Here is a 139529-nt window from a genome sequence, read left to right on the forward strand (position 1 = left end):
GAACTGACCGGGTTAAATTGGGATGAAACTCTTAGATGCAAATATGATGCCATCTGCTGTTCAGACTTCATAGTTACAGCATTTCAGGAGAAGTGACATGAAATTTAAAATAAATAGGGCACATGCCTTCTCGATCTAGAGAAGGCATGTGACAGCGTGCCAAGAGAGGAAATTAGGAGTGGCAGAGAAGTATGTGAGGGTAGTGCAGGATATGCAAGAGGACCGACCGACAGACATTTTCATGCAGATCGGGTCAGAGTCCCTTCTTGCCTGCAGTGGAGACCGACAGGATGACAGATGAGGTCAGGCAGGAGACTCTGCGCATTATGATGTTTAGAGATGACATTTCAATCAGTAGTGAGAGTAGAAAGTAGGTGAAAGAGCCTGGAGAGGTGGAGGTATGCTCTGTAGAGAAGTCAGTAGAAGCAAAACAGAATGAGTATGAATGAGAAGGAGACAGGTGGAAAAGTGAAGCTATGAAGAGCAGAGATAGTGAAGGTAGGTGAGTTTAAACACCTGGAGTCAACCATCCAACGCAAGAGAGGTGAAGAAGAAAGTGCAGGCTGGGTGGAGACAGCAAGAGTTAAGTGGAAGGCTCACTCAGTGAGGCATGTTAGCACACAGGAGGTGGAAAACTGCAGCTTAGGCTGAGGGGTGTGGAGACTGCCCAGAGTAGCATGTCATAGAGGCATGGCTGAGATGATTTGGACATGCATGAGGAGGTATAGGGGAACACAGTGAAGGAGGTCATGCAATAGAGGAGGATGTAGGGACAGTGAGATGATCTGTGGTGGCGACATTAAAGGAAGCAGCTGCTAGTAGAGGATTAAACACAAGTGCAGTAGCTTATAAATCTGTTTACATTATAATAATAAACCTTAAGTTTCCCCATTAAAATTAAATTATGTCTTTATAATAAAAAACAGATGTGTGAAGTGGCGTCTCTTACACAAAGATAACAGTGACTGAGCAAAGTATGAAAACATATTTTATTAAAGATTTACATACAGTAATGAAAACACATCTGCATGGCTTCTGAAACCATTCAGGTCCCACTCAGCGCTCACACAGAAAACCTCAACATCTGCTACAAACACAGTTTGGCCTACACGCTCATCAAGCTACAAAAGTCAGGTTTGGCAGGCTGTCCGAGTCAAACCATCGTAAGTTAGTCCCAGACTCCATTAAGACCAAAACACCATCACCCTCTCTGTTAATCACCAGAGGCTGCGATGGTGTAACTGGCACAGTTTTGATCGGAGGAGATCCATTACATGTCATTATCAAGGAAACACACAGAAGAATGAACATGGTGCTCCACAGGCACAGGAGTATTTCCCCCCCTAAACTTAAGGATTACTTAAAGAATTCAAGATTTCACAGCAGAACGAGCAGGAACAAGGAAGGAGTGTGTGCTCCTGCGGGATGTGGAGGAAATACACTTTCAGATGGCTTTAGAGCATTTCTACTTAAACTGGGCCACAAGTGTTTCTACGTTCCAGAGTACTGGCCGAGAAGGTAAACACAGTTGACTGAAAATGTGAACATTTCTGCAGGATGGCAGAGAAAAAATACGATTCTTACGCGACAGTATTTCTGGCACTGGGCAGAGCGCATTCTCAATCACGGCCAATGCGTTATCTCACAGTTTTCCAGAAAATTATTCCGATTCAAAGTAAAACCTCTACATCCTTTGCCCTCGTTCGGCCTCTCCACCAAATTTCGTGACATTCAGCCGAGTAGTTTTTTTCACAATCTTGCTGGTACAACAGAAAAACTCTCGAGTCTGATGGAGGAACCACGTATAGATAAGACTTAGCCTAAAGGCTGGTTTCAGCTCTGTGAAACGAAAGAGTCATCGTTCATCAGCCTCACTGGACTTCATGTAAACCGCAGAGTTACAGCCCCTCTAAACAGCACTTCCATTCAGAGAAGCATATTTAAGGCCTGGTTGGCTGTTGCTGGACGAGCTCGCTGGTCTCGCTGGTCAGGCGGCACCGTCGTTCGAACTGCCGACTTCAAACACTTCGTGAATGGCTTTTCGGAAACAGTGAAAATTGTACTCTATCAAACCTGCAAAGAAAATTAGTGAGCATGTTTACAATTGTGTATAGTGTTTGTGTGTTTATTATATGAATTTCTTCAGGTTTTTACACATTTACGCAGGAAGATTTTCCTGATAAAGCCAACACGAGCAATTACAAAAAATAAAAGTACACACCTTTCCTCTCAAAGCTCTCCTCTCTGAGGATGCAGACGAGCGCGAGGAACTTCGTGACCTCTTTCAAATAAAGCACTGTGGTGTTATTGAGCTTGATGATCGCCAAAGACTCCTCGTCATAGGCGGAGCCGCTGCCCTCCTCCAGCCTGGCAGGCAAAGAGAAAAGCACCTCTAAACGCTGCTCTTCGCCAAAGCTCAGAACAAATCTGATAACTTTTCTCACCCGTAAATGCAGGAGATGTCGAGGACCACGTCGATCATGTCACAGCAGAGTTCGTAGGACTGCATGTCCACGGGAGCGCTGTCTGTGGCTATGTAAATCTTGCTACTGACATCGAATAGGAAGGCCTTTTCAATCCCGGAGTGCTGCAAAGCACGAGGGATGTTTATTATAAGAAAAAGAAAATACAATGAGGCTTCTTATTGTGGTTCAAATAACATAAATGAAACATACAGATATGAAAATGTTCAAAAGGTTCTCCAGTGTCGGCAACTGATGAATAAGCTTCTGGGCGACTTTACTGAAGGCCTCGAATATGGAGTGGTCATAGATGCTGGTCAGGTAGAAGCTGAGGACACAAAATAAAAACGAAGGGACAGTTACTAAAACTGAGATAGAAGTTTTAATGTTAGCTTCTGAGCACGTCTGCTTTCCAAGGGTGTCTTAAAACCTTTGAGGCCTAATCATCACCACAGATGACTCTAACTCTAAGCATCAGAATATGTAACATCTGTTCTTTTTAAAATGTTCTCCCAGGACTGGGCAATCAGGTTACAAAAGAACTATTTAGAAAGAAAGGACTAGGGTCAGGTTTGAGATGAGGGTCAGGTTTGGTAGACCTCAGAGTTAAAAGATTGGCTGTGCTGTAATTTCAACAACAGAGAATCCCAAAATTGAAAACTGAATACTTACCCTGCCCCTCAAATAGTTGAATATTTGCACGATGGCTCTGACTAATAACTTGAGAAATCTCAAATACTGTATCTATATTTAAGAGCCACTTAAGAGTAATCAGTCATGATATTTTTCACAATCCAAGAGAATCTTTAATTTTGCAAAAATTTGAGATTTTGAGTGCTGCAACCCAAAAAAAATCCTCTGGCCAATCTTAAATGTTCACTCAATTGAAAATACAACAGAAAGCGATTCATTTAGTTGAAATTCTTATTTAAACAACAAAAAACAGAAAACAAAAACATGACCACCAGCTTTTGGCTATAAACGGCTAATGCTACCCAGTCATATGTAATATGACTGGGTAGCTTAATACAATACAAAAGCAGTAAATTTAGGTCAGAGTAGTGAATATTATCACAAACTAACCACCTCATGTTATCACTTTTAATTCCTTTTTATATAAATACATTTATTTAAACATGTAACTGTTCATACATGTGAGCACTTTAAAACTGAATTTCTGTTATTACTTCAGCCCACCTGCAGTATCTTTAACAATCCACCAGGGGCCCCCACACTTTAGGAATGACTGTGTTAGGGGACTATCTGGACAGTCTATCACTCAATGGGATCAGTCTTAGCTGTCTGACTTACTAGTATGAATGTTAAACTATACGTTAACCATGACAAGAAGCTCTGTAGTATTTCACCTGTGTAGACACGTCAGACTCTCACCTGAGGTGAACCTTCTCCAGGCTGGCATCTGTCAGGTCATCGTTGGCCCTCTGGTGAATATCTCTCTGCGTTTCGATTTTGTGGTCGTCTGACAGACCGTCTACTTTGTGGATGAACACCTCAAAGTTGATGTCTGGATTCACTTTGTAGGTTTTGGATACAGTTAGATGTAACCGGCTGAGAGCCTCCATGTAGTCATCCTGGTAACAGAAGACAGGACGTGCTGATTTAGTTAACACATGATTCAATTCACCACCCACAACGTAAGCACCAAGTCACACTTAAGTCACTGTACCTGAGCGTCAATGACAAAGATCAAAGCACCAGTTCCCTTGAAGATCATCTCACTGTCAAATGTGGGGTCGAAGAAATCCACCTGGCCGGGGAAGTCCCAGATCTGGAAGTTGACAAAGGAACTGCCGGAGATGTCATCTTTGTAGAGTTTGTTGGTGCTTTCGAGGAATAAAGTCTCGTTGGGTGACATCTTGTGGAAAACAACCTGAGCAGTGATGCACAAAGATTACAGTTACTCTCAGAAATTTAAACATCACCAATTTGCTACATTCAGATGAACAGATTCAACTTTTTGGGAAACGACAAGTAATGCACTCAACCACCATGAACTGTACGCACACTCACCACACAGCTGAAGAAAAAGCATGTTGAAGCGCGTTTAAAGTTTGCTGAACAGCGTTTAGACTAGCCTGTGAAATACTGGGAGAATATAGTCCGTTCAGATGAGAGGCAAACTGAACTCTCTGGATGCCATAATACACACCATGTTTGTCTAAAGCCACTGCATATCACCCCAAATACACCATACCAACAGTAAGGTTTGGTGGTGGAAACATCATGGTGTTCTGGCATGCTTCATATAATCAAAGTAAGGTTGGAAAAATGTACTGAGACATTCTTGATGAAAAGAAACAAGGGTGGACGTTTCAGCAAGGCGATGATCCCAAACACACAGCAAGGAAACTCTCAGGTGGTTTCAGAGAAAGAAAATAAAGCTGCTAGAATGGCCCAGCCTAACACCTGACCTGAGTCCAAGTGAAAATCTATGGAAAGAACTAAAGGTCAGAGGTCATAGAAGGGCCCCACAGAACCTTCGGGATTTGAAGACTGTTTGCTCAGGCGTGATTCTGGCTCATTCATGTGACTGGTTTCTCCACACAGGAGGCGTCTAAACTGTCACAGATAAAGGCTTTTGTACGAAACACTAAATCATTTTCAGTAAGCGTGTTCAATAATCTTTTCTGGGGTCATTTCTCATTATTACACATAATTGATGAACATCTCATATTGAAACAAACTCCCACATTTCGACTGGTTTTAGTTCTCAGAAGTCAGAAACTTTTCTAAAGTCTGGCTTTTACTGAATGGCTGTGAAGAAAGCAGCAAAGGCTGTTATCACAAGTCACCGGGAGGTTAACATGTCGTCCGCTAAATCCTGGGTGAAAAACTCCAAGTCACCACAAAGTCACATGCTATGCCGATTTTTGAGGCATGTGATGAAGTCTTTCACAAATAAACGGAAATGCAGCACCAACAAAGACTGAAACTTTTAATGACTGAAACTGGAGGAAGATGGAGTTCAGAGAAAGGTTAAAGTGGGAAGAACGACGTGGAACAGCATTCCAACATCCTGAATTATAAGTTATCAACATCCTTATTATGAGTGGTCAGCACTGACCCCTCACAGCAATAAAGTTGGTGGTTGGAACCCCAGCTCGGGCCTTTCTGTGTCGAGTTTGCCTGTTTGGACTTCTTCTCGCAGTCTGAAGACGTGTATGTTACCTTATTTGGTGATTTTAATTTGGAAATGTCTGTGAGATAAAGTGAATTGTATATGGTAAACAGATATATGTATCTATGGTTAAAATGTGACTTGTAGTCTAAAGCACTTTGAGTGGTCACTGATACTGGAAAAGCGTTATAATAATGCAAATCCATTACATAATGGATTTTGTTAGACTGGTCCAGAGCAGGCTGTGTTGTTCTTGATCAAAAGGCAACAAGGCTGTTTTAATTTAAGCTGATTATGCTCTTTAGTTTCATGAGTTAAAGGCTCCCTTTTTTGTTGCAGCTTTACACTGCCTAGAGATCAGAAAGAAGCTGAAATACTTAAAACATTAAACTTCTGCATATGTCTTGTTGAATTGAGTTGACTAAATCCATAACAGGACAGCTGGCCACAAATGAAGCTGACAATCAAAATTTTCATGTGACTTATTGTTAAGAGTCATTTCTCACCACTACCCTGGATCTAAAGGTTTATCCACCTCTCAAAGCTAACTTTGGGGTCGCCACCGTGGATCATCGGCCTCCATCTCAGCCTATCCCTAACCTTCTCGTCTGTCACACCAACGTGTCCTCCTCCACTACATCCATGAAGCTTTCCTCCTGCCTGGCAGCTCCACCTTCAACACCCTTTTCCAGCCCTCCTCTGCACATGCCTGCCTCTCTAAATCATACAGCATTGCAGGTTTCACTCTCCATCTTTTAAATCTTCCCTTTCACTCTTGAAATCCTTCAGTCACAAATCAGACCTGATACTCATCTGTTTCTTTGGATGGTTGACTGTAGGCATTTGAACTCATCCACCTTCACCTCCTCTACTCATTGCAGCTTCACTGTTTTCAATTCAGTTTAGTTTTGTTTTTTTTTTATCGGTTGACAGGTTTGGCACCACACTTTACGTCTTTTACACATAACCACAAACATGTGTACCACGACCCCCGAGGCTCCTTTAGGTGTACATTTAACCAAACGGTTTCCTCTGTTCGCTTTTTGTTTACTATGAGCTCAGTATTTTCTTGTCCTGTGGTGATCTGCATGGTGTTCGGGGACAGATAAATGACCATACCTTCTGTATGGAGGACTTGCCGCTGCGCCTCAGCCCCATCAGCAGGATCCTGGGTTTATCACCTGATGTCGGGCTCTCCTCCAGGTCTGGCACCTCCACTCCATAACCAAAACTTTTGGGGAACGACCCCACGACGCCGTAGCTCCCTGGTAATGTCGTATCCTCGTACTGAATATTCATCCTGTCCTTTATTATCTCACTTGCTCGTTCTTCTTCAATTCCGCCTCAAGCCTCCAGAAAACTCGCTGAATAATCCGAGCAGGAATGCTGTTGTCCAGGAATTTTACAACGAGCTAGCATGGCAAGCTCAGCGTTAGCAGGTAGCTGGAGTGCGGTATTTAGGTCTCAAAATAAGAGGCCAGATAGTAGCGTATCCATGTGAAGCTTGCTACACAAGTGGACAAAATCTTCAGCAATCCTAATACAGGGGTAAAGTTGGTTAAATCTAACTAAATGGATAAGAAATGACTCAAAAAAGGCTAACTTGAACGTAACTTGGACATTCCGCCCCCTTTCGCTTTTAACCCCTCCCCTTTCATGTGATTGGCTACACGCTCCAAACATTATCATGTGACAACCAACAGACAAACATTAAGGATACGGAAGCGGTGAGTAGTGTTTTGGGGGAATTTGGGACATATTTTATTTTATTTTATTTAATCTAAGTATATTTACATACATATTTTAAAGAAAACGTTGCGTAGATTTAAACCTTTGGTACAGCACCAATGCGCTACTGCGTATTCCAAAATGTACGTAATAAGTATGCGTTTGATTTGTAAATCATGTGCTCTTTCGTTTGTAGTTAGCTTGTTCGAAGTTACATGAGGATGATTCATTGACGCACTTAAAGTGAGCTGAGTTTCTAATACAGATATAAATATACCCGGGATGACCAGCTCTAATAAACTGGAAGCTTTGGAGATACTAGGAAGCACAGGGATGATTTCCTGTCGAACATTTTATTGTACTTTCCCATTTATTTGATATTCATTCACATGCAAGGACCACTGACTGTATACAAACATACAGCAGATATATTTTGACAAACATGGACCAGTGCAATTAGCAACAATGACATACAGGAGTTTAGCAAAAAAGGTTAAATGACAAAGGAGATTTGTAATAAATAGAAGCATACAGCATTTAACTGAATAACAGCAAATGTTGCTTATATAGAGATAACATTTATAAATTCATATTGCTGAGAGATTCCAGGGGTCTGTTATTTCTTGGATGTTGATAAAATAGGAAAAACTAGTTCATTTTGTTTCCATGTGTCAGGACTCAGAATGGCAGCTGTCCTTTTGTGTTTTCTCCTGGCTGCGCCAGTGCTGCTTGTTACCTCCAGCCCAATTCATGACTCCGACAATGGGACTGTACCACTAGTGCTCTGGCATGGGATGGGTAAGTGACTCTGTTCTGTGTTACTGTAGGGATATATTGAAAAAAAAATCTTAAAAATGGCACCTTTATATAGTATATATATATAGTCTTCACAGAAAAAAAAATTAAGCATAAGCCACCTTTCTGAAACCACACTACAAACCAGTATTCATAATAACCATAAACACACAGTACACCAGCTTATGAGCTGAAGCAGAGTGTTTTAAGTTCCAGAGACATATATAAGGGGTTGCTGACTGTTAAAGGTCTGATATGTAGAGGCCCATGCAATTGTGTCATTTGTTTTCTAATTCAGTTTTTCAATTCAAATACTGCAAGTTGTTTAATCAATAAATTTTATTGTGGACAAAATCACAACCAGATTGATTTATGAAACCATGAAACATCCGGTGTTCCTCTTTTATTTTAGCTTAAGAAACTTTAAGATTGAAAAAACCCACCTAACTGTACATAGTTTCTCTATTATGTTTAAACTGAGTTGCATATTTAATCTTCAGCTCATTTTTCACAATATGTAAATAGAACTGAATAATTTGCATGTTTTTATGTAAACCTGCCATGAAACGGATCTATAAAATCTTATGTGTGGTAATTAAGCCTGCTTTTTGGTTTGTGTGTTTGTTTTAAAAGATGCATCCACAGATGTGTAGTTATTGGGATTGTGTTGTGTTTTACATAAAATAATCTAGAACAGTACAAAAAAGGTTAACTGTGATGCCCCCACTGTTCAGTACACATTTGAATAACTTACCTTGGTAACATGTGATTCATCGATTCACGTCACTTCCTGCTGACGAAAGCGAAAGCCACATGTTTACAGCAATACTGCAGTGAGATACAAACCTGAGCTGTAATGTGAGAGATGAGGAGTGTGCTTAAAACTGATAGGCTGCTCATTAAATCCTATACTATATGGAGAAATCCCACCTGAGGAAGGGAAAAGAAAAGCACTTTCTCTTCTTCCTCAGGCAAAAAAAGACACTACCTCTAACTCAGAGTACAGAAGATTTTAGAGCTTAAACCAAAGAAGACTGTGCTCTGCACTGAGCCTCTATCTGATTTATATGTATTTAAAATAAGCCATAAAAATACTGTGGATATGCCTGATTCCCTTCCATAAAGTTGGACGATAAGGCTTGTGTTTATTTGTATTTTCTTCATCAGGTGACTCGTGTTGCAACCCTTTGAGCATGGGCTATATAAAGAAAATGATTGAGCAGGAGATCCCAGGAGTTTACGTGCTCTCAGTGATGATTGGAAAAAACATAGTGGAGGTAACCTCACGCTGTAAAGACATTTATGAAAGTGAAAATATTTTGGTCTTTGCATTAGTCACATGGTAATGTTAGAACAGTTCAAGGAATTTTCAGGTATGAATTTATATTTTTGGGCTCTACGTTTGCACTGTTCAAAATAATAATAATAAGTTTAGCTCCTCCCTATATAAGGACAACTTTCTTCTGATTGGCTGCCCCTCATAAACAGAAGGTTTCTGGACAGAGATGACCGTATTACAGAGTCACGAATAGAAAGGATAGATGTTTGAATTCTTATTGGAAGCTTTAATTTAATATGATCATGCAACCCCAAAAAAATCCCATGAAGTTTTCTCCTGTGAATCATCAGGAAACAGACGAAATACCGATCCTTGCTTTTTTAATTCTACATCATAAACATTAAATTATGCAGCTTTGTGACTGAAAAAAATATATTTCTCATTATATTAATGCTCAGAGCTCATTAAAGAATATTTCTTTTTGATAAAAAAAACAACAACAAACAATAACTTAGCTTTAGATTGTGGCAGTGGTAGAGAGATTTTAACAGAGTTTGAATGTGTTTTCTGTTTTTCTGCTCTGTACTTAAGAAGTTATGAAGACTCACACATTTTTGAAAAGTGCAATTTTTAAAAAGCAAAATTTTCCCCTCTCTGTAATTAGTGCAATATTAATAGTATGAAAGTAAAAATGTAAATGGCATTAAAGGTAGAGTGTGTGAAATCTCACCACTAGATTTAATAGATTGCAGACTGTAGAATTCAGCTTTCTTAACCTTCCCAATTAAAGTGCATCATTCACAGTGACTGCAGGCTGTTAGTCTTTACTTTACCTTAGAAGTATACTGGATGTCCATATGTATTTACGATTTACTACTGGACAATTCTGTAAAAATTAGTATAAGGAGTCCGATACGAGTCAGTGAAGTCCACTTCTGTCCACTGACAGCAATACCGAGATGAGTTGTTGAGGATATGCTGAACTTTTCTGTCAGTAAGTGCTGCTGTTTTTGCTGCTATTAGCTGCCGTTAGCCTCTGTTAAGTGCTGTTACCTGGCATTTGCTGCCATTAGCTGCCATTAGTTAAACTCTCTTTGAAATGTTTTTAATGTCTCAGACACTCGTATGATGTGACAATGTCAAGTTTTTTTTATCAGAGGGAAAATGCGATATCTTTAAAAAATAATAATTTTATTACATTTTTTAAGGACGCTCTAGCTTAGCATTAGCTGGCGTAACGTTAGCTTAAAACCAGCGCTTGTTGTTTAGCTGGCTCATTGTCCAGCAATGGGAGGGTTACTTGTTTAATCTGGTGATGATAAGTAATTGTGAAATATTGGCAGGTGTTCATTTCGCCCTCTGTATTATATGTCAGTCTCTACAAGGTGAGGCAACACAGCAGCCTCCACAAACAAGCGCCCACTCCCGTGTATTAGAATAGATTCATTCTAAATTAATAATAATGATTTTTTTTTTTAAATTAAAAAACTTCAAAAGATTACGTACTTCCTGTACCTTTTAAAGACGCTCAAGCTGTTGTACAGACTGGACGCATAGATAAAACGTCCTGTAATGCTGTTTCACAGCTAAAAAAAAAATCGCCGTCATCCTATTAAGACGTCGCATTACTTCACTACCTTCAGAAGATGACTCAGGGCCACTCGTCTTCTCACAGAAACACACAGTAAAAGTGAATATATGACATGTTTATTAAAGACCGCCTTTTTTTTCTTTAACGGTCCCACAGCAGCTTTCCACATGATGTGTGATGGCTCCTATTCTGTGGTATTTGCAGTAGTAGTGACATAAGTTACATCAGAAAAATGGCTCCTTTTGCAGCTTCACTGTGTGACTCCTCTGTGTTAATATTTATACCAAACCTGCACGGGTACAGCTTTGATCCGTGGTGACGCCGTAACTTTATCTCTCTGCTCGTTTTCTTCTTTTAATCTGTCACTTGTGATTTGAACTTTTCATGTTTTTCCTCCTGCAGGACACAGAAAATGGGTTTTTCTCAGATGTGAATGAGCAGGTGTCCATGGTGTGCAATCAGCTGGCTCAGGACCCCAAGTTGAAGGGAGGATACAATGCGATGGGCTTCTCCCAGGGGGCGCAATTTCTGTATGTAACTCCTGTTCTGGACTCTGGTTTTCTTACTTGTTATGCGAGAGAAATTGGAAGCTTTGTGTGTTTGAAAAAACCCCAACTCTCAGGCCTCAGCACGTTTCCCGCTCGTAGTTTTTGTCTCCTGACTGAAATGAGGAAGCTCGCTCTGACTCTTTGACCCGGTTCCTCTGTTCGCAGGAGGGCTGTGGCTCAGCGCTGTCCCTCTCCACCAATGAAAAACCTGATCTCTGTTGGCGGTCAGCACCAAGGTGATACTTTAATGATAACTTTAGCTCACTTCCCTCTGAGCAGAGCTGACCAGATATATTCTGATGTAAAAGTAGTGTTTAGGGGTTTTTTTTTACCCTTCAGCCAAAAAAGGCTGATGAGGTTTTGCCATCACCCCGCCAAGCGGGCTGGCGCCGTGAACATGATAACTAGAGAATGGGTTGATGTAGGATTTTCAAATTGATACCACAGGTGTATCAACTTTAAATCTCAGTGACCCAAATTTAAATGTCAAGGTCGGACATCAACTAACGAAGGAACTTACCTACTATGTTCAAACTTATTCGATAAGTGCATCTACCAGGAGGCTGAAGGGCCTCGCTTTCAGATCTGAACTCAGTAGTTGCAAAGAAAGTTAAATTGAAAACAAAACTAAAAGCTCTTTTATGATGTAGTTAACTTGTAAAATAAAACTCAGTCTATTGTCATGAATCAGCTGCACATAAAAGTTTAACCTGACTCTGTAGGTCCTTCTCTTTGACGTCAGACTTGTTATTCTGTTCTGCTCTATTTACACATCACAGGTGATCTTTGAAAACAGAACTCCTCTCCTCAAATTAAACACATTCAAGCCTCTATGTAAAGATGTAAACAGCTCAGTCTCCCACTGGAGACTTATTAAGAGCCTCAAGTGCTCTGTGAGCCAGACCAGGGAGCTATGGGAGTGAATGGTCCAGGTTATTTCCTGACAGTTTTCTATGCTGCCTACTAATTCCTGACAGCTTCCAAACAAGCTGGAATCTAACCCTGTGTGTTTTTCGAATCCTCAGGTGTGTACGGGCTGCCCAGGTGTCCTGGGGAGAGCTCTAAAATCTGTGACATGATTCGTGAAGCTCTGAATAAGGAAGCTTACTTGGGCTGGTTTCAAAAGCAGTAAGTTTTCCGTCTTGCATCAGCCTGTTGTGCCTGTTGTTCCTGTTAAGTCATGTCAAGCATCTCGTGACGAATCGTTTCTGTGTTTGTGGTTATCAGCCTGGTGCAGGCCCAGTACTGGCATGACCCTTTGAACGATGATCTCTACAAGAAGTACAGCCGCTTCCTGGCTGACATCAATCAAGAGCGGGTCAGTAGAGCCAGAACAGCCCTGTAGTCAGTACAACGAGGTCGCAGAAGTGTAAACAGCGACTGCGTTAGGAAAACAAAAAGGAGATTGAGGGTTTTTTTCCAGCATCTCGGTGTTTATTGTTTACTCCGTCTTTGCCATCTGCTGATGGAGACAAAGAGATGCAGCTATGAATAACTATACAAGTGGACTTTGGTGCCTAAAGAGTTTAATTAATTGTTAATAACTTATTTATTGTCCTCTCAAAGATGAGTTATAACCATGAAATGTTCTCAACATATAATACACCTTTATACACTTTTAGATTTCTTTATTCTCCATTAAAACTATAAACAAGTGGAAAAAAAAAACAGAAGGCAACACAGAAGGAAGACGGCTGCTGCTACTGTGTAAGATGCTTAAGTCCAGTGAAAGGTATTGATTAAAAGACAATGAGATTACACCCTATTAGTGCTTAACAGTCTGCTCCAGGGTCAACATGTCCAGGAAGAAGAAAGTCTGTGTCGTGCCATCAGCATGAAACTGAAGTTTGCCCACCGACGTAAACTGCTGTTTAGATCGAGAGCTTAACCTTTCATTAATAGACAGGATTGGATTAGACTGTGTGGCTACAAACTGACCTGCAGGGTTATCTCTGCTAATCCATAAATCAATCAATTTATCAAACAACTCAATAATCGCTTAATAAAAATCAGCTAAAGAGCTGTTTCACAATTTGGTAACCCTCATTATGTTCTCTTCATACTGAGCTACGACGCAGAAGAGAATGATTTATTCAGATTAATTATGTCCTTTAAACTCTTTAAGGGTTCTTTATTAGAGCAGGGTGCTAATTCATTTTAAAGAAGAAGCCTGGGATTGTTTGAGGTAGAGAAAGCCACACAAGACACATGGAGACATTTAATTGTATTTATATAATTCCTGAATCTGATTGATTTTTTTAAAAAATCTTCGTGCACATCTGCAAAGTTCTTTTTTCTGTTTGTTGAAAAATGTTTTTGTTTTCTACTAAAGGCGGTGAATGAGACTTACAAGAAGAATCTTCAGCAGCTAGAGAAGTTCGTCATGGTCAAGTTCCTGCAGGACTCTGTGGTGGATCCTGTCGATACTGAGGTACCAAACATGATGCACGTAGTTATTTAAAAAATTAACAGAACTAAAAACACAATGTGAAGAAAAAACTTCAGCGACTTCTTATTCAAAGTGTCTGTGTAATGTGTTGAAGAGATGTAAGCTAAAGTTGAATGAACTGGAGCCAGCCTTACATTCATGTAATACCAGTTTACACCACAAGATGGTGCAGTGAGTCAGTGCAACCTTTATTGTACCATCTAAGTACAATACCAGTGGTCTGGTGAAACACCTTGTAAGGAAAGAGCAGTAGCACTTAACTGAAATCATCCCAGCATACACGCTGGTAAAATTCTGTCATCTGATGGCCAAAGTTTTAGCTAAATTCTGCACAAGTCAGTTTCAAAAAGTGCTTTTATAAAATCAAAGGTGCTGAATAAAGACCAGTCACAGTCTTGTCCCGATTCTTCTCGCAGTGGTTCGGCTTCCTGAAAACTGGCCAAGCCAAAGAGACCGAGACTCTACAGGAGAGCGTTCTCTACAAGGAGGTAATCACTGCAGGTTCTCTGATGAGGGAAGAGAGCTGACGGTGTGAGCAGTACACACACTTTATTATCCAGTGTTTCCTGTGAATGTGAAGGCTAAGCAGTCACAAGAAGGTGGTAATCAGATTTATTTGTCAAACCGCGGTCTCAGTCTGTATTTGAGTATATTTATGTGTTTACATGAAAGTGCTGGTGTGCAGCATCTGCCAATGAGACACACGGAAAATATGTGTGTGCATTTACAACAATATAGATTTTTTTATTTATTTTAAAAGGTGCAACTTTATTCCTTAATTTTTTTTCCCCTCGTTGGTTGCAATTTTACACTTTTATTGTTCTGTAGGCATTAATGTGAGAATTCAGAACAGGACATATTTATACTGCAAGTCTGCGCACAGACTAACCCTGTTTTTATTCATTATTTGGTATCAGACTGTTTGTCAAGTCAATTTATTTATGACTCATAGAAACACTACAATTAACTCAAGAACAACAATTAAAGCTAAATGATTTTTACTTATAGCTAGATTATAAACCTTGGGTTGACTTATCGAGTTGAGGCACTGAGCCTAACTGGGTATGGTGAACTTGGTTTGTAGTACACGGAAGGCCTGGAGCAGGTTAGCTGCAGCACAAGTTACCATGGCAATGGAAATGAACCACCTTTGTAACACTTAGGATTATCTTGATAAGTATAGATCTCTGCTTTTGTTTTGCCTTTTTATGCCTTACCAAAAATTCAGCTTTTATTTTTTTACCTTAACCACCTTACGATGGTTCTGCATGTAGCAGGACATATCTTAGTTCAGTTTTCCATCAGCAAATGTTTATTAATCAAACTTTGTTGCACATGCTGGTTGTAAAACAGACCCTCTGTGTGTGTGTAGGATCGTTTGGGTCTGGCGGCGATGGACAAAGCAGGGAAGCTGGTTTTTCTGGCCACCGAAGGCGACCACCTCCAGTTCAAAGAAGAGTGGTTCAAAGCCAACCTGCTGCCTTATTTACACTAAAGCAGCTCCATACTGATAGTCTCAGATTGCTGTAGCTGCAGTTGAAATAAAGAGCAATATAACGCCAGTTTAACAGGAAGCTCAAGCTTAGCAGAAAGCATCATTTACTCTTTTTGCACTGATCATTTCCAGCGTGTTGGCTTTTAATCTGTGTCTTGTGATGCCATCATAATTTTAGCAGTCACATGTGCAGTTTAGCGATGAGGTCAAACACTATTCATCATTGTTGGCAGGTTTTACAGGGGTTTTTAAGCCACTCTTGTTTTTCCTCATGTGGATCTTTTAACTGAAATAATGCTTCTGTACAAATAAATCATCAATAAAATAAAGACACCCAAATACTTTGATTTATTGCAACATTTTTAATGATGTCTCCAGTACTAATGAGCAGATTTCTGAGTTTGGACCCCCCAAAAAAGAGAAATTAAAGAGGTAAACAAAAACAAGAGACATAAAAGAAAATTCAGCGAAGAGCTCCACAGCTACGAGAGCTGCAGACATGAGAAGGAGCAGGATGCTGATGGTCAGGCTGATATTCAAAGACTATTCATAGCTGTACAGGTGATTACAGCAGGTGTTTCCAATCACTTACTCCAGTCTGTTTTCCTTTACTTTTTAAAATTCACTTCCACCGACTTCCAACATCTCTTTGCTCTTTATCACACACTTTTCTTAAATGCCTCCTAACATGGAATGTTTTTTTTTTCCTTTCATTCAGGAATGTCCTGTGTAGATTTAAGTGAAAACGTACTTTAAACCGTTCAAACATCATCATCTAGATGGATTTATGCTTTAAAAATGATGTAAGAGAGAATGTTTTTGCACAGCTTGCTTTTACTCTGGTTGTATGTGCTCAGAGAACTTGTTTTACATCATTCTCCACTATGAGTCTCATGGTTGCAGTCATCAGTGGAGATGATATGGATGCCTTTATCCTCTTTAAAAAGGGCTTTTTTTTGACAAGTGCTTCACCAGTGAATTGCATATAATGGAACAGAAACCTTGAGGCCACAACTTAAACACGCCAGCCCCCCAGCTGAACAGGAAGAAGGGAAAGAAATGAGCCTGATTGGCTGCAGAGGAATCAACATTGCCTATTCTAAATTTTGCTCAGCATCATCCAGATAAATTCCCAAAAAAAAAAAAAAAAATGCATACAGAGCTTCCCAGCTGTTGGCAAAACTCTTTTCAAGTGCTTGCAGGGAAACCCTAATTTGAATGACAAGCTGCTCCCTGCTGATTGGCTGGAGGATCTGCTCCAGATAAGGCAAGCAGCCCTCTAATTGGCTTACAGAAGGAACAGTTTAAGCTGTGATTGGCTGATAAGGAAGGAGGGGAAAGGTCTGAATCTCAGTGTACAGTGTGAGAGTTAGCTGGTGGGGTTGTCGATCAGTCAGATCAGACTCTGCAAAAAAAAAAAAAAAAAAAAAAATTAAAATAGACGAGTGGGGATGGCGTTGAGGAGGGGCGGCCGTTTTAATATGCTGCCCCAGTTTATCCGGCGATCTCTGTTGCTGTGGTGACGAGCTTACTGCCGTCCCAGACGGTCTTGAACTGCTCGGGTACAGGAATCTCCGTCTGAAAGGGAGAGACACACAGAGGGTTTTTGTCAGATCAAACAAGCTTTTTCAGACCAGCTTTGAATTTTTATCGTTTATAGTCAGCAGCTGATCAGCTCGGCTCAGGATGAAGACTCGATAAACGGGCTATTCTGGTTCTGGTCAAAGGTTCCTAGCAGCACTAAAACGAGGATGGGAGACCTTTGCCCCCCCCGTTCTTAACCTCATGTTCTCATTAGTTAACAAAAATCCTAAAAGCAACTACGCCACAAACCTGATCGCTGCACTCAAAGATGCACAGTTCAAGGAACACTTCATGGTCTAATTAAACATGCCGAGCATGCGAAGCTGAAAGCAGCTCAAAAGATCAAATGCACACTACTCGCTGGATCAATGTGACCGTTTGCATGTTAACGACTTTGACTTCAAACTTCTGCAAGGCTGGACTTTTATCCAAGACCTTTTATAGAGAAATTCATAATTGATGTGTGACGCTTGCCTCACAGACACTAACAAGTACCTAAAGAGGCTGAACGTGTTTGTCTACCCAGGAGAGTTCAGAGCTCTCATAAAGACTTACTGCTCCTTCTATTTGTATTATTCGATTGACTTCTTTCACTTTATTTTCAGAGTATATTTGATTTTTAACTTAAGGTATGTGCCTACTTGTCCAGGTCTTCCTTGAGAAACAGATGTTAATCTCAATTGACTTTCTGGTTGAAATAAGGATTAAATAAAAGCAGCAGCACTGAAAACTTAGTGATGACAGCATTTACAAAGCCAAAAATACCCCATAAGGTTTACAGAAGCAGTGAGGTTGCTTATCACAGTCAGGTGAGGTCCTGTTTTTGTCCCGTTAAACGTCCTGTGCCAAACAAATGAAATCAGAGATACTCACAAACTCTCCATCTTTGTTGGGTACCAGCACGTTCATCTCTGAGCTCTTGGCGCTGATGATCTCACACTTCAGAGAGTCCTTGCTCAGGTAAATGTGGCAGCCATCTGTCTTGTTGATGGAGATAGTTGGGACCTTCCCCATAACCTGGAAACAAAAGGAAAAAGGAAACAGTAGACCCTTTGGCTAAAAGCCAGTAACTTTATCAGGAAGATGATACACAATGCCGATCTACAATCAGCTTCTACAAATCTCCTCAAGCCCAACACTGCACCCAGTTGACAGTGAAGCTGCCAAAAACTGAGCAGCTTGCAGTTTCCAATATTTAACTACATGAATAATAAACAGAGTTCATGAAAAATGTATAAATCCTCAGCAGAGAAACTACAAAGAGCCGAAGAATGACGGGGCAGCAAAAATCATTCAGTGATCTCATGAAATGCAACAAACAGTGAAAAGAAAAAAAAAAAATCATGTACACACCTGGATCTTGACATCCTTGCAGTTAATCATCTCCACGATGCCCACAACGTCATCAAACACCAGGCCCATTTTCTTACAGTTGTCTGTCAGAGAAAAATAAATAAGTATATTTAAGAGAATCTTCTAAGCACCGAGCTCATTCTTCTGCCTTTTATTCACTTATGGCGGCTGTGTCGGCAAATATAAATGTTTGGGCATTATATCAGGGGCAATACGAGAGCCCTCGACTTGTGTTTCTAAGGAGTGAGTTTCCTTTCTTACCTAAAGTGATGGAGTTGATTTTGCCCTTGACCTGCAGGGTGCTCTTGTTACACTTGAAAGCATAAACCACTTGCTTCAGCTCAGTGTCGCTGATCACCAGGTTCTGAGCATCCTCCTGGTTCTCCTGCAGAAAGCAAGTTAAGAAAACAAAGAAAAACAATTAGGAAAAAAAAAAAAAGTTCAGTTTGTCTGAGCCAGAAGCAAGTTTAAAAATCTATTTTGGTCATTTTGGCCCCTTCAACGTACCACTTTCCACTTCTTTCCTTCCAGCTCCAGCACAGGGGGGAGCGTACGGGTTGGTGTGGCGGATGCAGCAGGTCTGGCGGCGCTTGAAGCGAAGGGTTTTGGTCCAGAGCGCACTGGAGCGCCCTGACTCCTCAGGTTGGGGTTCTTGTGGGTCTTCTGGTCATCGGACACATGCTTTAGTCCTGCAGGGGTCAGGGAGAGATGAAACATGCACTGTTAGAGAGGGAGCGTTACTTCATCCAAAGCACATCTAATTTATGTGATAACAAAAATAAATAAATAAATAAAGGAATGGAACCCATATATTAATAAGTGTAAATGAGCATAAAGGTTTATAACTGAAATAAAAAGGTCTGTCTTAATACACTGTCTGCCCTTCATACCACCTTCTGCCATCAACTTATTTGTCCAGAGAGGTTCATCAATACTGATTACTACTCCTCACATAGCGTAATGATCAACAAAAGGAAAGAAGGACCAGAGGAGACTCCTTTATATGATTTACATCAACAAAGCCTTTTTGTATTGATTCATGTAGCTCTGCTACATGACTACTGCTGCACTCAAATCCTCAAAATTGAGGCCAGAAAAAAGTATCAGCTCCTCTCATCACTGTTGGTTGGAGCTGTGGCTACCCACCCCGGGTGATGTCAGACCCCTTGTTGATGGAGGCGAACAGGGCGTTCCGATTATTAGCACCGGCGTCCCCAGCGCCGCCAGTAGGTCCGCTCAGGTCAGCGGGAGGAGGGGGTCCAGGGGGAGGTGGGGGAGGAACACCAGCAGGAGCGCTGCGTGGAGCAGCACTGGCTGAAGCTACTGCACCCTGAGGAAGAAGAGAAGAAAACGGTTAACAGGGTGAATGGAGGTCATGAAGGACACACTTTTAGCCTTTAAAGCAGACAAAGGAGAGCACACTCACGAGACAAACTCTGGAGTAATTCTCCCCTCTATAATTTAAAACCGGACTGTTTGCATATCAGGGGCAGTTACACCACTTCTCCCTGTGTTTGCCTCAACTTTGTGTGTAAAAAAATAAAGTTTATTCTGAAGGGCTAAATTTAGTTTAGTAAAAACAGAGCTCAAGTTCAGTTTCAGGATTGTTTTGTACCCTAAAAGCTCCTGATCAGGGGTGGCATTTTCCTTCATTGTGCACCACAAGAAAGGAAGTCCCAGAAATACATATGCAACAGGGCAAGCTGCAGAAATCATGCAACCATATAACTATGTAAGTACAGACAGTGCAATTTTCTCTAATGCCAAAGCCCAGTTTGCTCTGGCACAAAGTATTAGTAAAACTGGCCCTAAGGTAAATGTGTTAATTAATCAGTCAGGTTGCATTTGATCACTTGAGAGCTGCTTTTTAATGTTTCAAGTTGCAGTAATTTCCCTTTTTATTTTTTTTCTCTCCTCCTTCCTTTGGAAACTCACAGTCTTGCTCCAGGTCAGTCCGGTGGTGTGTTGCTCTTTGATGTAATGCTGCAACGCAGTCCAGATGGAGATGTAGGCTTTCACCCAGTCCACATGCACCTTGTCCCTGTGAAGACGACACATGATTTTATGGCATCGTTTTTTAGCTCTAGCAGTTTTTCTTCCTTTACTTAGACCTCACAACACAACTTTATTTAATTTTTACTTCAGATTTTCTCATTGTGCAAACTGACTGCCTGCTGTATGACATGTGAACACGAGCTGAGAGCCCAAACAGTCTGCCTCACTTTCAAGCTTTTAAAGTTTAAACCCAGCAAGTCTGCCACCGACATGCTTCAGTGTATCATGTGGCAGTGCTGACTCAGTAAAACCGTGGGGCACCATAACTTGAAAAAGGAAAAGAAAGGATGGAAGACAGATGGGCCAAGCAAACTGTTTGGCTGCATTTAAAAGTTCTTTTGACACTTTTGTTTATTAGATTCAACATAAAAAATAAAAACATATGATACAGTTTAAAACGATAAGAACAAACTGTGGAAGAAATCCCAGCAGCTTTGTATACAAATTAAATTTGGACGGCCCATCTGCTGCGGACAATGAGGGAAACAGGCTTTAATAATGGAGGTTTTACTGACTTGTCCTTGTAGTCCTTCAGCACACGGTTGGTGTAGAACGTGGCGGCGTCCTGCATCTCCTTAACGTACGGGCCTGGTTTGGGAGCCTGACACGAAGTAAAAAAAAGTTTAGATTCATTTTGTAAAACATACCCTGTGTGTAGTTTTTGCCTAACTGAGCCAGTTTGTTTTGTCATATTGCTTTTATTATATTGAGCAGTCCAGTCCACTTTGTTTAAGCATTTTGATCTAGGTTGTACTTAGTGTTCTTGGCTGCGGTAACACGGGAACTTCCCCAAATTTTGGGATAAATAGAGCCAGTCTTATCTCGTATATCATGGGTGGGAAACCATTTAGTCCAAATGTCCACAGAGAACGTTAAAACAAACAACAAACAAACAAACAAACAAACAAAACCCCCAAACACTGGATAACTGAGTTTGAACTTAGTAAGATTTTAATTGTAACCTGTCGCTAACAATTTAAAAGCACAAGCACCATGTCAGCATTTAGATTGCTGGTAGATCCCAACCTGACATGTACCACTATAGAGGTCACTTGATGAAATAAACCGTATTAAAATCAACTTAAACAGCAGTGGAGAATCACTGCAGTCATTTGCTTTGACATGCCTCCTGCCCCTTATTGTTTTGTTTTCCTTTAGGACTCTGTGGGCCAGGTTTTTCCTGTCTGTCTTTTAGAGTCGGACTAAACGGATGCAGAGGAGTCGGGTATGTTTGAAGAAAGGCGAAAGTATAAAACTAAAGCTCAACATTTTGAGAAATTAAAATCTTTGCTTCCCCACAAGTGAAGCCTTTAATTAAAGACTAATCCATCCTACTGCCATAAAGCTACACCCACAATCTTTGCAAAAAGAGGCTTTGTCCAAAGGTCACAAAAATCAGTCTCAACATGACTAAAAAAAATAAATAACTAAGATAAAGACGTATTAATCAGCTTCCTTGTCTAGCTCTCATTAGCAATAAAGAAAAAAGAATGACTGTTCTTCTGAAATATGTATTGCTGTCACAAATGTTTTGCAAAGCAAATGAGAAGTTTAAGGATACAGAGGTAGGCGGACAGAGAATGAAGACATTCATTATGTGTATCTGAAAATCTGATCCACACAACAGCAAACAATGAATGAATCATTTACTGTAACAGCAAAGCTCTGTTGTTGGTGCTTTAATGTCAGCCAAGAAACCGTCGCTCATCAGAGACTGTTGACAGAATCAAAGAGAGGCCTGTTTCCGCCCATTATACACTCATTTATCCACACACAGAGTGGTGCCAAAACGGCTCTTTTCCTACCCGTTAACCTTTCTCAGCCCCTGGACTCACCATGGCGACCCATCCAAGGGCAGGCACACTCTCGCTGACAGCGGAGAGGTGGTTGAAGAGCGGTGAGCTGCGGTTCTGCTCCCGAAACGCCTGCACCTGCTGGATCACGCTGGACACGGGCTGCAGGAGAGTCGTCAAAACTGCCTGAAGAGTCGAGAAAGGACAAAAGTTTAGCACTCGATATCAGCAGATACCTGAAACTTAAGAATTTATATTGAATTGAGTCACAACTCCAGGAAAAAAGAAAAAGAAGAAGAAAGAAAAAAAACCCTCTTCAAATTCTGAAGCAAATTAACAAGGCCAATAATCCCACTAAGCTTTCTCCATCACAACTAAGCCGAGCTTGAATATTTAATCTTTACAGCAGATTTTTAAATCGAAATATAATGAGGCAGAAATATCACAACACAGAACCTGTACAGAGAGGGGAAGAGAAAAAAAAAAAAAAAAAAAAAAGGGTTCGTCCATTTAAACTGCAGACGAACACAATAAATAATGCACAAAGTTGAAATTGATCCATCAATGCGGTGCTTGCTCAACTTAAAGTTTTACGGAGTGTGTTTAACTTACATCAGAGGGCTTCTGGGAAGTGGAGGCTGTGATGAGAAGCTGTCTCTCAGTGGCGAACCCCTGCTTCATCATTTCTGCCTAAAACAGGGAAAGAAAAGTTACATTAATTTATCATTGTGCCATTTTTTAATCATCTTTCACGAACACTTTTAACAGAAACTGCTTTTAAGGGGCTTCATATTTAGAAATATTCAAGTCTTGCCAACAGGGGGGAAAAACAAAACAAAACATGGACTTGGAAAATGAGGAATGTCACTGTAAATGTAAAACAATGCTGTATAAAAGAAGCGATCAAATCAGCAGCGTCAACTGCAATTACGAGATTCCCTGCAGAGTTTTGCATGAAGCACAAACAAAAGGCTGCGTTAGTCCTTCCACAGGCTGCACCTGCTCTGGCAATAAACCAAGATACGCTGCAATGTGCTCATCAGGAAAGAAGAAATGTTTACTTGTAGCCAGTAAATATTTCTACAATGGCTGCCACAGTTAAAGTAACCTTTTAGGAATCATCTTTCCTAGGAAAGAATTAAACTCAGCTCCGGTAGGACTGGTGACCAATGCCTCATGTAAATGTGTAATGTCTGAACTTGTGACCTACATGTTTCTGGACGTCGCCCCCTATCTTCTGGCTGAGGGAGAGGTACTCCGCCAGAGGACCCTTGGTGATCTCATCGAAGCCCTCGACGTGCGCAGATACAGCTGCAAAGATAAAGAAGACCACGGGGATTAAAAAGAAATACATGTAAAGATTTTTAAATTGGCGGGGGGGAATAAAAATCTAGCAAACACTGAGGAGGATTAAGGAAACAGATTAGAGAGAGCTGACGTTTGATACACAAATGCAAACTTCAGCCACAACAGCTGAAAACACTTTAAACAGCAGGTGGGCAGAATATCTAAACTGTAGGTGGATACATTATACACATTACATTAGGGGCGAGCCCCGGCTTGGACAGTCTCGGTTGTTGTGTCCTTGGGCAAGACACTTCACCCGTTGCCTACTGGTGGTGGTCAGAGGGCCCGGTGCCACCAGTGTCCGGCAGCCTCGCCTCTGTCAGTGCGCCCCAGGGCAGCTGTGGCTACAATGTAGCTTGCCATCACCAGTGGATGAATGTAGTATAAAGCTTTGGGGTCCTTAGGGACTAAGTAAACTAAGTAAAGCGCTATACAAATACAGGGCATTTACCATTTACATTACATTAATGTGGAACTGATATCTTTACTAACAACTACTCAGGTTGTCTAATCTGCATGAAATTCCCCAAGTAACAGCAACACATTGCAGTGAACCATGGCTAACACACCAAGAGCAGCTAAATCTACCGCTGCAGAAGCCTAGCTGCCAACAGTAACTGACTGAAAGCCATAATTAACAACACCAGAACATTTTAGTGATAAATGACCCCACTCAGTCAAATAATCTAGTGGCTTTTGTGAGCTCAGAAGCTGACTTCAGCACAGTTTTTTTAAATGGACTAACAATGAGGTGGAGTTGTTGCTGTGAGTAACAAAAAAGTACAAAGTTGCAAAAGCGAGTGAGAATTAAAGAATTTGAAGAAAAGCTATCTGGAGCATTTGCAAACTGATATTAATCTTTAATAGGGCTGTCAAAATTGAGCGCAAACAAAACAACTGCTGTATAATGCCCTCCACTATCTTAGTTTAATTGGTCACATGACTGCATCACATGACTAAAATCTGTCATCGTTTTCGAAAAGGCGCCGGTTTCGCTGTCCACACTGCCAGAAGCTGACTTCAGTGCAGTGATTCATTTTCATGTATTAATGCAAACTTCACTCACTGATCTCTACACATATTATTCAGTGTCTTCTTTAACAGTAATACCTCCTCCATCTGAACCTCCAGCGCTGCCTCCAGGGCCTGACATGGCCTCCAGGCGGCCCACCGCCACCTCCAGCCGCTGCACCAGACTCGCCAACTCTGCCATACCTGTCAGAAAGAGAGGACATTTTTGTGTTTAATAAAAAGGTTAGCTGTGTCACGCTGGCTACCACTATAGGGAGGGAGGTCCCAGGGACTAAAAGCCAGGAAGAAAGAAATCACGATAGAAAATGATCATTGATCCGTCCTATTTATATACAGTCAATAGTAACATAGACAGGAGGATGCATTTCTTTAGAAGTGCTTGATTGCATCAATCTGAACCTACATTAGTGAAGTAGTGCAGAACTACAGAAATAGATTAAACTGAATCACTAACTGCCATTCAGTTTATCCTTCATCAGTTTCGATTCGAAAAAACAACTTTATTCAGTATTGCGATCCCAGAACCTGTTTTTGTTGTGTTAAAACTACAATGCAACGGGTTTTAATGACTTCATTTGGCTCTACAGCCTGACTTATCATCTGCTTCTTGGTGTTGTTTCAAGTTTTTAAAATGAGCTGCAGCTCATTTAAGGTTTGCCTGTTTAAACCAAACTTTAGAAGAAGAAGTCGTCGATTTCTTATTGTGAATTTTTAACATCTACAGATCACTTCTTCCCGAACAAGCCACCAAATCCTTTGTGTTTATTACACAGTTGTTGTTAACACTGTTTTCATAGGAACTTTCTGTTCAAGCTAATTGGGGCCTTGATTACACCTGGGACAAGCAGTGAAGGAAATTACTGCAATTAAAAAAAAATTAAAAACAGCAACAGTGCTCTGAATGCTGCCCATATTTGTCTTTTGTACCAGAAACAAGTCCCATATTTCAGGTTTAGATCATGCTGCAATAGAATATCAGCAATAGAATAGAAGGGCTATTCTATTGCTGCTCTTAAACTCCTTCATAGCAATATTGTCCAGAAACTGTGTGGGGAAAACAGTCAAAAAAACCTGATGTTTCTGATTATCAATATTAATAATTATAATATAGGATAAAATCAGTGGCGGATCATTTGAAGCTTTTCTTTTTCTCCTAAAACTAAACAAAGCATTTATTGCTTAATCCAACAGGTGCTTTTGCAGAACTTTAAAACAACATTTTGCGTGCATAACAACCTCCTACAGGTCACAACTAACATTTCAACCACATACGGCAAACAGTTGGATCCTTCCCCCATCTGACATAGTGCTGACATTTATTTATTCACTTAATAAATAAATCCCTCAAGTTAATTAGACCTCATCCTCAATATAATGTACCCTCCACACCACTATTAATCAATGACCACAACAACAGATTTAAATTATAATCATGAATTTTCTGACTTGCAACAAACCAGACAGTACTAGCTTCACAGGAGTACTAGATAAAGAGATTAGCCTCTACTCTTAACCCCTTGGTTACTTTAACCACAGGTTAAAGTTTACATGAGTACACGACTGTCTGCTTGCGTTCATGTGGTGTAAATTCCATCAGTCCTGAGCCCGAGGCTCTGTGGGGACATCAACGGAGTCACTGCACCAAAATGCACCAGCTGCTAAAGCAACACCCATACACTGTTAAACTTTTAACATTTTATTCCTCTCCTTTTTTTTAATGGTTGTGACTTTAAAATCACAACCATTTGTGATTTTAAAATTTGGATGTCAAACCCAGGACCATCTGTGCATAAGGTGAATGTGTTAACTACACTATGAAGCCAATGATGTCACCAAGAGCCAATATTAGGAAAAGCTGAGTATTTAGAGTACTGTAAAGCCTGAATTTTTTGGCTCACATGGATCACTTGTACATATACTGAAGCTTCAGTCAGGTCTGAAGACCAGTCAGTCACTACCTGGCAACCACCAGATGGCTTCCGATTGTCCAGCATTTTTATGACAAGGGTTACATTGTCGCCTCTTTCTTTGGCAACGAGAAAGAACTCTGAAAGGTTTGGTGCTTTCATTAGTGATGACATGTAGCTCAACAACTTCAGGTAAACTCTTAAGTTTTGTCTGTTTTAATTTGTCTTACTTCCTCTGAAACGGAGCGCTATTTAAATATTTAATTTAAAAAAAAAAAACATTAAAAACAAAACACTTCCTGATGCTTAGGCATCACACAATCAAATGTGATTTTGGCACATTTTTTCTGGACAACCCTACACCCACATTTCCACCTTTGGAGTATAACAGGAATGACTACTTTACTGACAATGATGTCAGGAGATGATAAAATCCTGTTAAGAAACAGCACAGAGTGAATTATCAAACCGTCTGCACAGACATAATGAAGGTTTTGTGCCGAATCGGCCACAAGGACAGAAACCTCGACTGTTGGAATAAATTGAGCCAAAAGATGTAAATATGCTCATTTGCAAGCTTTAAGGAAGTCACAGAAAAATCCACCTATTAGTGTTGAGGTTGAGTAACAAAAGAGGAAGAGCAGGCCAGAACTTGCTGCGTAAAGCTATGTAGATCGTTGCGAGTTACTACAGAGAGATCCCAGCTATGAGTTTAAACATCCAGGTACATTGCACAAGAAAACAACTTAAGGTCAGCAGCACCTTTGGAGCAAAAAACACGCACACGGACACTCCTGATTTAACTATTCAAAAGACATGATTAACTGACTCCAATCCAAGTCTAACACATAAAGGAGTACTCACAGATCCAGACGCACACCTGAAGAGAAAGGCTAACATTACACGAGGCAGCTGAAAGCTGACACTGCCCTTACCTGGGCCACTGAGAGCCCCTCCAGCCTCGGGTCCTTATACCTGGCTGTCGCTGAATGGATCCACACAGACCACTCTCACTAATGAGCAAGATAATGCTGCAGCCAACATCTCACTTTCACTCCTCAGTGAAATCTTTACATATCAAATGACTGAGATGTTAAATTTTTGGCTGTGACCAGCTTATAAAATCCTTCATGTTGAGAAGCGGCACTCTGAAGATAAAGTCATATCAATGGGTGTTCAATACTGTTCCAATTAGCCACAGTCACTCATCAGTTTATCAGCAGAAAAAAAATCAGTAACTATTTTGAGATTTGAGTTATGGTCACTCAAGCAGCCATTTAGTTTAACTTTGTGTACTTCTTTTTTTCCTTCCAAACAGCTGATTGTTCATCTGCTGAGGTTTCAGACAGATCTGATGACAACAGCATTTTCTTACCCCACATCTTAAACTTAAACAAGCTTTTGCAGTTTAAAACCATCATAAGGAACGTGGTGAACAAGATGCATGGATCTTTTTCCTTAAGAACCAACTTATTGTGTGTGTGTGTGTGTGTGTGTGTGTGGGGGGGGGGGGTTATGTGGGTGTATATCATGTGTGGATCTGTGTTGCATTTGTTGCAGTTTTAATAATGCTTTGAGTCTGCATGACTCCTACCTCAGTCAGACTTCCTGGTTAAATAAAGGTAAAATACTGCATCACTAAAAATAATTACAGCATTTCAACTTGATTTCTGATCATTAAATAGGAGAGGCAGTCATGTACTGCATTATATCAACCCTGAGGCTGTTAGGTGAATCCATTCAATAGAGTTATCAGCAGGTGAGGTGGCAAGACATTACATGAAGTTATTTTTAAAAAACTGCACTATTTCTTCCTTTTACAGCAGACTGAATAAGAAGCACACAATATCTAAACTTCCCCTTTTCCTCTGTCTTTCACAGAGAGTTACGCATTAATTTGTGCAGCAGACTCTGAGATGAATTAGATCACAGCAGGAAACAAAAGCCCTCTCTACCCTTGACCCACATTCTGTTTAGCACCACGGCAGTGAGCATTTATACCTGCATATACCAGAGTCCAGCACTTCCTGGTCTCATGAGACATGACTCACCTGCAGCACAGGGAGGGAGCGGCCTCTAAATGGTGTAACAGCTGAGGAAAAAAAAACAAAACAACAACAACACCACAAACCCAGCCCTGTAGGTGGCTAACTGTTGTTTACACCAACACTAACAAACTTTATCCATATCTAGCAAATTGCAAATCCCAGAGCAAAGCACATTTGAGTTAACTTGATGCCCAGTTACTTCACTTCAAATGCTTATTTTTATGTGCACCAAAGCAAAGTGGCGGCGTAGGTTCGGGCCAAGTGCTGACCACCAAGGAAACGCTACAGACGAAGACAAAACCAGAGACGGACGGCAGCCAGGAAGTCATTCCTTCAGTTCTATTTTCCTTAGATTAAAGCTAAATCTGTAGCTTGTACAATTATAGAAGCTTGTAGTTCATACCAGGAGTATGAAGGCACACTTTCAAACAGTGCAAACAAATGACTGATGCTGCAATAAAACTGGGAGTTTTGTAAAGTTGTGGCATGCTCTTATCTCAATCATTTGGTGTAAAGTGATCATAAAGCTCAATCAGTGTGGTCTTCCTCACGTAGGTTACATATTGCATTTCTTTTTATCAACTTATGCAAATATTAAAACTCAAACACATGAGTACTATCAACAACCAACAGGTGCATTTACTCCCCTTTTTATTCCCTTTTGGGCTGGTTTTTTAGAACAAACCACTGGACAAACAAGAGCAGGTGTGGCCAAAAACCTGCCTCCAGCAACTTTAGCTTTTTGTACATTTCCACGCAGTGCACTATGGGAAAGTAGCTTAAAAGGAATCTACCTGTCTCCTTGCAAATAGTGACCCCAGTCTATGCAAAATCTTAACGTCAGACTACAAATTCCAAGTAGTCTTTAGATGAGGAGTGGCAGTCTCTCATTAGTCCTTCTAGTGTATTGTACTAATGAATAATACCTATGTAACTGAAAATCTGAAATCTGTCTGTAACCCTATCAAACTGATCTCATCGACCTCATTTGTTGTCTACATGAAAGAAATGTTGTGCACAGAGCTCCCATCAGCACGCAGGGGCAGTGAAGTAGGTTAGTTAGGCCTGTGTGAGGGTTTGTGTGTCTGCCTGGGGGCAAGACGTCCAGACATAAAGGAGCGAGCGTCCACTCCTGCATTTGCAACCTTGGTTTTTCTTCCAAATCTATTTGCATAGGGAAACACTGTTTGTAACCGTGGCAGACATGGAAAGCAGGGCGCCCTCCCAGACCTATTTCGGTGGGCTCAAAGCTCAACCAAATCGCGCTCAAGCCGCTGCTGATAATGCGATCACCGGCTAAAGCTAGCCGTTACAACTTTAGCCCCACCACTCAAACCTCAGTTAAATAGTTTTATTGTGTACTCGTGGCTCTTGAGGTTAAGAAACACCTTTCTCAAGTAACGTTATAGTGTCCTGAAGAGTTACAGATTAAGAAATAGCGTTAAGCCGTTCTGAAGAGCCGTTACACCGCTTAGAAATTATTTAAATTTCAACACCAACGCCGACAACCAGAGCTAGCTAACGTAACCCCAGATAAACCTCTTCTTTTTTTAAAAAAATTACACCACCTTATACAAAGTCGACACATATTTAAAAAGCTGGGGTGGTGTTTTTATACGTCCCCTCCCTGCTGTTGAGCGTCTGCTGTCAGTTTGACTATTTCCTGGATTTTTTTTCCTCTCTCTCTCTCTCTCTCTCTCTCCTCTGAAACACACACACACCCCTCCCTGTGTCAGCTAATGCTGCACTACTCTGCAGAGGAGGAAAGGGAAGAAAAAAAAGACTAAAAAGAGAAGTTTCCACTTTTAATAAGAGAACACAGCAAGACGAAGTAAAGGCTGACTACAGGGCTGCAGACATGTTAACGGTTTAAGTGAGACCAGCGTCAGCTTTTGCGGCTAACCTCGGCTAGCCGGCTGCGTTAGCATCACACCGTACTCAAGATGTAATTTCTGAATGATTCTCGGTGAAGGAGGAAGCGGCTGTGCGCTCTCTCTCTCTCTCGTCTCAGATTTGATTTTCCGCTTCTGCAGAAAGCCGCTAATTGAGTCACAAACCCCGCAGTGCAAATACCGAAAAATACAGCACACCGGCTGCTTACCTGCTAAACTGGTCGAGCAGTGATTCGGTCCTTTATGTTGTCGCTGCTGTGGGAGTGTGCAGTAAGCAGACTGGGCTTCGTCTCTTTCTTCCTGTATGTCGCCGAATTTACCCAGCGCTCACCGCGCCACGTTTCCGCCCTTGTTCGCGCAACTAATTCCTTTCCCATATAAGGAGTGCGAGAGGCAGAGTGCAGCAATATACGAAGAGAGGCAGAGGGGAAAACATAGAAGAACTAAGTACTTTTCTCCCCCTCGTAACAACATATCTGCAGGCAGTGAGATATGACATCATAAAAATAACAGAAGAGGCAGCGCCTCTAAAGGAGAAGTTCCTCCGAACATTTGCAGAAAAAACACGCAGAGTTGGTTATTTCATGTGGTGTGTTTTTTCTTGTCAGGACATGTTCGCCCCACTTTACAGACTGGAAAAAAGCTGCCACACATACAGAAAACATGCACACAACTGTGTAAATGTGCACAAAAGCAATGAAGCGACTTCACTGATTCAAATAAGGGCGACAACTAAGGGTTATTATTATAACCAAACAATCTAGCGTTTGTTTTACACAGAACGGGATATAATAACCCCCCTTAGTTATTCCCACAAATATTCAAACAAACAAATATATTTATATATGGTCTGTGTGGAGTCACTAAAGATGCTTTTAGCACTTCACCTACTTCCAGTGTGAATGGAGAATCTGAAAAGCAGCAAAACTTTGACTGCAGAGACGTTGAAAACATGCAAATATTTATCCTGTCTTCTTATTTACCTTATTTTTTTTGGCCGAAATAAAGATTTCAATAAAGAAGTCACATTTTCACAAAGATCACCTAAAAGCACATGTAAACTGTTTAAACATTGATATTTATCTTACATATCACTTGTCTAGTCTTAAAAAATAAATATCCATCCAGTGATAGGAAGTGTTATAAACAGGCATCACTCCACAGTGAGGAGGAATAACAGGACAGAGAAGGGAGACCTCGATTATCATCTTTTAAGGACTCCATTATCTCCCAAAATGTGCAAAGGACAAACCATCGAGGGCAGCAGGCTTATAAAAGTAAATGAAAAGACCAACCAGAGGATCAGTCCAACGATACACGGGTGTTTGGATCCCCTGTAATCAGAAAAGTAAATGTTATACCGACCCTATAATATGTAATGAAAGCGCAACAAAGAAATTAAATTATTTTACAACCAGGTGATAAAGCAGAACTTTTGTGTAATATAAAAATGACTCATCTCCATTTCAGAGCAAAACAAACACCTCAAAAGTTTTATCCAGGCAAAACTTTTTCCCACAAAGTTTTCTCAGATCACACACAGGCGCTTCCTTTGAATTGTGCAGGCTGTGGAGAAAAACAACTAATACAAAGACACAGAGAAAGCACAGAGAAAAAAAAAAAAGAATAAAAGTCTATTTTTTTTTTTTTACCTTAATCAGAGGTAATTTTGTTCAGATTACACAACGCAAGAACAAGCCAACACTGTTTTTTTGTTTTTTAATTTTAATTTACACATTATCCAGTTGCATCAGCAGGATCACAGAACAAAAGAAGGGGTCATCCTTCACTAAAACTTTATTAATAATAAAATATTAAAAACAAACAAACAATTACACCCCTTTCATTTAACAGTTTCTCCTCATTTATCTCTGCCTTCACAGTGGACTCTTGGAGTCAAGGTCAGTTCACTTGCATCTAAACAAATCCCAAACGTAACAGCAGACAACACAATATTTTTGTGTCCTCCTTTTAACTGTAAAAGGAGCTTTGGGAGACAAAAAAAAAAGAAAAAAAAAAAAAAGATGAGTCCATCAAAAACAATTTGGCTGTTATTCCCAAAAAAAACAAAAACAAGACAACATGAGATTTTTTTCAGTGGTTTGACGTTGCTGGCACCTGGGTGTGCTTGATTTTAATTTGCCTCCCACAGGAGGGCAAAAAAACATGGCCCGATAAATTCAGCAGGTGCGAATAAAACACATTTAGTGCAGCAGATCCAACATCGGCATGAGATGACTTTTTGCAGTAATTTGAGAAAAAAAAACCCAAAAACAAACCCCAGCTTATTTCGCACAGAGTACAAGCTGAACTGAATCAATGATGTACCCTTTTAACATTCAACAACGAACATAGAAAAGTGTGCCTCCAGATGAGGACTTACATGTGTCAGTTTCACATTCTGCATGCAAAGCAATCACACTGTGAGATGATACATCGGGGAGAGTCGTTCTGCTAGTTTGTCTGTCGGTACAGTCCAGCCAAGAAACACCTCAGATTACTGCTGATGAACAAACAAAGCCTTCCTGCTGGGCCCCGTTTGTGGTTTATTTCTGGTAATCTGCTCAAAGCGTACGTAAACATCCTTCAGATTAACCTCCTGCTTATGTCCTGTCCGTGGGAAGAAATAATTTGTTTTCGGGATTTAGTACAGTTTTATCTCCGATCGGATGCGCAGCTCACTCGTACACTTAAAGTAAGTTTGCATTAGAAAATAGAAAACATATTTTACCTTTTCAAAGATTTTCCTCACATCCGAGTCAGCTTGAAATCTGTTTTAACCTTGCTAAAAAACACTGTGTTTCTATGTTTTTTGCACAGCACAGGGCCTGTGGATTTTTACTTCAACTCCATAACATCAAAATCACTTTAAAAGAAGATCTTTTAATGGTCATACTGAAGAGGATGAATACCATTAAATCCAGAAAAATGATATTGTGACTTGTGACTTGGCTTTTTGATGGATTTAAACATTCAGTTGAGCAGTAAAAAGGCATGCTTGTCCAAGTGTGCTGCGAGTCTGCAAAATTTAGAGCTGCTTGCATCATGGAGATGAGTGTAAAGCATGGAGAATTACATTACTGATGGACATTCTTCCTACATATTCAGTACCGCAAAGTCCTGCGTTTATGGCTGAACCTCCCAACTTCCAACCGTCACATACGAACCTCTCCCTTTTTTTAAACCAACAAGAGACAAAGTGAGACAGCAGACATTAAAATCAAAGTGCATCCACGTCTAATCACAGCCAAAAGGTTGTTTGTAGAAACAGTAACAAAAACTCTGTGGTCTTCAGGGTTGAAGCAGTCGTCACATTACCAAAGGTGATGAGGAAGCAGCGGTCTGTCCTTCAATCTCCTGTTCTTCATCTTTTTCCCAACTTCCTTCCTCACTGAGACCACCTTTGTTACAGTTGTGTACTCCAGTTATTTAATCCACAGAGAAGCCTTGAGAATAAAACCTTACAACACTGTGACTCTTCTGTGGGTTCATAAAAACATAAAAAAAGCAAAAAAAAAAAAAAGAAGCATAGAAACTGCTCTGAGGAAACATCTTTTGGCACAGCAGCCACAGAAATCCACACATACACCTGACATACAAACATGCAGCCGATCGTATCAGGTTGTACCAGAGCTGCAATCTGTCGCTCTTCATGCACATAAATTATTTAAAATATTTTCTGAGGTGGTTTCTCCGAGCCGTTGGCAGCTCAGATCAGTTTTGGTTGTTGGTTGGTTGTCTTTTTTTTTTTTCCCCTCTCCGTCATGCTTCAGATGAACAGAAACAATCAGAGCAAAGTTAACCATTAATTTAAAAATGGCAGTGTTTGGTAGCATCAGGTCGACCTGAAACGGCGTGAATACAACGTGTTTGTACATGCGTGTCTACAAGAGGCAAGGTGTGAGCGTGCCAGGTGGCTGGTTTTTGTGTCATTGAAGCAGTTTTGTTTTTCCTCATCTTAAAAAGTCACTCGAGCTACTTCCTCTCACACAGTCTCCCAACCTTTGTAAGCCAGCAGCAGGAGAGGGGCAGCACTACATTCTTTATGTCTCTGTGTTAAATAACAGGGGTCTAATTAATATTTTATATCATTCAAAACACAGTGCTCACCCCTGGTTTGCAGTGTAATGGCAGCTTCTTTTTCACGTCGTTCTGGCTCAGTGTGGGTGCAGGGAAGCTTCAGTATCGTGGTGTTTTTTCTGTGACAGTGGGACCACACGGTCCCAACATCTCCTCCTTTCTCCCTCTTCCTAACTCGGGTATCTCCCAGTCTGTCTTCACGAGAAGTGTGAGGTTTTTGTGTTGAAGACCAATGAAGGGGAAACAGGAGGCGTGAAGGGGAAGAGCTGTGTGAGGGCAGCTGTGAGCTCCCCCCTCCTCTCTTGCTATAGCCGCTCCTCTCTCTGCTTCTTGGCCCTCACCGGCCCCTGGCCATTCCTCAGGGAGCCATTCTGAGGCCTCAGAAGCTGCCCGCGCTCCTGATCCGTCCACGGGATCCCGCCCTGCCCTTCGTCACTGTCCAGGTCAGAGTCCGAGTGCATGAGGGCAGAGGAAGTGGGAGCGGGAACAGGCTTCAGGCGTGCTGAATGAGAAATAGGAGAACAGAAGCGAAAGAAACAGTGTGATGGAGCCGTCCTAAACATTGACTATGCAGAAAATTTAACTCAGTCTTTGAAACATCCATTTTTTTGTATTGTGGCTAAAATAGAAACATTGGCTAAACATTTACATCAGTGTTAACTTATCAAAAGAAATCTTTACAGAAAGAAAAAGTCGAGTTTTACCATTTGTTAACACCTTCAGTGTTTATTTGGGCAGTTATTTTTGAAGAGCATTGGGTAAATTAACTGTAAATATGACTAACCTAACAACATTCACACTCATCATTTGAAAAAAAAAAAGTTTTGCTAAAGTGTTTAGCTCATGCTGCAATTTGCCACAAAGGCCGAAAGCATCGACTCGGGTCAACTTGCAGGCCTTTGCTCTGCATATTCCCTCGCTTTCATGTCTATATACTTTCCTAATCTAATCTAATAAAGGAAAAAAAATGGCCCAAACAAATAATCTTAGAAAAATACACAAAAGAAAAACCGTAGCTGTGCATGCAATCTTATTACAAAGTAAGGAAGTACTGGTATTGTTGTTATCTCTGTAAAATTTGATTCAAGATGTTCAAGTTCCAGTCAAAATACAGAAGCAGCAGAATTTACTCTCTGCCTGTTTCTGTGAGTGTTAACAGGCTAAATGCCGGCGGTGGTGTGAGTTTACGTGAATGCGTCCATCTTACCAGCTCTTGGCAGTTGCAGCTCCAAACAGTCCTGATCGTCAGCTTCTAGCATTTTGTATCGACTTTTACTCCTGCGCACTTTGCTCTTACGCCTTACAGGAAAATAAACATGCAGGGAATCAATGACCATTACCCCCAATAAAGTTATTTAACAATAATCCTGACAGAATATTAAAAAAGAATTTAGATAACAAACTCACCTGTTGCAGCAACAAACTATCCCCCATACAAATGTTGCCGCAGCAACCACAATCATAAAGGATGCTATCGTCACATAGAGCACGCTCCACTCTGAAAACAGAAAAAATGATGTGGTAAAAAGTGTGTAATATTAAAACAGCTCTAAAGTAATGCAAGGCAGCTTCAACAACAAAGTCACAAAAGACTCGCCGTGCGTCCCTGAATACAGCGACAGAGATTATTCTGATTCTTATCAACAGAATTAAAATAATAATCTGCTGGGTCAGATTTTCACAACAATAAAATTGATTATTTATTGATTTTGGTTTATCGACTCTATATTTTACTGTAATGCCTCCCTTCTTACCACAGTTGCTCTCTGCGTCTCCGAACTGAGCTCTGATAAAATTCTCCATCCAGAAAGGGTGACAGACGCAGCGCCGCGTGAATGAGTCACACTCGCCGTGGCCGGAGCAGTTCAGCTGGCAGACTGAGGAGGGAGAGCGACAGCAATGCTCAATAAACCGTCAGAGCTTTAAAACTTGGTAAACAGCAGATTTAAAGTGCGAAAGAAATACTTATATGACTTAGAAATAGCTAAGAAATCTAAAACTTTGACCTTGCATCATTAACCGAGCCAAAGACTGCAGACTACGCGAGCATGACTGAATAATAACAGTCTGATTTTTATGGTTTATGGCATTAAACAGTGGGTCTGTGATAAGTTCAGTTTGTCTGTAGGTGGGATTACTCAAAAACATAACCCTGTGAGGACTGAGTCATTTTCTGTGATCAATACACCATGTTTTACACTCTGTGTACACTTTAATGTCAAGGAAGATTTTTACTGTTATTTTTGCTACATTTAGTAAGTTTATTTTCATTCTAATTTATTTATTTTATTTGTTTTAGTGCATTTGTTTTACCTTATAGAGCCATTTAGTTATTTTATATTCAATTATTTACTTTTTGATCAATCTTATTTGAATTTTTTGTTTAAATTCTGTTTAATGGAGCTCTTTAATCTTTCCGTTTGATCAAACTGAGCTTTTTTGTTATATTCTGTTTTATTGAGCTACATTAGTTTTTTTACAGACTGTGTTTATCATTTTAGCTGCTGTAAAAGTAATTTTGGGATACTTTTGGGATAAATCTAATTGATCTGCTATAAAGCCTTATTTGAACCTTTTGCTGACAAAATTTGTGATTTTAGGCTTTTTGGAAATCAAAGACAAGAATAGATATTTTAAGAATAGACATTGTAACTGACGCCCATCAAAATACTTTTTCTAATAACGACCCCCCCAAAACATAAAATTATGGGTCAGGGTTACATCTAGTCTTCAAAAATGAATCCGGTGATTTTTATTCTTCTGCATTAAATCTATGCTGTATGTACATCATAAAAACAGCATGTAACGACTGATTGGTTTAGTCAGTTGACAGCTAATGAAAGAAAATTCATCAACTTAAAGAGAGAAACCTCCCCACAGCTACAATTTGGCGACAAAGCTGTAGAGCTATTCAGGCACAGGAACAAATACATCAACATCAACCACTAATGTAGACTCTACACAGACGTATAGACACAGAAGTGTAAATTATGCTAAGGAAGGATCAGCTTTGATATTTTAGCCGAAGTGAGGTCTGGCCCATCTTAGCAGTGATTCATTTTAGGAGTCAATGCAGATTGAAATATGGATCCAGGAATTTTTAGGAGGAATCTAATAATAGGACAAATTTTTACATTTTTGCACTGTATCTTAAAAACAAAACAAAACTGGGAGACACCGTCTTGATGATTTCAAGAACTTATCAGAAATTAATCAATGCAACTGTGACCTTGAATGTCCAAAAACCAAGGCTTTTAGAGTCTGCTGTAACATAGAAGCATCAAACCTATTTTTCCCCTTTCCTTGTTCCATTTCGTAACGTTTATGTGGTACTCACTGACTGTATCCACTCGTCGGGCCTTAAAGATGAGGAAGTCATTCTTCTGTTTACGCAGTTTGTTGCGCAGGCCGAGTGCAACATTACGGCCCGTCAGCGGAGGGCGCCCTGGGCCGCCGGACACCAGGAAGACCAAACGAGTACTGAGAATGGAGGAAGAGGGTGGAAAACAAACAAACTGTCAAAGGATAATTCCAGCTCTGTTTACAGTTGGTTTCATGACTTTCATCATCAGGTTTGCACACTTGTCTAAAATCTGGAGACAAAGTCACCTGTGCTCATTAAACGCACTGATCTCTCGCACAATGATGTCGCTGTCGAGCACACCCAGTAAAACCCCAACCTGTCGCAGCAGCATGTCGCGCTGGCGTTGGGACACCTGCGATACGGAGACCTCCAACACCAGTTCCACCAGGTCCCGCTCCCGCACGTCTGATGGATAGACGGGAAAATAGGGAAGAGGGAGGACACATAAGGTGACAGTGAGACGGAAAAAGTGACATGAGGAAAACGGGCAGATTGCAGGATCCATCTGACTCCCTGAAATCTGGGAGAGAGTCCAGAGCGCCAAGTGACGGATTAGTTTCTGGCCGAGTGTGTGTCTGTGCACCGTATGCTGTGCTGACCTGCTCAACCTTCTGCTGCTGGTTGTTGAGGCTCCTGCTGTGTGGAAAGCATTTGTATGCACAGTCGTTTGAAGAAAAAATAAACCATGCAGCAGTTGTGTTTCAATATATTTTTCCACAATGTCTTTTAATGATCACAAGAATTTATTTTCCCCTCGTTTGAATCTTTATCTGGCTACAAAATAAAAGCCTGAATAGAAACCACAGGTCTTTTTTTGGGACACTGCACCACAAAAAACTGATCACCGGAAAATAATCAGCAGTTTTATTAGGGTTTCAGTGCATCAGTATCAAGTTACGTTGCTACACTATACAAATAAATATATAGTTTTTCCCCAAACCGGGAAATTTTAAAATATTTTAAATGTTTAAGCTTTTACACTTGAACAACTTCAACATCCTTCACTCTAACACTATAAATGGTTAATACCTAGATATCCACTCCTGGTAAAACAGTTAAATCAGTATGAAATAAACCAGACAAACTGTATGCAGTAAATGTCGAGAGACAAGTGCATACGTTGTTTAGTCAGTGGAAAAAGATTAAAACGTTTTAGGAAGGGGTCAGAGTGGCATATAAGAAGATTATTTCAAAAGAAATTTCACTTCATTCAAAGCATTTTCTACTTGGTTTGGATCCGGAAGGTCAAAGTTGTGATAAAACACTGATGAACCTCTTTTTTTGTCTACACAAGTAGCTTATAGGATTGTTTTTGGATTAAAAAAAGTAAACCAAATGATACAGACTGGATAAGAAAGAAGTGGTGTTTTTGGTTGATATGAATCCATTTCCATATAATTTTGATATAATTTTTTTCCTTTCATCATAGGAAAAAAATCACCATCACTGTGTGAATATTTTAACAGTTGGCTGTTTAATTTATTAAAGTCTAAAATGGATTGACTGCCCGTCCATCTATCCAGCAGCCTTCTGTTTATTCAGTTAGCACAGGCTCCTTGACTCAACTATATGTGGACCAATGACATGTAGTCACACCTGAGCCCATTTTGAGACGTTTTTGAATGTTGATGTGTTTTCTGAACTGTTTTTGAGACTGTGTATTCTCTTTAGTTGAACATAAGGAGTAATTTTTATATGAAATAAAGAAACATATTGTTAAAAATAATGAGTATATCTTGGGGATTTGTGTTCATATGCATGTTTTTGTAGGTCTGCTTACCTGGTTTGACCTCCACTGTGCCCCTCCCCTTGCTGCTTTGTCCTTTGCTGTCAGTTACAGTCAGGATGAAGCTGTATTTGCCCTCCACCAGGTTTCCAAGAAACAGCACTGCCTGGTGGTCGGAGCTGTTCAGCACATCCTATTAAACAAAACAAAACAAAACAAAAAACAATACATTTTTATTTATTTATAAATCTCATGGTCCCTGCAATAAACTAAACCAGAACTAAGATCAGTTAAAGGCCTGATTATAAAGGTCCGTCTCACCCCAGCAGCAGGACTGGTGTCTTCTCTGGTCCACAGGTAGCTGAGTCCACCTTTGTCATCAGTGGACTGAGATCCATCCAAAGTGGCGGTCCTGACAGGCAAAGAGATGGGTGGACTCGACACAACACGAGCTACTGGCGGTTGGTCCTTTTCTGGAGAAAAAACATTAAAATTTCATAAACTTCTTTACAATGTGTCTCTGTTAGAGCCCCCTGCTGGTCACCCTTGATAATCTGGTACATGCGCTACAGTATTTTAGAGAGAATACACCACACAGTTTAAATAGATTAGATAATATGTGCTGTAGATTGATGTCATTTAGGTACCTATCCCACACTTTCAAAGACACAGGATACATCTTTTTTGTAACCCCTACAGTTTGTCTGAAAGCACCACACAAACAAAAACAGCATCTCAATAACACAATCATGCTTTTTCTCATTCAAACTGAGGCACATTCAGATCACTCAGATCTACAGGAGACCTTATATCTTCTCCCTCTAAATACTCAGAGAATCAAAAGCTTATATGCAACTACACCACTTCACTGCACGTTTATAGCCAGACCATTTTCACATGTTTATGATTGTTGTGCAGCTGTCACTCCCTCTGGACTGTTTCCCATTAATAGCACAGTCTTTTGTTTATACAATATAACAGGATGAGCTCACAGAGGGCTTGTTCTCATTGTTCTAGCGCATAGATCGGCACATTATTTGGTTTAAACTGCTGATGATTTGGTTTGATGTGGTATATTTCAGTTCTTCAGCTATAGGATCGGATTTTACTGCAACACATCCATGAGGTCAAACCTGCTTGTCACAGGTCTGTTCATTGTAAACAAGATCAAGAATTACCAGAATTGTTTAACGGAAATCAGCCCAACCTTGGTTGTGCAAATATTGCACAACCAAGGTTGGGGGAAGGGTGGGGACCAGTTCCATTTTGTGCACTGATGACAGGAAAAACTGCTGAATATTGTGAGTCATTATTAGAGTTAGCGCATAAGTCAAGAGGGAGTAACTGACAACAGTAACTCATCATTTAGTTTCCTACTATTGTTCTCCAAGCAATGAATGAATGAGTGTGTCACATTTGTGCTGCTTTTAACCGTTAATCTGAATATTCTCCCCCCTCTTTGTTGCTTCCTCCACTCATTACTCCACCCGATTATGGTTTCCAGTAGTGATATTTATACTCTGGTCAGTGATAATGGGAGTGCACAATAATCTCCAGCTTTCCTAATCAAATTCTCTTATGGGTTCAAAGATCTGAACAAAATCCAGATTAGCGTCACTCCACACCAGACCCACACACTTTGATCTGGGATTATTTAAAAAAAATGTACAGAGAACAGGCCTCTGAATGGCACCTAAGGTAATAGTTGGACAACACTCCTACGTTTGAAGGACCAATAAGCATTCTAAGATAATGCTTATAAACAGATTGCTCCTAATTTTAGCAATATTGGACAATCATTCTTATAATTCCATTTTAATCAGGCGGTTCTAAAAAGAAAACCTTCAGCAGATCCAAAAGGCTACACTGAGAGCTGGATAGGGACTAGAAAGAGAGAGATCATATTTATCCCATATTGGGTAACCAACTGGCCCTACAGAAGGTCTCTTCCTGTTAAAAGGGAGTTCTTCCTTTCTGCTGTTACCAAGTGCTGTTCCAAGGGGACTAACTGATTGTTGGTGTTTTCTCTCCAGCACTGTAGGCTCTTTATCTTCCAATATAGAAAGACTTGATGTTGGGAATTCATTATATGCATGGATGGATAACTTATTTATCCCCAAGGAGAAAATCAAATATCCAGCAGGTCATTAGAAAAAAGAAATCCCCCACTTGGTGCTGTATAAATGACATTAAACTAAAAAAGTTTAAAATTCAATATAATGATAAAGCTAAGGCATTTGATGCAATAAGGCATGTATTAGCACAAATACTTTAAATACCGCACTAGAGTGAATTAGCTTATATTTATATCGATCTCTGTGTGCATGTGCATGCATTAAACCATACGTTTGTCTACATATCCGAGTGTGTTTATGTTATTCCAGATAATAACTGTGCTCTTGCTTCTGTAATTACAATGTAAATTTCAAAACATCCGTAATACTCAGCTGTCTGACTTTGACCTAAAGCAGCTATTTTGCTTAAAGGAAAAGTCTTATTCCACACCCACACAAACACACAACTTCGTACCTTCCTTAACGATGACCGTGACAGTGTCGCTGCTCTCCAGCTTCCTCTCATCAGTTACTGTCAGGGTAAACTCATATGTGCCGACCTTGAGACCTGTCACCGTGGCAACGGCGCTGTCTGCATTTTCAATCTTCACACCATCGGGACCACTGGTAGAGGAACAGACGGACCAAAAAAAAAAAAGATCGAAACATGAAGGGAAGGACAAGGGGAATTAAAGAGGATGTGGAAATGTTAGTGACAGCGACTGAAACCTGTGAATTCAAGTGTTTTATATTATAAATCTCTCAGTAACTATGATTGAGGTATCACGTAAACTATCATTCTAGACTTTAACAACAAAAAATACAAACTGCATTAATCCATATTTATCTGACCTGGTCTTTGTCCAGTGATAGGTGGCTATCTTCTGGTCATCGTGGCTCTTATTGCCATACAGTGTGGTGTGATCCATGGGCAGCGTCAGCTCTTTCTCAGGTCCTGCATCTGCTACTGGTGGTTTATTATTTTCTGAATGAAATGTGAAAATGACACACACAACTCCATTATTTGGGCCACACTAAATTACAGTATAGAAGGACAGATTCGATATTAGTGTTTGAATCAGCTTGACTGGGCAAGGCCTCAACGGGTCAATCCATTCTATTTAAATCTATGTTGTTCCACGTTTACAATGCATCTGTAGCAGTGCTTTGGTTATTTTGCAAATGTGTGAATTGTTTCTTTCTCACAGACAGAAAAATAGTTTGTTGATTTAACATTGGATCTGCTCTTGGTATCAGCAGATCCCCAAAGCGAATTTATTTAAACCAGTAGTATTATATGAAAGATTTTAGTTTGTTTTGAATTTGAAAAGTAAGAGTTGGGGGAACATTTTGCAGCTCATTAGGTTAACTGGCAAAAAGGTACATCTACAACCTGTGAAACTTCAATAATCTTTCTCAACATAAATTTGCAAAGACTGCAAAAATATCTAATGTATTACAAAATATGATCAAAAGTGTGGGATCTATCTATCTATCTATCTATCTATAATTCTGTGATCTTTGAGCCTTCAGTGTTGCATCAAAAACAGACATGATTATGTCATGAAATCACTGCATGGGCTTAGGAAGACTTGGAGAAACCATCGTCTGCCAGGTCAAAGGTTGCAGATTAAAGGTCTGTAATGCAAAGAAGAAGCCACATGTGAGCATGAGCCAGAAATGCTGCTGTCATCTCTAGACCAAAGCTCATTTAAAATGGACTGAGGCAAAGTAGAAAACTATTCTGTGGTCAGATAAATCCAAATTTGAAATTCTTTTTGGGAAACACAAACACTGCATCCTCTGGACGAAAGAGGAACGTTATCAATCCTCTTTTCAAAAGTCTGGTGGTACGGAGGTGTATCAGTGCCAATGGAATTGGTAGCTTGCACATCTGGGAAGGCACCATCAAGATATGCTGAATGTCCCCAAATTTTCACAGACTTTTAATAGAAGAGAGGCAATACATTTAAACAAAGACACAATTTCGTTTTTAGATGTTTTACCTAAATCAAATTTGAAAAAAAAATTGTTTTAAACATTTTCTCAGTTTAAACATTTTATGTGTTTTCTATGTTCTATTGTGACAACAGTCTGGTTTTATGAGATTTGCAAATGATTCAATTCTGTTTTTATTTACATTTTGCACAGACTCCCGACTCTTTCCGAATTGAGGTTGTAGAAGATGGAAATCCAAATCAGAAAACTGAAGGCTTTGTATCAAAGTGCTTTGTATCTGCAATCTCTCTAATGACCAGAAGAGTCTGGTTCCATTGCTTACAAAAAGAAGTCCAGTTGTATATAATGAGACTATGAGAAAACTACTAAAGCACAGAGCTACAATTACTGTCTGAAAAACCTGGATTGGGGAGCAGGCCTCCTCAAACTAGGAAGCTCTGGGCGTTCAGGGGCGTTTTGCGATTTGGAGAGACTAACCAGTATTTCAAGCCGAGCTAGCTTGAGACGAAAGAAAACCCAATATTTGTATAACACAGCTAATGTGATAACATCACTGTAACAAAAACCCTTCTATGATATAAAGGACCAGTGTCTTTCTGACAGTAACTAAAGCACAGCAGTTATGTTCTGAAGTACCTGGAATTAGATTCTGACTAATAACATCGTCATATCTTTCAGGTGCGATGACTCACAAGATAGCCTCGGTCTAAACCTAGCAGACCTTGTTGTTGTGTGTTCACATTCGAGGTCCAACATAAAACAGTACATTTCCAGTCTACAAAGTGCTTATCACCTTGAGTGCACTCTGCTCCCTCATATGATTACCCTTCACTGTTTGCTAAACAGGCGCAGTTTAAGTGCCGACATTCTCCTCACACGTCATGAAAGGTCACAAATTAATGGCGACTTACACACTGTGGCTCAATTTGCTCTTTGATGTGTAAATTCGGGGGAGACAAAGGGCGAGCAAGAAGCCACACAGGGTACACTGTGTTCAGATGCGGCATCTCTTAAATGTCAAGTTAAAGAGATTTATTCGCTCCATATGGTGAACAATAGCTCAGAGCTGAATAAACACTGAAAAATCCTGAGCTAATGTGTGACATCTGTGATGGCTGGGAAGTGATACCTGCTGAGGTGGCATGAACTCTCCAGCTGTTTACCTGGCTGCACGATGACGGTGACCTGAGAAGTGTCCTGCTGTCCAGCTGAGTCCGTCACAGTCAGCTGGAAGGTGTAGTCTCCCTCTTGCATTGCTGACAACTGTAGGATGGGTGTCCGTACACCCTGAAAAGCACAGTATATGCCACTGTTAGCTACGATGATCTTATCCACAGAAAAATAACCCAATACACGTGAATTCAGCTGTGTGGAGTATTGTACCTGCATCTCCACCACTTTGTCTTTGCTCTCTGGGCTGAGGGACCACTCATAGGACAGGGAATCGTGGTCGTCGGTGCTTTGGTTGCCATACAGAGTGATGGAGTTGCGTGGTAACTGGATGACCTGGAAGAGGCAAGAGGAAAGTTATTAGGATTGCCGCAGTTTGGCATAAATAACTTACTTGATTTTCATGTGATAGCAGCACCTGCAGGTTGGGGCATCATACAACAGAGAGGACAAACCTGGTTTGGGCCGGCGTTGGCCACAGGTCGATAGTCCTTGGCTTTGTTAACGGAGAGAGTGGCCTGTGTCGAGTTTGTAGCTCCGTCCGAGTCAGTTACTGTCAAACTGATACAAAAGGAAGATGGAGATGCATTTATGAGACAACCATAGACATGTGTGCTGTAGAAATTAAAATCTTTTTGCCAAAATTTCATAGAAGATGCTTAGTTTTGCATTTCTTTTCTGATTCATCTTGACTTTTCTGCCAGGAAAACATAAATCTTTATCATAAATAAATAACAACATTGTTTGAAGACTTTCAGCCCTTATTCAAGCCTTATTTGAAATAGCACACATATAAACCTACAAATTTATGATGTCAACCTGGATAAGCCAAGCAGTGAAATGATGGATGTTAACTCAGAACCAGCGCATCACTATTTTGGGGTTGGTTTTTTTTGGTTTTTTTAGCTTTTAGGTCAATTACACAACAAGTATTTAGTGTTTATTTTTTACTTTTTGAACTATATTTAAAAAAAAATATCACAATCTGTAATATGCTACTCAAATATAAACCCAAATAAATAGCAATTTAACAAAACTGACCTCAGAGGTTATACTTATTGGTCGCATCACGTTTAACCTTCCCACTGTATAAATTTAGAAGACACAGAGGTCTCTAGCTCCATCACTTCCTTCCATATTAAACACCCATGTAGTTATTTTTTAGTCTTAGCTGCAAATCCTCCTCTTTTTCTATATTACTACTACTGACTTCCATAACTTAAAAGCTGTGCTCCGGGTCTTTATTTATTAATTTGTTTTAAAGAAAGCTCACTGTTATTATTTGCAGCTGCCAGCATATCAAAAGAAGAACACGTTGTCAAATAAATCATAAATCTCTCTCTGAAAATGATCCAGATGGAGGCACTTCAAAAATACCAGTAGGTTATGAAGACACGCACTTGCCCACATAATGAGGCCATATTAGAGAAAGTAAAATGCACTTGTTAAGCTGAGTACCGAAGAATCAATCAGATATTTTCAAAAGGGACTGCTTTTTCTGTTATTTATTTAACAAGGAGAGAATTTTCTTTTTCTTTTTTATGTCCATGCTAAATAAAAGAACATCACAAAAAAAGATTTCCTTTAGTTGCCCAGTGTATTTAGAGATGTGCTACAGTATCCAAATGTTTTCACATCAAACTAGGGATTTTTCTGTTTACTTCCTGTTTAACATCTGTAAAGTCAGTTTTACTCAGCTGCATTTGTCTGCAGGCCAACACTTCAGCAAAACAGGTGTGCGTTTTCAGGCTTCACAACTAATCTCGCTGAGATAAGTGTGGTTTCTGTTTACCTAAATGTGTAGTTCCCAGGCACAAGGCTGGTGAGGGTGAGTACAGGGGTGTCAGCAGAGACCTTCTCCTCCCTCAGAGGACCTTTGACCTCTTCCCAGTGCCATGCCACCACCTTGTCATCATCAGTGCTCTCTGTAAAGGGAAGACAAGGATTTGGTTTTCCTTTCTTTAACTGATGCTAAATGACTGTGTGTGTGTACCATGTGGGAGACTCACGGCTGCCGTCTATCACCGTAGAGCTGGTTGGCAAGGAGATCTCCTGGAACTTTGGGGAAACTACGGCAACAGGAGGCTTGTTTACCCGTGGCTCTGTCAGGTGGAAAATAAGGAATTAACTCGCTTACTGAGCTGCACATTAGGCATTAGTGACTGAGGCAGTAAGAACAGGTTAGAGGATACCCTGGCAAATACAGAAATACAACCATGTGTGGGAGAAAAGCCGGGCTGTCTTCCAGCAATAAGGTTTTTTTTCCCTTAAAGTGGTTAATGAGTGCTTTTTAGCGGGCAATTGTATTAATTCAAAGGCTTAGACTGCTTAGCTTCATTAGATGCAACATACAGATCATTACAACCGCAAATCTTTATAAAAGAAACAAACACAATGAACATTTATGGATACGAATTAAAATAAACTAAACAGGTTACATTAAAATAGTCCTGGTATAATTCAAAAGCACATGTAATTTGCAAATCAAATATGGCTATGTAAAGCAGCGTCAACTTTATAATCTTACTACACACACGAAAAGTCATTTACATCTCTCACACCAGTGTTTTTCCACCAAGTCCTGATGTCCACTTTTGCAAAATGAAGCGAATGCAGATGTGCAAAAGCTCCATTGGACCCACTAGACCCAAATATGTGCTGTGGCACAGGTAATCAGTGCACACACCCTGGCCATCCACATCAAGACATGGTCCATCAGACTAAACCACCTCCTTCTATTGCTTAAAGTCCAGTTCTAATGCTCAAATGTCTCATATTTTTGGGGCTTTCCGCGATGGACAGGGGTCTGCATAGGAACCCTGACTGGTCTGAAGCTATGCAGGCCCATAAATCTGCTTTGCACAGGTTATTCTGACACCTTTCTATCAGAACCATATAGATATTGACCACTGCAGACCGGGAAGACCCAGGAAGAGCTGCCATTTTGGAGATGCTCTGATACTTGTCAAACTCTCTCAAATTATTACGCTTTCCATTTTTTCCTGCTTCTAACTGCTCAACTTTGTATACGGTCTATGGGTTTCACACCACGAACTATCTACACGTCACCACATGGAGGTGCGCGTGAGCATGCGTCTGACACAGTAAACAATTACATTAACAGTAATGCTGATGATGTGTGGGGGTAGCACAGGTAAAAGTGAATTGTCCTGATTGATGTAGTCACACTCGCCCACCCAAACCACACACTGACTGCACTGCAGCAACGCAGCACCACACACAAAGGATTAATTTACAGGAGTGGGAACGCGCCTGCTGTGAATTATCACTTGCTTAGAGCTGTTTTGAGATGTTTTGGTGTTACAGAAGAGAGTTAATTTTCCACACACTTTAACAATGCTACATAATTTTGCAACTAATACATAAAAGCGTCAGCATTAAAACATCGCTCTCCTGTGTAGCTTTATTTGACACCGTTTCTCATTTGTGATTTACAGCAGCTGCACAGTGTTGAGCCGGCGCGGCGGTGCCACGTTCTTCCAGTGCCTGTGACATGCTCGTTAGCTTAACTGGTAAATCTAAACTGCCCGTGGGTGTGAACACTACATTCACCCTGCCTTTGACTCTGTGACAGCTGGCTACAGTCCTCACGTGACCTTGATTTTATAAGGTGGCTTCAAAAGTAGAATAAACAGTCACAGAGACCCCAAAAGTCTTACAAAATGATATTATTGAGAAAAAAAATGTAACTCATAAATATTCCACTGAGAACAAGTGTAAAAAGAAGCTAAATCAGCAGCCATGACAGAAACTAAAGAGTTTTCATACCTGGTTTGACTGTAACATTAACGTAACCTTCTCCGTGGGCGCCCTCCCCATCCACTGTCACCTCAAACTCGTACAGGCCCACGGTCAGCTGAGGAGACCCAAAGAGAGGGAATCGAGTCAACCAGAAAGAAGAAGTGATCCTTTTTGGTTACATGGTCAACAGAGTGCCACCTGCATGATTTTATTTATAGCAAACATGAATATGAAACTGTGATCTGCACCTTGCTAAGTTTCAGTGTCTTGCTGTGCTTCCCCTCCATCTCCCCGCTGTAATCTTTGGGATGAGTTTTTAGACGCCAGTCAAATGCATAGTTTGTCCCTGTAGAGAAAAATACATAAAAATAAATACCCGAGTGTAATAAAAACGTACGCATTCAAATTAAATCTACTAGATACAAAGTTTTTACACTGCAGCATGTTAAGGAGGGCTCAAGGGATTAACAGACTCATGTGTGTTACTCTTCTGAACTCTATAATCTTTTTCAGCATAGATTTGAAATTCTCTGACAAGCGTTCAGCATGACGTACAAAATGATTAAGACTCATGTCAAGCGCAGTTTAGTCCACGCATTACTGAACAGCACAAATAACGCACAGTTTATTAATAATTAGTAACTGGTACGCATAGAAAAATCCACTCCATGCATAATTAGCTCCTCCTACACACCCATTTTTCCTCAGGTGTCAGGAAACTGATTAAATGAAGGTAATAAACTGCATTATTGTTTCATACAGCGTTCCATTGGACTCACCATTTGGGACCACATAGGCGTAAAGTTTGACCTCGTTGAGGGGCAGCGTTACCTCCACACTCTTTCCTGCTGATACCACCAGCTCCCTCACTGTGATAAAAAACAGAACATTTAACATTAAAAAAACCCCCAAAAAACAGTCATTTAATTGAAAACCTTATATTTAATTAGAAAATGAATACTGAAATGGATAGAATTAACCCTCAAGCAACCAACCAGTACTGGTGACAGAAATGCCCATGTGGGGTCAGTTTTATCTTACACAGGAACGTTTTTTTCCATTGGCTCTTTCTGTGTTGTAACAAATATGCTAATAATGTTATAATGTCATTAATTATGGTTTCCAAACATTTTTTCATGCAAAAAGGAGTTAAAAAAATAAATTGTGTAAACAACACTGCCTTTGTTTACACAATCCTTATCCGTTCTTTCTTGCAAAACAAACTTTATTTGTGTATGTGTTGGTTTGTTTCTTTGACTGTGAACCCCTCTAACCAGTGGTTAAGCAACCTGAACTGGCACTCGGGCACACCTTAGAACCCTGGAGGTTCTTATATGTAACAGATATTATGACATGATGCGCCTGTAACACTTGATAAAAAGGACAGGATCATTTTTATTTCCCGACAATAGAATCATATTTATATCCACAAAATCCACACAAAAAAACTGTGCATGACAAGTTTTCATCACATTGCCTAGAAACCACCTGGCAACGGGGTAAAATTACCTTATATACGTGAGGTTACACATGTACCATAGACGACATAAACGAGTGTTATCTACTGTTTGCAACGGTTAAAACTGCTATTATCAATAATCAGATATCTACAATGAAGGCAGTAAACAGATGTGACAGGCACAGCTCACAGCGATACACAGACTGCGCAGCTTCTGACAGCTTTATTAATCATTTCAGTGTCTTTGTCTTCATTTCAATTAGCTCTTAATGCTGACAGCAGTAACTGCTGCAGAAGCAGCAGGCTGAGACAAAACTGTGTACACAAACTGTACACAAAACACCAAGTGCACAAAGATTAACGAGACGATTAACTCGCTGCTGAACAGACTGGAGCATTTAGCAGTTTAAGATAGAAAGATTTCCCAGAGAGCAGATGGAGACCACATACAGAACTAAAAGGAGGGTGAATATTGGAGTTAAGCATGACAAATAGAAACATTAGACTCAAAATCAGTTGTAATATTTGAACTCAATGTGCATATCGGCAACTGTTTGCCATTTTAACTCAACAACTGTCAGTTTGTTACATCTGTTGACTCTAAAGACTAAAAACTGACTCTGAAACTTTCTTTCCCGAAGAAAATAAATGATTGTATGCTGCATTTAGTCTGATACAGTGGCATAAAACAGTGGTTAGCTTTAATGCACAAACTAATGAACATCTATTGACCCTGAGTCACACAAATCTGTGTGAAGACCCATTAGGTTTTAGGCCTGCAATTTTTGTGAACTGTGGACAGATTTTGTGAACTGTGGAAGATGCATCACCATTCCACAAGCTCATTGATCCTTTAACCAGATGAGCTAAAAGCTGTTAATCTAACAAGTAAAGAAAAAAAGGTCCAACTTTGTGAAATGCTGACAGTTCCTGCACACCCTGAGGATGACTCAATTCAATGAAACCAAACCTGTAGTTTGTTCCTGTCATAGGGATGTACGTAATAATAGGTGGTTTTGGTTTTCTGATAGAAGATGTTCAAATATCTGTTGAACTACTATGAAGTGATATTGGTCCTGGACTCTTTTTTTTAGAGATCTGTTCTTGCAAATTTGCCATTTTCCCCCCAAAAAACCTGCCTAATTTCTTTGTGGCACACTCACTATATGGATACACAACATTTGCACAGAGAATCTTTTCTGAAAAATCTTTGTCAATTTTGAGTAAATGAATTAGTCATATTTTTTATGCCCCATTTAAAATACAAGGAAATAAGACACCAGGGGAATCCCTAATTAATGATCAGCAGTGAAATGTTTCCTTGTTATGCCCGCGGGGCACACAAAAACTTACCAAAAGCTGCCATTTGCCCCCAGGCCAAGCATTACAAACCCTATTGCTAGATGTTCCCTGCCTGGTAGACACCTCTGCCCTTCAATCCACCGGCCCAGTTTACACAACAGGCTTTTTATTTAAAACACTATTTTTTAAAACTCTGGTGGCATCATCAAGATGATTTCTTCAGATGTTTTAAAGCTCCTCCAGGGAAACTGGAGAGTTTATAATATCAATTTTCAAAAAATGTTTTGCTAGTTTTCTCCAGGAATAATAAACTGACTGTGTAAAAGTGTAACTACTATGAATTTCAAATAAACTGACTGTGGCTATAAAACCACAAGCCACATTGAAGGTGTAGCAATTCTATTGTTAAAGTCAAAAGGCTTTTTCAGTGTGGACATGCAGAGATTGGTTTGTTGCTCTTTTTCCAGTTTCTCTACAGAGACGGTTCTGTAAGTGACGACAGACTGATCATACGAGTTAGTCCTGTCTGTAGAAGCTCGGCCACTTTCTCTCAAAACACATTCCTCCAGCTTACTCTCATTCAGCTTCACACCCACAGAGCATACTGATTTTATCTGGGAAAAATAACATGTGAGCAGTCTACCATAAAATGTGTGGGCAAAGTAAACAGTCGCATTCTGTTAAGCTATTTCAAACAGGACGGTGAAGCGTCTTCTGTACATTATGAGTATGTGAGGCTGAAATATACAAGCTGAAAGCTTAAACCAAATTTAGAAGAGGAATTTTCGTCTGACTTCACACCAATTCAGTACTGTTACATTATTAATTAATTCATAGTTAATACATGAAGACATATTACTGAACAAGCCAAAAATAGGCGATGGCTGTCAGGGGACGTGACACCCACTGCCACCCACAGATTCCTCACTTACCGGCCTGTGTCGGGGTTGTGTTGATGGTCGAGGAAGCTGCTGTGGGCGTGCTGACATCGCTGTCATTGGAAGACGACGCAGCAGCATCAAGGGCGACGTTGATCGTTGAGTTCTGCGGCGATGGAGCAGGAGGCGTGCCTGAACTCCCATTCGTTATCTGGCTGATGTTCTTTTGGGAGACTTGGATGAGAGCGATGGTGCTGGGTGCTGCTGATGTTGGCTGAGCTGCCTCTGTGTCGGAGCTTCCCTGTAGGCAGGAAGTAAAAACCTCAGGCTATAAAGTCAGAAATCCAAAGAGCAGATCTGTGTCTGAAATTGGGGAGATTTGAGGAATCACATCAAACATGTATGGGTTAATATCTGCAGATATGTATGTATCATTCAAATTAACCAATAAGTGTGACTGCAGGGAAGAGGGTAGAAATGTGACAAGTCAAAAGAGTAGGAGGAATGGCCTGTTTTATAAAACTGAGAGTGCATTAGCCAGTAATTTTAATGGAGGAAAAAAAAACTACGTACTTTATTTTAACATTTTGTCTCATTGAAAGTGTACCTGTGTACAAATAACTTATACAGTTTAAGAGTAGGACATACTAAATGCTATCACAGAATAGGAAAAGCATCTCCAAATGTATTATGAAATTTGAAAATGTTGTACTGAAATCAGAAAACGCAGCTGTACAGAACTGCATTGAGCCCTATGAAAAAATTTTTAACATGAGTTTCACATCAGTTTTCTGTCACGTTACCGAGCGGATATGGGGTCTTTTGTGTATTCTGTGGCTTCCTGTAGGTGGTGCACGGCGAATCGCTCTCCGCCTCACACTGACAGGGACCTTAAAGTGAAGTTACAAAAACAGTGGCATTTAGACAAAAGTTCCCTAATCTGTCTTTAAAAATAAATAAATAAATAAATTCTCATCTGATAGCAGTATCACAATCAATGACTGAATCATCCAAAAAAGGCAGACAGATGCTGTTTTCTTAGAACAGACAATCTCTTCTTTTACAACCAAACCTTGGAGAGCAGCTGCAGGAGACCGAGGGACTCCTCGTGGGGCTGAGGCAGGATGGAGATGGGGCAGCCTCCTTCACGCGAGCAGCTAAGAAACACACAGCGACCGCCGAGACTCCAAACAGCATTGCACTTTGGCTCCAGGCAGCAGAACTCCCAACACCTCGCTCCGGCTCTCCCATCTGCTAGAGGGTACCAACCCAGGCTTATGATGCTGCTCCAGTGGATGCCCAGAATTCCACCGGTGACCCGGCAGTGATTTGCTGACACACCTGGACCAGGACAGAAGGATGTCAAGATCTATGATGGACTGTATCCATGTTCAAAATCGGACTGAGGAAAGAAGATAAATTCTTCTGAAACACCAACTGAAGGTTTCACTGCAGATACATTCTGGAAAGGACTTAGCAGAAAAGAAGATGAGATTTGGTTTAAAAGGGAAAGGTAATAAGACAACCAACGTAGAAAAACAACACCTCTCTCTTACATCTATATTGGACAGCAAATTGAAAGGACGTCCCTAATTTTCTTCCCCACTTATCCTGTCCCTATTGAACCTGGATTGATATATCACAGTTTTAACCTGGAGAGACAGAAATCATTCAACGTGTCCATACCTTTCTGCAAGCTTCAGGGAAAAAGGCCTCTCTGAAGCAACTGTGCTAATCATTAGACCACTATGCCAATCGAAAATACCACAGAGAAACCGAATATGTAAATCTGAACCCGATTTCTTGAAAGACACAGAAATGAAGGCTGAAGATAGCTTTGTTTAAGCCCAAACATTATTATACAACCAACAGGGACAGCAGAAATGATGAAATCACTTCACCTTTCAGAACAATATAGGTGAACAACAGCATCTCTTAAAGAACAAGAAAAGCCAACTTCTCACCTTGTTGCTAAGAGATCAGGAAAAGTAGTTTGGGGCTAATAAAGGCCATGCCTAGCTGACTGAATTTAGCCTGGAAAAAAAACAACCTTCATGGACATCTAGTCCTTGATGGATTGTTTCATTAACAAAATTAATTAATTAAATAAATCAACGGCATCATCATGGCATCGAAGGTGACATCATAGGGCTACCCCTACTCTTTTCACCATTTCACATGTTTATAACCACAACAACATTGTTAAAAAAAAGGGAAAAAGGTAGTGGCTTCCAGCCATAGCTACTGAGACTTTCAGATTCAGCTTTGACTGAACATTTCTTAGAAAAGTCGACAGGCAGCAGTTTGAGGAGCCAACCAAGGCTACAGCGGAGAGAGGAAGTGCAGCTTTTCCCTGAGAAAACAGGACGCTGATTAAAAACCAAAGCACAGTGCTCAGTACAAACTAAAGTCTGCCCTCTGAGCCAGACATTATCAGACTAATATCAGCAACGCAGTGAGCTGATTAGCTGCCCTGTGTGTGTGCGTGTGTGTGTGTGTTCGTTTTCAAGAGCATTACATTACTGTCCTACACCTTTTATAGTCTCAAATGGGTTCAGGTCAATCCATCCATTATCGTTGACAAGCGATTTACTGTGCAGCCAGGTACAGTAAAAGGGCACAACCCTTAAAATACCACAGACTGTTAAAGTAAGAGAGGGAGCAAAGGGAATTTATATGTCACCAGCACAAAGAGGCCAAACGAGCAACGAAAATGGTACAGCCAAGTCACTGTGAACTAGGCGGCATTACAACATAATAAAAATGCTTTTTAAATCTCGTCTTGTAAGTTTTTCACTGCTGCAGCAGATCAAACACACACATACATGCCTGTGTAATTTATCTGCAACCCACAGCATTCCTCTGCAAAGGTTTGTTAATGAATACAGCACAAGAACTGGTTACTGTACTATGCTCAGTGGCCTCTGTTTATAACCCTCCGCCTGCAGAGTACAACACACGATAAAGAGACAACTAAATATTTTTCTGTTACTGATCTTATTCAGTAAACACTCGTGAGCAGGTCCGTACCATGCCAAAATATATTTGTGATATACAAGAAATATTCCGAGGCACACCACTCGCAGACATAACTCAAACATGCTCCTATTTACTGAGGCCAACTGCGCACACTTAATGTGAATGTCCATATCATTAAATTCACTTTTGTTACACGCTGTGTTTAATGCTATCTTCTCCGATGCTTTTAAGGCTCATGTTCACACCAGCTGGCATTTTGAAAGTTACGGTCCATAAGATTTTGTTTCTGAGCAGTGCGCTAAGCTGCAAATTCAACACAGTCAGGCTCTCTTTGCAGTGGATGGCTTAAGCTAATCAACTTTCTTTGTTAAGCCAGTATTTCCGCTTCAGGCTGTGGGTGCTTACGTAAAAGATGCTGCCATGTACTTCTAACGTGACAGCCAGGTGCACGTTAGATGTCTGAAAATTTAAACTAGATCATTTTTTAAGTATTATAGATTATGCTGTGTGCTCAGGACTTGCACAGTCCCACAGCCCAATGACGAAGACATGGAAATCACGTTAGTTTGCAGCCAGATTAAAGTTAAATCATTTTTAGTAATTGAATATTCCTGGTAACCAGCTTTCAAATAGACTGACCAATTTTCAAATGGTTGATTAGGGCCAAGAATAAAAGCATGTGGATATGCAATCTCCATTACTAACTGCAATTTCCAGTGGAGAAATGCAACACATACAGTTTGTGATGACCAGGCTTCCATCAGTGGTGTTAGTATACTACACCGTAATGGATTCTTTCAGCAGAGAATCTACAGTACTGTGCAAAAGTATGAAAATGAAGTATATGAGGCAAAAACAGTTTGTACAATTCTTTTGAGCGTGAAAGTCAATATTTAGAATGCCCACATTTATTCTTCAACACAGCATGAACTCTGTTAGGCAGGTTTTCAAGTAATTTCTTTAACTTGTCTTATTTTGGCTGCCTGTTGTTCAATTGCACTGGGTAGGCCGGTCTATGCATTTGACAACATTAGTGTGTTTACGATCTTTGTCATGCTGAAAAATGAAGCGGTTGACAATCAGATGCATTCCAGATGGTACTGTATGTCCGAACAAAATCTAGATCCCCAGCACCACTGGCAGAAATGCAGCCACAAATCATGACACACCCTTGTGTTCCACAGATGGCGGTTGTACCTCTCTCTTGACCTATGTTGTAAATCCTGATGGAAATTTGAAGTCAAATTTGGATTTATCACTCCATGAGACTTGTTGCCACTGATTTACAGTTTAGTTTTTGTGTCATTTGGCATATCTTAGCCCTGTTTTCCACAGTTTCCATTACTTAAGAATGTTTTTTTGACAGCCACTCTTCCACTGAGAGCTTCAGTTAACAGTAGTATTTCTTAAGTACATGACTTTCAAATACTGGTAATCTGTTGTAGATAAATCTTTAGGTCTGCAGATTCTTCTTTTGTTCTCTGCTTCTCCAGTTTCCCCAAACTTTGTAGAACACACTGCACATCATGTCGACATGTGCCAAGTTATCACCTAATAGTTTTTGGGAATCACCTTGTTGAGGTAAAAACACAATTTTAATGCCTGTCAGTTTGTAGAATTATTATAGGTTTGTAGAATTTCATAGGTTCAACTGAAGAAATGGGCAAGAAATGAAGTGTTGTTGCATCAGGCTGCATATTATTTATTAATGCAATTTCCACTTCTCTCTTACACAATGTCAGTCTTACTTTTTCTATTTTAACTAACTTCATTTATACTATATTTACTATATTTTTTTTGTTTTTAAATCACTGTTGTATTTGTATTATCTCATATTACAAGGTCCTTACCAGGTGCTAGTGGCACTATTTTATCTTTATTATTCACAGTTTACAGTAGACTGTACTATTTTTACTCTTTATCATGCTGCTGTAACAAAACATTTCCCTTTGTGGAATCAAAGTATCCATTTAATTATCTAGTAACAAAGTGATATATTGTTGAGACAATTTAAATTTGGTTCTTTGCCAAGAATGCCCACTATGTGCAAATAACACTGGTTGATCATTTGAGTTAGATGCCATTTTTTTACTCCACCACTTACAATAAAAACTGTAATATATAGAGGTAATTAAAGAATGCAAAATACCTAAAGGTAACAGGACCTTTCATGAAAAAAATAAAGCACATTCATAAAATGATGAGAACTATAATAGTACTCTTTTCTAAAATCCGGTGTTGTGCAAAAACAGGAAACAATGTTTCTAGATTTTTATAAGATAACATTCAGCTGAGTGTACACTGACTGAGTGAAAGCTTGGCATGTCTATTAATATATTACGGTAGCATCAAAAGCAAAACCAAACAAAAACACAGTTCATCAGATCATATTAGACCCTGCTACAGCAACCGGCAACTACTGCTACCATAGCAACACGAGAGGCAAGGGTGACTTTGTGGTGCATCAGTGTAACTCAAGTCTGGAAAAAACAGATTTTACCTCATATGAAAACACACAAAGGCTCTGTGGTTTGTCTGAGAAAGGAAGGACCCCCCTTTGGCCTCTGTTTAGTCATCCTACCCCTTGTCCTCTTTTCTTCTGTCTCCCACCACTCAACACACACACACACTATGTCTACTCACAGAGCCTTTATTGTCCTCTTTCACACTGTAACCCACTGAGCAGAGTGGCATCAGAAAGAACTCACACAGCAGGGATGCCAACAGTCGTCCATCTCTCAGCCTAAGATTACAGGGACAGTAAACACCAACCAAGCTAAAAGTACCCTAGCATCATAATAACACTAAGAAGGATGTAGACCCACCCTGAGTAATCAAAGGCGTGTAAAGATGAGTGCTGGAAGCGAAACACGCACACATGTTTTTCTTTATCAGTTTCATGCCATGTGTATTTAGAGTCCAGGGTGATGTTTGGTTTACTTTACCTGTTGGAAGAGCCAGGAGCCAGAGGTAGGTCAGCGGTAGGAGGAGGAGGTGAGGTAAGCACCACGTGAGCAGCTTGTGGTGTGCATAGGACATTTTGTACAAGGACCTGGGAAGCAGACAGAGGAAGAGTTAAATGCAGCTCAGTCAGTGCATACGCTAACATGGTTGACTCCCACAAAACACTGAATTTTGGTCAAATGTCTATGGTTTACGTTGAAAGAGTAAACTGGATTTTGTCAGACAGTGTGGGATAAATAAAACCACTCTTTTATTTTAAAAAGGTAGATTATAGCCTTTTCAGTGTATCCAGTGGATATACCCCAACTTTTTTTACTTCCCAAATCCAATGCTGACGCTGTTGCTATTTTAAATGACTTTATCACCTTATCACATTGATTTTGTTCTTGTTCTTTGTGATATTCCAAAGGTGAAACGCTTGTTTGTGGCATAATCCTGCACATTTGTCTAAAGTTCTGTGGCCTAAATACTGAACTGCAAACAGTTGTTACTATGCATCTGTTTTATTTGACAAGAGAATTAATCATCAATTAAGTGCAACTCACTGTTTGGCTTCTTCTTAGCAGAGGTCATTTGGATGACCTCTGCATCAGCTGTTTAATGGATTCAGACTGCCCTCTGCACCCCTAACTGCACATGCAGCTGAATGCTTACTCCAACATCTGTTTCAGCTCTGCTGACAATACACTTACAAAGATTTTGATTCACTGGACTCCACATTTTTGGTGTTTTCTATTTAATTTGCAACTGTAGCACAGTAATTTCCCAAGTTTCTTCTTTCTTATCTTTAGACAAGAGCTGATGTCTGACTCACTATGTTTACCCAAATCAATACAGAACCAGAATCACAGATATAGTCAACTGTTATCTGCGAAAAAACAAACAAAACTGCAAACAAACAAAAAAAGTATAGCTACAAAAAAAACAAAAAAAAAACTGTCAGATTTACCTTTCCCCCAATCCAGCAGTGGAAGAAAGGTGAAGGAAGAAAGGAGTGAGGAGTTAGGTTGGCAGGAAGGTGCTGTGAGGTGACAGGTGAAGACGGGCCAACACCAGCACTCTGACGAAGAGATCCAACATGGCCGCCTCAGGGGCCTTCACAGGCTCAGCTGCTCCAACACTAGGCTAGAGAGAGAAATGAATTCAGCTGTTGATCATTCAGTATCATTCACATCACATGGATGTGGACATACACGATTACATATTCTGAAATGTCATCTGTATTCTAAATTATTCAGGTCTTGTGCCTTCTCTTCTTTGATTGCTTATGTCCAACACTGCCTCAGCTTTTTAGAGGCAAAGAATTTTAAGTCTGTAATTTCTAAATCTGATAAGAAAAGCTAATGAAAATGAGACTCTTTACTGGGAGATACTGTGCTGAGAAACTAAAGAAAAGGCACCTTCACTGAAACTGTAGGGACCTTTCATTGTTTCCGGCCTTTTCTGCAAAAGAGAACAAACAAGCCACAAATTCTATAACCATAATTACACAGCAGATTTCACTTACTAGGAATTTTCTGTCTGCCTCTATAATCTGTCATCGGTTTGAGGGTGTAACTAACACAGCAATTCTGTCAATATCCTGTTGACAGCAACACCTAAGGAGGTGTAAAATGATTCACACAGTTTTGGGCTATGTCCTGGTAACTATGCAGAACTGAAACAGGAAAATTAATCATAAGCAAATTTCTGAAGTTATACAACAGGTCTTTACTCCTTCTGTATGCCTAAAGGCACACTTGATAACATTATGAGTTATGCAAATCTTTAGCCTATGTGAACATGAAAGTAGACACTGGTTAATATCTGGCAATAACTAGAGAATTTCTTCATGCCAAAAGGGGGGAAAAGTTTAGTGCATGACTAGAGTCTTCACTGGCCCTCTCACTGTTCATTTGTTTTTCAACTCAGGCCAAAAAAAGGTTGCTCAATTCCAGGGAGGCTACAGAGGCCTGAATCATGTTGAACTATACAGATTTTTATTTATACTTTTTGAAGAAAAAACTCAAAGAATCCAGTTTGTTAACCAAAGAGGATTGTAAGTGATAAAAGGTTTTGTTATTGGGAACAACAGACATTTTTTGTTTTCTGTCCTTTTCTTCATTTAGGACCCGTCTAAACGAACAACTTGCAGAAATCACATTGACCTTTTCTGAGAGACAATTTCATCAGTACAATATATTAAAAGGTATTAACACCAGATATATAAAAACAATGTATAGTATAGTAATCTATGATTAGGACAGAGAAACACGTAGGGCTAAAAATTCTTTAAAGAGAGACAAATTGCTGTTGCATCATCTCGTACTGTGACGTCATGTAGCGCTCCCAAAGCCTGGGTAAATTCTGCCAGTCTATTTGAAGTTGTAATATTTATAAATCCTTCAGATTCTGACTAAACTGGTACTAAGCACATTATTTATTTATTTCCAATAATGATGTATGATTCTGGATTCTTCTTCCACACAAAATGATCCCCGAGTGCCACCTACTCCATTCAGACAATTTCTCAGATGAAGATAGTGATAAAAAGGGGATTAAACTCTATAAAGAACATTAAAAATTATGCAACAAAGTTGCATTGACGGCAATAGCTTAATGCTGCAGAAAATCACTAATATTAGAGTAGTAAACTCAACATTTTAATTCAAGTTAATTATTTGATCACCGAGTGCTCTCTCTGTTTTGCTTTAAACTGGTTAGAGATAAACATTAAGTGTTCCTGTCCCACAGCATAAGGAAGGAGATGTGGAAATTGCTTTGTTTTGTTGGTGGATCAAAGAAATCCATTGAACATTAATTCAAATTAATGTTACTGACTGGACAGGTATTCTTGGTGTGTGTGCTGTTGTTCTAGTAACTGCAGTTACAGAAGTGTAACAGAGACTTAACGGCAGATTAGAATCGAGAATGAAAACATTTAATACATGCATCTTCCTGTGACAATATGAGTTTGATTCAGTGGTGTTAGTAAGGTACATCTTAAAAGGGTGCACATATAAAACACATTCGCCCCAGCAGAGAATCTGTACTGCTTTTACAACATGCTGCAAATAAAAGCATAAATGTGGCACTTCAACCGGATTCTAAAGTGAAAGTCAAAGCATAACCTGCTTCTGAGGTCATGTGTTCAGCATAAGTTACCATGGTGATTTAACCAGGTAAAAGGAGAGACAGACAACTGACTTTAAATTTGACGGAGCTTGCTAACCCAATAATCTTGCTTCATAGTATGCCCTTCTGTTGTAAAAAGAACAAAACCATGACCCAAAATTCAAGCTACAAATACCCTTAGTCACAGGCCTTCGGGACCCCGAGTAACTTCCTCGTCTTTAATATCCAGTTGTGCAGGAAGTGTGAGGAGGAAGCTTTTAGTTTCATGTTTACCTCCAGAATAATTACTAAATGAGTCACCAAAAAAGAGGCAAGACTCAGATTACTGTGCTGCTTGAAGGGAAGGTGTAATCCTCGTGTTGTTCAGCTTCTGTGGTTTTTGTCTGATGCAAAGATAAAAATCGGAGAATGCGCAATATTTAACCGCTGTGTTAGTACACATGGTTCCCTTTAGGTTATTGCAGCAGAAATCATAAAAGTAGGGTTAAGCATGAGTGGTAGCACACTGAAACACTAAACAGTTATCAGATATGTTGGGAACATAGTGTCAATAGACTAGTGTCAATAGTCTTGACACTATTGTGTCTATTGCTAGTGTCAAGACAGTGCGACAACTTTAAAACTAATTTTCTTAACATTTCTATGAGGAAACCACAGCAGTATCACCACTGTGATATCCTGAGTAGGTACAAAATGTTCAGTTATGAAAGCCTAATCTTGTACTCTGATGTTCTTGTCTGTAAAATATATAAAAATGACTGCACCTCCACCACTGCAAAGACCTCTGTGTGCATATCAGATGATTACAGATGAGCAGAGCTTCAGGGGAAACGTGGACGTGAAGTTCCTAAAAGACGTTCTGCTATGGAAAAATGGTTTTCATTTAAGAAATCAATGGGAAACGCTCCCTTACAGTTTGGTGCAGATTTGTATGTTTTCTCATGATCCAAAAAAAGCTTGTAGGTAACCGGCGATGCTAAGATTTCCTTATAATACCCTCATTTTATGATAGGTTTTTATAGACTGATGGAACATCCTGAATATTGAATGAGGGGGGTGTATATAGGAAGGTTTTACAGTGTGTATGTGTTTGTGTGTGGGAGTGGGCTGGAGGGTACGTATGTATATACATTTTTAAGTTGTATCTGGTGTCCCACAGGAAGAAGGTTAGAAGTTTAAACCTCCTGGCCAGTCCTGAGCATTCTTTAGGTTAATTTAACGTTGGCCGTATGGGAGACAGGCTGTACCACGTCTCTTGCCTTGTGACGGCTCGGCTAGGTTCATCCTCACTGTTAAGTTGGATAAGTCTGTCCATGTATATAAACATCCACCTACTTCCTTCTGCTGGATAAGCAGCAGGAAACGGCTGGCAAAAGTCTAAGCAGAGATACCGAGATAACAGTTTCCATGCCAGCCGAGATATAATCACTCCAGTGTGTCCTGGGTGTGCCCTAAGGTCCCTTCCAAGTTGGACTCGAGCCCACCTCAACTGCTGGATTAGTTAATATTGTGTTTGCCATCCTCTGTATATAGTAATAAATCAAGCTTTTATATCTGTTATGATCACACTCTAAAGAGGTTAGCTAGATGCTGTATCCATATGGCTGGAAGCACATCCCTAATCTTCCACATTAGTAATTACCCTGTGCCATCGGTGCCAGCCTCTGCAGAGTTACTACTTTGTTGGCTTAAAAAAAAATTGAATAAACAGAAAATATAGTTTGAGAGAAAGAAGTAATGTTTGTGTAAGGCACGGTTAAAAATGTCCTGATGCTTTTACTAAACTGATAATGATCTTATTTAAACAAAGGCAAGCATTAAAAGTTTAAACAGCACTGTTTTCTTGAGACAAACCTACAACTATGTTACTTACTGCATTTTTTAAAAGGTATACGTGGTAGTATCAAACCTGGATTGCTGGTCTGATTCCTTATTCAAATCTGCATTCCTGCACGTGACACTGGAGCACCGAGGAGTCTCTTTCTCTGCTGTAGTCACCGGCTCAGTCTGTCCAAATATCCAAACTGCTCCGTATCCCGCTTTTGCTTATTTTTCTCTCCCTAGTGAACGCCCAAAAGGGAAAAAAAAGCTCCAGGTGAAAATGATCCAGTGCAGAAAATGTGCAGGAATCAGTTAGGATCCGGCAGCCTGGATTTTTTTAAACCATGCAGCAGCTGCCCCGAGGCACGTGGTGACTTTCACTGTGCTGCAGCAGTAACGCTCAGGTGCACACGGTCACCTGGGCTGATGACAGCTTGGCCATTACTGACTTTTTAATGACTTGTTCACCCATGAGGGGTTTGTTGCAGAACAATGATCTCTGTCACCGAAACCCTCGCCCGCCTTCTCTCTCTCTCCTCCTCTTACATCTGGCAAATTCTCTCCCTTTGACTTGTTTCTTCCTCCTCCTCCTCTCTCAGCAGGAGCAGTCAGCTCTGCATCGGCTTCTCCGCAGACAGGCTGATGTAGCTTTTCTCTGTCCCACGCACAGCTTCCTCCGGCTGCCACAGGGAAGGAAAATCAAGTTTTTATTTCTCTTTCAGGCAGCATACCCAGGAAAAAATGTAATAAAATGAATAATCATGACAAACTGCTTATTTTGTTGTGACAACTCTACAAATATCCTTAGCGCAATAACTACACTAATCCTAAAATAAGATTAAAAATGAAAGACCCAACAGAAAGTACGAGTACATCACATTAGTCTTTAACTCACTTTAAACTTTACTGTTTCCCTAGATCTTGGCTTTAGGGTTTTCTCACTTATTGCATATACAGCGCCTTCCATAATGTTTGGGACAAAGACAGTTTGTAGTTCTGCCCCAATCACAGTGGATTGCAAATCAATCAATACGTGACTGAAGTGCTGACGTTCAGCTTTAATTCAAGGAGCTTTATAAAAATTTTACATGCACTTTTTAAGAATTACAGCGATTGCTATACACAGTCCCCCAAATTCTGAGATTCAAAATTAATGAACATAAATTTAAACACTCTTTTTAATACCTTTATGAAAAGAAAACTTCGCCTGAGGTCTAAACCCGTGGGCATCACCAAATGTTGAGTTTCCTTGCTTGAGTTACTCCATCAGATCTCTATTATAGCCACCTTCACTTGCTGCTTGTTTGTGTTTGACGATGGAAAAAGCGCACTCTGTTGGGTTTAGATCAAGTGATCGATTCAGCCATTGATGAATATCCCATTTCTTTTCCTTGAGAAACTCTTGGGTTGCTTTTTCAGTTTGCTTTAAATCATTTTCAGTTCGCACTGTGCAGTACTGTCTGATCAGGTCTGCAGCATTTTTGCTGAGTCTGAGCAGAGAGTAAAGTCCTGTAGACTTCAAAATTCATCCTGCTCCTTCTATCAGCAGTCACAGGGAACACTAGTGACTTTGTTCCACAGCCATACACACCAATGCCACAACACTGCCTCTATCATGTTAGACAGATAATGTTGTATGCTTTGGATCATATTCCATAATTTTCTCTTCACATCATTCTAGTTCAAGTTAATCTTGGGTAACAAACGTGTGCCATTTGCAAGCACTCATATGATTTCCGTGAAATCATTATGTATTTTAAACGGAGCAACTGAAACTGGATTCACTTCTAAAGTACATCTGGGTCTGGCTCTCAAGTTACATAGCAGAAATTTTGACCCCCGTTTGAGCTCTTGGTTGCTCCTTAGATTTAAATTTAATGGTGTTGCCATCAAGTCCCCTTGGCTTTGGAGTGACCTGCCTGAGGTGAGAAGGCTTGCAAATCTCCTTAAAAAGTCCTTTTAATACTTTTAAATTCGGCCTTTTATGTCTTCTCATCAGTGATATCTTTTTACTGTCCGTTTATCTGCTTTCAGTTATTTTGTTTATGGTCTATGTTGCCTGTTCTTGGTTTTTTATTGACATGTGTACACATTTTAATCATATGATAACAACAACAACAACAACTAAAAGTCATTCTTAGTGATTTCATAACACCAAGTATTTGCCTCACTGAATCTACCAGCTTCATATCAGAGATGAAACGTAGAGGGACTAAATAAAGAACATTACTTCAGCCTCTGCTGGCCTATTTTATTTTGTCAACTAAATGACTGATAAAACAAACAAAATAACCCCGATTTGCTGACTAAGCTCCACTCTTGTCTCTTCTTATTCCCGTGCAGCGCGTAATGGACTACTTAAAGCGCAAATTGGTGCATGTTTGACTATATGAATGAAAGTCTGTCAAGTCAAATGAGACGCGTGAGTAAACGCACTGAAAAAAACAAAAACAAAAAAACAAAAACCCTCACACTACTAAGACAAAATGGTGGGCTCGTGCATTATGTATCTTGCGAAACTGACAAATCACTCAGATTTACTCAAGACAGGACAAGACGTGTTCAGCTGTCAGATAATTCAATACAGGCCGGTATCTTCCCACAGCACAGTCTGCTGCACTGTCATAATATTATAAACAACTGTGTGGGGGGTTGATGTATTAACCCAAGTGCCACTTGCGCGCATTTAGCAGATGTTATGTTTTTACAAGGCATGTCGACGTCCAAGCACTGACACGGGAAGGTTGAAGTAGCGCACCGTAAGGTATTTCACCTGTTTAATCCCGGGATCACTCGCATCCAAGGCACCTTGAGGCTAACAGCTGCTGACATCTCTCATCGGACCCTACACAATGCGTTTTAACGGCAACTGCCCCCAGTAACACAAGAGAGAGAATGCGTGCACGGACTTACACAAACAAAAAATGGTAGACTTTCTCTTCAGCTGCTCGTTCCGATGTGTAGTCTCGTCTCTTGTTGTCCCCTGCTCTCCAAATTAGGTCAGTACTCCTCTCGCTGATACAGCTGATATGCCGTGAGTGAGTGCTTGACTGTCAATGCAATACGTTTTACGAAAGGTTCCGGTGATGAGATTTTCAAAACAAAGTAGGCAGTGAAAACAGCAGTTATGCGATGGTTAGCTAGAGCAGTTACGTGTTACATCTGAAAGTAAAACCGAAAGTCCTAACTAAATAGCTATATAGTTTTAATAACCTGGAAATGAGCCCATTTTATTTCTTGCGATACAGACTATTCTTAATTTTTTTCTTTTTAAACCAGTTGGCATTTCTTTATCATTTTCTATTTTTTAATCTATTTATTTATTTACACGTGGATTTTTGGTGCATAATGAAAACACAATACAAATTAAATTAATTTGTTGTCTTAAGCTGAAAACGTTCAACGTTCATCCAGCTAGTTCCGGTTTACGCCCCCTAACGAGGAGCCGTTTAAAAAGGTAAATGCTCAACTCAACGAGTGCTAATAAACTTTTTCTCTTTTATATTGAAAAAAATAATAACGTTTTTAAAAAATAAAATTAAAACGATAAATCTGGATAACCTCGTTTATCTGACGTTATGACACGGGCTAAAATGGCGGTGTCGCCTTCCAACAATCCGCCTGATGATTGGTTGCCTAATTTTCTTCGAGCCTTTTTATTGGCTCGTGACATCTTTAGCTTGACAGTGTGTTTCCGGGGGGAGTGAGCACGAGCAGTTGCGGCGTGCAAGAGGGTTGTCAACAAAGTAAGTTACATTGTTAACGTTCACCTGTTCAAATGTTAAATTGATATACGTGTACATTTTTGTCAGTCATTAGCGGGACAGCTGACAGCCAGTAAATTGGACTACTCCCGTTGGCCCAGCGATGTGGCGCTGTTTCTTGCAATCAGTGCTTGAAAGACTGATTGGAAATTCATTGAAAAAGTTTTTCTCCTCTTTACGTCTCTCTCGGTCGCATAGTTACCGGGGTCATAATGGCTGACAGTGCTGACTTTACACCTACCGTGAACAGCCAGTCTCCTGGAAAAGAGGAGCAGGGAGGAGGTGAAGGTGGAGGAGGCTCAGAAGGGGATGTAAAAGGCGGATTGACTGATGCCCAAAGAGGCGTCTTGGAGAAGTGTGTGCATGCGCTGAAGCACGCTAAAAACGACAGTCAAACGTTGGCTGCTCTTCTTCTGGTAAGTATTCGTTTAATTTAAGAATCGAGATAAAAACATGAATATTGTTAAAGGAGTTGATATAAAACTATTTTAAAATTGATTTTCAACTATTTGGGGGTTAAGCTTCCCCAAAATAAAACTAAAAAAAATTAAGGTGTGTGTGTGTGTGTGTGTGTGTGTGTGTGTGTGTGTGTGTGTGATCAAGAAACCAGCCAATTAAAAACTGAAACAGTGTTTTCTCAAGGGTCTTTTCTTGGATTGACCTTAAAGCTTTAAAGCTTCTGCTTGGTACTGTCATAAAGAATTATAATACCTTTCATTCTTATACAGATAGTACACAGTTGTACTTATCTTTTCCCTCTAATCTAGCCCCTGTTCACACACTGAGCTGCACTGATGAGATTAACTGCTGGATGTCTAGATATTCTTTTATAGAACTGAACAGAAACAAGACATTTATATTTGTTGTTACTCCAAGCAAATCAGGAATCTTGCTCTGGAGAAGTGGTGAGTAATCTAATGGACGGGTCTAGGTTTGCAAATGCCACAGCAGTTACTTGCCTGACTGCATTGTGCTAACTGTAAAGTTTGGAGCACAGCTGTTGCTTTGGGGTATTTGGTTCCAGTGAATGAGATCTTCATGGTTAAGCTCACCAAGAAGGTTTGGACAACTACGCTTCTAGCTTTGTGGGACTAGTTAGCATCGAGGTTCCTCTGTTCCAGCATGTCTGCCCCAGTGCAGAAAGCAAGGGTTCATAAAGGCATGGTTGGATTAGTTTGGTGGGGAAGAACTTGACTGGTTGGAACAAAGCCTTCACCATCAAACACCTTTAGGTTGAACTGGAACAGCTGGCATGCCAGATGGATGAATGGACAACAAGGAATTGCAAACAGATGAAAGTATCATTAAAAATTGCGTACTATAACACTTTTATTTTTGTTTTTTAAGTAGACAGATTTTACTGATGTTATATTTTAAATTGTGCCTCAACAAAGACTAATTCTACTCTATCTTCACGTCCTCAGATAAGTCGCTTGTGCCCAGCCAGTGAACTGGACAAACCCACGTTGAGGCGCATCTTTGAGGCGGTGGGCCTCAATCTTCCAGCTCGGCTTCTGGTCACAGCAGTCAGAGGGGACGAGAACTCTGGCTTACCCCCAGATGAGCTCCTTTCGCTGGGCACGGCTTTGCTGGCTGCCCTGAGCACAGAGCCAGACATGGCCTCCAGTCCCCAGCTCCTCACCACCATCCCCCTCCTGCTGGGCATCTTAGCAAATGGTCCTGTGTTTAACCAGCAGAAACGGGAAGCCCGGGAGCAGCACCAAGTAGGGCAGAGTCCAGACGGTGAAGTCCAGTCAGCAAACATTTCAAACCCAGACTGTAATCCTGCCAGTGTGGCACAATCTGCAGAAGAGACTGAGAGCAGCAAGAAAAAAGGCGATGATGGCAGTGAAGCAAGCAGAGTGTCACCGTCTCAGGAGAACCCTCCCGCTTCTAGCCTTGATGCGGCCTTGGCTGCTGACTGCTACCTGGTTTTGACAGCTGTGTGTGCCTTACCCAGAGGCCCGGAGCAGCTCTTGAGCAGGGGCGCCATCTCGGCTTTGTGCCAAGCGGTGGAACTGAACCAGACTCTGAGCCACGAGAAGGGGCTCGCCTTGCTGGGCTTGCTCCTCTCTGGTAAAAACAAGGACAAAGCATGGAGCAAACACACTCCAGAGCTCCTCTCACTGCTGGTCAGACTCTCCAAAGACTTCTGCGAGTCCACAGAGAGAACCAGGTTAGGCATGTGTAGTCAGTTGGCGCAGTTTCTGCCCCCAGCAGGAGTGGCAGTGGAGAGTGAGGAGCTGAAGGCAGTCGTGGGCCGTTTATGGGAGATGCTGAGACCTATGGTGCAGGCTAAATTGACACCGAGACATATCGGATCAATCCTGGTCCTCAGTGCTTGCCTGCTGGATTTATATGGCTGGGAGATGGCGGGACCTCCAAAGTTCTGTTGCTTACTGGTGAACCGGGCGTGCGTGGAGGTCAGAATGGGTTTGGAAGAACTGCCTGGTAATGATTTGACCCCTGAGGTGCAACACACATTAACAGGTAGTGTACTTAATCATAATAGTATGTTGATTGGAACTTTAAATTTATTATTTTCCAGGATGACGCTTCATAAAAAAGGAAAAAGGTTGATTAAATCTTGCTGTAAAGCTTTCTTACTTCAGTTTAATCTTAGAGCTGAAGTTGACTTGGAATCTTATGTTGTATGATTTGCATGTAACTGTTCACTCAGCTGATTTAAAGTGGTTATCTTGGTGTCCTCATTTGCATGTTTTGGTTGTCATGTAACAGCGTTTTTTGTTGGGAGCAAGTACAATTGAAGTTTAATTAAATAAGCAGGCATCATCTGACTCAGTAAGTCATTTTCTAGGTATTGAGATCTAATCAAGGTTAACCACCTCAGTCATTTAATCTGAACTGTGCTCCTCGTAGGCTGTTACCGAATCATGGAGGCGGCCATAGAGCAGGCCTGCAGTCCGGGAGTCCCGCAGGCTGCTGCACCTTCTCAGAGCTCAATCGCTACCCTCAGTCTGCAGCAGAGCAGGCAGGTCCTCGGGGTCCTGGAGGAGGCCTTCTCTGGCTTGATGTACTTCTTGCAGCAGGTAAAGGGATGATGAGAAAACTAACATAACAAGCTATCTGTTGGTGATACTAGAAATATGATAATTTATTGTGCACAAAATTATTTCTGTTGTGCTGGCGTGTAGAGCCTAGGAGTAAAGAGAAAATATTAAATGTGAATAAATGACTCGTTTATTCATGATATTAAAGGTGGAGCCGAGCCGCTATGGCGACCCTTTCGTTTTCGCCACATTCCGCTCTCTGTGCTCGTGGTTGGCTGAGGAGACTTCCTGTCTTAAGGAGGAAGTGACTAAACTCCTGCCATTTCTGATCAACTACACCCGAAGCCACCTGCAGGGTGGGATCTTGGAGCATAGCCTCGCTGACTGGATGGTCAAGATGTCAATTGGTGAGGACAGGGGCGCGTGGACGGGCAGAGAGGCTCTCAGGTAAAGATGAAATCTGAGAGGAGATTGGTAACATTTAGAGAAAAGGTGCAGGTTTTATGTTGCACTGCCTCTTTTCCTTTTTCCTCCTCCCTAGGTATCTCCTCCCAGCTCTGTGCCACCTGTCAGCAGAGGAAGTTCCCAGGAAGGTGTTGCTCGATGTCGACACCCCGGCCCTGCTGGTGGACTTCCTGTCTCAGAGCTGGACTTTCCTCAGGGGGAAAACCAGTGCCGCATCCACAAGGGATCCCAGCATGGAGACAGCCTGCTCTGCTTTGCTCAACTTCACTGTTACAGAGCCAGAGAGAGTCAGGTAGCTGGTTTATCATCATAATCATCAATGTGACAAGCAAACCGTCTGTTTCTGAGTGTCTGCCAAATGTTTATGAGCAGTACTTATCACACCATCTGTGTTTAAAAATGCAAACCTGTAAACTTATTGTTTTCTAGAAAGGACTCATGTTTCAGAAGCCTTGAGGTCCTTCTGAGTGAAGCACTCCCCCTCTTGGTGAATAAGCCCCGCCTCCTGGTCCTAACAGCAAATTGCTGCACTCTGGGACTCATGATTGGCAGATTAAAGGAAGGAGGTGAAAGTGGCTTTTGGTTCTTTATACTCTTAGGTTTGGGGTTTCTTTGGGGGGGTATAATTTTTGCATAACCTTCAAGTAATTTAATCTAGAAACGCTCTGTATAGAGATTCTGCAGTGACATATCTGCACACTGCTTAAAGCTATTAGCTACTGGAACAACAGCTAGTTTTTCAGGGCTTTCCAGTGTAACCACGGGAATCTATGCCATGATCTCGGTTTCCCTGAACTTAGTGTTGGCTCAAACTGCTCATAGTTTACAAGTGTAAATGTATTTAAAAGGCTAAAGATGGTAAATTTTACACTTCCTACAAATGGAAAGTTAAAAAGCTTGCTGCACCCAAAATCTCTTCCCTTCCCTACAGTTTGTATTTATTTATACACAAAACCAGTTTATAGAGATTACCCTGCACTGACTGGCAAAGCTGTGTCGCCATAATGCTAGCAAGCCAGCCAACAAATGTTCCCATCTCAATCCTTTGCTATAAGGTGATCACAAACTTAAGTAACCTTGAGCTGTTGACATTGTGCCGTTTTCTTTGTTTTGAACCACCACCCACAGAACAAACTCTTGCACACACACAGGCAGATGTGGCCCAAAGCTCCTTCTGCTTCTGCTCAGCAGTTCTGCTAGAAATTTACAAGAAGGAAAACTTGCAAGAATGTAGTTGCAGTCTTTCTCGTAGTGGTCCTGTAAGATTCCTAAGCCTTGCACAATGTTAGTCTATGATGTGAAACATGACAAATGTGACCCATTTAGATGTAAACAAATAAATTAATGGACTTTAGTTATTTGTTAAATAGTTTTCAACAAAGCTCTTTTCTGCAGGCTCAGTGGAAGCGGGCCAGCGGCGTTTCCTTTCTTCAGCTCTCCGGTTCCTTCGCAGCGCCCTGGACTCGAGCTCCAGTCCAGGTCCAGCGAAGGTGAGCCTGAGCTGGGAGGACAGTTGGGACGACGCTGCAGAGCTCTGGAGGTTGAGTTTGCAGGCCCTCGGAGGCTGCGCCCGTGCCCAACCCTCAATCACCACCCTGATCAGAGAGGAGGGTTGGCTCAGACACATGCTCGCCATGCTTCATCAGTGTAGCGCTCTGCCTGACCAGCTGACCCAGGATGCGCTGGAGGAGGCTCTGTGTGCCCTGGCAGAGCGGTGCCCGGTGTGCAAACAAGAAATTGGAGACATGATGACGAGATCCAGCGAAGGAGCTTTGAGCAGTATGAAGAAGCTGAAGAAGTCGATGGGAGTGAAGTAAAACCAGCTGCTCTGGAGAAATGGTGTACTCTCTAATCGAGTACTTTTAACTTTTAGTGAAACCGCACAATGAAACCAATAAACCAGGGAAACTGCTGAAACCAAACTCGTATTATAAATGTCTTTGCTCTGATGTGGGGTTTTTTTTTCCTTAAATTAATAAATTGGGGATGTCTGCCAAAATGTCTAGAGTTTTAATAGGAATGAGGAGGATTATGCATTTCTGTGCACATTTCTCTGAATGTGCCCCGTTTGTCTGACTGACCTACTTTATTGTTTTCATCATAAATCATTGAAAACATCTGAGAGCTCTGCAGGTAAATCCTTACAGAGACAGCTATACCTGTCACAAGGAGCTGAAAATGCACACAATCTGTTTCTTAAATGCAACTGTTGAAAATGTAAATGCCTTTAATAAAGAATTATTTTTGTTAGAGAACGCTGTGTTTTGGGTTTGCTGTTTTTGCTAGTAAGAGACAAAGCTGTTTTTTACAGTTTTGTCTCTTACGAGCTGCTGCTTTGAGGACAATTTTGTGCTGTAATTGCATCATAAATGAAATATGATGCAGGTCTGCATTATGAGGTTGGATTTGAGCATTTAAATTTCCTGTTCAAAGGTCATATTACTGCATTGGTTATTACATGAACTTTACTTAAAAATAATGCTCAATTTATATCGTTTGATTAGAATCTTGTAATTTAAGTATATCAAACGTTCAGTGTAATGCGAACTGGGCTGGTGTACATTTATACCAAGCATATTTTCCTTAACTATTTCACTGAACCGACATTCAGTCGGTTTCCACTAGATGGCGCAATGACACTTAAGGTGTGGTGAAGTTCTTGTTTACTAGCAAACTTCTTCCGTTATCCACATTTCCAGAGTTTTAGTTATTTCAGTTATTAGGCTGGTAATTAAATTATAGTGAAGCTATTAATAAAACAAAAATATGTGAAAAACCATCAGCACAGAGAACAAAGTGTTTAGTTATGACATCGTTTTACTGGACGCTGAAAGTCTTAAATCTGGCGCATATCAGTCATCTAGCAACAAGAATTAAATGCTGTAGCGGATGTTAGACTTACTCAGAAATGCGGGGAAAATTTATTTTTTTTGCGTTCTGGAATATTTCTAAATATTAAAGTGAATTTTTGATTAGGTTAATAATTTGTCAGGCCATCATCACCAATCAGCTATGTTTAACCCCTCCACCGCTGATCCTATGGTCCTCACACCAACCGTGACAAAAGTTTTCAGTTGCCCCCCTCCTCGACTCGTGTCACCTACCGCCCTCTTTTGTGTTTTTTCTAGCACCCCCCCTTCCTCACACCCGGCTCTATTCTCTGACTCATCCATACAAACTACTGCATCGTCTCTCAAAGTAACTCACTCCCCTCTGCACCTTCAGCCTGTCTCCTCTCTTCTCCTCTCCATCCATCTCTAACCCCTCAGCTGCAGCCAGACGTACAGCCCGAGCGCCATCATGCTCTGGAAATCCCGAACTAAAACTGACAACGCGCAGGTAAAGTTTTATCTTCATTGGTGGGCTCCGTGAGTCTGTTATGTTTTATATAGAAGCGCGTAAAAAGGTGCACACGTCTTTTTAAAATGTATTTATTTTTTATGTCAGAAGATAATTAAAGTCGGTTCAAACCGTGAAATACTCAATGTGTATTAAAAAAGTTGAAACTATTAAAATAATTTAGATTTTTAAACCATCCCTCTAAAATTTCGTGCGTAAAAAGACTAACTTTTTAACGTAGACGTTAAAAGAATCACGGGAGATGATTTCCTTGTTGAAAATGGGAATTTTTGAGGGATATTTACTACTAATAAAACCCATCTGGAGTCTTACTTCGTGCGTAAAGTCTGCATGATGCTATTTTAAAAGGCAACAATAAAGCTAACGGTACAATCAGCGTGAGGCAAAACAAGCAAGCGAAGGAATATATCTCTTTAAGAGAAGTGGCTCCTCTCGACCCCTCCCCTTATTCTGCCGGGTGCGCGCAAAACCTATAAGTAGTGCGCTCATGGAGAGGCTGCAGGACTCTGTGTTGTGTTGTACGCGCGTGTTCGTATCTGGCAGTTGCTTTTCATCTGCGCGTAAAGAGCTCCGGCAGACAGAGAGATAAGGAAAAGTAAATATCAGCACCTCTGAATTGAATGGACCTTTAATAAAGGCCTGGATTACATCTGGGAACATTTTTTGTGACACCTTATGAGCCGTGGGAAGCCTTCGACTCCTGTTGAATTTTAAATTTTGGGGATCTGTCCAGACTGGTCCAGATGTTAATCCACACCTATTCGGCTATGGTAAGTTAGACAGAGTCGTTCTGGGTTGGGTTTTTTTGAGTATTTTCAGGGCTGCTGGTGTCTGTTAGTCGTTACTGTAACACATATTTATAAGGATTTTGTTTTTTGCATAAGAAATGTCAGTAAACCTTATAGAAACCTGCGTAAAACAATTGCAGCTGGCGGTAAAACAAGTTAACAAAATTGGTATATTAAGATACAGAAAAAGACTTAAACAGTGCGTTGAATTCTTAACATCAGCTGTCAGCTTACAGAATAATAGTAATTTATGTTTATTGTTTTCTAAATCATATAAGATTTGTGGTTCAACCGTTGCTGTTAATTCGGTTTCCTGTAGAAGTGGTTCCAAAGAATCACAGATACTTCAAAAATTAGACTTTACTGACACTGCGCCGCGCATCTGTCCCAGAGATGCTCTTTGTCTGTCTGCACACGGTCACAGCAGCTGAGACAGTGACCATGAGGAGTCCACACGGTGGAAGGATGCTCATATTTTTCTGTGTTTTGCAGTTTTTTTATATAGAGAGAATTTGGGGAATAAAATTTGAAATGCACAAGTACGCACAATCAGTATGAGTAATTGTAGTACTGAATATCGACCTTGATCACAAATACGAAAGCCCATAATAATATTAATTTAAAGTTATTAGGTTGCATTTCTTTGAGAGATGATTTGAGTGGGTTTTAATGGCCTGGCAGCGGTCAGTCTCTCTGACATGTTTTATAGTTATGTACCAAAGCTGATCCCGGCTTACATTCTGTGCAGCCGGCCTCCGGGTTCTTCCAAGGATCTTAATAAAACGCATGGGGAACCATCCCTGAGCCACTGTGGTACCAGTCTCAGGAACAGTTTGCCTCAGGGAATGGTGGACTGCACCTCAGTGGAGATTTAAAAAAAATAAAGAAAAAAGAAAGAAGAAGAAGAAACCTGAAGACATAATTATTTTCACTTTTACTTAAGGTGTCTTCTCATTTGTGGCCCATCAGTTACCTTATAATCTTACATTTCTTCTCTTTCTTTATTTTTTCTTTATTATTTATGACTCTCTTTTGTTGACATTTTCGATATTTACAGTGTATTTTTTAATAAAAAAAAAAAGAATTTTGCTGTTTGTTGTTATAAAACTTTTGCAAATATCTGTTTGTCTGTTAATTGTTTTGCCCATTCTTTCCTTGTTGCCGAAATGCACTTTTTCATTCATCTGTGGGCGAAAGGCGGTGCACGAATGAAGCTGTGCCGGGCTGACCGATATCTGCTTTTAAGGCGGCATTTTTGGCAGGGAGATAATGGACATTGTTTCCACCACAACAGCATCGATCAGGTTGACCCAGCTTTGAGAAAAAAATCAAATTTCACCGGGATGTGTGTGTGTGTGAGCCCAAATGTAGGCTAGTGGACTACATGTTTGCACACACACACACACACACACACACACACACACACACACACACACACACACAGCGTGAACATACTGGCATCTCTTTTAATAAGAGAGGTCAAACTTGTGAAGTCACGTTGAATTATCGTTTGGTTTCGCGCGCCTTGCCAGCCTGAATGAACCCCTCTTTTGCTTTAATTTTCACTCGTGGGGTCAGTTTGTGTTTGTTGACGCAGTCCCTGATTATTTACAGATGGAGCCTCCTCCCGGAGCGACGTGCTGCTATTGTTATTGTTGCTGTGCGTTACCTGTCCTTTGTGCAGTTCCTTGGTGGCAGTGACCTTTCTGACACTTTTCAGCAGCGACGCCAAGGGCGTCTTCTGCCACGGCGCATCACTTCAAGCGCAGCTGCTATTTCCATCCGTCCCTAATGAAATGGAAATATTTATTTATGGATTCACGACTTTTATTTTTGACACATTAAAACTTTTTTTCATATTTTAATTTTGCGTTTTTGTGACTTATTTGTTTCTTTTATTTTTCCTTTTTAAAATCTCGATTCTTTTATGGAAATAACGCTTTGGTTTAAAATATTTTTTTTGCTCTGAGCTCAATGTTTTTAACCCTGAAACTCTGAGCACGTTGAGCTCCTGATATGAAACAAACTTTCTGATTCTCTGCAGGACCGCGCAGACGGACTTAGCGGCTCTTCGCCGAGCGGGCGCCTTTCCCAGCTGTCCTCCCTGAACCAAGCCGCCTACTCCTCGGCTCCCCCGCTCTGCCACACTCCGGCCTCAGACTTCCAGCCTCCCTACTTTCCACCCCCCTATCCACAGTCTTCACTGCCATACTCTCAGAGCCAGGACTCTGCTTATTCCCACCTGTCAGACCCCTACCCCTCCATCAACTCCATCCATCAGCACCAGCAAGCAGCGTGGCACTCGCAGAGGTCGCGCTCCGAGGAAGGGGGGCTACTATCACAGTCTCACCGGGCTTTGAGCCTGGACCCCCGTCGGGAGTATCCAGCTGTCCCGCGGCTGCTGCACGGTCTCGGGGAAGGGGCTGCAGCTCTCGGAGACGGTCCTCTCGGGATGCACCTGGGACACCACGGCCTGGATGATCTTCAGGTGACTTTTTTTGTTTTTCCGCTTGTGTTGCGTTGGCACTGCTGCTCGAGAAGTCCGTGCGTAAAAGTCAATCGGCACAAGATAAAGACGCATGCATTCTTTCTTAAAACGCTCTTATTTGTTGTGCTTCAATAATTATCCTTTATGATAATGAAATATTATAAAAATTAGCGTATGTAAATAAATACTACTAAATTCTACTAAATTCTAGAAAACGCGCAGTGCGGCGAAAAGGCCTCAGGGCAATTTATCTTTAATTCCAAATAAGAGTTTATAAAGATGCAGGCCACACTAAAACATCTACATAAAAAGCGAAACGTGTAATTAACAACTCTGGTAATTAATTTTAAATTATTTTTTATGTTATTTATTTGTCTTTTTATTTTTTTAAACACCTTCAGAGCTGCAGTTTTATATTTTTCCCTAAAAACTGATACTTTAATTTTAGCGTCGGACACCGAAACAGCAAAGGAAACAGCAGCACGCTGATTTCTCAAGACAAGAAAAAAAAATAGTCTTTAAATTTCTAAATCTCTACATCTTACAGTTGTCTGTTTTCCTGCTTTATCCGTTTGTGCTGGACATGATCAATAACGACATGTCTTACATGGTTTTTTATATCAGTTAATGTTTCAGTTTTCAGTTTTCTTACTTGAAATCTTTTTGTATATAAGTTTTTTTTCTAAGCTTTTTTTTAATGGATTATCCACAATAAAAACGATACCCTAAAATATGAATATAAAAAACTGCATTCCTTAAATGAATGATAGCAATTTGGCCTCACTCCATTTTATTATCCACTCCCGCATTATCCTCCGTCTCGCGCAGACACAAAGTGATTCTGCAGCCTTTTTGCCTTCTGCAGGTTTTTAGGGGGAGAAGAATAGTTTCTATGGTTTATTGAGCAGTCAGCTTCCCTGCAGCAGGTGCAGCTGCAGACGCTGTTTGTTGCCTCCTCGCAGAAGAAAAAAAAAAACACACACACACACAGACACACACACACACCGAGACCAATTGATCTGCACGGTCATTAATAGAAAAGAAACGTCTGAGAGGAGCGCTGGGCGAGGAGTCAACCCGGGCATGTTGCTGTTAAACGCTCCCACTTGACAGGGACTTTTATTTGATTAATGGATTATATCCTCCGCGTTTGAACCCTCTCATAGTGTCAGCACAAAGGAGGCAACATGAGACTCGGGCCCTGCAACATGATTTTACTTTCAATCAGAGAAAACTTCAAATGTTTCTAATTTAGTCTTTGAATCGCTGAGCCACACTTCACTTATCAGTAAATCGCATTTTCTTATGATTTAAAAAGATAGATTTATTTATTTTTACCTAACACATATTATGCAGATGTATTAATGATTTTTATGTTGCTTTATGTTGCTTTTTCTGTCCAAAAAACAGCCTTTGTTCCAAACGTTTTATTGCTTTAGGCTTAAAAGAATTGAAATGAAGTGACATGTCTTCTTTTTGATTAAAAAGCAATGTAAACTGCTTTGTGCGTCACAACTTCAACTCATTTACTTTCTCTGTTGCACAAAGCAACTTGCACTAAATCAAATTTGCTTTTATTATTTACTTGGATATTGATGGTGCTCATATGTGCTGTGAGGGGAAAGTAAATGTTGGACCTTCCATCTTGCTTTGGCCTGAGAGAGACAAGCTGTATATCTCTGTGTGTGTCTCTGTGTGTGAGTGTGTGGTGGCTCTGAGGCCGGTGGATAAATGATAGTGACTGTCTGTCTGTCTGACACAGGGAATGGAGGAAGGATCAGCCTTGGGCATCCTCGACCACTCTGTCATTAAAAAAGGTAAGAGGTAGAAGAGCTGCGTGTGTGTCTGTGTGTGCACGTGTATGTGTGTGTGTGTGTGTCAGAGAGCAAGAGAGAAAAGATCAATTGTGTATGTGTGCATTTGTGTCTAAGTGTGCACCTATATAATTGTGCCATACACGCTGAAGGGGATTTTGTGTTTAGGGGCACTCCAACACCAGCTTCTCTCACTCTCTTGCACTCTCTCTCTCTTACACACACACACACGCACACATGAACACACACTCTCACACACACTATAAATAATTCTGTTTTGCTATTTCATTTGAAGTCAAGAAGTCCTCTAATACTCAGCTGCAGACTTCACCCCAAAGGCACACATTCTTAATGAACTGTTCATGGTCATATGAGAGTGTGTACGTGTGTGTGTCTGTGTGTGTGTGTGTGTGTTAGACTTAGAGTGAGGAGCAGAGAGAAGTGGGGCAAGGAAGAAAAGGGAGGGGAACATGATAAAAGAGGAGTTGTGGGGAAATTTGCAGAGTATGATCACACTAATATTACCGACTCCAAGTGGCAGAAGACACAGGGGCGCGATTAGAAAATTCATGTTGGATTTGTAGCTGGTGTCGAGCGCGATGCTTTGAAAACAGATAGACGCCCTGCTCAGGTGCATTTCTTTAAAAAGGGAGGTTTTGCACAAAAACAGGCTAAAGATGGCACCCGCTGCGTTATGAAATGACTGACAGAATAAGAGAAATAACACTTAAGCAACGTTGGTTCTTTGTTGTATTTATTTAGAACGAGAAAAACTTCCAATTTAAACATGCATGCACAATAAAAAACAAAAACAAAACAAAAACATTCTGTGCTTCTTTTACTGCACAAAACCGTAAGAATCCTAACTGGTCTGGCCGTCCACACCTTAAAGTTTCCCCTGAAACTGCCGCTTGATTCGGTGTAATTTGCCAAATCAAGCCCTGGGAGCGGCGTTACACATTTCTGGTTTCATTCAGACTCCCTGAATCTCTCTGCTGCAGTCATCTGATGAAGTGACAGTGATTCCACTTGTTTGCCAAACGCTTAGAATTGATCAATTACCGCAGCGAGACTCTCCACGGCGAGCACTCGCAGCAGATAGCAGAGCAAACCTAGAGCCCTCATGAATAAGAAAATCCATGAGGGAGAAAAAATGAGATAGAGTATAAGGGGGGAAGAAGACAAGCAAGGAGGGAGAAGGGGGGGGGGGGGTACGACAAGTGGGAGGCACACGAAAGAGTCAAGCAAGAGAGTGAAAGATGATAAGAGAAAAGAGAGGGAGGGGCAGGGAGATGACAAAGGAGGGGAGCTTTGGAGAAAAACTCTGCTGCTCTGCGGCCTCGTCGCCTGGTTAATCGGCTCGTTGTGAATGAGGCGATTTTAGAGATTGTGTGCAGTTTGGGGGGAATCTGCGCTGCACAGTGGGGAGTTGCAAAGAGGCCACCCGCCGTTGCGCACCCTCTCAGTGCAACGAGGGAGCTGGCACGCCAGCGTTAGTGCAGTTTTACAGACAATGTTTCTTTCAAAAGACTGAAAGGAGAAGAGAGATTGCAGAGCCATGAGGCATGGAACGACCACAGGAAGTGAGGCTGAGGGAATTATTATTACATGAGTTAAATAAGTCCTCAACTTCAACCTTCAACTAAAAGATCTGATTCTCTCACATGAAAGAGACGTACGTGCAGATTGATTCAAGGTTTCTTTAACCAGAGATTCTTTTGGATTTCTAAGATCTTTGATTGTTTCATTTTATTCCTTAACCTTCAAAATTTTGAGTCCTCATCATTGAGGACAGCTAAGCCTAACACTGTGTGCTATCGGAGTACGCCTTCTTCTTCTTCTCCTTCGGATGTTCCCTTCAGCGATTGCCTGCTTGATTTGCTTCCATCTCAGGCTTAGGATTTAAAGTTTCTCGTCATCATCATCATCGGTGATACTCAGACTAGAGATTTAACTGTGTGTATCTCACCTTAAAGGACTGGATGTCCTAAATTAAAATAAATAAAATAAAACAACATACTTTGGTCGCTTAAAGCGCTCATCACAAACCACATAATCCCCATTTTGAGACTATCCAGGGACCTTTATAGCCTGTCAGACCTTATTTCGCTCTCTCTGTCTTCATTTCCTGTCCTCTCTCTACCGTTAACTCTATATAAACATGTCTATCTCTCTCACATCGCTTCACTAAATCCCAACAGTTTGAGTTTTTTGTTGATTTTGCATGCACAACATTGCAGTGAAGGAGGATGGAAATATGTCTGTGCTGCTTATATTCAAATTTAAAAGCAAAATAATTCGCCAAAGACAGTCTCTTCATAACTCTGGATGACATGTAGTTAGCAGTTTTTATTACTGTGCACATAAATCGTTTCTAAAGGAGCATGCTGATGTTTTAAAAGTCATTTGGCCACAGTGTGTGAATACGGAGAAAACTGAATCTGCGGCAGGAGGCGAAAATTATAGACATATAAATCTGAAAACACTAAAGATTAAAGCACAATGAGAACACATTAAACAGACGAGGAGCAGATCTAAGGACTCTTTGTATCCTTCCAAGGAAATGCAGTCTTAAAGCAAATCGTCTGACTTCCTTCACTCTTCTCAATTCAGAGGATTTCTGCTCAAGTAGAAAGTAATTTCATCATCGCCCAACATAAACATTGGAGAAAGCAAAATCTGCCCCTGCCCTTGCTGCTCAGGTAGCAACAGGTACACTGAGTGTTACACCTGAGTAGCCTTCGATTGCTGACTCTGGCCAGTCACCTGAAGGTTTCTCTGTGTAACTTCTTAGCTCGATTTAAAATAGTTAAGTGCAAATTGAGCTCTTCGAGGTGTGAAGCGAAGCTATTTAAGAATGCGCAGTTAAAATGCAACCACCTGCAGCTTAAGGAACAGAATCAACAAGCAGCGCTCCAGAATTAGAGCTGTCGACGCAGGGGAGAACATTGCACTGAATAGATTAATCAGGAGGGGAGGAGCACGCTGTCACACAGTCATTCACACAACACAATCGTCGCCACACATGACATATGTTAAGATTGATGATCTGTATCCTTTTATCCCTCCTCATCCAGTCTTTGTCGCTTTAATAATCACCTTTCATCCCCCTTTTGCCCCACAGTTCCCATCCCGTCCAAGCTGAACGGCTCGTCCCTGTCCGCCTTGTCCATCGGTAAGGAGGGTCTCGGAGTGGGGTGCGTCTCCAACCCGGCAGAGGTCTTCTGTTCAGTCCCGGGTCGCCTGTCGCTGCTCAGCTCCACCTCCAAGTACAAGGTGACAGTTGGGGAGGTGCAGCGACGCCTCTCCCCACCTGAGTGCCTCAACGCTTCTCTGCTGGGAGGAGTCCTCCGCAGGTGAGAAGCAGACGGGGAACGAGAGGGTGCGACTTAGATGTAAAGATGTTTTTATTTAGTTGGGCTTTAAAGATTAAAGCACAAGAAAAATACAAACCTTTTCTTTTTTTAATGAACGGAAAAATGCTAACTTGTACCTCATTAGGAGCCAAAAATGCGGTAAAACGGAGCAGTCCTCAGCAGGAGCATCTGTTACTGGTTGAACTGGTTGAATTTGATCTTCTGTAACAGGGATGTCACACTAATTTTACATCATGGGCTACATGAAACCCAGTTTGATCTTAAGTAAGGGGTCAGACCAGTGAAACTCTTCTTTCTGTCAGTGTAAAGAAGTTTAACTACACATTTAATCCCAGAGATAAGAAGCTCCGACAGCCCGACTCTTTTGACTTAATTTGTAAGAAATTAATATGTAAAATTGCAGAAAAGATTTTGGAGTCCAAGACTGTTAGGTAATTATAAAACAGAAAGTTTTTGTTAATTCACAGAAAATGTAAAAAAATAAAAATAAAAAATCTGTATATAATTATAAATTTCTGTATTTGACGGTGAAAAAACAGGAACTATTCTGTCATTTAAATGTTTATAATTAATTCATTTCTTTGGTATAGTATGAATGTCCATGGAGGAGATGTTCATCTGTAGGAAAAAGCTCTAAAACATGATACAAGATACAGTTTAAAGTCCAAAATATTTGCCCTTCTCTAAATTTTCATGGGCTGCCCTTTGTGCTTTCTGGACCCATTCTCGCCCCTGGGCCTTATGTTTGATACCCCTACTATATAATACGTTTTACCTACTAGGTGCTGCTTTATGACACAACACAAAGGAGGAAAATGCACATGTGACTTGTTTATCTTCTTCAGAGAGGTATAAAAAACCAAACAATAACCAGGATTTATGGGAAATGTAGTCTAGAAACACAACAGCACAAGAAAACTACACAGGAACTACATTTTCCGTATTTTTGACCTTTGAATGTGGGATCAAGTTACCACTCCAGTCAGGCTCCTGGTAGAAACTTCTTTTATTATCAAATAGAGGAGAAATAATAAACGAGGACCGACAATGACCATGATATTTAAAAATGAAATATTTATATGATGGCAATAATAAACAGAGTCTAATAATGTTTAATATTATGATATTATGAATTATGAATCACGCAGCTGTCATTTCAGTTCTCTCTTCTGCACTTCATTAATATCTCTATTGTGAATTCTTGTTGGCCACATTAATCATGTCGCGTTAGTTATTGTAACGGTCTCACTCTTTACAATACACGCCATACATTAGGACGTTTCTGCTTTCAGCTTTTCAGAATAAGATTGATTTTAGTCTAACTACAGGACCAGCGCCGAGGACCCAAAATGGGTCATGAGACTAAATCACAAGAGAAGCAATGCGGATTAATGAACTACGGCCTCGGGGCGAGAGAACAACTTCGTGATTTGAGTTGCAGGCTGAAATACTTTGAGAGGACATAATTAAAAGATCTAAAGGGCCGTAAAAACCCAGCGCCTCCCCTGCAGAGAGATACAGATACCCCAGTGATAACAATACATCACTGCCTATCACTTTGAGGTACCTCTGCTTAATCCACTTTATGCTTTTGCAGATTATGAAATGAACCCTATTCCAATGATTTGGTACCTGGTTACTTTGGAAATTGGTGCAGTGTTGCAGATTTTTTAAGATATTTGTTTTATTCTGTATGTTTGTTATGATTTGGTTCATTTTTATCTCCTGTAAGAAATGAATATGTTAACGTGTAAAACATTACAGTTTGTAAAGTGGCTTAAACTCGCATATGATGCATAAATCAGTCCCTATTTCATATTAATATGAAATGTAGAAATATTTAAGGGATTTTTTTTGATAACACTGCCTTACTATGCTTCTCCTAAAGTAGGATTTTTAATGCAGAATATCTTTTTACACTGTAGAATTACTTATTTCATATACTACCCATCATCTACCTTAAATTTAAAGGTTATTGCAAAGAAAATCGTATGTGTCTCCAAACATAAAGTCTATATGAATTATGTGATTGAGGTCTGAAGAGCTTTAATAAATCAACAATGAGCAGGATTCATTGGCTTTAGATTTTACTCGAATATAAAGAGGCAAAGCAGAAAAACATGGAGAAGAATACTGGATAGTATCGGAGCTGACAGGGAACATAGGGAGAGTTTAGCTTCGTGCACACACACACGTACAGAGGGCCACACAGAAGCACGCCACAACAAAAGTCATAAAGACAAACACACTCGCACGCACGCACACACACAAATACACAAGAAGCATCTCCTAAAACTGCTCCCTCTGTTTCCCTGTCCCCCCCTCAGGGCGAAGTCAAAGAATGGTGGCCGCTGTCTGAGAGAGCGTCTGGAGAAGATTGGCCTCAACCTGCCCGCCGGGCGACGCAAGGCAGCCAACGTCACTCTGCTAACATCTCTAGTGGAGGGTAGGAAAAACACACATACAAACACACACACACATATATACACAGAGGCACGTACACATATACAGTGACCTGCATACATCCTGACAGATAGAGACACATATTCACACAGAAAAATCCCTGCGTGAGCACACATGAATAAACAGCCACAGCATGGATGGCTGCATGCGTGCGCGCGAGTGCACGCACATACACACACACACAAACACACACACACAGACATGGAGGGTGTCCTTTAAAAAACTGCAGCTGTAGCCAGAGAGCAGTGAACTGTTTGAGTGGTGAAAGTGAGCGAAGTGGTTAGTGAGTTTATCTTGACCTGACCCGAACAGTCAGTTGTGTATATTTAAAAGTCTTTATCTGGATAATTACTTGATTTAAACTAAACTGAAGCCCTGAACGTGAAAAAAAACCCCCCATAAATCCATGTGAAAATTTCAGCTCGAGCTTCTTTTTAATCCAAACTCCCTCTTCTCCCCGTCCAGGTGAGGCCGTCCATCTGGCGCGGGATTTCGGTTACGTGTGTGAAACAGAGTTCCCAGCCAGAGCCACGGCCGAGTATCTGTGCAGGCAGAGCGAGCCGGACCAGCTCCCAACGCGACGCAGCATGCTGCTCGCCACCAAGTGAGTGGCTGGTCTCTTCTTCTGCTCATTTCACTCTTGAGTTAATCTTGCATGAAATAGCTTTTAAAGCGTGAGGCTGGTGATATTCAGCGTTTCTTCTTGCTTTCAACTAGTCTCGTACAAAAACCAGCGCCATTCTGTTTCTCAGAAGTGGTCAGACATGAACATTTAAAAAGTTAGTTTGTGTGTTGTTTGTGGAAGAATGATGAGATCATTATAGTTGCCATTTAAAGAGAACTCCTGTTAGATACGAAGGTCTAACAGATCACAGTCGAATGCTTCTAAATGCAGTCAATTTATCACATTAAATGAATTTTAAATAAACTCTTTATTTTACTGGGTCTTAGTTTAGCCCCTTAGTTCATCCTCTCTCTGTTTTACTTCTATTCAAGTTGTCTTTCTTCTGATTGGCTGCCCTGAAATTACCATATCAGGGCTATTCCCTCTCAATGACATCATCGTGAGCCAATAGTTGAAAAAAATGCCTGAAACTGATCATTTGGAGCACTCTGAAGCCTTTAGACTGATGGCCATTAATTTGACCATATTTAAGATAAAGATACCCGGATGTAAAGGTGTGAATGCATAAAAGAAAATACAGAAAAGAATAACAAGTTTTTTAAAAAACATTTTAACAAACGTTCTGCATTTTTTAAAATGCCGTGTGTTTGTGAGAAATGTGTGTGTGTATGAGTGTGTTTGGTGTTTGTGTCGGTGGACTGGTGTGGACGACACTGACGGCTGATCTTGTTTCTTCTCAGGGAAATCTGTAAAGAGTTTGTGGACCTCATGTCCCAGGACCGCTCCCCGCTCGGTGCCAGTCGACCCACCCCCTGCCTGGAGCCGGGCGTCCAGGGAAGCCTCACCCACTTCAGCCTGCTCACCCACGGCTTCGGTACACCCGCCATCTGCGCCGCACTCTCCGCCTTCCAGAGCTACCTGATGGAGGCGATCAAATTGCTGGACAAAGGAGAGGGTGGAGGGAAGAGCCACCACGACAAGGAGATGAAGCACCGCAAATAGAGGGAGGGGAACACACGTGTGGATGAATGCATGGATGGATGAGAGGCAGAAGGGAAGAGAAAAGAGGGAGAAAAGACTTGACTGACACCCTCTGCATCTTTACCTTTGCCCTCAGGATACAAACTGAGACTTTTACCTCCTCGAAACCTCTATAGCCCCTCCCCTCTCACTGAGGAGGCGGGGCTTATGATGATATCTGTACTGTAATGTGTGTCCACAGCCACCTCGCTCAAAATGACGCATGGACCTCTCTTCTCAGTAGCTGGTTGGTGTCACGATGGCGTCTTTTCAGGATGAGTTTCCACTTATGGCAGTATGCTTTTGGTTATTTCCCCCTGCCTTTTATTTACTTTGGTAAACATGCCACTATTATGTGTGTGTTAGAAGCCCCCGCTGTCATCACACACACACACACACACACACACACACACACACACACACAAAGAAAGTTTGAACTGAACTCATCTGGGAAGCGCCATAAGCCATATCCGAGACAAAAACCTGCTCTTTGCCCCTCTCTGGAACTTTGGAAGCCTTTTTGATCCATCCGATTGGACAAACCCAGCTTCCATTTGTAGTCCTTCATGGTGGGTGGTCATGGGAAATCGAGTTCTCTGGATTCTCTAGCAGCAAGGGTGAAGGAAGGCACGAGAGGCAGCTAAAGAAGATTTGTTTTCTTTTATTTTGAAGTACTGCGTGTTGGTAACTTAAGAAAATAACACAAATCATTTTGTACTTTCTGTGTATGTTTATTATTAATGTTATTACTGTTGTTATTATTATTGTATTACAGCATAAATGTAATATATTATTAAAGAATTAAGAACTGAGTGGTGGAGTTTCTCGTTTTTGATACAGTATAAAACAACAACAGGACCTTGAGGTGCAGCTGAATGGTGCTGGCCACTGCTTTTATTTGCCTTGATTGTAAATCTCTGTGCCTTTTATTGTTATTGATCCCCATGGGCAAAGTTCCAACAGAAATGGCATAGCAAGGACTGCATCCAACACCTAAAGCTGCAGTAGGCAAAAATCTGCACGAGGCACAATAAATCCTAAATTTGAGGAAGAAACAAAGAAAAAAACCCAGCCTGGCTCCTCTACCTCCCACCAGATGAGCACAGGGACAATGTATGTGATTTATAAGAGGTAACGCATAAGAGCATACTGACTCCTGGCTTCACGCATGACTTAGACCCTGCTCTCAGAGGTGAAAGTCTTCAGAGTGTCAAACCAAATTGGCTAAAATCTTCAGTTACAGGCCGGTTTTTCTAAAGCTTGAAAGCCGAGCCCAGAGGAGATGCAGGAGTCTACTTCAGTCTCAGAAAAAAATGTCACAAAGCAATCACCCCGAGCCCAAAGTGACGCCGTTAGGACCAAAAGCCCAAACCCAAAAGAAAAGTTGCATTTACATTATTAAACAGAAAATCAGTAGATGTCAGGATCAGTCTGATAAATTTCAACAGCAGCCAGATACTGCTAAAAAAAAAAAAAAAGAAAGAAAATGAAAGGAAAACATTTTAATCAGAGCATCAAGTCAGTAAATATTCTGGGATATTGATGTGGTCAGCTAAGTAGCAGAGGGGATTGTTAATCAGTTTTAGCTGCTTCGGTGTTAATGAAATTAAAAACAGGTGCACTTGAGGGCCAACAATTAGACAACCCCCAAAACAGTGGCTAGGGGTCAGCGTACCTACTGGTAGCACGAGGCGATACTTGGACCCTACAGAGTGTGGGTTAGGTAATCTGGCTCCTCTGGGATGGCACATAAATAGAGGTCATTTCCACAAGGTTAGCTGTGTCTCACCACAGTCTCACAGTTACCCAAGAGAGCTGGAGAGGGGAGGAAAATGTTAACCCATTAGCAGCACCGGAATCTGCTCCTTTGTCCAAAGAGGAAAATGATGAGCACTGCACCTGTTTTCCTCCCCTCACCTTCAACCGGTCTCAAAAGATAGCTGCCCCTCCCTGTGCCTGGTTCTGCCAGGTTTTTCTTCCTGTTAAAAGGGAGTTTTTCCTTCCCACTCTTGCCAAGTGCTTGCTCAAAGGGGGTTGTTTAATTGTTGGGATTTTCTTTGTATTAATTTCGGGTTTATACTTTACAAGTGCCTTCCGGCAGCTGTTGTTGTGATTTGGCACAAAATAAACAAAATTGAATTGAATCGATTTGAATTGCCAGACCTAAAAAATGGCCTCCAGCAGCACTGTTGTGACTGTCTCTGACCATTATTATTATTATTATTATTATTATTATTATTATTATTATTATTATTATTATTATTATTATTAAAAGCCAGAGAGAGCTTTTGGTTAGTGAAGCCATGTTTTAAATCCTTGAGCTGAACCCTCAAAACTTTTGTTCTAAAACCACATCCTGGATCGTTTTCCTTTCTGATTCTAAAAATGACAGTAATTTCCAAAATAAATGTCTTTTTTTTTTTCAATTGTACATGTACATAATCTCCTAAATGAGAATATAAACTAATCGAAAAATTGTTTACTGAGATCACAGAGAGAGGAAGCCAAAGACCGTTCCAACAAAAAGACTTCCAAGCCTTTCAAGAGGATTCAGCCTCTGGTGGAGGTTCAATAAAATTCAGATTTAAGGCACTTATACCTTGGAATAACTATCGGACCTGGAAGCTATGTCCATCTTTTATACTTTCTATGGCTCGCCAAAGGCCCAAAAAACGTCAGTGACCCTCCTTTGCATGCAGGCCTCCATCAGAGGCCCCTGTGGAGACAGCAGTGTCACAGCTGCAGCCCTGAGCGCTGTACCTGGGAGTAGTACGACCTCCAGCGCCCAACTAGGCACACCTCAGCTCCCCCTCAACCCATCTGTCTGCTCCACGCGTCTCTCACAGACCACCTCTCACCGCTCATGCTCAGTCCTTCACTTTATTTAACCAGGATGAGACGCTAAGCACAATTACTGCTTTCCAGGGAACGCACACATACATGTCGCCTGCTCATACATTCTCAAACATCTCTACCTGCCGTATCTCCCCTTCTCTCCTCCCATCTCATTACCCTCTTGTGTGAGCGCCCTCACCCCTCCCACCCCATCCCTTCATCTCCGTCTCTGTAACCTAACTCCCCCCCCCCCCCCCGCCCCCCCCCAACACCACGCCTTTTCTCTCCCTCTATCTGACACTCAGCAGGGCCGCTCTCCATCTCTCTCTGTGCCTCCAGGCAAACATATGCTGCTCTTCCCGTCAGATTCCGGTGTGTTTGAGAGAGGAGGGATTGTTTAATGTTTATTAATCACCTGTCTGTGGCGGAGAGAGGAGATGGGATGATGGAGCCACACACACGCTGCCTCTCCCTCTCTCATACACATGGGTTTACAGTCGCTCTAACACACACTAGCTCAGCTGTGAGGTTGGCCTGGTTTTCTTATTTCCAGCTGCATGCAAGTGTGCTCGTTTACTGTAATGCTTCTGATACGCAGACAAAACCGATGAACACTTTTTTATGAGTTTCAGCTTCTTGTTAGTGAATCACAAAGATTAATTTCTTTTATTTCCACTTAGATTTTTAGCAATAAAAGGATTTAAATTAGATATAAAAGGGTAAAAATAAACATATCCGGGGTTTAAAGTGTGGACCGTGGTCCAGTGGTGGCCCTCTAAACCATTTAATGCGGTCTGAACGCAAGCCTGAATACACTTGATTCATTCTCAGTTTATATTATACTTTTAATTACAGTTAGAAATCCATTTTTAATCTGTTTTTCTTTATATAAATTTGAGCTGTTTCACTTGATAAAGCCTTCTACTGTATTTTGTTGTCTCTAATTAGTTAAATGCATTTCATGATTTAGTTTTTCCTCATTGAGATATTTCTGTTGCCAAACTTTGCTGTTATTGAGCTATTCTTTAAGCTTTTATATTTAAGGCTGTGTTTGGGGGTTTGGCTACTGTAACAGAAATTCTCAAACTCTTGGTATAAATGAAGGATATTTTATACTTTTGCAGCGGCACAGAATGATCCAAGGATGTATTTCTCTTTAGTATTTTAGCCAAAAAAATAGAAAAAAGTATTTAAAAACTCAGCTGATGTCCAGAAAAGTAACCACTTCCTCAATACCGGTGAAAAACTAAAAACCAGGACAGTGAAGATAAATAACAACATAAACCACCGTCCTCTGAGCAGATAAACTCCTTTTTTTAGCCTTTCTAAAACACCATCTTTGAATATTTAGGGAGAGAAAAAACTGAGACGGAACAGACCAACATCGATCGGAAACTGTTTTAGTTATTGTAGCAAAAGTTTACAAGGTTCATCTACCTCTTTTTTTTCTTTGTGCCCCTCTTTAAAAAAAAAACAAACCCAAACTTTATCTAGTGTTCGGACCTTGATGTAGACTGGATTGGTTAAATTTAAGTCCTCTTATGGAAATTTATAGCTAACAAACTTCATAACTATTTTATACAAATGCACGAAATTCACTTTGGATGAGAATACTTCTCTTTAAAATTTGAAATGACAATCTCAGGGTGTATATATCAAACTGAACCAATCAGCCGTATGCAATCTTCTCTAATTTCAAGTGAGATTGTAGTTTATCATTTATTTGTACGTGAGGTTGTGAAGTCAGTTATTTGTTGTTAACCCTTCTTCTGATTACAAAATGAACACTTCATTTTGAAAGCCCATTGACTGGTTTGACTGGTCTCTCTGTTAACACCAGAGCGGCTGCACTGGTATAACCTTTGTTATATCATCTTAAATGGATTCAGATTCAGGGGAAGTTGTGTTTTTGTGCTAGCTTTGAAATACCTGCTCACGTGATCAATCAGGACACCTGTAAAATGTAACCTGACTGATAATTAATGTTTAATCTCTTCCTGACAGGTAAATCAAAATGTGGCATATTTAACAAACCACACACCAGTATTACCTACAGGGCTCACTAGCAAACATTTTCAGCTTGTTCAAAGGTAAATATCAGTTAACAGATGCGTGCGGCGATACATTTACCGACATACATAATTAAATCAGTGAATAATGTTTAAGTGAGTGAAATCTCAGCAGAGGATTGGAAATCAGCTTGTGCTGCAGCTCGGATTGTGTAGACACGCCTGAGATTAACACACCAGAACTGGCTGAGCACATTTAACATCTGCCAAGTTAAGCTGTTAAAATAAAAATATATACTGGAGATATGAACACAAGTGTGCAGATAAAGGAAAAGTTTCTTTGTGTTGGCAGAAAGAGAAGATTATTTTAAAAAGACTACTTTTAATGTGTTTGTATGCAGAAGAAACAATTACCACTAAATAAGCATTTTTTTAAAGGTTAATACCGTTACTTTAAAAAAAGAAAGAAAAACTCAATGAAATTTAGGACAGCGACAGACAAACAGTGCATGATTGTGAAGGTTTATGAAAGAAGTGAATGTTTTGGATTTTATTGAGTGTCAGAATAACCCTGCAGGTTGTTGTTTCTTTTGTTTTCTGGTATGTGGACTGTGACATGTGGAAATAAAGGAGCAGTTTGTTGTTCGTATGTCTATGCTGGGTTCTTGTTCATTTCATTCTCTTAAACATTAAACGTTAAATTGATCATTGGTGGTCATCTGAACCCTATAATAATAGAATATGTCCTGTGTGCGTGTTTAATTCTTCTTAAAAGCTTGCAATTAGGGAAATAATGATAAAAACATAATTGTAACCATCCATTTTTGCGGTTGACCTTTTTCCCCTGCCCTGAAAGTCTTTTTGGGGGGGTGAAAAAAAAAAGTGGGACAAACAGAGTGTTTGTGTGGGACACGCTAACAGTGGTGGGAGGAAGTCACATCTATTTGATCTAAATGCAACTTTTGCAACTCTTTTGCTAAGTGAATGCATTAAAACTAAAAGGAAGCTGAGCTGCTTTCTAGCCTGGCAACAGTAATAGAGGATGCACCCAGACTGCCAAATGCATTTATTTATTTTACATTTTTAGCATTTTTTCTGTTCATAATATGTCTAACAACAAAATAGATAACCACTCTATTTCTCAGAAAATACTGTTGCTTCATTTTCATCACGTTCAACAAAATCTGCAAAGCTTGTGACTTCTTGGCGCTTTAAAGGGCAGGGTGCTAGGTGATAATAATAAAAAGCTTTCCCTTCACATGTTCTGGGTAAAAGCCAGACTTTACGTACGTCTTGCATAATCAGTGAAAATGTACGACATTGTCTCGATGTGAAAAAGTCAAACGAGGAATAAAAAATGCTGTGTAGCACCACATAAAGCAGGACATGTGGTCAGCCTGCACACAGCTTGTGTGATCGTACTACTTCTCGCTTGTGCTACACGTGTTTGTCTTTACCATAAATCTCACACAATCGTAAGAAAGCTGCTTTTCTCTTTACATGCGCACGCATGTTTTAATACACGTGTACGAGGAGCGTAAGCAAGTGTACATTACCCACATGCCCTCTCACTGAGTACAAGTGCAAAGTACACAGCCAGAAGGCTGTTCTCATTCAATGTGCAGATGAGCACACGAGAGAACGAGAAAGCACCACAGGGACAAAGAGCTTGTATCTCAACTGTGTGTCACTTTTTATTGGAACAGAAAAAGCAGGGAGGTCACTGGTACAAAAAAAAAAAAAGAACGAGAGAGAAGCGATTGTGATGGTGGGTAGTTTTGCAGTGCGGTCACTTGGCGCCGAGGGTGAGCTTCTCCAGGTCATGGATGCCCTCCTTGTCAATCAAACGGACGGTAAAGGAGGGGAGATTCAGGATGAAGCGTTTGTTGAGCTGTGAGAGGGAGAGAGAGCAGACACAGGAGGAAATTTAACAACAAAATAAGATGAAAGGATTTGGGGTGAAGTTACAGAAAACCAAACTTTATTTTAAAAAAATAAAATAGATGCAGAGAAGCAGGGTAAGAAAAGAGGTGAAAAGTGACATAATTTACACTCCAGCTATTTTTACCTCTGTTATATTTAATAATGTATACATGCCACTGTTCAAAAAACTCAAATATCCTGCTGTTTGTATGATGTGACTGATGCTGTTTGTGTGACAAGACTGATCAAAGCTCCCAAGTTGCCATTACACGTGAAGCGAGCGTTTCAAAGGATTTCAGTAAAAGGTGTTAAGTGCATTTCCTCTTTTATTCTGATCTGTAGCCACGAAAATATGCAAAGCTTTAAATATGAATGTTTCTGCAAAGAGAGTTTTAAAATGGGGACGCTGCGTCACAGCTTCGAGCGTGGGCACCAAAACATGGGTTACCAGATCTAATCTAAACCTACGCAGATGTAATAATATGGTCAGAAGCCTCTTCTGTTGTTGAGTTATAGTGTAAATACAACACACAATATTTTCATCTCTTCTTCATTTATGGACGAGAACAAGTGCGGTCACATAAGACAGTTACGAGGATTGTAATAAAAAGATTCCCAACCAGTTTTTTACTATGTTTAATTTATTTATGCATAAAATATTTTATGCATAAAATATTTTATGCATAAAATATAACCGTCGATCAGATGTCCAGATATTATAAGTAAATGCACAGACTTCCCTAAGGAAAAAGACTCATAAAAGTCATCCCCAAAATATGACAGGCTAAACTGGCAGTAAGTTTGTGGAATATTTGAATAGCTTCTCTTAAGTCAGTAGAGCAGGTCATCTACTGATCGGAACCACTAGTTGTGGTTCGATCCCTGGCTCCCCCCTAGTCTGCATGCCAAATATCCTTGGGCAAGATATTAACCCTAAGTTGCTCTCCGATGCGTCCATCAGAATATGAATGTGTGTGAATGTTAGTGAGAACTTAAAATTGTAGAACAAAGTGCTTGTTTAAATGGGTGAATGTGGCATGTTGTATTAAGCGCTTTGAGTACTCCAGGAGAGTAGAAAAGCGCTATATAAGAATATAAGAATCAGTCCATTTATATCCTAAGATATCACCACCACAAGATCGGGATGGGCGGATAACCTGGAATCATAATTCCAGGTGCAACACTTAGAGGCCACAGAGGCAAAATAATCAATAATAAGTAAAACAGAAACAGCTTTCTCATGTAAAAACTGGATTATGATAATAAGAGTAATCAAAAGTAAGAATACATTATTTTTTAAGGTAATAGACAGGTGTTTCTGCTTTACCCTTGTGGAACAATACTGACATCTTAAAAAAAATCTGTCTGTGATCATGTAAGAAATCTCAACCAATCAAATCAGGAGGTGGACAGAGCTTTGGCCTTTCCAGGTCACCGAGGTCGCTGAAATTGTGGACACTGGAACAATCGAAGTAACTAAAAATGTTTTAAGTGTTTTAAAAATGGGCAGCAGTGTGAGCTTTGGGACATCGGCACAGGGGGTAGTAGGAGTTGTCTAATGCTACTTTAAATGTTTTTCACACAGAAATTAGATCGGGACACTTTCCACAGCTGTCCTTTCTCAGGTGTAATCCACATCAGAGATATTACAGTCAACTCAAAAACATCTGTCCTTATATTCAGTCTTTTTCAACACAACCATCAGTACGAGGCTGAGACAGCTACATGACTGTGAGTCAAGTGGTTGTACTGTAGTACTCCCACATTACTTAAATAATCACCAAAAACTGAGAGTGAAATAAGTAAAAACGTGAAATGAAACAAAAAACTAACAAGTAAATCTACTCTGGAAACAAGAAAAATCTAAGAAATAAGAAGAAGAAATAAGAAATAACTTCACAAAAGTATTATAACTCTGACAGGAAATAGATGCTGTAAATACTGCGGAGGTACATGTATGGCTATTAAATACCCGAGAGTATGTGTGGAACTGTCAGACGTTAGTCTTGAGATAATAAATATTTGAATAAATATCAGCTTTCATTTATGCGAATGAAAAAACAAACTGCTTCAACTCACTTCTTCAGCACACTTCTTCAGCAGATCTACCGCTTCATCCCGACTCAGATCTAGAACAAAAAAAAAGAAAAAAGAAAATACAGTTTGTGGTGCATCATACAGGGGTCACAGGTTACTTTAACAAACGCTGGAATTAACATAAAAAGTTTGAGCTGTAAGACTGAGGAAAACAAAGTCATTTATCACCACCAGGAAATAGTCGTTTATCACCACGCCTCGAGCCAATCTCCTGACCCGAGTGTGAACAAACTCTATAACCTCTGCGGTGATTTCATCATCCTCTCCATTTCTCTGTCTCACAGGAACAATGAGAAGAAGACAAAACAACAAGATACGAGGCGTCCGTATGCACTGACCTGGTCTGTAGTATCGGTCAAGAATGGAAAGAGTGAGGTAGGCTCCGTAGCCGTGGGCAGCGAAGGGGGCCTTGGCCAGGGAAGACAGGTAGTCCATGTAGTAGAGACCCGGGCCGTCTGTGTCATCATAGCCCGCCAGCAACAGGTTCACGTGGTATGGAGTCTGGAGACGCAGGAGGAGGAGGCAGCCGAGGATTAATATTCAAGTTTATAACCGTGAACAAAACAAACTAAATGTGTTCAGTTTTAAACGCAACACCTCTAGAAACAGGTTCCTACGTGCGATTTAGTTCAGAGCTGCAGGATCAGAAATGTCATAAATCAGTGCTCATGAACACCTGTAGGAAGACGTCACATTCACCCGTGTGCAGCTCAAAGTTGTCAGAAACCAATGCAGAGACTATAAGCTCAGTTACCTGTCAAGGACAATTTATGATTTGTTTAGACTGTCTGATTATTAAAAGATTTATGGGTAAGTCTGGAAGACAGATATGAGATATGATATCATATGATATGAGTTTTAATATTTCTATCATATTTGTTCCCCCTTTTTTAACTTTATTGCTTAAAATGCTTAAAACCGAAGCATCAAAAGGGCGATTGAGTGGTTACTGCGTTTCCTTGCTTTTATTGCTCATCCATCGAAATCCTCTGACAAGCCAACTGGATGCATTCATTCAGATACTGGAAAGCTGCTCCAGAAACACTGAAGACACGATACAAGTGTCTTAAGAAGCTTTCTGATATTTTTTGAGGAGTGAAGTTTGAATCCACCAGCTGCAGGCCTCTACTCTCATCGGGCATCACATGTGGTACGATTTTAAACACGGTGCTATGTTTATTGTCTCCATTTAAAAAGTTTACTTCTCTGCTCCAATTAGAGGTGCTAACACTTCCATAGAGGATTTTACTCAAGGAGCCAGCTCTCAAGATTAAGACGGCACTTGAAAAGTGCAACTTCTCTTTCTCAACTTATCCCAAATAAATTGCTCCTAATTATCGACTTTGATTTTTCCACTTAGCAGAGACGTGGCGTGCTGCACACAGCGGCAACATTAACAAAACATAAGCAGCAGTGTGACAGTGACACGCTAGCGGACGAGTCAGAGAGCGGCTGTGCAACGGAGGGAGCGGAAAAGGTGATAGTGGGTCACAGGACAGAGGAGGTGAGTGTTTTTGTGTGTTTAGGGGGGGGGGGGGGGGGGGGGAGGAATCAGGGTGTCATCGGCAGTGTGACATCTGCTGGGAGCCAGCGCCCCCCATCCCTACCCCCTCCCTCTGTCTTCATCCCTTCTTTCCCTTGCCCCCCTCCCCCCCTCCTCCTCCTCTCTCTGCTGCCTTCACCCTGTGCCCTGGAGTAGCGCCAGGGCTCATTAAAAACTTCTAAAGTCGTTTCTCTTGCCCCTACCCCCTCTCTCTTTTCAAATTACATCTTTAACGCTCCCAGCCTCGTCTCCCTTCTCTTCCTCCAAAACACCAACTTTCTATCTTCGCTGTTGCAAGCTCTTGTTTCTCATTTTCAATAGAAAAAAAATCCCTTTAAACCAGGACTAATTTTTTTGGGAGGGGGTTAAAACAACTTGTGGCCTAAATTCTTGACTGAAGTAGAAGCAGAAGGGTAATGTGTCGCACGAGGAGGAAAATGTGGAGTCTTAACGACAATAAGACTCGCATTACGCCAGGCACCTGCCCTCGTGCTCTAATTCATGTCTGAGACAACCTGCTTGTTTCTGTGACTTGTGGGTTGGCGCTGCGTGTGCCATGAGGGCAACGATGATCGCTGTGCTCCCTGTGGGAGCAGGCTTTAATGTGGGTGTATTTTAACGATGGTTTCGAATGCACACACACACACACACACACACACACACACACACACAGAAAGAGAAATGGTGTTTGCAGGAGTGCACAATGAGCGTGAATCTCAAGATGAATATCTTAATGTGTGTGTGTTTATGTGTGTGTGTTTTAACTCCTATGTGAGCTTGCAAACGCCCCAGTGGCGTCACCCCCGCCCACCAGACAGCTGTCTCACTGGTTACATGTAACAATGATACAGTCTTGGCATCAAAATAACCTTCCCTTTCCCATGTCACCTCGGAGGGAACCAGGCACCTTGTTAACCCTACCACCTGAACTCACACCCCAGTTAATACGCAAACAATACACATCATATGTTTTAATCCTCCCTGCCGTGACTCCTGCTCACAGCCAAGCAAGGTGACTGTTGGGCCGTGAGACAAAAGGCTTCACCCGTAACCCCTGCCATCGCCTTAAGCAGACACAAACCTGCTTTAGATGGAGGAACAGCTAGCCAAGAATTACTCCAACACTGCCCCTCCTTTCATAGCTCCAATGTGTAACTTTACAAATTTGGCTTTTGCGAGTGACACAGTAACATGGAAATTGCACATTTTCATTTGCAGGACCAATTTAAGTGTGTGACCTACAGGCTAAAGCATGCACAAAAAATTCAAGAGGCAATAATTAAAAACAAACAAACCCTGTAAGTATCATCAGAGAGTATAAAAGACACATGTAGCTTTTAGTTCTGAAAGTGAAAAGTAAACAAATGTGGATGTGCTTTAAACTTATGTTCTATCTACTGGCCAGTAGTGGGCGACTCCTCTGACTGCAAACACTTTAAGTTATGTAAAAATCTGTGGTAAAACGGCTGTCCTGTGACCTCAGAGTTTAAGGGCTCAGTTGATAGTTTCAGGTCATACTGACTAAAACGTGAAGTTGATCTAACGGTCACATCTGTCTCTCGCTCTTTGAACACACTCAGCTCGAGGCTTCATCACAGACTTTACAAACGTATGGTTGATTTTACTGTAACTGTAATAATATTCAGGTCTGTAGTCAAGGGATACGTTTTCGGGTTCCTGCTTGTAATCCAAGTTCTACTGACCAATCATGTTTGAGCGGTCTTTACCTGCTTTGAGGTAACGAGTCCATGTGTTTGCTGAACTTCAGTCTCAAAACCATGAGTATTTGTCATAGCAGGTCATTAACTGGTCTTTAATTTGTGACGATTGAATCTGGTTAATTAGAATACATTTTAACATATGGAGGTAGTTCCCTCAAATGACTGTCATTTTTCACCTTTTCTACTTCTAATTCAGTCTTAGTCAACAAATGGGCTCAATCCATATCTGGAAATGCCACAGGCTATCTGCTAATTATAATTTTTAGTCTCTCGCTCAGTGTTTTTGGTTTTAAAAATTTATGTGTGTTCCTTAACAACAACGGCAAACAAACCATTAAAACAAAGTGCTTATATCCCTTATCTGCTATTTAAGGCGGCTGTTCAGGTAGTCGTAAAATATTGGGTGTTTTCCCCAAGTCAGGCCAAATCAGCACACTCGACAGCATGTTCCCCAATGTGTCCACCACCTTACTAAAAAAAATTAAATAATCAACAGCTCTAGTGTTTCTCAGTGAGCTTTAAAATGGTTTTTGCTCACATAGAACCAAGTGGGTACCAGCTGGCTATAACCTGAAGACAAATCCGAAGAACAGCCTGGGCAGTGTTACGTTTCTCCAACCAATCAGTCACCACTCAAGACAATGCTTGCATTTCTACCAAAAGTGCTGCAGAGCACTTCAGAAGGTGTACTTCACTCGAAACAACGCCAGGTCTAATAATCAGCCCACAACAACCACACGAACACGACAGGTATCAATTTGATACCAAGTACATAGAGGGCCAGTATTACTGATAGTGAGGGGAGAACAGTGTGTCATGATTTATGAGATGAATCATCGTCAATTTTGAAATTCTGGACACTTCAATCTCCACTAAACCAATGTGATTTTTACTTTCCACAACTTATTAACCAACAAAGCACACCTTTCATGTAAATGTTCTTTATCCTATAAATAAAATAGACGTGACAGTCAGCACAAAAAGGTTCAGACATCTTTCATAGTGCATGTTTCGTTTTGATACTATGAATATTGGGTAGATCTGCTCACCTGTAGTAAAATTACTTCTGAAACACTCCTGGTGTGATTAGAAGATGATCGACCAAATTTTCGTTGGTCACACGGCCTAATAGAAACACCCTTTGTGGGTTCCCAGGGTTAGGCATCCAATATCTGACCCTAAACTTCCTAATCCTGTGGCAGTGGTTATTTAGAAATGTAGAAACACTTAACTTTTTTTGACTGGTTGATATTGCTCTCGACACACAAACCAGGAAACTTCTGGTAGCTTGCCTACAGATATCTGCATTTTTATAAATACTCCAAAGCCCTAATCTGGCTCTTTCTACCAATTTTCAGTCTTTGTGCGATTTAAACTTAGCAAACTATTTTTTGTAGGCAGGAGAGAGCCATCCGTCTTCTCGTCTAAACCATGAAGAAACTTATCTGTAGTTGTGAACACAAATTAAGGTCAGGCTTCTAAAAAATCATCACAAAGTCATCCCTAAACACTCCTCTGCCACGTTCCAGCACTTCCCTTCCTGCCATCTCTCCCCCCCTCCCTCCCTTCCCCTTATTTTTGCACCCTGCCCCGGGGCATGTTCTCTTTATTGGCATTTCTCCTCAATCTGCTGTATTAATTGTTCATCTGTGCAGGAGCAGGGGAGCCGCGTGCAATATGGTGCCAGTAATTATTTGTACCCACTGTGTGCCCATGCTTAAAAATATTTTACAAACCCATACGGGGTGAGCTGTAGATCACCACTGCACTGCAGCGATCTAACTGTTGCAGCAGTCTTATAGAAAATGGTAAAAAAAAATAAATAACAGACTGAATGTCACCTACTTGAACGATATATCTGTTCAAATGGGACATTTAAGGTTCCTCATCAGCTTCAAAACAGCTTAATGCTGTATTTACAAACCTTTTGATGTTCCCTCCATTAAATTAACATCATGTCTTGGCCTGTTGTAGCTACCAGTATCAAAAATCCCAATCTGCAGTATCCATGATTGAGGAATTTCCTTCTGTTTTGTCCTGGGACTAAAAACATGTTCCTCCTTAACTTAGTTTGCTTTTGTCGAATAAGCCTGCCTTTTGTTTCTATAAAGCAATAGATCAACCATGATATTTCCTTATAACTTTATCATTTTTAGTCACTTTTACTGCAAACAAAAATGGGAAAATTCTTATTTACAAAAGATCTGAACAGCCGGGATCACACATAGCTGTAAATATTAAAAGCAATCTAGAAACTATTTAAGCTAAATCTCACCAAGCCTGACTCTCCTTTACATTCATTAATTGTGACGCACCAAAACGCAGAAACCGAAATCAGCGAGTGACATCACAGTGTCCATGTCCATCCAGAACAATCCTGGTGATTAATTTGTGATTGATACACAGCATCAAAACAGGATGACAAAAGTGAGTATAAACTGCTGATAAAAGGCACAAGTGGACTGTAAACCACTCCTACATTCCTCATATCAAAGCAGGGCCATCGGATCCTCTCACTGTGTCAGAGTGTCAGGTTTTTCCTTTAATTTGTGACCTGTCCGTGCATCACAGCACATAAAGAGGAACAGCAAAACAAACAGAGGCAAAGCATTCACCCCTGGATCTTTGCTCTACGGTGAGTTTCACACATATCGTTGCTAATATGCATGCAGCAGACCGAGGCCTCAGGTGATTATGCTGCTTTCCCCCCCTCCTTTGTCTCCTCTCTATAGCTTGAGTGAACGCAGTACTCCAGAGGTTACCGGGGTTGTTTTTTTTCTATGCAACGGGTTGGTAAGCACATAGTGGTATATGAGCAGGGTTTCAATGTCTCTGCGCCGACATGCTCTGCTGACTTTAGCTAACTATACCTCCCGGAGGTCTGCAGCCACTGGGGAATGACATCTTTCAGACTCAAGGACTCATCTCTAATTTATCCTGCAGGAATAAAGCCATGTGAATTAACAATATACCACTGATTAATTTATCAGCCACTGGTTTTTAACCTAGGGCTCTGGACATGGAAGTGGGATCACAATTTTTTAGGAGGGTAAAAAGATAATTTAAGGATGGCATAACGAGAAAAAAAATAGCTATACATGATTTAATCATATTAATTAAAATATATTTCAACATATGCAGCATATTCCCTTGGACTCCTGGTATTTTTCACCTTAATCTACATCTAATTTAGATTCCGTCAACAAATGGGCTCTCAAACCATATATGAAAAATTGGCCTGTAGGATCAAAATAATGTCTATCTTCATATGGTTTTGTGGACGTTAATGACCAAACATTAGAGACACACAACTGGTCATCTGTCGGCACTGAGTTAACACATTAGTCAAGTTTTACCACCAAAAATCAAAGCAAAAATACCAGATTAACAATCCTGACTGATAATTATAGTGGGCAGAAATATCAGCCAAATTTACTGAAGGAAGAATCTGTTTATTTCCATTTATTTTTTCAGGTAAATGATCCCAAATTCACTGATTTCAGATAGTCAAATGATATTCAAATTTCCTTTTCTTTCTTAATAACCTGAATCATTTGTTTATACCTATACCTCTGTGAAACTTGACCTTTCCTCTGTATATCACTGTTCATTTTTTGTTCATTTAAAAAAAAAAAAAAAAAGGCAGATTAAACAGAAAAAATGTTTACAAATAATCAATGACCTGAAGTCCTAAAGTCTTGACATAAACGCTGCATTAATTGCATTGCTCAGATTTATTTTAGGTAGCGATCACTGACCCAAAAATAAACTTCAGGGCCAACACAGAATGGCAATATGTATCATAACATCCACCCAGTAGACTGTTCAAGACCTCAGCCGAGGATCTCTTTCTCGGTTTCACTCTCAAAAAGACAAGACACATTAGTTATTCTACATATACAAGATGTTCTGCGGGGGGATGGGGGGGTGGGTAGCGGCACGAAAAAAAAAACTTGTTTATACAACATAATTTGCAAATGTCCGTGTACTCTGGAGGTTGATGAATGTGAGGAGAGCATAGCTGGAGGAAGGTGTGGGATGCAGAAGAGAAAGTGCTATTGCTTCAGTTTCTGAGCACTCTTGAGAACGCAGCATTACTAAATCCTGCACTCATAAAGCCAAATTCATATCCGTGAGGCACAAAAATAACGATACACTTGCAGCTTATGGCAAGGCATGAATATAAATGTTATCCTACAACATGCACAACCTTGACTGAATAAAACCATCTCGATCCTATAGGTCCCTCTGTGTGCATGTATATTGTATTTTGTGAGTATGTTGACTCCTACTCCTTCTCGCACTCCAGTCAGTGCGCTGTTGTCTACTGGGTTTAGCTGTTTCCCTCGAGACCTCCACTTCTTCTACTCCTCCTGCTGCTGCTCCTCTGCCCCTATCCCCCGTTCGATGTGTCCCACATTCCCTTCTCTGCCACACTAATTGTTTTTTGTAATTATTTTCACCCTCCTGCTATTGTGACAGGCAGCGGCTACACTACTCTTAACAAATTACTGCATGAGATGCATCGAGGACCATACAGATGTCTTCAGTAGAGAGTTTTAAAAAAGAAAAAAGAAAAAGAACGAAGCTGTGCATGTGTACTGCAGGTTAAAACAAATTAAATCATTCGTTTTTAGACTAGTTTGAACTTTAAAGCAACTGTTCAAACCAAATATCCAAATGTTATGCAGTTCTAGTTCCAGCTACTCAAGTATAATGCTTTCGTTTCATAGGGAAATTCACATTATAAGCTAAATGCATAAAACAAAGATTCAGACATTGCAATCTCTGCAGAAAAATAAACTGTAATTTGACTCAATTCAATTTTATTTATATAGCGCCAAATCACAAAAACTGTTGCCGCAAAGTGCTTTATATTAAAGGTAGGGACCCTACAAAACACATTTTGGCAACAGTGGGAGGAAACACTCCATTTTAACAGGAAGAAACCTTCAGCATCTCCTCTTACTGTACAGAAGCTAAAATAACTTGACACATAGATTAAAACATTCTCAGGAAAGGTATTGCAATTCACATGTTATTGTAATATGTGAAGTACAGAAAGAAAGTGACAAGTTTTGCTGTTATCATTTGGCTGTATTGCAAAGACAAAGGAGAATTAAACTCCAATGAGAAGTCCACGACTCTCATCACATCACAGACAGTCATCTCCAGGACAAATAAAATCTGACAACACTGAAAATAAATATGAGCAGTTTGGCTGAAGACCCAACTGTAAATGGAGCGGTACTTGTATAGCGCTTTTCTACTCCATATGAGCACTCAAAACACCTCATTCAGCCATTCGTACCCACACTTTCTCTGCCTAAGCACTTTTATAACATTCACAGACCAATGGATGGGAAAACTCGGTTCAGTTTCTTGCCCAACATGCAAATTAAAGACTCCAGGTATCGAACCACCAACCTTACACATGACCTTCTCTACCTCCTCCTACCTACAGCAGGCTATAGTTCGATTAAGTTCTGACCAGTACTGTAGGAGTGATTCTTGTGAACTATGGAAGGACAGGCGAACGGCATGAGCTCATCTGTACTTTGGTTGAATGGGCTACAAATGAGCAACCATGAATAAAATCTCAATCTATTAAATGCTATGAGATAATAGCATGTTTTTAGAAAAACAATCAAAACTCGATAAAGACAAATGATTTTGTTTCTGTAAAATCAAGAAAGTCGCAGTAACTCGTGAGAGCAACGTGTGACCTTATCTGATGAGCAACTATTAATTTGCCTGTCATTTCTGACTTTCTGAGAACAAAAATGTAAAGTATGCTCAAGAATATGTTACTTTCTTTATAAAACTTTTTAGCTGTGACTAAAACGTCTTTAGGGGGATGTCAGAAATTCCCCTTTGGAGAGACAGGAAAAAAAAAAAATCAGGTTTTATAAATCCAAACATATTTCTGTGAAGAGTTAGAGAAGTTTCCACGCATCAAGTATCGAAACAGACATATTTTGGTTTCACGATTTCCCGATCAGGACACTATTTTAACTTTAGGCCAAAGTCTGTAACATTGATGAGTTAAACCCTTTGGCATATTCTGTTCTTGTCAAAAAGTTTTACTACATCTGTATTAAGGCTTTAAGGACAGGGAAGGCTGTGTGCACGATAAACTGTAAAGCTCTTAAGGCCAATCAGAGAGATGTTTGTCAACTTCTTAAAATGAGAAATAAACGCCCCCCCAACACAAAAGTAGGAGTGTGGGATGCTGCCCTAACAGTTAGTTAAACTAATTATTCTTGACTTAATAATGAACAAGCAGGATTATTATGGTTAGTGTTAATATTTAGTTTTGGCTATGTGCAGAATAAAATTTCAGGTAACAGAACTAAAAATAAAACTAGAAGACCAGAACTAACTGACATCATATTGTATATGCAAAAAAATACATAAAAATAAAAATACAAAACTTTAATTTAAAAAAATGTGTAGGAAAGGTATTTTGTTTTAGTCAATTTGGTATTACAACCTGCATGATGAAGATCTGGTGCATATGAGGAAATTATGATTCGGATGTGGTAACGTGTAGACCGTTAGTCTACCTTTAGAGCATAGGTGTCAAACTCTGGCCCGCGGGCCAAATTTGGCCCGCAGCCTAATTACATTTGGCCCACGAAGCCATACCAAATTACTATTAGAGCTGGCCTACTGGTATTATACAGCTAATATATATATTGTTTAGTATTAAGCTTTGCTTGTTCCATATTCAGTTTTTCAGCAAAACTTGTTTGAGTCCATAAGAAAAGATTCATACTTATATCTGGAGGAATAAATATATTTCAATAAATATTAATGGTAGCCCGCAACTTTGTTCCAGTTTTGAATTTTGGCCCACTGTGTATTTGAGTTTGACACCCCTGCTTTAGAGTGTCTGTTGTCAAGATGAAAACACAACCAATCTGTGGGCTAGTCATGCTTGTGCTGTTGTTGGTCCATCACCCAGCCACAGAGAAGGTATGATATACGAAATCCCCTCACTATGATCAAGCACTTGGTGACAGTGAGAAGGAAAAAAACCCTTTTAATAGGAAGAAACCTCCAACAGAATCAGGCTCAGGGAAGTCAACCATGTTCCACAACTGGTTTAAGTTGTGAAGTGAAAAGAAGTGAAACCAGGTGCTAGACTGCTGAACAGCTTTAAGCTTAGGTCAGCTGGAGACCTGATGGCTCAGCGGTCAGTCCTCTTATATTTCTTTAAAGTCTGCATAGTTGGTGCACTGTAATGTAAATTTTCTGCAGATGAGTCTGTGCAGTCAAGAAAAAAAAGGCAGACAAATGGATGTTGGAGGGACATTTGCAAAAACTGACTGATGAAATTTATGTCACTGGAACCCAAATGGACCTTAGTGCACTTGCGTTAAGTATTGCCCTGTAATCCCCGCTTTACTCACCAGGCTATCAGGAGGCTGAACTCTGGATTTGTTCATTATATATGGCCTGAAGTGCCACATATGTCATTGGAATTTAAAATTGAACTTGATAATTGAAGAATGTGAAAAGATAAACTGACTACAGAAGAAAGTGATAAATAGTTTCTCAGGACTCTTAAAAACACATGCAATCTTTCTACAGGCTGCATTTAACCCTGACTGAGCTCAAGTGTTCATGCTTCCAATAGCTCGCACTGTGCATGAACAGTCTACAGAGGCATCAAGCAAAGCATAGCACAGCGGATACACACAGCATGCATGAAGAATGAGAGTCCGTACCAAAAGCAGATCACTTTCTATGAGAAAGAGCCACTAAACTACTCGGCTAGTCTTTTTAAAAATATTTTAGCTACTAGCAAATTAGTCACCATGAAACCCCCCCCCCCCCCCCCCCCCCCCCCCCCCCAGCTCTATATATTGCAATATAACATCTGCATGAAGTAACACAGATAAAGTAGCAGTATTTTGCGTGTTTCTCGATCTCAGGCTTGGCTGTCTTGTTGTGTAAAAGATGTAATACAAAATTAAAGGTCAAAACCAGAATTTTTTGATAAGACATTCAGCAGATCTGCGCAGTGAGGGTGAGAGACAGGCCTGCAGGCTCAGGTGTTACAGGAAATCTCAGAGGGAGAACCCTCAGTCACCTTTCACAACAAGCTGACAAATGTACCTGGCTCTGTCAAAATGCATCTGCTGGTTTAACATGAGTGTCTCAAGCTGACAATGATACAAACACATGTGCCAACTCAAGTGGGAGTTCATTCCCACCTGAGCTCCTCGGTAATACCACCTCTTCAGCACCACCACAGCACTGCCGTGTCATCAACACACTTAGGGCTTCTGTTACTATGTTTTTATTTCGTGCAAAGAAAATGAATTTCAAGTAGAAACTAAAATACATTTTTAAATTGGATGAGTAAACCTACCTTATATGGTTAGTCTTACTTGAATTAGTTGGTGATTTTATCATTCGTTCCCTTAAGCCAAATGAGATTGCAAATACTGGCAGAAGAGTGTAATTAATTTAAAATAGAAATTAAAATATTTATAGGTATGTTCATTCATTACTTCAGGATGAATATGCTTAATTCAGACAGTGACCACTGGAACTTGGGATTAATTAGCAACTGTTTTGTTAACAGAGAAAATATACAAGGATACTAGTGTTGAGATGATTTGAAAATGGGCAAAAGGGTAGAAGTATACTTGAAGCAAAAAGTAAAACATGGAGGAAGACAGAGAATCCAAGGCAGAACAAATGCATCTTTGCAAGATGGGGAAACTAAGCGAGCGCAGGTTGTTTTCTGTTAGACATGATAGTCATTTGGGCTCAATCACATCTGAAACTAGTAACGAAAAAATGTTTAGCAAAACACCAAATGTGATATATGTTGCATTATTTTGCTGATTTCTTTATTTTGTTTTATCTGCGCTCATTTTTGAAACCTTAAACACTTACACCAATTAAGATTTTACTCATTAAGGCAAAACTTAATGGACTTGTGGAGACTCACCTGCAAAGGATCAGTTACAATGATCAAACTCTGAATAAGCAGAGTGGAGAAGATTTTTCATCTACAAAAGATATCACTTCTTTATGTCTGCATAGTGTGTATGAGGCACCTGAAGTCAAACAATTATGCTGGTTATGATTGTAGTCTCTGCTCTCTAGTCTCAACAGACCACATTTTCCCCAGGGCAAGAGAAAACAGCTCTCACAAAACACAGGTTACGACCACTGCTTTACATCAAGCTCGTGGCTGTGACAGTTAAAAAAATAGCACTTAGGTGAGGCCGCATTCAACAGGGACACATCATTTTTACAATATCAAACATATAATAATAATAATAATAAAAACGTGTGGATTTCTGATAGACACGAGGTAAAGTAAAATATTTGTTAATTGTTTTTTAAAATCTTTTTTCTATCCAAACTTATGAACTTGTTCGTGAATTTCACTTTTCTAAGGATCTCTTTTTTCACAAGTCTAAATTGGCACATTAATGGAGAGTGGGGTCCTGATGGTGTGGCATATACTGCTGGAAACTCAACACTTTCCTCCACAGATAAACATCAAGGTGTTGACTTAGTCAACTCAGTGGTTAAAAATGTTTAGCTTCCTTTTACATTTAGGTAATATATTAACTGATCTGTACATTTAAGAAAAAATATCTTCCTAAAGTATTACTTATAACAAACAACTAATAAGTGGATGGACAAGGAACCACAAACTAAAGAAGAATGACTGGTCACTGCAAAAGAAATACAATTAACTAAAACCAACTGAACAAAAACAAAGAAAGACGTGAGAATATTATGATCAAATCTGATTCTACTGATATAATTTGGATTCAAGCGCAACCCTATTGTTTTCAGCATTGAATGACTATATCAGGTAATCATCACTGTGCCAACAAATTAACAACTCAGACAAAGTTTTTTACTTGGCGAAGTAACGAATACACCTATAATTTCAAGCTAATTCTTATATTAAAAGAAAATGCTTGAAGCCATTCTTCTTCAATTAAAAAAAAGAAAAAAGCACACAGTAAAATGGACTGTAGTATCTGGGGATGTACAGATCACCTCCACTCCACTCAAGGCCAATGTTGATGTGTAAAATATAAATCTGTCAAAAGTTTTTTCTTACTTATCTGGTTTCTGTTATGTGCTACCTCCAAACGTCTTCAGTGCGAGAGAAATAAAGAAAACTACATTATAACAAAAAAAAAAATAAAAAAATAACTTAAATACTTTACAGTTTTCCAACTCTTTACCACACTGTCTTTGATTAGCCAGTGCAAAAATTAATGAGACACAAAGATTAAAATAAAATTGATCACTTTGACTTTATATCCGTGTAGCCTTACTATATTATTCTTTTTTTTCATAAATATATAAGGACATTTACCCTGCTCCGAAGATAGTCTGCCAGATTCTTTCGCGTGAAGTTTGCTGCTGCTGCTGGACTGAGCTCATAACCTAAGAAAAAGAAGGCACAAAGCTTTGGATATAAATGTTTTTAGCAAGCAAACTGGTTTCCCCAAAACATTTTAGAGTTGAACTTAAAACCTATAAGGACCAGCAGCATCACAACAATCATGTCTGAGGTTCTTACCGTTCCTCATTTTGTAGAGCTGCACATTCTTCTGGATGTACTCTGCAAACTGCACTGTGTCTCCAGCTTCTCCCACACACAGCAGCAAAATCTTCTCACTGAGCTTGAACATCTTGTCATAGTCTGAAAAAATATGAGGAAGAACACAAACTCATTAGTCTGTTCCTAAATTGTCTTATAGTTTGTAGTCAAACCTTTATACACACACACACTAATCGTGACCATGGTAACTTTGGGCTATTGAGGATTTCTTTGAACTGTTCTTTTTCCAGCGTAAAAAGGATTTGACTGACACCACTATTTGGATTGACAAATACTCAGAACAATGAAAAAGCCCAAGAAACTGTAGATTTACACTAGTTAGGAAGATCTCTTGGAGCCATCTCAGAACAACTACAGATTCCAAGATCATCAGTTCAAACAAATGAATGCAAGTACAAGTTGTATGGATGTGTCACCACTTTGCAAACACCTGGGGGAAGACCCAAACTGTCACTTTCAGATGAGAGGAAACTGATTAGGCTGTTCAGGAACCACCAAGGATCAAGCCAACCTTGAAATTAAAACTCCTGGTGGCATAGTGCACAGCCAAGGGTGTTTGCATCACCATGGACTGAGAGGGTGCCCACCAGAAAAGAAGCCCGTGCTCCAAAATTGCTGACCACATGGATCACTCAACGATCAAAGTATTACGGCCAGACAAGACAATAACTGAAGTATATGGCCACAATGACAAGATGTTGTTTGGAGGAGTAAAGGTGAGGCTTTCAGATGTAAAAACACTGCATGACCTGTTAAGCCTGGTGGTAGCATCATGCTCTGGGGAAGTTTGCTGGCAGTGGTGCTGGTACTTTAAACAAAGTGCACAGAATAATGATGAAGGACTACCTCCAAATTCTTCAACCTCAACCCAATTTAACAGCTTGCAGGTTGAAGCATCAAGAATTGTGGTCAAAACCCAGTCAGAATTATGCCAGAAGTCTGTTGATGCCTTCCAAAAGTATAAGATCAAGGTACAACTTGCTAAGTGAACCAAATACGAAGTAAATTCAAACTTGTTCTCCCAACTCATTTTTATATTCATTAAAGACACATGCTGTACAATCATTTCACTCTGCAAAAAAAACCAGATCAAACAAATCATTAATAGGCTAAAAATAATCCATGGTGAGTGTAAGTAAACTTCCATTTCCACAGTGATACAGTGACTTTCACTTTCGTTGTCAGTAACCTTCTTATGGCAACTCATGCTAAGGTTGCCAACTTTAGTTACGAATGAAATGAAGAGTTGATCTATTAGCTAGGAAAAGGTTATGATAATGTGAGAAAAACCATCAAACTGCGATAGAAGATATTATTTGCTACTTTACTGTTAGCTTTGCTAGCTCTAGTCACATTCAGTGTGTAGTTACATGTAAATATTTAGCAAAATGAATAGAAAATTGGTTCAAGTAGTACTTATTAGAAGCAGAAAGCCGATTTAATGCATTTAGAGACTCTAAAATGTAGCTATGTTTGCAAGTCTATCTTAAATAACCGGCTATGCGGCTAACGCTACAAGCTAACGCGTTGTCATACCGTGTTTCATCTGAATGATGCTGCTTGCTGCAACATTATCAGCGGCGACGAGGACAAAATCCGGTCCCTGTATCCCGATTAAATATTCCATTCTGTTGACCTGATACAAGTTGGAGTATTTATATAAAACAGATTAAATTATGAGCAGTCTCTTAGCCTCGCCTGTACGGATTACACAGCAAAAGTTTGTGATAGCCGGCGCACAGTGTTTACGTCACAGCAAAGGAAGCTCGTATTTTCCACGCGACGCGGGCGGGCAATTTGAACGTTCGCTGTTGTTGTGTGCCCTGTGTTGGTTGAGTTACAATCTGATCTGCTGTAAGAGGGGAAAATATCTGGAGTTTCTTCAGGAGACTGTTGGGATGAACGGAGGGACTCCTCGGAGCATAATGACGGACTCTAATAGCATTGACAGCTCGCAGCGGAGACGCTCCCCGCGGCTGAGCTCTCCGCAAGCTCAAAGTGACAACAAAATGGCGCTGCCGTCTCTCGCTGTTAAACGCTCAATCACCGTGAGAAAAATAGCGCCCAGAAAAACAGTCGCGTTATCGGAACAGAACAAGGAGAACACACCGAAGCCGTCCAGGTCTGAGGGCATCCAGCAGAAAAAGCCGAAGGTCTCCACGCCCGGTCCCGTCCCGGGCCGAGAGAGCAGCTCTTCCTCGGCTAAGAAGAAAAAGGCCACTATGCCTTCACCGATCCTCCCCTCATCACCGCCGCCCGCTTCTCACCCCCCGCAGATGGATCCAGAGGACGCGGTGTGGTCGCAGAAGGTACGCCGATCTTACAGCAGGCTCAGCGAGAAGTCATTCAACAGCCCCGAGTCTCGTGAGACTTTATTCGGCTTTGAGAAGCTGAAAACCCCAGAGGTCCGGAGAGCCGGGGTGTCGAAGTTTGGCCTGGAGGTTTCTGCAGGATCCTTTACAGGACTGAACTCATTCACGTCTTTGCTTGATGCTGATGACTGCGGTGGTTCAGCTTTCCCCGAGCCTGATCCAGACATCCCCGGAGTGGCTGTGGTGAAGGAGAGGAGGAGGAGGAAGAAGAAGGTCCAGCAGATAGACACCACGGAACTGGACGCTCTGGCTGCAAAGATGAATGAAGAGTTTGAGCAGGCTGAGGAGTTTGAACTGGTCGTGGAGTAAATATTCAAGGGAAAAAAGAAAGACTTAGGCAGCATGCTTGTGTTTGTCACAGACATGCATACAAACACTGACTCTGGGAGGACTCTGCTGAAAATGTGCTTTTCTTACTCAAAACATTCAAGTTTTATCTGTTTCTATTTGTTCTTATTGTAAAGTTTGATCATTTTGGAGTTTGCTCTTAATGTGATTGCTAGTCATTTTGTGGATGCTTACAGACAGGATAGTTTTTGATGTTATAATGGCCCCATAGTTACATAAACAAGACCAAAATTAAAATGTTTAGATACATTCACCTGTAGCATAATCAGTCAGGATGCACAAATATATCAGGGTTGTTGACTAGTGCTGGTGTTTTTCAAATAAGATGCCTTTCACTGATTTTTATCTGGTGTGTGACCATCGCTTTTACTCTGGCGAGATGTTAAAGGTTTTTAAAACAGTTGTGTTCTTATTATAATCTTATTATGAATATTTCATTATCTCCCCTGGCATAAGGGTTGAATAAATAGGAATAAAACAAAGACAAAAAGAATCTTGTGTCACCCTGGAAGCATAATACGGGGAGAGTTAGCCTTCAAAGGGCCAGTTTTCTACCCTGTAGAGTACATTTTGTTTCTCTTAATGTTTTTAATAGAGGCTGAAAACAAAAGATTTTGGTATTATTTTCTATATCTAAAACCAGGATATTTTCTCTTTTATAGAGTGTTTGAATCCACATTTATTGACACAAAGGTTCTATAGCAGTTGCCAATCCTCTTGTCCTGAACTGTTTTCTTATGTGTCTTTTCTTGGAAATTTTCATGTAAATAAATGCTAATGCCAGATCTGACGTCTGAGTCAAAGTATAGCGTTTTATCCTTTATTTTCCCCAAATTACACACAATATCTTAATTTATAAAACAAAAGAAGAAATAAAAATAACAAAGACGACCATCACAGACTAGCAACATTATAAATGGTATTTTCACATTATTCCAGCTGTAAAATGAATATTACACACAAATCTGTTTATTTAATCTGTCACTAGTATTTTATGTTTTGAAATGTGTACTGAGTTATTGCCTGATGATGGCACTCAGGATTAGCCAGCACAGACTCTAACAAGGTGCTAACCAAGCATGCTGACAGCAAAGAGGTGGTCTCCAGTGGTTATGATGAGGTGAACTGAATGACTGAGTGGGCAAACTGTGTCTATTTAATGAGAGTGGTGGACATTTTTCCTCCAGAGTCTCTTAAAGGAGTGGATAGAGAGGATAATTTGCACTAACAAGGAGCTATGTTGTGAGTAACCAATGCTTCTTGAAAACATGTCAGGATTTGTTGATTTATTTATCACTTAAAAAATGAAGAAGGGTGACGTGAGGAGCTGCAGTAACTTCAGAGGGATGAAGGTAGTGAGCCACACCATGAAGATATGTTGTTGAAGCTATCAGCGAGCAGCAGTATAGCTTCATGCTGAGAAAAAGCAATATATGTGAGATGCTTGCTTCAGAGAAGTATAAAAAAGGTTAGAAGGAGCTGTCTGTCATCCAGGTCATGGAGCTCAGAAAGAAAAGCAGCTGGATTTCCTTAAGATTTGTGAAGACGTTTCATCCAAGAAGTTTCTTCACTTCTAAAACCAAATGGTGAAGAGTCCCAGGTCTTTAAGCCCGAGTGGGAGTTGTATCTTAAGGTCACTGACCGACTATTGATCGTGTGCCTCATCACATGAGCCAACGTGTGAAAAATACTTTCTAGTTAACATTCACACTCCAATGAGCACACCAGAAAGCCAGTGAAGTTCAGTATATTCCCCAAGCATAATGTGGTATGCAGACTGGAGCAGCCAGGGATCCATGTGACAACATTCCAATATGTGGATGACTCTGCTCTACTTCCTGAGCTATAGTCACCCCACAAACTTACAGGACATAGTATTTCCAGGCAGTCTCCCATCTAAGTACTAACCAGGACCTGCCATGAGATCAGGCATGTTCAGGGTGGTATGGCTGTGAGTTAAGGGTTGGTGTGACAGATGCTAGGGATAGGACAAGATGGCATTAGACGATCTGCTGTAGTGACCCCTAAAGGGAGCAGCTGAAATAAGAAGATCTGACTTACAAAATGACACATTTGTTGCTGACAGACACACTTGTTTGAATAGAGGACACAAATGACACATTTAACAGCTGACCAATGGGAGATTTTGAATAGATCAGTATCCTCATCCAAATTTTCAAAAGTGAAGTACACCCCTAACCGGGTGCCAGCCTACCACAGAGAGACAGACAAGACAACTTAGAATCACCAGTCTTAGGGTTACAGAGAGAATATGCAATCTTCACACAGCCAACTGAGTCAAAAAAAGTCAAACCAGGATATATCTGCTGTGAGGCAACTCTGTTAACCACTGTTCTACCCACTACCCCAACACATCAGCCAACTGCTGCATACAGAGCCAACATGTGAGACTTTCAGGTTAAAACATTAATGATATTGTCCAAAATGTGAAATATCTCTCCGAGATATCTGTTGCTATGTTGCAGTGATAGCTACTGATTTTAGATGCTAAAAAATTGGCACCTACCCATGCTATCATTTAGTAACACTCTGTACCCCAAAATAGCAAGAAAACCCATCAACAGTTCTTTTAGTTAAATATCGGAGGAGAAAAAAGTAGTATTGTCAAGGCAGTCAGGAAAGGAACCCACAAAGAGAAGCTGAAGTTTTTAATATGAGGGTTGCCGAGTTAGTTTGTTTTTAGGTTATATGTAAGTTAGTGCATTGGTTAGCATTGTCGACTCACAGCAAGTTCAGGTTCGATTCCCCTGGCTGGCTCGGGCCTTTCTGTGTTGAGTTTGCATGTTCTTCCTGTGGATGGGTAGGGTCTCACCAGGTACTCTGGCTTCCTTCCACAGTGCAAATACATTTGTTTCAGGTTAATTGGTGGATCTAGAATAATGAAGGATATCAATAGATATTGCTTCCAGTTTATTTAGTAAAGCAGATATGAATGCATAGGTAAATGCGGCTCCTCCCTTGGACATCAGACGACAGTGAAGACTGGAGACCTGGTTGTTTGCAGGAGACTGAGATTGTGTGGCTTCTACAAAAGATCAAGCAGGTGAGTTGTTGGATGACTTATACTGTGTAGTTGTGTTAGACACATACAGCAGGCCAAATATGTAATTTAAGGACTGTCGGAAAACACAAAAGTATTCTTTATAATGTTATAATCCAAACAGTATCTTATTTTTTAAAATTCCAAATGGAGTCTGACGGGAAACTTACTATTCAAAGAGTCTTAGTATTCATGTGGATGTTATTTGTTATTTTAACACATCTCTCTGTCTCCCCCAAGTCCCCTTCTACATGATGGCAATTGAATGTTTTGGTGTTTAGGTATTAGAATTAACCTAGCACCGAAACCTGGATTACTGATAGATGCTGAACACTAACAGTTGAGATTGAAAGTTCTTTATTTCATTTAGCCACAATTTTGGAGTCATTTTTTGCCCTTGTTGCGCTCACTGAGTTTAGAAAACCATTGGCTTTTTCAGTTAAATTCACACCATGGTCTGTGCTTTTCTGGTTATTTTGGGGAGTTTTAGTTTTATTTGTTGTTAATTTGAGTCTTCTATTTCTCAATTGTTCTTATGCTTTAGTTTTTGAAGTGCTTGGTTAGTTTAGTTTTCTTTAGTTCTAGATATTTAATCCCTCGTGCTTTAATTTATTCTAGCCTTCCTAGGCTCTTTTTGCATTTTGATGTCAAGTATTCCTCTGTGCCATGTGATTTCTCCATTTAGTTAGTTGCTGTTTTATTTTGTTAGTAATCTGTCTCTGTAGCTTTGCTGTGTGCTTTTCTTCTTTTGTTATCATCTTAAATAGTTCCAACTGTGTGCCCGTTTCCCACTTGTGTGTACCCTATAAATTTATGCTATCTCTTGCTGCTTCTTGATTCACCTGTATAGTCTTAATAAAGATTTGTTTGTATTTGTATTTTATGTAAAACCTGCAAGTTATGACAGTTAAAGGTTTTGCAGAAAAGCGTGTTTGTGTTCTTTTTGGTGGAATTTGCAAAATGTGAAACCATCACTTGCATCACAAGAGTTGTTTTATTTATTTGATTTCAAATGAGATTCTTAATACCATTAAAAGAATCACAGCTTTACCTTTTCAAGCTCTTTTTTTTGCCCACTCAGTAAGTTATTTATTATAATACTGTAGGGTGCTTTAATGCCCACTGCTGTTAATGAAGACAGAATTACCACATCTTTAGCAATATATAATATTTGCTGTATTCTGTAAGACTTTCAGCTTTATTGCTCGGAATCGCGATGAATAAACCCCGAAGATCTTTATTTAAATTTAAAGATGTGATCCACACTCTTGCACAGATACCAACCTTGGAGAGAGAAAAAAAAAACACAACCCTGCCTCCGAATAAGCTCTGAAGTTCAGTGTTTACCTCCGCTTAGAGCACATACACTTGCTGATAGTATTTGAGAGTGTGCATGAGGAAGAGGTGCGGAGATATAACGAGTGTGTGTTTGGATGTGTTGCAGCGAGTGAGTAAATCCACAATTTGCTCACGCATTTTAGGGTGTGCAAAGCGCGCTCTGTTTTCTTCCTCAGGTGCCATTTCATGTTCGTACCCTTCATTTGGTGTTTCAGTGCAGACATTTTTTATTTATTTATTTTTTGCACAACATATGGCTTGTGCCTTTTTGTATATTTTTAACAAGATATTCATGTCTACTCGTCATTAGGAGTGAAAGTTACAAACAGAGTGAGGCGAGGTGTGGGGGGTGTTTTTCAGCCATCACTGCCAGAAACACTTATTGATTTGCAATTCTGCTGCTGCTTCTTCTTCTTGCAGTTGAGTCTGCTCATGCTGACTTTCAGGAGGTTTTATACTAAAATTCATATTTTATATTTTTGTTTTTTTTCTCCACCCAGCCCAAATCTCTTCCCCTGCTTTTCCCTCTCTCTTCTCTCCTCTTCCCCCCCACCTTACATTTCACTCACGGCAGTTGTCGCTGGTTCAGCTTGACTGCTTCGTTAGGGCTCATCATTTGCATTCAGATTAATTATCTAATTACCGACAAATGTCCGGCGGCCACCCCACACTCCGGCTCGTCAGCTCTCAGCCTGTAATTATTTTAATCATTTACTTTCATCTGGAGCTTTCCTGCCATACTCCTGTGTTTAGAGGCCATTCTTAATTACCCTGCCAAGACACTCTTTTCATGAGAGGGAGGGGAGGAGGGGTTGGTTTGAGGGAAAGAGAGCAATTGGGTGAGGGAAAGTGTGTGTGTGTGTGTGTGTGTGTGTGTGTGTGTGTGTGTGTGTGTGTGTGTGTGTGAGAGAGAGAGCGAGAGACCGATGGGGACATGATCCAGAGGCTTTGACAGCACAGAGGAAGCTCAATGCTCTGCTAGATGCTCTCTTTCTCTCTCTCTTTCTCTATCCCCCCACCTCCTCCCATACCCCCATCCAACTTCCTCATCTCTACTCTCACCCACCCACCCCTCACCCCCGCCTCTACGCCCCGCTTTCCCCCCCGTTATACTTCCTCCCTTTTTCCCTTTATCGCAAGCACACACAGGAATCGCCCGTGGGCTTCAGTGCTCTGACTGCTAATACACTGACACACACAGATATACACATACACACAACACACACACACACACAACACACAGAAACAGGCAGACGAGAGAGTCATGCGCCCTGTTTGTGGCACTCATCAGGATGCACACATCTTTCCACTATCTGCCTGGAAAATCTATACTCCTCTTAGCTCGTCTGTGTGCCTGTCTGCCTCCCACCACCACCACACATCCATCCACCCATCCATCCATCCATCCACCCATCCATCCATCCATCCATCAGACCCGCATGTCTGTACGCTCCACATGTCTGTCTGTCTTTCTCTCACCATCTCTTCTTCCTCTTCCTCCATGTTTGGACAGGCTAAAATCAGGCCTGCTGCTCCCTGTCCTCCACTCAGGACGATGGGTCATCTCACCCCACCACCCCACCCCCCGCCCTCCCATTCTCCCCGTGACCGCTTCATAATGATGCTCTCACTCATCCCTTAAGCCACTCACCCCCTCTCCCTGACTGCTCTTGTTAAGAAAAGCAAGAGTGAGGGAGAAATGAGAGGGAGAGAGAGAAAGAGAGATACAAGCTCTGTAATTGGGCTCTTGAATTTTTAAGTCACTGGGGATGAAAGTTTAATGAAAAGATGATTATCTACCAGTTTATCACACCACTGTTTCATATTTCATTTTCATATTCTCATTCTGAGCCGCCATTGTCCGCTCTGGCAGCTGTGGTAAAGGAGCTGTGATCCGGTGCGTGCGGAGGAGAAGAGGAGGAACAGATGCGAAGAAGCGAAATGTTAAGGTCACGATGCACAGGGGGCACTTTAAGGAGATGCAGAGGAGATGTTTTGTCACTCACGGCTCAAAGTGTTTATTATTCCACCTTTTTTGGGGAGGGGGGGAGGGGGGTATTAAAGCTGATTTGTCACATTGATCATCGTTTATGTCTCCTAAGAGAAATGCTTCTCTCATTCATTATTCCATGAATCACTGTCTGTTTGGCAGATGTTGGTGCAGAGTTGTGCTTGTTGGAAAATCAGAGACAATCAGTGAAAGATAAATGTAATATAAGTATGATACAGAAGAGACACTTTAAGGAAAAACAAATGGCAAATGTTGACACTAAAATTAGGGATTTTTTTTTTAGTTTTATGGGTTTTCATCTTATCGACTATTATTTATTTCTACTAAAACATTCTTAGATGTTTATTCTTAGGTTGACTGAGCCAGAGGGTGAGGAGGAGATGCACAGATGAGAAGAGGGCAGTATCTGGAGATGATGAAAGGAACCTTACATTTCTAATGACTGAAACAATGCTTCTGTTGTTGGGTGTGTTACCAGCTCTGTCCATTCAGTAAGCTACTGAAAATAGCGAACAAAGGGGAGAAAATATGAAAGGAAGGCAAACATTTAGGCCATGATTAGGAAGAGACGCTTCAAGAGATTTTTAATGGATTTTATAGCATTTTATCTTAAAGTTAAATACTTAGTCTTAGCTCCAGTGATCCAGTCAAGAAATAACACCTGAATAAAACAGAGGAAAGTATTTGAAACTTTATTCACACGGTTTTAAATAAATGAAAGGATGAACATGTTCCTCTTTTGAGTCAGTGCTGGTAAATACTGAGCAAAAAGAAGTAAATTTGGTGAATATTTGCGGAGCTGTTTTGGCCCAGGAGGTAGAGCTAGCTGTTTTGTAATTGGAGGGTTGGTAGTTTGATCCTGGTTCCTCAAACGAGTATGTTCAAGTATCCTTACATGAGATACGAGTGCTCAAATTGAGTAGAAAAATGCTGTATGTGATCCAGAGGAGGCGTTTTAAGGTGACATAACTACAATTTTGGTAACACTTTGCTGTGAAAGTGTTGGTCTATCACTTTTCGGTTTTATTTTGGTTTATTTGCTCACTTTAATATTTTTTTTCCAAGCCCAAAGAGAGTATTACCATTATCATATCATTGTTTATCTGTCTAAGCAAAAACTCTCTGGAACGTCTGCAGGTTGTTGAAAACGCTGCGCAAAGCTTCTGACCAAATCTTCTAAGTAGTCACCTGTGACACCGTGGCTAATACAGCTACATTGGCTCCCCATTGAATTCAGAATTCATCTTAAGATTCTGGTTCTGACTTTTGGAGCTCTTTGTGGACAAGCACCAGCGTACATTATTGAACTTCTACAGCCCCATGTCCCTAGCAGGTCCCTTTGTGATCTTTGTCTTGAAAGGTGCTATATAAATAAAATTTCACTTACTTACCTTGACCTTCTTTGAGAGTCAATTTAAAGTTGCTGAAGTTCATCTGAAAATGGAATTTCGGTTTTGAAACACATTGTATTTAATCCATAAATGCTGGATTTTATTGTATATCTAGTTATGAACACATGTTTGTTGGGAAATGCTAATTGTTGAGATACAACAAACAGAAATGTTAAAATCACGATGCAAAAGACAAACAAAATACACACAAAAGCATATTTTACACTTAAGATTAGAGGCTTTTTTAAAACAATTTTGGTTACATATTAATTTTCATCCTGCTGCAACTGAGAGCAGTTTGTTGTAGCAGTGACTTAGAAGTTGCTGCATGCTGGAAATGTGCAAAAGGAAAAACATGTGAAATGAAAGGCAGCTACAAGGTGCTGCATGCTAAACTGTTTAGATAGATCACCCAACAGTGTCTGCTGGTCCTATCAGACCGATCAGTAAAACCTAAGAGCATAAACTTTTATATAAAAAAATTAAAACAATATCAGTGTAAGGTTTATCTGGTCTCCTGCAGCAGATCTGTGCAGCACCAGAGGGGCCCACGCCACAGTTTAGGAATCCCTGCTTTAAAAAACTGGATGCTTTTTGTATTATTTAAATTGATTTGGTTGCAATTGTTATTGATTATTTCTTGTTAGGGCTTTTGTAAGGTTGACTGAGCGTTGGTGAAGCCCCTCAGTTCCTCCTCTGTCTTAAACTATTTATTTAAACTACTCTGCCTTTAAGAGAACTTTTTTCTGATTGGCTGCTCCTCACAAACAGAAGGTTTGAACAGCAGGTGGGTGGAGCCGCTGTGCCTGAGTGATATCTGCATTATTGCAGTGATATCTATATTAGGGATATCTGCTTTCACATTGTCCTGACACCAAACAGAGTCAGGAGCAGAAAGGAGGTCTGAGCCTGAGCTTTTGGTTCAGGTAGATTACTTCAGCATACACTGACCTGATTATTTGATACTAATTTGAAAAATTCTCATGCACACTCATACGCCCAGCATTTTTTTTTCATATTGCCATTTTGCTAGACTCAAAATTAAACAACACAAGTAAAAAAAAAATGCAAGTATAATCATCAGTATTATTATTTTTTTAATTTTAAAAGCCATACACAGCATGGTCAAATTATCCATCCATCCATTCTCTATCACTTATCCATTTCAGGGTCAAATTATCAAATTAAATACAATGAATAACGTAACATTTTCTAGAGCTCTTTGTGTACAGAAATATGGACAAATCAAATTTCTTGGCTGAGACATTAGTCACTAGATGAAATCAGTGTGAACACTTTGAAGCATCACATGCTAACTAAATTTATGGCTTTTAGGCTTTTCTTTTATTTATATACGACCTCCATACACACCCTCAAGACAGTTCAATAAAAAAGCACAAGGACACTCTTTCCTTTATTTAATCGAGTGGGATAAACAGGGAGCTGTTTGTTATTCATTCTCATTATTCATAATGGTGAGGACATTAATCCCTTTTTGCTGGAAGATGGTGTGAAAAAGCATTGAGCTTTGTGCTGCTCTGACATGAAGCACTTTTGCCAATCCCCAGTGGAATAACAGGGACTGCAGAGTTTTGAAGGGGATTATGTTGAGGACCCACACGTAGCCTCAGGCCACAGTTTGGAAAGAGGACACAGTTTGGACTGAAGAGATTAGAGACTAAGGTAGGGTGCAAAGAGGGCCATTTCCAGGCAAAGATGCAGCCTGTGTGGGTCAACATGGCGGACGACTATCCTCTGTGATAAATGCATTTTCCTAATTTTGCATAGACTTTTCCTGCGAATGCATGAAAGTAAAGATAAGAGGTAATGCTTCCACGTGACAAATGAATGCTTTCTGAGTTCAGGGGACATGCAATTTGCATCTTTTATTTTATTTTGGTAAATTCTGGCAAAGTTGCAGAGATAAATTTATGAGCTGCATTATTAAAGAGCCTCAGTTCTGTCTACAGGCCACCATATGTTGAAGATTGCACTTCAAAAAAAAAAAAAAAGAAGCCTAAAATCCAATAACCTGTATGAAAGAAGCCTCTGGGGACTACAGTGTGTTAACCCTGCTTTACCAGTTACATCGCACTCGCTTAGCCTTCTAAAGCACCCTCAAAAAATGTGGGATCAGTATCATTCTTCCTCCTTATCAGTTTAATCCACAATTTCACGCTTCAGGGGCGGAGACGACCCGCGCCGGTTGTCGCTTTTGTGGCCGTGGTGTCACCGTTTAGTCCGATCTCTGCGGCTCGGAGGTGGGAGGGAAACCTGGGAGACCGGCTCCATCTCTAGGCTGGGGTGGGTGGGTGGAGAGGAGAGAAAAAGAGCAAGTTAAATGGAAGTGACAATCTGCAAACATTCCTGCTGGCAGCTGCGCAGCACTCCCCATAGTTCACCACCCTCTGCTCGGTCACCGGGCCCCCACGACCCCCCGTGCCTGGCACACGCACCTGCCTCTCCCAGCCGGGCTTTCACCGACAGCCAGATAATCTATGGGCGGATCCCGGCCGGGGCTCCTCTCAATGCGCTCTTGAGAAAACCCCTTATGCGTGAAAAAGCCCCCTTTCTCCATCTTTTGTTCAACACAGTTTTATGGGACAACATTGGGCATTATGAGGTTTGGGGGATTTTTCACGGCACTCTATAGAAGGGTATAATCCTTTCAGGCACGGGACGAATAAAAAAGTTTTAACCTGCTGTTTTCATATTTATTAGCTGGTTATAGCAGACGAGGCAGCTGAACCATCAACACACGCACACACCCCTCTTCACACACAAGCTTCAAGTCCTGGAATCAGAGCCTGACAAGATGTTTGAAGAGGTTAAGAGAGACCCTCTTAAAGGACCTGATGGCTTTAACTAAATCAGAAAAGAGAGTCAAGTGGGAGAGCGACACTCAGGTCAGGAAGGCCTTAAATGATCTGAAGTTTTTTGTGCCTTTCAACAGGTTGTTACAACACATCAGTAGATGTTTACTGTTTGCTAACATGCAGTACAGCAGAGGATTTAGATCATGCTTTATTTGTATATTTAAACTTAACTCGTCAATCCATCCAGCTATAGTACTGTGCAAAAGTCTTAAGCCACCCCTCATTTCTATGTGTTTTGCTTTTAAAGAGGCAGACATTCTTATAATGTTTTTAAGTGGTCTTGAGCAAAAGTTTTTAAGTTCTTCTTAGACATCACCATTACGTCACCATTTTCAGAGGAATGTGTAGCTGTGATTCATTCAAGTGTAAAAAGGAACCCAGTGTTGTGTCTACACAGGCTTTAAAAACTACTTACAGCAGGTATCTGAAAGTCATGTCTTTAAGAAATAGGGGAAAAAGGGTGGCTGTCAAGAGGAAGGGAAACAGGAAGGGAAAGAGGGAGAAAAGCTGGGGTATGCGAAATTACACAAGAATTGAACTGAAAATCAGTGGTAACAGGTCTCTCGGTGTGATAAATCCAATTTGGAACATTTTGGTTTCAATCGTTAGAGAAAGATACAGCCATCTGTAAAACACGGTGGACGATCTATCATGGTTTGAGGCTATGTTTCAGTCAGTGGTGTTGGGGATCTGTTGGAACTGATGGAATTGTAAAAGCAAAAGTGTATTATCAGATTTCCAGCATGAAATGCCATCTGGGAAGTCTCTGATTGACATCAGCTTCATTTGTCAGCATGAAAGAGATCCCAAACACACTGTGATTGCAGTAAAAGCATATCTGGATGGAAAAACACACAGTGGAACGTTATCAGTCATGGATTGGCCTCCCCAGTGCCCGGACTTTGACACTGTTGAAGCAGTGAATAAAGAATATTCTTCTTTAGAATATTTTTTGTCCTTTGTATTCACTGTTCACTGTGAATTCAATATATTTTATATTTTATAAAATAGATGAATGGTAACCACTTTGAATCACCTGTGAATTTTTATGATTCCTATGTTTTTTTTCTCCTGTTTCTGAGTTATTATGATTGCATTCTAGTTTTCATTGTTTAGTCTCCTGGTTTAGTATTTCCACCGTTTCCTAGTTTAGTTATTCATGTTTCTAGATCTCATTTCTCTGTTTAATTTTGTTCCCTTTCGTGTCCAGTTTGTTTAATTCTCCTCTCTGTGTGTCCTCCCCAGCGTCCCCTGTGTTTAGTCAGTCATGTCTGTTTACTGATGTCAAGTTTGTGTCGCTGTCTGTCTCAGTTTTGAGGCTTCCTACTTTATTTTGAGAGCCGCTCATGTGCATTATGTTTAGTTTTGTATCCCTTGCCTCAGTTAGATTCAGCTCTGCTGTGTGTTTCTCCCTAGGTGTCTCCACTCCGCCCTCATCTCCTTGTGTATTTAAACCTTCAGTTTACTTACGTTCTTTGTTGTGTCCTCCATCATCGCCGAGGCAAAGTCTGAATGGACAGTTTTCCTTTGAATCTTGTTTAAAGTCACATCCTAACATTTTGGATCAAATCCACAATTTTGATTGGCCGTGGCAGCCATTTATGTGATGATCCCACTCACCTGCTTACCTGAACACCAAGCCATAATTAAGATCCTCGTTGTCACCTTCTCACAAATTCACTGGCTTCTTACAAACACATCGCTGCACACTGACTTCTGCAAAGCAGCATGATCTCTGTGACAGTATTGCTCATTTGCACATTGCAGAATAGTTCAGGACAAGAACAACATTAAGAGCAAAGCAAAAGGGGGGAAAAAAGCGTATATGAGCAATAAATCAGAAATGAGCACAAAGGTTTGCAGTGTGAACTTAGCCAGGAACATTTAGATGTAGTAAATCTATTGTTAATGAGACTGTAAATTATTTAAATTTAATAATTGGGCTCTGCAGGAATGAGTAAAGTAATGATAACTGATAGTTAAACACACTGAGACATTTAATTAAACTTCTGCTGTAATTCATACAGAGAGTTTCTCCACACTCATTAAATTATACTTAACACATTTTAGGGTATTTGATAATTTACGCAGGTGTGGGTCTCTTGAGAGTAATATTGCTTTGAAAGTACCCATATAAACGAATTAACAGAAAAGGCTGGGACAATGTAAACATTCAGTTAAGAGATGAAGGGATTAAAAAAGGGACAAAAATAAAACAAGTATTTTTATGTCTTAAATAAGCTGGACTCAGGAGTGTATCTTTTTTCTTTATATCAACATCAAGGTGGCAATAAGGTTCATAAAGGAGACCCAAGTGTTGACAAAAAGAAGGAGACGCTTTATTTAATATGGAGAAACAGCAAAAACAGAAGACTATATGAAACTAAAGTTACCTACCAGAACAAAAACACACAAAGAGGGATAACAAGGCACAGGTGAATTCAATCAAGACAACAGTGAGGACAGGGGAAAAGACAAAAACAGGAAGTATCTATCTATCTATCTATCTATCTATCTATCTATCTATCTATCTATCTATCTATCTATCTATCATCTATCTATTATGTTTGTGTGTTGTTTCTCTTCTCATGACGGGTCTTTCTATCCAGTTCATCATACACAGGCCTCAGGCCGCAGCCTCCCCTCCACCCTTCCTCACCCACCATCCCTCCCTCTTCCTCTGCCTCCCTCTATCCCCTCCACCACCACCCCCTTTCTGTCAAAGCTGATTGTTTCCACGCCAGCAGAGTGCTGCGGGCGAACACACTGTCACACTACATCAGGCAGAGGGAAGAAGGGGAGAGAGAGTATGATAGGGTATATATGTATTTCTGTGTTCAAAAAAAGCCCGACGCAACAGCTAAAGCCGCGGCTGCAGCAGGGACTCCCGAACTTTTGCATGTCAAGGGCATCTGGATACAAGACTGCAGATCCTGTCCTGAGGAATCTTAATCTGTGGGGAATTTTAGTGTCGGGACAGAGAGATATGAGTCTCTGTAGCTAACGTACACAGGGAGGTAACTGTGACAGCAGGAAAGGATTTACAGCTTTACACAGACATGAATGAACAAAACATCAGGGGGCTGCTGTCAGTAGAGTCCAGAAATAAAGTGAATCCAGGCAAAAGACACAGTGTTTTACTTGTTTTTATCAGCGTCTTGTTGATATTTGACAAGCTCTTATATTGACAGAGATTTTGTAACCATCAGATAATAAATCACAAGGACTGTTTAACTAATACAGCACACTAAAGTCACTGGCTCTAAATCGAGATAGTTTGGATCAGTGTTATAATGTAACTGTATTCAAGAGCACTGGTATTTGTTTAATTTTATATAACTTTTTATTTAACCGAATGGACAAACAAAACAAGCTCAGGTTCCCTTTAAACATAATACAATTTAATATTTGCTTGTGTAAAAATTACATTTCAATTTATAAAATGCAACAATAGTAAATTCCTAAGAGATGGTAAACAAGTGGTTTTCAAACTGTGGGGCGCAGATCCACTGCAGGCCTGTTGAGGACAACAAGGGGGACAAATGCTGTTGTGTTGGCTTTTATTTCCTTAAAAAAAATCTTGGATCCATAGTTTGTTTGTTTTTATTATTTAAAGAAAGAAAAAAATTGTATGTTGTAGGAGATGAACCTTTTAGACAACAAAGAAAACATGTTTCAGGAAACAAGATACAGAGACTGTTTTCAGCCAGTTAAAAAAGTATAACATATAAGAGATTATATAAAGAGATTAAATAAATAATAATAAAAAAGAGCAAACCCATATCATATTCTCGAGTAAACAACCAACAGTGGCACAGATGATAGCACCAAAACAGCCTATTGATCTAAAATGGGATTAATAATCCAGGCAGTGCTTCAATTAATAGCTCTCCACTTGGTTAGTACATCTTGGTTTAATTCATCATTTCAAGATCAGATATGATGAGTTTGACCTTTTGTTGGGTACATCCATGCAGTTTTACTTTAAAGTGCGTGGCAGATTTATGAAGAGGGGCCAAAACAACTACGTGTTAACGAACAACGACAAGCAGAGATGAGTAAGTTCCAAAAAATATCTACACGAGAGCATCAGTTTGGATAAGTGACAGAACAACAATGTTCAAATAATGACACAAAATCCTGGGTCCAACTTTGGTGTTATATTGTCTCTGCACTTTTACTGTGTGTCGAGTGAGTTTGGCTCAGATCCTGTATAACTTTATTCAGCTCGAGATTCCAAAATGTTTAAAATAAAGCTGAAACCCAAAAGACACAGAGTAGAAGATTGTGCTACACGTATGATTTTGATGAAGAAGAAGTCACAAATGTTTTTATTTTTGGTATTGTATTTCCTGTGTGGCTCTCCACATTTGAGCCCATGACCTCCTGAGCAAACACAGCAGCAAGTTAAATTCAGCACTGGCTACAAAATAATTTTAGTGCTTTTTCTTTTCTTTCTTTTTAAGTAAACTTAAACCCAAACTGTAGAAAGGTTAGAAAGAGAGGTTTTAATCTTAATTACTTATTTATTTTGTTGCTGTTCCACAGAAAAGAATAAAAAAATGGGGGTTGTTTGAAAATATGTCCCAATAGAAACCCTCCTTTGCGGATCCCTGGTGGTCCCCCATTAAGTGCACCACTGCTGCACACACTGCCGGATGAGCCATCCATGTGCACGCTGCTGACCTCTGGTGTCAGAACACAGAAACAAAAGGAGGTGACGGTCTGAACCGAGTGGGTGTGTGATGGAGTATCCCCCCCTAGTGGATGCTGGAGTCTCCTTGTTCCTGCTCAGGCAATCTAAAGTCAGTCCATTCAGGTCTCCTTTACTAACATCCCACCAGGGTGATCAGGTGTCCCACTTCTTGTGGCACAGCATTTTTCGCCCTTGTCTCACATTGTAACTGGCTCAAGATGAAAAAAACTGAACACATATTTAAATACTTTTCTCTCCCCCCTTCCTTTCTGTTCACAATCCCCCTCTGTGAGACAAGTGGAACACATATACGAAACACTTTGTGTTCCTCATGAATGGTCAGCATGATACGAGGACAGCTGGGTTATTATCTCCACCCTTTGAATTGCTAGTTAACATCAAGGTCCCGAGACTCGTGATCTCAATACAAAAAATCTCCCTCCTTAGAGTCCTGAGGCTGTTCTTTGCAGGGGGTCATGCCGTGGGTTTGCCACCAGTCTAAACAAATAAAATGGACAACAGTCATGGTGGATATTAAAGCAGCCTGTGAAACCTTGCCCTCGTGACCTGCCATGGTGCCCTGTGGTGAATTACTTCTACTTAGCTCTGTCTTGTACTACATATACTGTTTCCCCTTCTTCTGCTGTTCCATTTCTTCCTTCTAATTACTTCTGGATTTAATAGAATGATGCAGTTTCCATCACTCCCTCACACCACACAGTAGCATGTACACTTAGTTTGGGGTTTAAGTATTAATATTGTCCCCTGTGTCCCCTCCTTTAAAAAAAAAGATTGTTAGTGAAACCCAAAGATGTTTAGCTGAACCTGAAAAAACAGTCTTAACAATTATTAGGATAGAAACGATGAACACACAAGCATATACAGACACACAGACAACAATAAAAAACATGTCGAACATTTAGCTCACATAGGTTGTTTGTAAAGTTGCACATTTATTAGTAATGTGTCTCACATTATCCCTACATTTAGTCTGTAGTGTTCCGGTTATCCTAATACTGGCTGATGACTCATCATCACACATCTTTTATCTGCTGTACTTCATTAAAAGAATCTTCCCTCAAAGCTGAAGTTAATCACATTAGAGAGCATCTTTAAACTGACCTTCAAAAATTATTTCCCCCCCAGTATATGTAGCTCTATTTTCTTTCATAGTCTGGTAGGGAGGATGTTTTCCTCCGTCCCTGCGCCATCTTGATCATTAGATACTATTTTTAACAGGTTCTAACGCGTTTGTGCTGAGAAGTTGGCTAATCTAATACATTTGTGAATGGTTCCATGCGGCTCCGTTTCCTGTAAATGATTCATCACAAAAAATATGCAGGTGTGAAGAATCTTACTGTGGAAGCTATAAAGACTTTGAGTGCCCGTTGCTCGAAGGGAAAAAACGTCACAAGGTAGTGTAGCAAACCTGGCAACCTTGGATATGTTTTGTACAGAGCATCGATTTAAAAAAAAAAAAAATACACAAGTGTCAACAAATAAATCAGTTAATTCCAGGCTTGCAACCACTGATCGATGGCATAACATGCACAGCTACCAAAATCTACACGAAAAAGAATATATCACCAAAGGGCATGAGAATCAGGCCGCAAAATTGATATTTTAAATATATATTTTAACAATCGATAGATTTTTCTTTTGTGCACATTCGTCTTTAAATGTAAGCATAAAAAAGCTCATTTAAAAAAAATCAGTTTTCACAGTCAGTATTTTATAGGTAACCACATGTCTGCTATTAGGATACATGATGATACCACCAAAATACACTTTAGAAGAAAACAGTATAATTCTTTTAACAACACTCGCGATTAAGCGTCTTAAACTTCAGCCCGGAAGGAGAAGTGTTACAACCCTTTCTCTGTGGGTTAAATATATCGCAAAGCAAAGACTCTGAAACCTTCCATCAGACATTAAAACATTTGGATTTGGGTGCTCTGGTTGTTTGAAAAAAAGTGAAGTGTGTTACAAAACAGAAAAATGCAGATGAGCCTGTTGGCGCTCCCACTCGCCTTGGGGATGTGCCACAAGGCCCAGCTGTGCGCACCTCTCTGCTCCCCGGGAAGCTTTGCTCTGAAAAAAAAGTCATCTAACGCCATACCTGTCATTCCAGGGTTTCGTTTTTTTGTAATTTTTTTTTTTGTATTTTGTATTTTTAGTAACCGACTGATTTACCGAGTTTGCAGAAGATGTGCGCAATGCGCCCGCAGCAGGGCCCCGACGGTCACGCCGAAGAACGTATTTAGTCTAAGGAATGTAAGTTAAAAAACAATAATAATAACCCTGCATACTTTACATAATGTTTTTCATGAAAGTTGGATATAAATAGTCATTATCCTGGAAATATTGCATGATGCCACTATTAAACTAATAAAGCCCTCATTGTCTCTAATAAACAATTTACTGAGTTTTCCAGGTCCCTTCGTGGCCTTTATTCTCCTCCAACCTAATGGTCTCATTGGAGATCTCATTGAACACTTTGACCTCTGAACTTCTGGAAAAATACTGAATGAGAACATGGGAGTCTATTTGTTACAAACTTTTTTAGCAGTTTTTTTTTTTTAAAACCAATTTTTTAGCAGTTTAACAATAAAAACAAGTCATAGATAGATTTTAACACTAACTATTAAAAACAGTTTAAAAATCTTTATTGGTTAACTTACTGTTAAAATGAGGTCATTAAATAATGTTTTTATTAATCCTTAACGTCTTTGAGTTGTTATTGAAACGGTATATAGGCCGACAAGATAAACCTGTCTCGTGCTAATCACTGCTTACAACGCATTTATAAAAGCATAATAAGTCATTTATTAACCATTAATAAAGTCACTAGTTACATTTAATCTACACAAAGCCTCCTTCTTTTTTTAATGGAGGAAACAGTTAATAAGCTTAGCACCAGTGGATATTTTAATACTGAACCACACATCTAAAATATTGTCATATGCTCTAAAGATACTGGAACCCTCTATCCCGAGGTAAAACTGATCAGCCGTGGTTTTTTTCCCCCTTCGCGCCCCTGCAGCTTCATTTATCTTCGTGAGCTTTGTCTCACTTCATTTATAACCTCTAACTACCTTGAAATCAAGTCTCCGCGGTTTACAAAATCCCCATCAAAGGCACGTTTGTTCCCAGATGTCCCTTTTTTGAGGATGTTTTCTGTATCACGTTGTATACAAGTCACTGCTCTGCTGTAAACATGTTATCCGCTCAGATTTGTCGCCTCGCAAACGCAACGAACAGCGGATCAATATGGAAATGGACTCAGACTTTCTGTGCGGTGCCTGCGCGTCCAAGAAAAGCGATAAGCTAGGAAAAAAATAAATAAACTGGAATTGGTTTGGAGGCATAGCTGGGGATTATCCCAAACTTGCCCCGGGGTTTGGCTCCTGCGCGCAACCGGACCGGCGTCTGTTCACCGAGGCCGGATAGGACCCGCAGCGGCCCGGGGCGCAGACTGAAGCTCCCCGAGGGCTTCCAGCGACTCCCATCGACTCGCCCAGGACGGAGATTACAGGGTGGCAACCTGGCTGGTATCTTTCTGAACACACACACACACATACACGCACTTAGAAAGAGGTGAGATGATCTCGGAGAGCCTGCGGCGGAAGCCCAGCCCGTAAAGATTGAGGCTTGAGCCCTCACACGGCTATCACACTGCCTGCAGAACACACGCTCCCAGCCCCGTGTGATGAGCAGATACAAAACAACTTTGTTCAGCTGACAAAGAGGCAATTGTGAGCTCAAAGGGCGTTGGCCCAAGGCTCCAAGTACAGCAAGTACATCTACAGAAGATAAAAACTGGCCTTCTTTAGTCATATCTGTTCTGAGGGAACTTTGATAAACCAGCTTCTTAAAATGTTCGTCAGGAATCAAAAGAAGCCTCTGTGCTCTTGAAGTGGAGTTATCAGCCTTAGTCTTTCTCTCAGATGTGTCTATTAGAAATGAGCTCAATCTAGATTAAGCTGTTTAAAAGTTAAATAAAAAAACACATCCACACAAAACATTAGATAGAAGGATACTTTATTCTTTTAATCGATCATAATTATATACAGCATCTCCTGGTAGAAATCATCTCTAACACATGGATGTTTTCCAACACTTTTAGGGATTTGGGTTGTTTTTTTTACGCAGAGGTCAAGACAAGTAACAACAGCATGTAGGACATTTCTGATATAAACATCATATTATAACAACACTCAAGAGTTCATATAGTCATTGCTTTAATGAGAATATATCCTAAGTCATGTGACATTTTGGTTTTTGTGTAGAAGCTGAAGTTAACGCCAGTCTTCAGAAGCCCAAAGATGAGTTTGATACAGTAACTGATGCTCTGTATGGGAAAACGGGGACGATGAGCAACAATAGGCAACATAAAGCTTAAAAATGTCTGACGGGATGATGGGAGATTTTTCTTCCTTTTTCCAGGGGAAATTTATGAGCAAAAGTGCAGTTTTATAAACACTTGTTTCCTCTCACGATTGGCTGACAGCAGCAGCGGGAGCAGTGTTGGCTATGGCAGCGGCGGCGCCCATTCGCAGCAACTCCTTTCTTTGAGTGAGGATGACATCAAAGCTGGACTGAAGTCGGTTCTGCTGTTCCTGGACGCGGCCCTGAAGGGTGCGGACCCAGCGGATCAGCGCCAGGCGGCGATACATGGTCAGCTGCACCTGGTGCTTCTCCATTTCCTGAGCCTTGAAGCGCTCACGGTCGCGCAGCGTCCACACGGTGTCCATCAGCTCTGGCATCTCGTCGTCTGAGTCGGAGGACTGATCGTCATCATCGTCTTGATCTTCCACTCCTTCCTCCAGATTTCCCAGGTTGCTTCCTGGGAGGGACTTGCGGCTAAAGCTTCTTTGTCTCGTGGCTGGGTCTCTGTTTCCTGCTGGGCCGCTTTCCGGATGACTCGATTTTGGTTCCCCGACACCGATGCGGTCCAAGCCTCCCATGAGCATCCCTTCTCCCCCGCTTTCCATGTTGAGGGAAGACATGCTGCCGCCGGACCGGTAGCTGTACTCAGACTCGGAGTCACTGTCTCCCCATTCGTCGTCCAGCAGTGCATCATAATCCTCTTCCTGTCTTCCTCTGAAGTCTGTGCTGCCCTTCCTCCTCTGCTGCTCCCTCTTCTCTCTCTGCTTCTCATCACCCTGGTTCATCATCATCCTTCCCCCCTCTTCCTCCATCCTCCTCTCCTCCGCTCCATCAGGGGGCACTCTACCATAACCATCGTCCCCACCTTCGATTTCAGGCAGAGGCTCAAGGCGGCTCCAGCAGGACATGCGGGAGCGCGGCGACAGAACCCCTGAGTTTGGGGGGTCACGCCCAAGTGGGCCCAAGTTTCGGGGCCGCACCTGGTTTCGGTTCTCATCTCCTCCTCCTTCTACATTGCCCGTGTAGTCCTCATCATCTTTCCCTGGCAGGAAGTTGAAGTTGCCGTCTTTGTCGCACTTCCTGTTTTGGAACGAGGAACTATTGTTGGAGCCTCCGTAGGCTGAGTTCAGAGGCTGGTCCTGATTATGAAGCATCACTGGCCTCGACTGATTCTCACTGAAATGACAACGAACATAACATCAAAGTACTGGTAGTGCCATTCTTTACTTCAAATAACCTCTACACACAGCACCCCACTATGTACATCACTTTGAATGTTTCTCAACTTCCTGGAGCCAAACTTTTAGATAGAAGATGAAAATCTACTTGACATGACTTACTTGAGATCCATAGTTAAGTTTCTAGTGTTTATAGCTTCAGTCTATAACATTTAAGGTTTTTGGCTTCCTTTGCAGAAAAACATCTTAGTGTGTTAAAGAAACAGAACATCAATCAGAAGTTGCATTGAGAAATGTGCAATATGCTCTAACAAAAGAAAGTCAAGCCAAATCACAGTGAAACAATAAATAAATCTGTGTCGCAGGCCTGCACAGTGTGTAGCTGCTTAAACCTGTCATCACATGGCAGCACAACAAAGCAACAAAGAAAAGTTCTTCATGGGCGAAAGGAGGAGGATTAAAAAAGATCAGCTAAAATGCAGTCATGAGCTAAAGCAACAAAAACAAAAACAGAGGAAAATTCATTGCCTAGCCCACTGGGGCCAAACACACACACACACACACACACACACACACACACACACACACACACACACACACACACACACACACACACACACACTTTCCTTGTTTATAACGTCTATAACTACAGGCTGGTCTGCGCACTCCATTTCTATTAGCGTCAAATATTTACATGTCTCCTCAGAATGGAAATCTCTCTAATCCTGACTCCAGGCTGCTGTCAATCAGTCCCCTCTCCTCTTCCTATGCACGCGCGCTCACGTGGTGCTGAAGGACAGCGATGGTGGCGGTGTCGCGAGCGCGCATGATGAAGCTCTAACCACGGCGAGAGACACGAGGACAAACCGCCCGAAATCGACGCGTTTTTTGGCCGCAGTGCTGGTGCTTGAAATGGGAGAATAAAATAATTCTCATGTTGATAACGAGTGGTTTGTATTTTTTCGCTCTGAGTGCAAAAACACCATATTTGTTGCCGTAAGCGCGATGAAAATAAAGGAAAATAATACCTAAGCAGTCCTGCTGCTGGGTGGATGCCTATAATCTTGAAACGAGGACGCCTGGCTCTGTAGAAAACGTGAAAAAGGCGTCCAATGGCGCCCAGTGGCTGCATTTTACGGCTTATTGGAGAATATCAGGATAATAAAGCCTAAAACGCGACAGTTCTTCTTCCTCATCCGAGCACTGCTCTTTGCTAAAGCTCAAAAACGCCTCAGAGTTTCATCCTCAAACAATAATAATAATAAAAATATACTCAGAAATGTAAAAGAAAAAGCAGGGATATTTAATCTGCGCTGCGTTATGTAACGCTCACCCCATATCTGTGCAGTCTCCACTCTAGCCCTTCTCATATAAAACAACCTCAGAGCCTGCCCTTCATCTCCCTTTCACCGCTTGCATAAGTCAGACATGTGAATCTATTTGCACGAGGTTCCAGTTTTTTCTTACCTATTTTGCCGGTTTGTTGCTCGATAGACAAGCTGGACACTGCGCCCTCCCAATTTTTCCCCTCCTCTGACCCTCCTCTGTGTGATGTTTATCTTCCTCTCTCCTCCTCCTCCTCTCAGCCTAACGCGGTAGCTCTAGAAAAAAGAAAAGGCTGCGCGACTAAAAGCATTTCCTAAACTGGGCTGGGACTGAAGGAAAAAGGAAACAGTGGAGAATGAATCGGTGCGAGGACAGAAAGCCTGTTGTGTTTATTGTTTGTTCAACAATGGGTCTGAATTCCCAGAAACGAGCGTCTTTTTTATTACAATGGATTGTAACTCTGTGGGTGGTAGCTACCAAACTTATTTCCATAGAGGAAATCCAGCAAGTAAAATAAATGAACAAATAAAAATAAATAAAAGCAGCTCAAAAGGGGCAAAAAAGAATAATAATTCTTGGGTACCTTTATGGGAATCCACATTTATAAACACAATGTAGAAGTTTAAAAAGTGGTTTATAATTCATCCATAGGATCTCTTTAATATAACCAACACGGTTTTACTGTAGTGCCATTCACTCCCTCTTTCTACATCTGTCTGCAGCTGGAGTTTGGAGGGGGTGGTTTACTTTTATGGCCCTTATTCTAATGACATTTTAATGGCATCATGTCAATGTGAAGCTGGTCAAACTGCACTATCAGCTGAAATATTATTATGCTACATGTTATAACTGTTTTAGATCATGGTTTAAACTCCCTTATGTTATGATGTCACTTTACTTTTGCGAGGTTGGCTGGTGGGGGGTCACCCAGCAAATACATAATAACGTCTACATGAGTCACAACATATAGCTATGCATATGTGAGATATAAAATAAGAGATATGGGGGTTTTAATTGTTAGAGAACATCTAACTCTCTTTCACTGTTTTATTTTTAGTTTTTTAGTATATGAGAAAGGGACAGTTTTATTCAGTCAAAATTAAAACCACAAAAACAATAAAGTGTGTAAAAAACTTAACACTGATGTAATTTACAGTTGTAGGCCTGGTGGAATTTCACGGTATAACAGTTATGTATTCATTAAGTCTTGCAAATACATTTAATCTGTCCCCGTGACAAATCTGTGTCTCATACTAAACTTAAAAAGGTCAGTTCTCGACATGCTGGATGTTCTACGTTTCCATATTGTCTTGTTTTGCAGGACAGATGCAAACTGGATCAGTGACTGACACCAAAATTGCACTCATACATAACCTTTGCACAGCGTTAAGGTCACATTTGACCTCTTTTGACATCGGACAGCATTAAAATGACCATATATGTTATTCTTTTTTCCCTGATGCGTTTGTGCACACATCCTGTTCTCTGTCAGATATAACGATATGATATCTACTGAGATTTTAGATTCATTTTAACGGAAACGAAGAAGCTTGTGGTAACAGAAGTCTAGGGGGACCTTGACAACATCATGAGAACTCTGTGTCACCAACACATTTACTCAGCTTCCCACAGACTCCGGCACTTGGTGTTATCCTTTGAAGGATCACGTGGGAATCTCAAAACAGTATAATTTTAATATTTGACACTGTTTTTGAAAATACAATGGACCCTGCATCCTCTGGACTACAGATGAGAGGGACTATCTGGCTTGTTATCGGTGCTTAGTTCAAAAGCCTGCATCTCTGATGGTATTAGCGCCTATTGGAATTGGCAGCTTGTACATCTGGAAAGACATCATCACATATACATCTCACGTACTTCCATTTGATGACATTTCCAGGGAAGGTCTTGCATATTTCAGCAAAACAAAGAACAGCTGCATACTGCTATTACAACAGCAGGACCTTGTAGTAGAAGAGTCCGGGTCCTAAACTGACCTGCAGGGCAGACCTTTCACCATCTGAAAAAACACTTTTTGGACTACTCTTCTTCAGTTTATTGAAGTTTTTTGGAATAGATTTATGCATAGTTCTCTTAAGGTCCTGCCACACGATTTCAACTGGGTTGAGTTCTGGACTTTACCTGGATTATAGCAACTCTTTGATTCTTCTCTTTTTCAGCCATTCTGTTGTAGATTTGCTGCTCTGCTTGGTGTCATTGTCCTGTTGCACGACTCAGTTTGAGTCTAGCTTTAACTGGCAGACACGCTGGAGCCTAGAATACTTTAGTATACAGAGGAGTTAATCACGAGTCCAAAGTGCCCAAATCTGTGGCTTTAAAACGAGTCTAAATTATCATCCCTCCTCCACCGCGTTTGACAGCTGGTATGAGGTATATGTGCTGATATGCTGTGGATGGTTTTCCCCACGTGAGAGTCAATATAATGTAATCAGCTACACCAAAACCACCCACTGCAACAACAATAATGTGCATAAATCACAATTATCTTGAATATACTATGACGGAGCTGATTTATTGAGTATATTTTAGTGCTAATTACTTTTACTTGTGACTGTGCATATCAACACAATCACTACTTTTTTCCCTGCGTGGTTTCGGGGATTTAAATTCACCAAAAACACACACAAATCATCATGTGATGCTTTCACTGTGATAACTGTATAATCAGTTTATCTCCCTTTAGTTGGATTCAACAAGAAAAAGGGCCATGCCCATCTTCTGGTGGTTGTTAAAATACTTTCTGGGAAATGGAGGAAATCACTCAAGCGAATTTAAGGTAAGTAGAATCACGTCAGTAAATCCCAAATCCTCCAGTTAGTCACCGAACACACCGTCATCACCGGGGCTGATAAGAGTGCATATTATATAAAGCTGACGGGGGATGTTTTAGTCTTAGGACAACACACTTCATCATTTACAGTCTCAGGTGTGTTTAAGGCAAAATGTTACGGAGAATGCAACACCGACAGGCGGCATCATACCCCCGCTCCTCACAAAAGGGAGGACTGCAGGATTTGTTGCAATGTGATATTTTCTCCAAGCTGGTGACTGAATGTTTTTGGAACTGTCAGATCAGAGGGGCATGGCAGTGGTTTCTGTGTGTCTGAATATGTGTGTGTGTGTGCGTGCATGTGTAAGTGTGTTTTCTGGAGGTGTGTGTCTGGTATAGAGAGGCTACATCAGACAGACTTAACAAGTGTTCGCTGTCTCTCTCCTCCCTGCACTCATCCCCCTGACATAATGTTGCTGCCGGCAGAAATAAAAAAAATAAAAAAACTCAACCTCCCTCCCTCCCCTACACACACACACACACACACACACACACACACACGCGCGCACACACACACACGCGCGCGCACACACACTTCTATCTCTTTCCTCCCTCCCTTTTCTCCTTCAACAACATCCCCATTCAACTGCATCAGCTCCAGGCGTCCTCTCTCACTCCTTCCCCATCCCTCGCCCTCCCCATCGTTCACCAGTAGCCTAAGCACATAAAAAATACATCAAACACAGCCGTGCGCCCAAGGCCTCGTCACACGCAAAATCATCTCTCCTTCCATCTCCCCTCTCTCGAAAAGAAAGAAAAAAACCCAAGTTACAAAAGACAACTGCAGAGGACACTGATGGAAAGAGCGATAGACTGAACTCGGCTGACTGAGGGTCGTCTGCGAGGCCTCCTGGGGGAAGAAAGATTATTGTAATGTTAACACAGCAGCCATGCCTTCATTTGACACACACACACACACACACACAGACAAACACACGAAAAGAGTAAAAAAGGAGCGTGACTTACCTTGTGCATAATAAGGCCTTGTTTGAATTGTACACAGCCTGCAGCACCATGACCCACTTCCCTCAGTTCAGCTCCACATCTGCTCCGGCACCAGTCTCGGCTGTGACAGTGGCCGAGGGCAGCCGGCAGCACCCATGGGCTACGCTGTCAGATCCCTGGTCCAGAGATGCAAAGAGAATCTGCAAAGAGAAGCTCGCTGGACCTCCAGCTCACAGCCAGCACTCTTTAAAATCAGCCAAATCACCCAAGACGTGCTAAATTGAACCACTAATCCAGCACAGAGGTCGCTTTGCACTCTAATTATACACTTTTACTTTAAATACGAGTACGCACATATACACGTACAGTGCTGACACAAGCACACAAACCCTTGGGTGCTACAGCTCATGTTTCTCTTCAATTATTCCACCCTCTGCCCTTTCTCTTCCTCATAATCTGAATAACGCCAGATCCGTGTCCTCTAGATATTTAGAAGCTGGGCCTCCATGCCAAAACATGTAACCTTCCTCCTCTTTCAAGTGTAGAGTGAATGTGGAGTTCAGGGTGGAGGGGGGGGGTTGGCTTCACTGCACTGACCTCGTAATTCCCTCTCGGGGGTTAAACAAAGTTGTGAAATTCACTTTGGAGAGGAGGCTATGGTGTTGATGCAAAAAGAAGAAAGGACTTGCAGACATTATTCCTATTAAATTCTAATTAAAATTGATTTCTTGACCCCGCTCATCGGGCCTCAGGACTTGGAGTCAAGTATTTATGTCAGTTAATTGCATATAAATGACACGGAAATGATGATGGATGCTGCTCACTGCTGAAAATATATCCAGTGATTCGCTGCCCTTTACATTTTAACATTCAAGCTTACCATTAATGTTTTGACAAAAGCTAAAAAAAGAGAAAAGATGCCTCCTCTGCCATAACAACACCAGGATTAAGCCAGCCTGCCTGCAGGTATACAGCAGCTCTTTGCAGGCGGGGGCCCTCCATGGGGCTCATTCCAGACCCTCCTGGCGTTGGCCCCTAATGATGTGTAATGGGGCCTCCTGCGACCGATCCTAACCCCAGGACCTCCTGCTAATCACCGTGGCTACTAATGAGATGGAGAGACATGAAAGGGCTCGTTAGAAGACCATCCCTTTAATGCCAACCTATTATTAGCCACTTACCAAATCATTAGTCTCTAAATTGCAATTATGCTTTAAAATAGGAGGAAAAAGTGAAAAGAGTCAAAAGAGTCCTTGAAAGACTGGAAATCTGTCACAGATAGATATGACAGACAGTGTGTTCCACCTTTTAGTTCAATGTTCAGCTTAAATGGATTTGAACATTCGAGGAAAGGCAATCATATTTGCTGCCAAAATCATGGGTTTATTGTGTAAGGAATTCAGTGTTGTAAGTAAATGTTTTCTAAAGTAGAAGAGAGACTTTATCACCCACCCCGCTTCTTACGCATCTCAGGCCAGTACTTTTGCGAGATGATAAATTAGCTGCTGTTTTTAGGCAATTGATGCTGTGCATGGACACATTTTTAAAAAAAATCATGAAACATTTTTGTAAATATGTAAACCCAGACAAGTACTACTAACATCTTTATGTAGCACAAGACTAAAAAAAAGGCTTCCCAAATTCTGAACTTGGGAACAGATATCTCAGACAGTGTCAATATCCAAGTAGAACTGATTTCC

The 139529-nt window shown here is 40.7% G+C and overlaps 9 protein-coding genes across 13 annotated transcripts; 4 read left to right on the top strand and 5 right to left on the bottom strand.

Moving 5' to 3' along the window:
* Positions 1-1018: 1018 nt before the first annotated feature.
* rragcb (Ras-related GTP binding Cb) lies at positions 1019-7240 on the bottom strand. Its single transcript, XM_035909339.2, has 7 exons — positions 6721-7240; positions 4150-4353; positions 3855-4054; positions 2676-2790; positions 2445-2587; positions 2222-2367; positions 1019-2073 (listed from the first exon to the last, which is right to left on the bottom strand). The coding sequence occupies exons 1-7, from the start codon at positions 6898-6900 to the stop codon at positions 1988-1990; spliced, it is 1074 nt and encodes a 357-aa protein (XP_035765232.1). The 5' UTR covers positions 6901-7240; the 3' UTR covers positions 1019-1987.
* A 41-nt stretch (positions 7241-7281) lies between these two features.
* ppt1 (palmitoyl-protein thioesterase 1 (ceroid-lipofuscinosis, neuronal 1, infantile)) lies at positions 7282-15833 on the top strand. The gene is made up of 10 exons (XM_006794357.2): positions 7282-7328; positions 8005-8127; positions 9292-9401; positions 11397-11524; positions 11708-11778; positions 12568-12670; positions 12770-12860; positions 13875-13973; positions 14408-14479; positions 15364-15833. Exons 2-10 carry the CDS (start codon positions 8013-8015, stop codon positions 15484-15486), a joined length of 912 nt encoding a protein of 303 aa, XP_006794420.1. The 5' UTR covers positions 7282-7328; positions 8005-8012; the 3' UTR covers positions 15487-15833.
* cap1 (CAP, adenylate cyclase-associated protein 1 (yeast)) lies at positions 15829-30827 on the bottom strand. The gene is made up of 13 exons (XM_087835347.1): positions 30707-30827; positions 24729-24833; positions 23482-23582; positions 22884-22961; positions 22314-22457; positions 20994-21079; positions 20359-20464; positions 19570-19753; positions 18931-19112; positions 18685-18808; positions 18424-18506; positions 17944-18087; positions 15829-17064 (listed from the first exon to the last, which is right to left on the bottom strand). Exons 2-13 carry the CDS (start codon positions 24829-24831, stop codon positions 16981-16983), a joined length of 1419 nt encoding a protein of 472 aa, XP_087691473.1. The 5' UTR covers positions 24832-24833; positions 30707-30827; the 3' UTR covers positions 15829-16980.
* Positions 30828-32215: 1388 nt separating this feature from the next.
* kiaa0319l (KIAA0319-like ortholog) lies at positions 32216-66191 on the bottom strand. The gene is made up of 25 exons (XM_087835500.1): positions 66043-66191; positions 63218-63809; positions 59144-59319; positions 58176-58282; positions 53324-53592; positions 53055-53141; positions 52306-52552; positions 49392-49481; positions 48861-48958; positions 48640-48727; positions 46860-46952; positions 46643-46775; positions 45306-45411; positions 45064-45186; positions 44844-44967; positions 42574-42706; positions 42197-42345; positions 39989-40140; positions 39722-39860; positions 38187-38346; positions 37915-38057; positions 36332-36454; positions 35985-36075; positions 35785-35876; positions 32216-35079 (listed from the first exon to the last, which is right to left on the bottom strand). The coding sequence occupies exons 4-25, from the start codon at positions 58267-58269 to the stop codon at positions 34883-34885; spliced, it is 2931 nt and encodes a 976-aa protein (XP_087691626.1). The 5' UTR covers positions 58270-58282; positions 59144-59319; positions 63218-63809; positions 66043-66191; the 3' UTR covers positions 32216-34882.
* ncdn (neurochondrin) lies at positions 65993-72589 on the top strand. 3 transcript variants are annotated; one of them, XM_087835501.1, is made up of 8 exons: positions 65993-66128; positions 67092-67309; positions 68318-69383; positions 69774-69943; positions 70113-70351; positions 70446-70661; positions 70799-70935; positions 71765-72589. In XM_087835501.1, exons 1-8 carry the CDS (start codon positions 66086-66088, stop codon positions 72184-72186), a joined length of 2511 nt encoding a protein of 836 aa, XP_087691627.1. In that variant the 5' UTR covers positions 65993-66085; the 3' UTR covers positions 72187-72589. The 3 variants fall into 3 exon arrangements, with proteins under 3 accessions (XP_087691627.1, XP_087691629.1, XP_087691628.1); XM_087835503.1 differs by lacking the exon at positions 65993-66128 and adding an exon at positions 66559-66586; XM_087835502.1 differs by lacking the exon at positions 65993-66128 and adding an exon at positions 66822-66875.
* A 978-nt stretch (positions 72590-73567) lies between these two features.
* On the top strand, positions 73568-87116 carry tfap2e (transcription factor AP-2 epsilon). 2 transcript variants are annotated; one of them, XM_087835282.1, is made up of 7 exons: positions 73568-73708; positions 76562-77005; positions 78768-78822; positions 81944-82175; positions 84524-84642; positions 85125-85263; positions 86025-87116. In XM_087835282.1, exons 1-7 carry the CDS (start codon positions 73670-73672, stop codon positions 86284-86286), a joined length of 1290 nt encoding a protein of 429 aa, XP_087691408.1. In that variant the 5' UTR covers positions 73568-73669; the 3' UTR covers positions 86287-87116. The 2 variants fall into 2 exon arrangements, with proteins under 2 accessions (XP_087691408.1, XP_006794419.1); XM_006794356.3 differs by lacking the exon at positions 73568-73708 and adding an exon at positions 74240-74499.
* A 5701-nt stretch (positions 87117-92817) lies between these two features.
* psmb2 (proteasome 20S subunit beta 2) lies at positions 92818-110802 on the bottom strand. Its single transcript, XM_006794355.3, has 6 exons — positions 110584-110802; positions 109006-109128; positions 108799-108869; positions 95507-95669; positions 95151-95200; positions 92818-93039 (listed from the first exon to the last, which is right to left on the bottom strand). Exons 1-6 carry the CDS (start codon positions 110672-110674, stop codon positions 92938-92940), a joined length of 600 nt encoding a protein of 199 aa, XP_006794418.1. The 5' UTR covers positions 110675-110802; the 3' UTR covers positions 92818-92937.
* A 16-nt stretch (positions 110803-110818) lies between these two features.
* cdca5 (cell division cycle associated 5) lies at positions 110819-112557 on the top strand. The gene has a single exon (XM_006794472.3). It carries the CDS (start codon positions 110946-110948, stop codon positions 111726-111728), a length of 783 nt encoding a protein of 260 aa, XP_006794535.3. The 5' UTR covers positions 110819-110945; the 3' UTR covers positions 111729-112557.
* Positions 112558-131164: 18607 nt separating this feature from the next.
* On the bottom strand, positions 131165-134159 carry c19h1orf216 (chromosome 19 C1orf216 homolog). 2 transcript variants are annotated; one of them, XM_035909338.2, is made up of 2 exons: positions 134041-134159; positions 131165-132705 (listed from the first exon to the last, which is right to left on the bottom strand). In XM_035909338.2, exons 1-2 carry the CDS (start codon positions 134043-134045, stop codon positions 131634-131636), a joined length of 1077 nt encoding a protein of 358 aa, XP_035765231.2. In that variant the 5' UTR covers positions 134046-134159; the 3' UTR covers positions 131165-131633. The 2 variants fall into 2 exon arrangements, with proteins under 2 accessions (XP_035765231.2, XP_006794416.2); XM_006794353.2 differs by lacking the exon at positions 134041-134159 and adding an exon at positions 133736-133891.
* Between the last annotated feature and the right edge of the window lie 5370 nt (positions 134160-139529).

The sequence above is a fragment of the Neolamprologus brichardi genome, chromosome 22 (genome assembly GCF_056152115.1).
Source record: "Neolamprologus brichardi isolate AB-2024 chromosome 22, ASM5615211v1, whole genome shotgun sequence".
Taxonomy (NCBI): Eukaryota; Metazoa; Chordata; class Actinopteri; order Cichliformes; family Cichlidae; genus Neolamprologus; species Neolamprologus brichardi.

What these genes read in the sequence shown, in the direction of transcription:
- rragcb (XM_035909339.2), bottom strand. Translation starts at nt 6,900, where the DNA reads ATGAATATTCAGTACGAGGATACGACATTACCAGGGAGCTACGGCGTC. An exon ending in GCAAGTCCTCCATACAGAAG is followed by an intron (nt 4,354 to 6,720) that starts GTATGGTCATTT and finishes ATCACTGCTCAG; the next exon opens with GTTGTTTTCCACAAGATGTC. An exon ending in GGAGAGCTTTGAGAGGAAAG is followed by an intron (nt 2,074 to 2,221) that starts GTGTGTACTTTT and finishes TTTTCTTTGCAG; the next exon opens with GTTTGATAGAGTACAATTTT.
- ppt1 (XM_006794357.2), top strand. Translation starts at nt 8,013, where the DNA reads ATGGCAGCTGTCCTTTTGTGTTTTCTCCTGGCTGCGCCAGTGCTGCTT. An exon ending in TCCCAGGGGGCGCAATTTCT is followed by an intron (nt 11,525 to 11,707) that starts GTATGTAACTCC and finishes CTCTGTTCGCAG; the next exon opens with GAGGGCTGTGGCTCAGCGCT. An exon ending in TGGATCCTGTCGATACTGAG is followed by an intron (nt 13,974 to 14,407) that starts GTACCAAACATG and finishes TTCTTCTCGCAG; the next exon opens with TGGTTCGGCTTCCTGAAAAC.
- cap1 (XM_087835347.1), bottom strand. Translation starts at nt 24,831, where the DNA reads ATGGCAGAGTTGGCGAGTCTGGTGCAGCGGCTGGAGGTGGCGGTGGGC. An exon ending in TGGAGGTTCAGATGGAGGAG is followed by an intron (nt 23,583 to 24,728) that starts GTATTACTGTTA and finishes TTATCTTTGCAG; the next exon opens with CTGTATCTGCGCACGTCGAG. An exon ending in CTTCCCAGAAGCCCTCTGAT is followed by an intron (nt 22,458 to 22,883) that starts GTAAGTTAAACA and finishes TCGACTCTTCAG; the next exon opens with GCAGTTTTGACGACTCTCCT.
- kiaa0319l (XM_087835500.1), bottom strand. Translation starts at nt 58,269, where the DNA reads ATGTCCTATGCACACCACAAGCTGCTCACGTGGTGCTTACCTCACCTC. An exon ending in CGCCTATGTGGTCCCAAATG is followed by an intron (nt 48,959 to 49,391) that starts GTGAGTCCAATG and finishes TTTTCTCTACAG; the next exon opens with GGACAAACTATGCATTTGAC. An exon ending in CCGACGAGTGGATACAGTCA is followed by an intron (nt 36,455 to 37,914) that starts GTGAGTACCACA and finishes CTCCCTCCTCAG; the next exon opens with TCTGCCAGCTGAACTGCTCC.
- ncdn (XM_087835501.1), top strand. Translation starts at nt 66,086, where the DNA reads ATGTGTAGTCTCGTCTCTTGTTGTCCCCTGCTCTCCAAATTAG. An exon ending in CGTTGGCTGCTCTTCTTCTG is followed by an intron (nt 67,310 to 68,317) that starts GTAAGTATTCGT and finishes TCACGTCCTCAG; the next exon opens with ATAAGTCGCTTGTGCCCAGC. An exon ending in GGTGCAACACACATTAACAG is followed by an intron (nt 69,384 to 69,773) that starts GTAGTGTACTTA and finishes TGCTCCTCGTAG; the next exon opens with GCTGTTACCGAATCATGGAG.
- tfap2e (XM_087835282.1), top strand. Translation starts at nt 73,670, where the DNA reads ATGCTCTGGAAATCCCGAACTAAAACTGACAACGCGCAG. An exon ending in CTAAAACTGACAACGCGCAG is followed by an intron (nt 73,709 to 76,561) that starts GTAAAGTTTTAT and finishes GATTCTCTGCAG; the next exon opens with GACCGCGCAGACGGACTTAG. An exon ending in AGCATGCTGCTCGCCACCAA is followed by an intron (nt 85,264 to 86,024) that starts GTGAGTGGCTGG and finishes GTTTCTTCTCAG; the next exon opens with GGAAATCTGTAAAGAGTTTG.
- psmb2 (XM_006794355.3), bottom strand. Translation starts at nt 110,674, where the DNA reads ATGGAATATTTAATCGGGATACAGGGACCGGATTTTGTCCTCGTCGCC. An exon ending in CATCATTCAGATGAAACACG is followed by an intron (nt 109,129 to 110,583) that starts GTATGACAACGC and finishes ATATTTTTTCAG; the next exon opens with ACTATGACAAGATGTTCAAG. An exon ending in GCTCTACAAAATGAGGAACG is followed by an intron (nt 108,870 to 109,005) that starts GTAAGAACCTCA and finishes TCTTTTTCTTAG; the next exon opens with GTTATGAGCTCAGTCCAGCA.
- cdca5 (XM_006794472.3), top strand. Translation starts at nt 110,946, where the DNA reads ATGAACGGAGGGACTCCTCGGAGCATAATGACGGACTCTAATAGCATT.
- c19h1orf216 (XM_006794353.2), bottom strand. Translation starts at nt 133,839, where the DNA reads ATGCAGCCACTGGGCGCCATTGGACGCCTTTTTCACGTTTTCTACAGA. An exon ending in CCAGCAGCAGGACTGCTTAG is followed by an intron (nt 132,706 to 133,735) that starts GTATTATTTTCC and finishes TTGTCATTTCAG; the next exon opens with TGAGAATCAGTCGAGGCCAG.